Source organism: Papio anubis, chromosome 14, assembly GCF_008728515.1.
Source record: "Papio anubis isolate 15944 chromosome 14, Panubis1.0, whole genome shotgun sequence".
In the NCBI taxonomy this organism is placed as follows: Eukaryota; Metazoa; Chordata; class Mammalia; order Primates; family Cercopithecidae; genus Papio; species Papio anubis.
This window is the reverse complement of record NC_044989.1, coordinates 6,102,538-6,246,716: the sequence shown is the minus strand read 5'-3', so window position 1 is coordinate 6,246,716 and position 144,179 is coordinate 6,102,538. Positions and strand designations below refer to the sequence as shown.

Below are 144,179 nucleotides of genomic sequence, written 5' to 3'. Positions count from 1 at the left end.
CGCCTGTAGTGCCAGCTCCTTGGGAGGCTGAGGCATGAGAATTGCTTGAATCCGGGAGGCAGAGATTGAAGTGAGCCAAGGGTCATGCCACTGCACTCCAGCCTGGACAACAGAGCAAGACTGTGAAAGAAAGAATAAAGAAGGAAAGCAAGCAAGCAAGAAACCCTGCAATGCAGCTATAACCGAGACTTCAGTTAACCATATAGGCAGCTCTGGAACCAGCATGGTCAGGACAAATCACAGGATTTGCCCTGAATCAAGGCAAAGGACTGGGCATTTGTTCCCCCGAGGAGTCTATCAGACATAGCTTGCTCCTGAGGAGTAGTGATAAACTTTGGGGAGGCACCTCCTTCCAGAAGAAGTCACTTTGTGAACCTGTTAGTGGTGAGTCCCCAGTCCTTCCAGTAGTCAGGGAAAATGAGTGTCTTCTCCCCTGCAGAAGGGAGACCTGCATGGCATACCATACCACATCCCACATATTGTAGCATTTTATCAAAAACAATTAAAGGTGGTAGACACTGTTATTGCAATTTCCTAAAGAGAGAACGTAAGACCTACGGAAGCTCACATGTGGCCATCACTCCACACTTGGGTCACACAGCTGTGCAGTGACAGAGGCAGGTCTTGAATCCAGGTTCTAATTTTTCGAAAGTGGAATATAGGTAGTTTCACATAAAACTTATGAAGAAAAAAGACAGGAAGACACACAAAGAGCTCAGGAAAGCTAAAGAGATTGGAACTTGTTAAGACAGGTTCCAATAATACCATACTGTCGCGTCTAAAATGAATATCAGTCCAACAATGCAGAAAGTACGGGAAAGCAATTTCCTTGTGCATTTCCAGTAAGTCAAATAGGAAGAGCCACCCCTTCACCTCCTTAATCAAGTCCTGGAGATTCCACAGAAGGGAGGGCATTAATCAATTAAAGTACAACGAACTGAATAAAAACCATAAAAAATCTCTATATAAAGATGGTATGCATGCTGTGACCCTCATGTTTGTGCAAGAGAAAGAATAATCATCCTGGGTGCCACAGCATGTGAAAGGACAATTTTAACTAGATCCCTTTCTTCTCCTATTTTACCTGTGAAAACCAGAGAACAACTCTGCCCACTGAGTATGTTTAGGCTAGAGAAGAAAGAAGAAAGAGAGAAAGACAGGAAAGAAGGAAGGAAGGAAGGAAGGAAGGAAGGAAGGAAGGAAGGGAGGGAGGGAGGGAAAGAAAGAAAGAGGAAGGAAGGAGAGAAAGAAAGAACAACAGAAGAAAATAAGAGAGAAAGAGAGGAAGATAAAGAATGAAAGAAGAAAGAGTGACAGAAAAAATAGAAAAAGAAGAAGAGAAAACTAAAGAAGTAAGAGAGAAAGAGAGAGGAAGAAAGAGAAAGAACAAGAGAAGAAAGAAAGAAAGACAGAAAGAAAAACTTTTTTGACAACAGGTGTGGGCACATCTGGTATCCTCTGAGCATGTGTTCCTCATCTCCAATAGCTTCCAGCCCTCAAGCGACTCCTGATTGCAAATAATAAAATCATCTCTAAAGAGCAGCTCCAGGACCCTGGAGCAAATTTCAGTTCTAAAGTCCCCCGCATTGGGCAGTCACCTGCACTTCTCGTGGCGTGGGGCAGAAAGGACGCATGCTTGTGGGACAGAAAGAACTCATGCTCGGACCTGGCACGTCCCTCCCTCCAGTCCTACATCTCGGCCAGGGGATTTAAAACTCTCAGGTGAATATAAACTCCCGGGGATAAATAATGAGAAAGTTAAATAAGTAAATATTACTGAAAAATAGACAACTAATGGAACTCTTTATTCCAGATGTAGCATACTTATGAAAGTAGGGAGGTTGGGAATATATTGGATGGGTTTGTAAGAGAGAATTTTTTATATTTCAAGCAGGAATAAGTAGTTATAAAGTAAAGAAATGGAGGCAGTATGCATTGAAAATGCAGTAGATAAAATAAATATATTAATGGAAGAGTTTATTAAAAAGTGTTACGGCCAAAGAGTAAGACAGTAAGTTGTGAAATATTTCCTAAGACCATAAAGAAAAGAGTTAAAATAACAAAAACAAATTAAAATACAAAAAAATGTTAATATATATGCAGGAGAGAACAGACATGCAAAAAGAAACCTATTTGAGGATGCTCTAGAATGATAGCAAAAACATTAATGGAGAGGAGAAAATAAAATTAAAAGTAATGATCAATATAGTCCAAAAATTAGAGAAAACTGTAAGAACTTATGTTGAGAAAATTCATACAATAGCAAATAGAATAAATGAGAAAAAAATTTCAGATAGTATCAACGTGATGCAGAGAAGGAGAGGTGGAACACAGTAAGATATTTGATATTTTTTCAAATTTGCACAGATAGATGACAGGTACTCAAGGAACTCAGAGGGGAAATTTGTCATGACTTTAGTAAGTCAGAAATAACTTTTGAAAAAATAAAAACAGTTCACATGGCTTTTTATAAAAAAGTAGACAATTGGACCTCTCTAATGAAAGATTTAAAAATGTATATATAATGAATATTTCAATAAATATACAAATGTATGATATATATTATATATAACCAGTTGGGTCTTAACTCAGATATACAACATTGATTCAAAGTTCCAGCATCAATGTATTTTATCACATTAAAAAACAGAAAAAGTATATATATTATCATCTCTATGAATGCAGAAGCATTTGAAAAAAGTTAAAAAATTTTTTAAATTTATTTATTTATAATAAATGGATGCCCCAGTCAATGCAATAAGGAAGAAGAAAAAAAAAAAAAAAAAAAACAGAAAAATTAGAGATGAAAAGAAAAAGCTATTCTTATTTGATGATGCCATCATCATGTTTGCTGATATTTTAAGAGCCTACAAATGATAATATCTAGAACCAAAATTCAGTTTCACCAGTATGCGGGATACCAACCAATAGCAAACTAACCCATCACATTTCTACCTGATTGCAATAAACAGTGGCAAAATAAATAGAAAATATAATTTTTAGTAGTAAAAATACATGAAACATTCAGAAATAATTTAACAAAATGTGTATAAAAACTATAAAGTGAAAATTAAAAACAAAAACCAAAAAAAACTAAACAAGAAAAATCAAATAAAGACTAAATAATTAGAGAGATATACTAAGGTCCTGTTTTGGAAAATTTAATATTGTTAGGGTATGAATTATCATAAAACTGATACAGAGATTTAATACACTCTAAATCAAAATCTCAGCAATCTTTTTTGAAGCAATTGACAGATGCTAAAATATATATTATAATGCTAGTCATCTAGACTCACCAAAAGAGTTTTGAAATAGTAAAACAAATTTGGAGGACTTATTGCCTAATCTCAAGAATACTGTAATCAGGACAGCATGACAGACGCTTAGGGTCATTAATATAGATAGATTAAGCAGAATTAAGAATTCAGAAGTAGATACACACATACATGATGAAGACATTTTCAACAAACATTGAAGTGGGAAAAAATGAGTGCTTTTCAACAAATGGTGATGGATAAATTAGATGTATTTATCCAGCACCATTTCCTCATATAATTCATTTCCTCATGTAATTCAAAAATTAACTTTAAATGCATAACACAATTAAAGAACAAAATGATAAACTTCTGCAAGCATACAGACAAGATCATTGTGAATTTAAAGTAACCACACATTTCTTAGGATACAAGAAGCATGAACCATGGAAAGAGATTAATAAAGTTGACAAATTTTAAAAAATTACTTTTGAAAGGCCCTGTTACAAGACTAAAAGTACAGCCGAACATTAAGAGAAAATCTTCACAATACATTTACCTGACAAGGGGATCATATTTAGAATATGTAAGAAACTCTCACAATGAAACAAGAAGGGCTAAAACAGCAAAAATATTTCAATAGATACTTCATTAAAGGAGATACATGGATGAGAAAAACACATGAAAAGATGTTCAGTATCACTGATAATTATAAAAATGCAAATTAAAATTACAACAGCATACTATTGCATACCTAATAGAATGGCAAAAGTTAAAATGACTGAAAATACAAAGGGTAGAAGAAAATGTGAAGCAAATTAAATTCTCATGAACAATGTGAATCAAAAAAATCATATAATCACTCTATGCCAGGCGCTGTGGCTCATGCCTGTAATCCCAGAACTTTGGGAGGCTGAGGCAGGCGGCTCACAAGTTTAGGAGTTCGAGACCAGTCTGGCCAACGTGGTGAAACCCCGTCTCTACTAAAAAAAAAAAAAAAAAAAAATCATATAACCACTTTAAAAAGTCTTTCAGTTTCCTATAAATACTTGCCATATGAGCACTCCGAAGTCATTATCTGCAAGAAAGAAAAAATTATGTCCTCACAAAAATCTGTATTGGAATGTTTATAGCAGATTTAACCAAAAACCGAAACAATCTTAATGTCCATCAATGGGTAATCTGATAAATGTGGTATATACACATATAGATTCCATGACATCTATAACAGAATACTACTCATCAAATAAAAGGAACAAAGGGATAATACACACAAAACATGAATTTATCTCAAAATTATTACACTCAACAAAATGAGGACAAGCATGAAGAGTGCATACTATGTGATTCCATTTATATGAAAGTCTACAAAAATTAAGCAAATTCATAATGACAGAAAGTAGATTACTGGATACCTGAAATTGGAGGGGAGACAATTTGCCTGCAAAAAGTGTATGAAGGAAACTTCTGGAAGGACCATAATGTAACTTGATTATTGCTGTGGTTACAAGATGTGTAAATTTTTCAATAATCACTGAATTAATTGTTAAAAATGATTCAATTTATGACATATAATTACATATCAATAAAATTCATATATCTAAAAAGGGATCAGATAAATACATTCTTGTCAGTAATGTACTGACATACTTCGTTTCACTTCACTTGGCTTTACTGTGCTTCCCAGATATTGGTTTTTTTATAAATTGAAAGATTTTAGCAACAGTGCGTCGAACAAGTCTATTGGCATCATTTTTTTCCACCAGCATGTGCTCACTTCGCGTCTCTGTGTCACATTTGGGTAATCCTTGCAACTTTTTAAACTTTTTCATTATCATTATATCTGTTATGGTTATTAGTAATTTTCGATATTACTATCGTAATTGTTTGGGCTGTAATAAACCATGCCCATATAAGATGACAAATTTAGCTGATAAATGTTAAGTGTGTACTGACTGCTCCACCACGTGGCTGTTTCTCATCTCTCTTCCTCCCTATTTTTGGAGAAACAACAATATTGAAATTAAGCCAATTAGTAACCCTACAATGGCCTCTACGGGTTCCAGTGAAAGAAAGAGTCAAACGTGTATCGCTTTCCAAAACTGGAAATGATTAAGCTTAGTGCGTGAGGAAGGCATTTCAAAAGCTGAGGCAGGCTGAAAGCTAGTCCTCTTTTGCTAAACAGTTAGCCAATTTAGGAATGCACGAAAAAGCTCTTGATAGAAATTAAAATTGCCACTTCAGTGAATACACAAATGATAACAAAGCAAAAGAGCCTTATTGCTGACACGGAGAACATTTTAGTAGTCTATATAGACGATCCAGCCATGCACACAGTTAACTTAAGCCAAGCCTCATCCAGAGAAAGGCCCTAATTCTTCAATACCGCAAAGCCTTCAAGAGACAAGAAAGCTACAGAAGAAAGGCTTGAAGCTAGCAGATGTATGGTTCATGAGGTTTAAGGAGAAAAGCCATCTCCAGAACATAAAATGCAGGTGCAGCAGCAAGTGCTGATGGAGAAGCTGCAGGAAGTTATCTAGAAGATCCCAGTAAGATAGCTGATGAAGGTGGCTACATTCAACGACAGATTTATACCTATTTACAGTATGATTCACTAAATATTTTTAAGCCCACTGTTGAGACCTACTGTTCAGAAAACAAGTTCTTTAAAAATATTATGTTCATTGAAAATGCACCTAGTGACCCAAGAACTCTGATGGAGACATGCAAGGAGATAAGTGTTGTTTTCATGCCTGCTAACACAACATTCATTTTGCTGCTAATAGATCAAATAGTAATTTAGACTTCCAAGTCTTCTTATTATTTAAGAAATACATTTTGTAAGGCTATCGCTGCCATAATAGTGATTCCTCTACAGATCTAAGCAAAGTAAATTAAAAACCCCCTGGAAAGTATTCACCATACTAGACATTGTTTAAAACATTCATGACTCATAGAAAGAGGTGAAAATATCAACAATAACGAGAGTTTGGGGGACGTTGATTTCAACCTTCATAAATGACTTTGAGGGGTTCAAGACTTCCTTGGAGGAAGTAACCGATGTGGATGAAATAGCAAGAGAACTAGAATTAGAAGTGGAGCCTGAAGATGTCACTGAATTGCTTCAATCTCATGATGAAATTTTAACAGATAAGCGTTGATTTTTGTAGATGAGCAAAGGAAGAGGTTTACTGTGATAAAATTTACTCCTCCTGAAGATGTTGTGAACATTCTTGAAATGACAACAAAGGATTGAGATATTACAATGACTTAGTTGATAAAGCAGCAGCAAGGTTTGAAAAGATTGACTCCAATTTTGAGAGAACTTCTACTGTGTGTAAAATGCTATCAAACAACATTACATGCTACACAAAAATCTTCTGTGAAAGAAAGACTTAATGGGTGTAGTCACCTCAGCCTTCATCAGTCACCATGTTGATCAGTCAACAGCCTTCAACCTGAAGGCAAATCCCCCACCAGCAAAATGATTACAACTCACTGAAGGCTCAGCTGCTCTGATGACTGCCAGCATTTTAGATCAATAAAGTATCTTTAATTAAAGATATGTGTACATACTTCTTAGACATAATGCTGTTGTACACTTAATAGATTATAGTGTAGCTTTTATATGCGCAGGGAAACCAAAAAATTTCGTGTGACTTGTATTTTGTTGCAAAATCTGCTTTATTGAAGTGGTCTAGACCCAAACCTACAATATCTCTGAGGTATGCCTGGATTTTCTATCAAAACTCCCCAGAGACACAGAAAGGTTGAATATTAAGTCAATGAAAAAAATATACAACAATCTTTAATTTAGAAAAAAAAGTGTGAACATTTTAAAAAGTTTAAGTAGATTTTAATGCAAAACTACGTGAATAGAACTGAGTATAAAAATAGAAATGATCCAATACAGTTTATCTCTAAAATAAGACATTTTATCATTAGAAAATTCTATCAATATATTAATAGATTAATAGAATAAATGAGGAAAATTCTAAAAAGGTTTTGAGAAGTAGAAGAAAACATTTGATAAAATTGTTTAAAAATATTTAAAATCTTTATATGTGATTTTTTAAAACCTCAATAAACTAGAATGAGAATATGTATGAATATATGTTATAAATACAGAATAAAAATATATAAAATATATACATAAAGAAATACACATGATTTTAAATGTGATGTTAAAAGGATTAAATGTACCTTAAAGAAATCATTATACCAAAAAGACACCTGCACTTACATGTTTATCACAGCAGTTCTCACAATAGCAAAGTTATGAACCCAAACTAATTGTCCATCAATCGATGATTAGATTTAAAAATAAGATGTATACATAATGTGTATACACACATGCACACGCACAAACATACACCATGGAATACTAACTTGGTCATAATAAAGAATGAAATCACTTCCTCTGTAGCAGCATGGATGGAATTGGACCCAAAAGTGAAATGACTCAGAAACAAAAAGTAAAAATAAACACATGTTCTTATTTATAACTGGGAGCTAATAATGGGAACACATGGACATACAGAGTGGAATATAGACATTGAAGACTCCAAAGGGTTAGGGGGTGGTGAAAACTGAAAAATTACCTGTGGGTACAATGTACGTTATTTCAGTGATGGGTACACCAACAGCCCAGAGTTCACCAGTGCGTAACGCACTCATGTAACACAGTTGTGCTTTTATTAATGATTAAAACTTAAACCTTGATAGCCAGGCACTGTGGCTCATGCCTATAATCCCAACACTTTGGGAGGCCGAGGTTGGTGGATCACCTGAGGTCAGGAGTTTGAGACCAGCCTGGCCAACATGGTGAAACCCTGTCTCTACTAAAAATACAAAAATCAGCCAGGCGTGATGGCAGGTGCCCGTAATCCCAGCTACTAGAGAGGCTAAGGCAAGAGAATCGCTTGAACCCAGGAGGCAGAGGTTGCAGTGAGCTGAGATCACGCCATGACACTTCAGTCTGGGCAAGAGTGAAACTCCCTCTCAACAAAACAAACAAACAAACAAACAAACCTTAAACCTTTATGCGTCATTTTAAAAAACTTAGAAGACTAGAGAGGAATGTATTTATACAAATGTGTATATAAAATAAATATAGAATATTAAATATATAAAAATACGTAAAAATAAGTGCACATATACAAATATAGAATATAAATCTTACAACAAATGATATATACAATGGTGAAACTTTAGATCCATTTCTTTTAAAATATTTACTGCTCAATATAGCATTGTAGGATATAAATATAAGATATTTACTGCTCAATATAGCATTGTAGCCTGGATATTTTTAAAAATGAAGATAATTTTTTTAAAAAGGATTGTTTTAAGCATGCACAGAGTTGAATACTACATTTTTGTGACTCTATCATACACACATACTCTTTTTCTGAGCATTTTGTAAATTTCTTCTAGCAATTTAATGTTTTGGATAACTTTGAAGTCAGTCTAATTTTCTCTTTATAGATAACTTAATATTTTGTTTTCATGTCTAACACAGTTTCTAATTCTAAATTCCAAAATTTTCATGATGCATTGCTATAGAATATTAGGAATAAGTTTTCCCTGGGACACAGTGTAATCTTTCAATATCTAGGTGCAAGCCTCCGTGTATTTCAAAATAAAGATGATGTTTTTTTTTAAAACTTTTATTTCAAGTTCAGGAGTACATGTACAGGTTTGTTAATACAAGTGAACTCCTGTCACGAGGGTTTGATGAACAAACCCTTTCGTCACCCAGGTGCTAAGCATAGTACTCGATAGGTTTTTTTTTTTTTTTTTTTTTTTTTTTTTGCGACGGAGTCTGGCTCTGTCGCCCAGACTGGAGTGCAGTGGCACGATCTCAGCTAACTGCAAGCTCTGCCTCCCGGGTTCACGCCGTTCTCCTGCTTCAGCCTGAGTAGCTGGGACTACAGGCCCCTGCCAGCGTGCCTGGTTAATATTTTGTATTTTTAGTAGAGACGGGGTTTCACCGTGTTAGCCAGGATGGCCTCGATCTCCTGACCTCATGATCTGCCCGCCTTGGCTTCCCAAAGTGCTGGGATTAAAGACGTGAGCCACCGTGTCCGGCCTTTTAACAATGTTTTTAAAAGACCTAACTTAAAGCCCCCCGAATTTAAAATTGTCAGCCTAGATTTTATTCCTTCCAGAACCAGGTATTCCAATTGTGGGTAAGTGGGCTTCTACGAGTTTATAAAAAATGAATTTTTATGGTGCTGACAATGGAGTTCCTAATGAATTTGTCTGGAAAAGTCATTTGTTGTTACTTTTTAAATGGGTTTCTGTTCCTGACAGAAAGGTACTTGTTGCCGATCAACCTAGTTGGTGCTGAAATGCTACAAGGGCACTCCATGGACCTCTCCGTGTACCCTGTTCTATCTCCACGTCAGAGTTTTTCCTCACTTGTCCACCTTCCTCCAACATCACACTCTTGCAATTTGCTCATCCAGGAAAAGTTCACTTTATGCAAAAGCAAATAATAATCTAAGAGAATTTTGTCCTGATTCCTTTGAAATTATTGTATGAATACTTAAGGAACAATAGTAAAATGATAGAGGAACGAACACCACTAAAACAAAACAAAACAAAAAATTTTTTGGAGCAAATAAAGATCTTGTAGCCTTTAACTCAAATGTTTACCTCCATAAAATAGGAGCTAAAAATCAAAGATAAAATAACTCAAAAATTTTTATAGGAGGTGGAAAAATGTGCTTGCAAAAGTCAGAAAAAAAGTGAGACAGAAAAATAAAACTGTCTCTATGAAGGTCAGATTGGAAGCAGCAAGAAAAGAAATTCTACATGACTGAAAATGTGACAAGGAACATGTTAGGTGGTCTTGAGAAAAATGAGCAATGCATTGTTTAAAAAATTATTTTAAATGAGTTAAAATGATTTATTATAGGAGATGAAAATTCCATGTATAAATAAGTATTGTCTCTGAATAAGAAATAAATGAATTGAACCCAACAACAACAACAAAATAACTTAAAAAACTTTCAGGCCAGGTGCTGTGGCCCCGTGACCATCCTGGCTAACACGGTGAAACTCTGTCTCTACTGAAAATACAAAAAATTAGCCGGGCGTGGTGGCGGCGCCTGTAGTCCCAGCTACTCGGGAGGCTGAGGCAGGAGAATGGCGGGAACCCGGGAGGCGGAGCTTGCAGTGAGCCGAGGTCGCGCCACTCACTCCAGCCTGGGCGACAGAGCGAGACTCCGTCTTAAAAAAAGAATAAATAAATAAACGAATAAATAAAATAATGTTAAAAAAGAAATAAAAGCTTCACAAGAGATACGTCACATCTGGCTTCCATGAGAGGAAGACTTTAAGAAGGCGTTGTATGTTATCTTAACACAGATTCATATACAGTAGTCTTAAGGCTCAGTGAATTCCAATTCAATGCCCTTTCCACGGTATATTTCAATAAAAAATTATAGCCTCCCAACAGACACCAAATAAACACTTCCATCTAGAAGAAGGAGGCACACTTCAAATGAGAAGGAGGATGATGTTGTCATGACAACTATGGACAGTGTCTTATTAGATGGCTGAATTTAATGTTTTCCAGAGCTCCTGGGCTCTGTGGTCTTACTTGAGATTCTGCAAACTTGTATGGTGTCTCTTATCTTTAAAATAATAAAAAATGTGGCCACTACCTTTGCAAAGTGTGACCTAGTGAAACATATACCCTTTTACCTTAATCCTGGTGTGTGTTTCTAAAGAGATAAACATCAATATATAGAGAGAGGTCTCTAGAATGCCACATACGTGTATCACTGTGCTAGATGATTCTAGTCTTTGTAAATCTCTGATCCTATGTTATGTCTCCACAGAGTATGTTTAGTGCTGGAAGGCCTGAGCAGACTGGCCCAGGACTTTGCATTTCCACAAGGAGAAGGGGCGAGGTACAGATGTGGATATAGAATCAGATCAGAATTTTCTTGGCAGTTTCAGGTAACTTATCTCAAAGATTTCTTTATCATCTTTTGTCCAAATTCTTCTCTTGTATAGTCAGAGTCTGGCATTAAGTTGGTTTTTTAAGCTGTCTCAGAACCACTTGATCAGAAAGCTTTTTTCCCATGGTTTGGCCAGTCCCACATGCTATTTGAATTTGTCCCACTTGAATATTTTATTATTGCTTCGAAGGAATGTTAAATTAAAAAATACCCTACATCTTTCTATTTAATTCTCTCCTATATTTAATTAACTTAAAAAATCCTTTAAATCAGCAAATTTGGATTATCCACAAAGATCTTATTTAAAGATAATAGGAAGCATCAGACAGTTGGTATAAACTGTCTCATTTACTTTGCAAACACTTTTTTGAATAATCATGTAGAGCTGTATAATGTATCTCAAGAGCCTAGAACAATACACAGCACCTGGTAGACTCTCAATACATAGTTTTTTAATGAAGGGATAGGATCCTCACTTTAATTGCTTCTGCTATCTGCTACTGAATTGTAGATTTGAACTCAGGTACTCTAATTTCTTTTTCTTTTTTCTTTTTTTTTTTTTTTTTGAGACAGAGTCTTGCTCTGTCGCCCAGGCTGGAGTACAGTGGTGTGATCTCGGCTCACTGCAAGCTCTGCCTCCCGGGTTCACTCCATTCTCCTGCCTCAGCCTCCCGAGTAGCTGGTACTACAGGCACCGGCCACCACGCCTGGTTAATTTTTTTGTACTTTTAGTAGAGACAGGGTTTCACCGTGTTAGCCAGGATGGTCTTGATCTCCTGACCTCGTGATCTGCCTGCTTCAGCCTCCCAAAGTTCTGGGATTACAGGCGTGAGCCACTGCACCTAGCCAGGTACTCTAATTTCAGTGGTACTTTGATCCATTTTGCTATATGGTCTTCTGAGGGCTCTTATTTAATTATGATTACATTTTGTTTTGCAGTAGAGTAAGTTGTCAGCTTCTTTCTCTGCTCTCCTATGCTGAAAACTCTGAGGGGATAGAGGCAGTAACCTGGAAATATGCTTCTCTTAAAGCATAAAATAAAGTACTTGCCTTCGGTGGTTGGAACCAGGTATGACAGGGAAACCATGGTTTTAGACTTAGACCAGTTTTGAACTTCAGCTAGGTCACTGTCATGGCTTGAACTGTGTCCCCCTTGAATTTGTGTGTTGAAGCCCTAACGCTTAGTACCTCAGAATGTGGCTGTATTTGGACATAGAACCTCTAAGGAGCTGATTAAGTGAAAATGAGTCTGTTAGGGTGGGTCCTAATTCAATCTGACCAAGTCATTATAACAAGAGAAATTTGGACACAGAGATACCAGAGTTGCTCACATACAGAGAAGACACCATGTGAAGATGTAGCAAGACAGTGAGCAACACCTGCTGACATCTCAATCTTGGACTTGCAGCCTCCAGAACAGTAAGAAAACAAATGTCTGTGGTTTAAGCTGCCTAGTCTCAGGTATTTTGTTTTTGCAGCCCTAACAAACACATAGAAATCTCTTACATTGTGCTCGTACACAAATCTTTTGAAACTCTTCTGTGCCAGTTTTTACATCCACAGAATTAGAGATGACAATACACCATAGAACTAGTTGTGAGGGACGTCAGGATTTTTAGAGCTGCCATGTAAGAAGCAGGGGGCATGGTGCCTGACACAGAGTATCTGTTCCAGGATGGCACCTTCTATTATTGCTATTATATTACTGTTATCATGAATAGTGTTGAATTCCACTAGAGAAAGCAGTTAATGGTATCTGATATGGTTTGGCTATGTCCTCACCCAGATCTCACCTAGAATTGTAATAATCCCCCATGTCAAGGGCAGGGCAGGTGGAGATAATGGAATCAAGAGGGTGGTTCCCTCATACTGTTCTCATGGTAGTGAATACGTCTCACAAGATCTGATGGTTTTATAAATGGGAATTCCCCTGCACACACTCTCTTGCCTGCCTCCATGTAAGACGTGACTTTGCTCCTCATTCGCCTTCCATCATGATTGTGAGGTCTCCCCAGACATGTGTAACTGTGAGTCAATTAAACCTCTTTCCTTTATAAATTACCCTACCTTGGCCGGGCACGGTGGCTCACACCTGTAATCCCAGCACTTTACGAGGTCGAGGTGGGTGGATCACCTGAGGTCAGGAGTTCAGGACCAGTCTGGACAACATGGTGAAACCCCGTCTCTACTAAAAATACAAAAATGAGCCAGGCATGATGATGGACACCTGTAGTCCCAGGTACTAGGGAGGTTGAAGCAGGAGAACCACTTGAACCCGGGAGGCAGAGGTTGCAATGAGCCAAGATCGCACTATTGGACTCCAGCCTGGGTGACAGAGCAAGACTCCATCTCAAAAGAAAAAAAAATTAATAAATAAAAAATTTAAAAAATTACCCAGTCTTGAGTATGTCTTTATTAGCAGTGTGAGAACAGACTAACACAGTATCACAAGTATGCAAATCACCCCTCTATATGTTGAGGTAAAGGACACACTGCACACTTTCACATGTGGGTAGGACCCATGGCATATCAATATTATAGCTGTGGGTTTACCGTATTTGCGCTTTCTAGGAAGACATGGCAATTAGGGTCATCTCCAGGGGGAGTTTCTGCAACCAACTCACCTGACAAAATAACAAAACTACAACCACGTGCCAGGTGGAAGAACAGCTATTCCTGAACTGGAGATAGAGCATAGTTTTCACCTTTATGTTGGCCTTTTGAGAACTCGTTCTTCAATTTCAATTGACCACCAGTTTGTTTGCCACATCTTTAAACTGGTATTATTTGGTGCCTCAAAAATGGTTGTAATTCCTATTTTGGAGTGTGTTTTCTGTTGCTGCTATGAAATCCAAGGTATTTTGCTCCTTGAGTAAAAACTGGACAAGGGGTAGTTTCTTTCACTGTTTTCTGTTTTTCCACAAACCTCTTAAATAGGACATATTTAATACACACCATTGTTTCTGGGTCATTTCAGTGAACACACATTGTTTAGGCATAATTATTAAAAGCACACTCCCTTTCACTGTCCAAGTTGTGCCAGTTTGGATGATAAATTGTATGACCAGCCCACAGATAGGGACCTCTCTGTCCTCCCATTCACATCCTCTGTAACTGTATCATCAACTGAGTCAACACACCGCACTAGGAAGGATACCATATTTGAACATAATAGATACCGAAGCCAGTTTTCTTCCTTCACACTTCCCTAGCACAAAGAAGGTGGCAAGATGGGGGAGTGGCAATCTTATCATTGCTGGGTAATTCTACTGCAGGGCTTGAGTCTTCTGCCTTTCCAAACTTTCTTTGACCATAGATCCTTCCTAGTTTGTCTCTAAACTACACTAACATGATCTTCATTCCTTGCCTCTAAGTTCCAAGAACTAGGCTCAATAATATTTTGCTGTGATCTGCAAAATCAGAACTCCCTGTTGACATTTATGGGAAAGAATTTGGAAAAGAACATTGATTTGGGTGTAAACACAAAATACCATATTGTTGGTTCTCTCATGTATAGGGAGAGATAATGTTAGTAGTCTCGTTCTTTAAATTGGGTCCTGGAAAATAAAGGATATTGGGCAAGAGGGAGAAATAAATGTGACCATTATAAAGGCACATTAATTTTCACAATCTAAGAAGAAGACTGGCAAATTCAGTGTAGAAGACAGGGAGGGAGCTGAGGACATTCCCAGAAAGATACAAAAGCACACTAGACCTAAACAGGATGAAAGCAAGAATAAGGTGGCTTTGAGCAACATTTATAGCTTTCTTTTTCAGGGGCAGCTTGGGACATAATTGATGAGTGGGTATATCAGCCCCTGCAAGGGCAAGAGGTGGAAAAGAGCAGAAAGTAGTGGCTTGGGGTTAATGAGAGGAGAAGTGGCCAAATATCTGTCATGTTCACCAACAGGCAAGTAGTTTGGAGCCATGAACTTTGAAGATATACAAATCCACAGTAAATTGGTTTCAGAGACATTGTTCTTCCTAGCTTGCCTGGACTTTAAACAGGCGAGGTCCATTATACATTGAGAGAGGCCTGATGGTAACGATTTACTCCTGAGATCTGAGGTGACTCAGCCAATGCAATTCTTTTGTCTCACTAATGTGTCCCTCTCTCACACAATCATTTGCTGGTTTCTCCAGGTAGACTCTTCATTTATTATGGCAAGCCCTCTCATTTTACCGGTGTTACATCCCTGTTATCCCACTTTGAAACCCTCCTGCTCCCAAAATCAGAACATCTCTGCCTTTACAATAATGCATTGAGTTTTATTCATTTCAAGGTAATATAGCCCAGGAGAAACTCTTTCTATCACTTAAGTGCTATCTGGCTGTACCACCATAAGAAAGGGAAAAATGGAGGCTTGTTATCTGGTTCGCCTGAAAACGATCCCTTCTGTTTTGACTTGAAAGGCAGCTGGCTTACAGGGATACATTTTCCCAGGAAGAGCTTTTACCCTTTTCTGAAAGTAAAGGCCACATAGATCTTTTAGACGCTGACACTATGATCAAAGACACAATACACTAGTCACTGACTTCAAGGCATGACCAAATTGAGAAGACTCAAAAAATCTAATAAAGTAGCCCTTGTTCAAGCACATATGTGTCCTCCATTTTGTGTTCACTTAGGTTTATTTGAAAATCAGAAAGGTACTGAACTTTCAAACACTCTTATGTTTTTGTATTTTATGGAATTTCTGATTACTAGGACAAAGGTGAGTTGTGCTTTAGGATTAAGGGATTTGATTTTTGTGCCAATTATTAAGTAAAGAAAAAAATCCAAAAATAGCCATAACATTTCAGTTCAGGAATACTTCTTTTCATTACAGTTTTTCTCCATGATAGTTTTGCAGACATTTGGAAAACTCCTCATGCCATGATGTCAGCAAGTACTTCAATGTAAAATACTGATACTAAAGAACTTTGAAATTCTAAAAGAGACAAAAGCTTCATGAAGGAAAATTTTAAAATTTAAAATTTTAAAAGACAAAAGCTTCATTAAGAAAATATTTTTGATAAATATAGGTTCTAGATATAAACAATTGTACATTGATTTATCTTGTATTAGAAACTATGCTAAGAATTGTAGACTTTGTTGTTTTTTGATTGTTTGCTCTTTTTCAATTATGGATGTCTGACTCTCTACTGCTTAGTTCCACACGGCTTAAAAACATTTTTTATTCTCTATCCCAAGAGACATTTTCCCCTCTTCTTGCCTCCCGTTGTCACTTCCTTTTTAAAATCACCAAATGTCTCCAAACCACAGCCCACACATAGATTGCTAGCTACCTCAGGGTGAATTCCTTGCAGCTCGCTTCCCCGTCATCATCAGGGTTATCCCCTCACATGACTCTGGGGACAGCACTGCATTTTGCATAAATAGTTTTTTGGGAGATAGGCAGCATGCGGGTAGCGTCTGCTTTCTCCCAGACACTGATGAGGGATGAATCGGCTTTTCGTAGTTCTCATTGTCTCTGGGTCATGTTCCTCTCCTTCTTCCTTTAAGCAATTTTCCTTGGTTTTGGTTGATGATTACCTCATTTCAATCATGTCCCCATTCTCACCAGGGATCAAGTCTTTCCAGACACATCTAATGGTTCTTCGTTTATTTACTCAGCTTGTTTGTTTGTTTTTCTTTTACAGGAACTATAAGATTTACTATTGGCAAACTCCAACACCATCCTTAGTAATTTGGGATGACTGTCAATACCACATTTCTGATTTCTGAAAATTTTCACTGAATATGACATTCTTCCTCTCATACTAACCCCTCCACAGACACACACACACATGCGCGCACGCACACACACTGCACACACATGCATGTCCGCACACACAGACACACATGCACACACACCACACACACGCACATTCAAACACACACATGCACACGTGCGCACATACTCACAGACACACGCACACACACCACACACACGCACTCACACAAGCGTGGACACACATAGACACACACACGCACACACATGCACACACACCACACATGCATGTGCACACACGTACACACACCACACACACCATGCGCATGCACACACAGACACACGCACACACATGCATGCACCCCCACACACCACACATGCGCATACACCCACAGACACACATGCACACACACCCGCCACACACGTATGCATGTGCGCAAGCACACACACACACCCCCCACACATGCACGCATACACACGCACACACACATGCATGCACACACACACACACAGACACATGCACACACACACATGCACCACACGCGTATGAGTGCACTCTTTAGTCACAGCTCCCAGACAGTGGTGGCATCATCCTCCCAGTAGCTCTAACTTTAATTTTTGAAGTAACTTTCTCCGTTTATGTCTTCCACATATATAGCCATTTAAAGTCTTTGCAGTGTATCACAGGCCAACCTCTTCCAGTAAAGGACCTCGTTTTCAGTCCGATTTATCTATCTCTAATCTCTCATCCTTTCAATACATTTTTAGTAAATGTTTTATTTTACCAACCAAAACCAATCTCATATTTTGTTTTAACAAATACTAAGACTGCTTCATGAGAAGGTATACCAAAACAGAAAAAAAAAATTCCAGCTCTGAAAGTCAAATTCATAACAATGCCCAACTACCACAAACAATTAAAATTGTATACACAAAACATATTAATTATTCTGCTGTGGAAATGTTTTTGCATTTGGATGTAGACTGTGATTCTTAGCTATGAAGAAAGGACAGAGATTAGAATTAGGACAACTCCATTTTTTTGTCTCAACACGTGTATCAGTTTGCCAGAGCTGCCGTAGCAAAACACCAGAGAGTAAGTGGCTTCAACAAAAGAAGCTTATTTCTCACAGCTCCGGAGGCTTGGGGTCTAGGATCAAGATGCTGATGAGGGAGAGGTTTTCTTCTAGGGTTTCTTCTCTTGTTTGTAGACAGTCAGCATGCCTCTCTGTGCTCACATGATCTCTTCTTTTTTTCTTTTTTCATTTTTGAGACAGAGTCTCGCTCTGTTGCCCAGGCTGGAGTGCAGTGGCGAGACTGCAGCTGACTGTCACCTCCACCTATCAGGTTCAAGAAATTCTCCTGCCTCAGTCTCCCCAGTAACTGGGATTACAGATGTGCACCACGCACCCGGCTAATCTTTGTAATTTTTAGTAGAGACGGAGTTTCACCATGTTGGCCAGGCTGGTCTAGACCTCCTGACCTCTGGTGATCCACCTGCCTCGGCCTCCCAAAGTGCTGGGGTTACAGGCGTGGATGACTGCACCCAGCAGTCATGACCTCCTCTTTGTTTGTGTGCAACATGAGAGACTAAGAGCAAGTTCTTGGATGTCTCTTCTTATAAGGGAACCAATCCTATTGGTTTAGGGCCCACACTTACAACCTCATTTAACCTTAATCACTTCCTTAGTGGCCTTGTCTCCAAACACAGCCACACTGGGGATTAGAGCTTCAATATATACATTTTGCCAGGGAACACAAACATTGAGTTCCTAACAACCCTAGTAGCAGAATGTTTGGGTAGTTGATGTAGAAAGTACCTTAGAAGATGGAAGCAAAAAGACCAGTTTATTTCACGGTCACTGTGCTTCTCATGAAAAGGAGATGAAATATCCCTTGGAGGCAGGAAGGGGCATCTGTTGGTGGTGGTAACCCCCATGCACATAGGTGGATGTGTATGTGTGAACCAGGGAGCGACCACCAGACACCAGATCTCCCAGAACCTTGACCTCAGACTCCACCATCTATAGAATTGTGAGAGATAAATTTGTGTTATTTATAAAGCACCAAGTCTGTGGTGTTCTGTCATAGCAGCCAGAATGGATGAAGACAGGTAGACATCTACCTCTATAAGACAGAATTGAGAATTCAAAAATAAATCCATATATTGATTTTTGACAAAAATGCCAAGGTAATTCATTAGGGAAAGAACAGTGTGTTCAACAGATGGTGCCTGGTCAACTGGATATACACATAAAATCCAAAAACATAAACTTAGACCTTCACGTAAGTCACAAAAACTAATTCAAATTGATTATATGATTACTTCTAAGAGCTAAAACAATAGAACTTTTGGAAAAAAAATAGGAGAAAATCTTTGGGTTAAGAAAAAATCTCTTAGATTCTATACTGAAATCATAGTCTGTAAAAGAAAATAAACGATAAATTAGACTTCTTCAGTGTTCAAAAATTTTGTACTGCAAAAGATAATATTAAGAAAATTAATATACAAACAGCAGACTGAGAAAATATGCCACACACATATCTAATAAAGAGCTTGTATTCATATTTTCAAAAGAAATTTATAACTCAATAAAAAATACCCCAATAAGAAAGTGGGCAAAACGTGTGAGCTAACATTTCACCCAAGGTATATATAAAGAAGTACATGAAAATGACTATCGTTAGTCATTAGGAAAATGTAAACTAAAAAGACCGTAGGGTACTATTTTATATCTGCTACAATAACAAAAATAAATAAGATAGAAAATAACAAGCATTAGTAAGGATGTGGAGAAATGGGAACTCTCATACATTGGTGGTTGGAGTGTAAGATGGTGCAGACACTTTGGAAAATAGTTTGGTGGTTTCTCAAAAACTTAAATATAGGACTTCCATATTACCCAGCTATTCTGCTCCTAGGAATCTGTCCAAGAGAAATAACAACAGGTCTACACAGAGACCCGCTCATGAATGTTCTTAGCGGCATCATTTCCAAGAGCCTGAAACTGGACACAACCTAGCTGTGCATCAGCTAAAAAGTGGATTGAGAAAATGCAATATAGCCGTATGCTGGAATACTATTCAGCCATAAAAAAACAAACTATATACATATGCTATATCCTGCATGAAACTCCAACTCATTATGCTAAGAGAAACCACATACACAAAAACACATATTGTATAAATCCATTTATATGAAATGTTCACAAAGGGCGAAAGTATAGAGAAAGCAGGTTAGTGGTTAGCTGATGCTTGAAGTAGGACTAGAAGTAAACTCGAAATGGGTTTGAGGGATCTTCTTGGAAGAGTGAAAATGTTATAAAAGCAATTTATGGTGATGGTTGCTTTCCATAAATTTTGCTTATTTTGCTCAGTAAAATAAGTAAAAAATAATCACTTAAATACACTTGAAATTGGTGTATTTTTTTGTCACACCACACATGCCTCAATAAAGCTGTTAAAAAAAAGTGACAATTGGGAGGCTGAGGCAGGAGGATGGCTTGATTCCAGGAGGCTGAAGCTGTAGTGAGCTATGTGGTACCACTGCACTCCAGCCTAAGTGAGAGAATAAGACCCTATCTCTAAAAAATACATAAAAAACAATAACAACAAAAAAATAGTGAAAAGGCACTGCCTATCACTTTCAGACATTGGACCCTGTGTTGTCTTTAACTGCTACCAGAGAAAATCTTGTCCTTTCTTCCAAGTACCCCCATGTAATGATCGAACAAATGACAACACCACATTCTGTATCCCTCATTACCCGTGCACCCAAAATAAGCTAGGTGATCGCCTCATTCTCAAATTTTATGAAAAGGTGGAAGAGAAAGAATGAAACAAGCATGAGATTGGAAACAAGCATGTCCCATTACTAAGGGCTGTCCATTCTGACCTTGCTCCTGCTCCACCTACCACAAACCTTTCCTACAGGGTTGCAATCTATCAGGAAAGAGTAAGAATTTGCGGTTGCTTGAAGAACTATGTTTCCTAATAGATTGCAACCCCACAGGCAAGGACCACCTCACATTTAGAGTTGAATCTTCCATGGTGCTTTTCTTCTACAGGGTATTTAGTAAATGATATGACCATTAGCTGAAGAAAGAAAGGGAATTCCAGAAGCGCCAAAGTGAGGAAAAAAACTGAAACAAGGAGAAAAGTTCAAGTTTAGGTGTCAAATCCAAGGATTTTTATGTGAGAGAATGGCATCCACATGGGAAATGAGAATGGAATTGGACATGGACCAAAGGGGAATGAGTCCAGGGTTCCACACCTGGACCTTGGAGATAGTGTTATTCGCTGGAGTGGAGAGTTAGGGAAAGTAAAAAGCTTCTTAAAGACAAGGTTCAATCTTTTCATTTTAATTCAGAAAATCCAAGGTCTAAGTCCTTGAGTAAGAGAGAATAAGGCAATAAATAATACACTACATTGGAAATCAAGCCTGAAGATTTAAACTAGATAATTCTCATAGAAGTTACAAGATTAATTGTCCCAATTTCAGACAGGTTTGTGATATAGTAATAACTTTGATTTTTCCTTGGAGAACCCGTTCTTGAATTTCTAACATCTTACTAGATCCCCTTCATTTATTTCCTCCAAATCATGCCTGATACATGCATGCTCCTATTAGTCAATTGCTTTATACATATCTGATTACAATTATCGGAACCTATAGGATTTTCTAATGATAATCCGGCAGACATAAAGTCTAGTTGGCATTTATATTTCACCTCTTATAGAAATCCTATGGCGTTATTTAAAGCTCTGCTGTAGCTCTGAGCACAACCTGTTTGATATAATGGTCTGTCTTGCCTGACACACTGCAAGCTTCCAGACTGGAAGTGCTAGAGACTAAACTTTTGTCTACCACCCCAAAAAATGCATCTGTGGAAACCCTAATCTCCAATGTGGTGGCTTTGTGTGGCATTCATATTTAGATGAGGTGCTGGGATTGGGCCCCCATGATGGGATAAATGCATTTATAAAAAGAAGAGACAGGCCATCTCTCTGTTTCCTCACATGCACCACAGAAAACCCATTTGAGGCCATAACCAGGAAGAGGGCTCTCACCAGCGCTCAACCAAACTGGCGTCCTGATCTCAGACTTCCAGCCTCCAGAACCGGGAGAAATCAATGTTTGTTGCTTAAGCCACACAACCTATGGTAATTTGTTACAGCAGCTTGAACTGACTAAGAAAAGAAAGATAGTGTCGGATTTAACTTTCTGTCTCCACAGTGCCTACATCGTTCCTGGTCAACAGAACTTTCCCGTGTCAGAAAGAGAACTTGCTGGGTATGTAGGAACATAGTGGGTTCATTTGTGGCTTCAAATGTTTTCTGGACTTACTGTTATTTTTGTTTGGCTATTGGGTAGGTTGTAAGAGGTAAAATGCCATTGAAAAAATATGACCGTATAATTATGACCAGGATTGGGAAATAAATAATCTGTGAGTTTTATCTCAAAAAAAGATGTGACTTACGTAATAAAGTAAATGAACTGACGGAGCTGGATGTTGAGTTGGGGGTGAGGGGGTGTGAAATGCTCAAGTAGGTGTGTGCAGCTTACAGTCAGAGACACAAGCACAGCTTAGAGACTGGTCTGGGAGTCAGCAGAGAATTGGAATTCAAAGCCATGTAAAGGGCAGATTGTTGATTGGAACATGTGTTTTAGGACCCTACGAAGAGGACCAAAGCTGGAAGCCTCTGAGACTGCCCACACTGAAGAAACTGGCAGTGGAAGAGGAGGAGAGAAAAGATGAGATGACATGGGTGATAAGGTACGAGAAGACCCAGGAGGAAGTCCTCTGAGGGAGATCAAGAGAGAGAAAATAATTCCAAGCAAGAGGGACTGATGGTCAAGTGTCAAATACTGCACAGGTTGTCTAGAATTCAGACTGAACATTCACCTTTATGTTTGAGGAGAAAAAGAGTTCAGAAGGAATGACGTATTGTCTGTGTCTGGATAAAGAGAAAAGACACAGGAGGATGGATGAAGCGGCCTCACGGTGGGCTTGGGTTTTCCGAAGATGTACCACAGCAACAAAACCTCAGTGGAAGGATTTGGGGACTTTGCCAGCCAAGGACCACCATATGAAGAAATGAAATGAAGCATAGTTGAAGAATTGAGGCTGCTGGTAAGGAGGCCTTCATGTGAAGAATGTCTAGGAAGGAAGAGTCCCAGAGAGCTGAAGCCATTCCAGTCACACAGGTCTGTGGGCACCACAATAGTCACCTCCATGGGAGGTGGGACAGCAAGCGTCATGGGATGTGGGCCGGTGAGGCCTGAGGTTGTCCTGACATGTGACATCAGAAGTGCAGAAATCGGGCCGTGGACTTAAGAATCAGCTCCATTGTAAAGGGAAAAGATCAAGCCGTCTAAAGCGAGAAAGGAGATACAGCCTGGAAATGATAGCTGCGCTGCAGGAAAACCGTCTCAATGCATAAGCAAAAGAGGAGTGGAGGATGATGAGAGTTGGTTGTGAAAGGGAAGATTTCTTAATTATTTTTTTTGGTATTGTGGTTTTAATTTGAATTATCTCTACCAAAAAACAAAAAAAAAAAAAACAAAAAAAAAACGGCCAACAGGGATCTGTTACCTAGACAGAAAGCCACCTGCAATCACTGAAGATGGGAAGATAAACTAGAACATGTGAGAAAATGGTGAAGGAAGATGTAGAAGCATAAGAATGCAATGTGAACATGTGAGACTGACACTGCAATATTCGCCAGTGGGCAGGTCTGATAACATACTAAGGAGCTTTAAGCTTTCTAGGAAGTTTCTAGGCTTTGTACTTGCTATACAGACTTTTCAGTGTGGAAAAGGCACAACTAGAGGCTAGTACAGGATGCTGTGCCTGTCCTCACAGGGGCAGAGCAAGGGTGAGGGCATTTTGTGGGAAAGCTTGGTAGATGACTGGGTTTAAGAGACCACACAGGCAAAATGAGAATAATAGCCTATCATGTAGATGTTGATTTGCTAACAGTAGCTCCTTAATGGGGAGTTAAGAGTGGAGGTGGGAAGTAGCATCTTGCATCACATAAGGGTATTTTAGTTAAGGACAGACCATATATATGTCAGTGGTCCCATGACATTATAATGAAGCTGAAAAATATCTTCCTATTGTCTGGTGACGTTGGAGCCCTCCTGACACTGTAGTACAATGCCTTACTCACCTGTGTGTAGTGATGCTGGTGAAAGCAAATCTACTGTGCTGCCAGTCCTGTAAAACGTCTAGCCCATGCAATTATGTACAGTACGTAATACTTAATAATAAGAATGATTGATGATGCTACTGGTTTCTATATTTGCTGTACTCTACTTTTAATTATTATTTTAGATTGTACTTCTTCTGCTTGTACAAAAAATAGTTAATTGTAGAAGAGCCCCAGGCAGGTCCTTCAGGAGATACTAGAGGAACGCATTGTTATCAGGGGGTGACAACTCCGTGTGTCTTACTGCCAGTGAAGACCTTCCAGTGGGACACGATGTGGAGGTGGAAGACAGTGATGCCGATGATCCCGACCCTGAGTAGGTCTAGGGGAATATGTGTATTTGTGTCTTCACTTTTAACAACACAAGTTTAAAAATAAATAAATAATAATTGTAAAAATATTAAAAAGCATATAGCTAAAGATATAAAGGAAAAATATTTTTGTACAACTGTACAGTGTGTTCGTTTTAAGTTAGTTACTGGCGAGGTGGCGGGCGCCTGTAGTCCCAGCTACTCGGGAGGCTGAGGCAGGAGAATGGCATGAACCTGGAAGGCAGAGCTTGCAGTGAGCTGAGATCTGGCCACTGCACTCCAGCCTGGGTGACAGAGCGAGACTCCGTCTCAAAAAAAAAAAGTCAAAAAGTTAAAATAATTGTACAAGTTTATAAATTTAGAAAGTTACAGTAAGCTAAGAGTATTTTTAAAAGTTACAGTAAGCTAAGATTAATTTGTTATTACAGAAATAAAAATGTATTTGCATAGCTAATGCAGCCTAAGTGACACGTGTTTCTAAAGTCAACAGTAGTGTACAGTGATGGCCCAGGACTTCACATTCACACACCATTCACTTACCAAGAACAACTTCTAGTCCCGAAAGCTCCATTCATGCTAAGTGACACATACAGGTGTACCATTTTTTCACTTGTATGCCATATGTTGACTGTACCTTTTGTGTGTTCAGATATGTTTAGATACACAAATACTGACCATCGTGTGACAATTGCCTGCAGTAGGCAGTTCAGTAACCTGCTGTACAGGTGAGTGGCCTCGCAGCAAACAGGCTATCCATATAGCCAAGTGTGCCACCCAGGTGTGAGGAAGTACTTTATGATGTTTGCACCAGAAGGCAGTCACTTAATAATACATTTATCAGAATGTTTCTCATCTTTAAGTGAGGCGTGAAAATGATTCTCTTGGTCTAGGTAGTTTCAGTGTCTGCTGTAGAGAAAATGAAATAATAAATATGGAAATCAGGGAAAATCTAAGGAGAGAGGCTGTTCAAAGCACAAGGGCTGAGCTAAATTACAAAAGATTCAATGGTACACTCACTGGCTCCAGCATCCCTGTGGGAAGTAGCTGCAATGGAAGAAAACTGTTGACCAGTGTTGACAAGAACAGAGACTCCACAAGTCACTGAGGTTATTTCTGGTTTTCGCCCCCTTAACAGATTGGGCTGGAAAGTCAGGTGAGAGATGTCAGATTTGGCCATCCAGCTGTCATTCACTGTAACATTCAGAAAAACAACCCAGACTTCTGCGTTATTTTTAAAACCTGGGGAACAAATGAATACTCCTTTATATCTGATGCCGAAGACAACTTGATTAATTAGAAAGAAAGAGTGTAAACTCAAATTAACTTCTGAAATCCAGATTCTCTTTCTCGTTCAAAATAATGCCAAATGCAACGATGTCAAGGAGACCAGAAACAATGGAATAGGGAGCAAGTTGTGAGAAGGCTGTTTTGATGTTTGAGAATATTGCTTCTTATCATGAGTATTCACATGACTTGCTTTCTTCAAACAGTTATAATCCTGAGCTCCATCTGAAAGTACCACAACACATTCTAATTATTCTTCGATATTTTCAAAGAACTCAAAGAGGTCAGATTTGATTTGTGGCTCTGCGAAAACTGCCTTGCTTTCGTTTGAGAACGTTAATGTGGTAATTCCAACGTTAGCAGGAAAAGAAAGTCATCTTGATTTTACATTATCTCTCACCTCTTGGTTTTCTATTTCAATGTCTTCTTACCTCTAATGTATAAGAGTGCACGAAAATAATGGCTCAGTGAATTTAGTCTTGTGGATAAGCAGGATACATTTACCTTCATTCTAGAATGAAGCCCGGATAATCATCAAATCCTAGCCTGCCATTCAATCCTCAACCTACCAGTGGAAAGATGACTTCAGCCAGTCCCGAGTAGTTGTGTTGTGTCAATCCTGCATCTCAAATACTAACTGCTGGCTCTGGGCAGTTTGGGTTGGCTAATGTTGTCCCATTAGTATAAAATTTCACACTGGACATACACTTGAGAGGATGCTGTCTCTGTAGAATGAGTCATTCTAAAGATTTTCAATACTGTATCTACAGGAATTCTGAATGATAATTGTTACCATTGACTCCAGTCCCAGTTGGTTGAGGTCGCCCCAAGAGGCTGTCGCTTCCCCACACTTTCAGGCTGTGCTGGCTTGGAGGCATGCAGGAAAGGCGGTCAGAGAAGGGAAGAGAAGAAAAACGCCTGGAGTAGAGGCGTGAACACGCGGTGATGCTGAATTTCCACAGAACCATTTACTCTACCTGTAGCTGAAGTCAGTGAAACCAAAGGGATATGGTACAAGACATTGGGGTGTGTTTTAGTTTCACTTACTTTTTCTAAAATGTAATGATTCCTTCCTATCTGCTTAAGGGGTTCTCATTTTCTTTTGGAAGCGTTTAATTACATCTTGGATTTTCATCTCATTTCTTAGTGCTTTGGCTTTTACTTCAACAATTTTAATTTTTAGATTAAACCTCCAATTTCAATCTTCCATATCAATCATATGTCTTCCTTTCATTTTATCTTTTTTGCTTCATGTTTGAGAAAGTGTACCAAGTTTGTCCTCTATATCAATAATTCAATTTTCTCTAATTCTATTCTTAGAGTCTCCAGTGAAGATTTAAATTCTCATATTTTTCTTTTATGTTTTCCTTAATAACCCATCACCCTTTTTACCCATTACATCATATATATATATATATATATATATATATTCTTTTTTTTTTTTTTTGAAACAGTGTCTTGCTGTTTTGCACAGGCTGGAGTGCAATGGGGTTATCTTGGCTCACTGCAACCTCTGCCTCCTGTGCTCAAACGATTCTTCTACCTCAGCCTCCCAAGCAGCTGGGATTACAGGTGCCTGCCACCACACCCAACTAATTTTCGTATTTTTAGTAGAGATGTCATTTCACCATGTTGGTCAGCCTGGTCTTGAACTCCTGACCTCGTGATTCGCCCAGCTAGGCCTCACAAAGTGCTGGGACTACAGGCATGAGCCACTGCACCTGGCCCCTACTGACTTTTCTTTCCTTAAGGCTTGATTCTCAATTTCAAAGAGAAGCTCTGTTTTTGCTTTATATTGAGAATGACAAACACAAACACATTCTTCTACAAAAGAGGTTGATTCATTTATCAAGGCAAGTTTATGTGTATGAACCTCCTCGGGGCCTTAAGGATAATGTTCTTTTTCTATTTTTTTTTTTCTGATTTTTTTTCAACAGATAAGATCTTTGCAAATTAGATATTTTTTATAGAAACAAAATGTTTGCTGTAGCACTACACAAAATGGCCAGAGATCATCAGCCATAAAATCTAGTGCCACATTATAGAAATACTTCTGTACATTATGCAATTTTAATACAATGAAATAATACATGCATATCCAAAATATAATTATAAAGTCTCTATAAATATGAGACATATTTATGGCATACTGTTAAGTGAAAATAAAAGGACCAAAAGAGAAAGACCCATGTACTCGGAAATTCAGAAGACAAAAAAGACGTCTGCTTGCCTGGTGAAGAGTGGGTATATCAGTATTATTTCTTTACATTTTTCTATTACATAGTTCATATTATATTTTTAGTATTTTAAAAAATAAATTTCTGCATGTCAAATATAAAGTTGCTTCAATTGCACAATCACAATTTTAGATTATTGCTGTGGGAATGATGACTGTGGAGAGGGAGCTTCTAGCTTGGATTCTTCAGACTTGGATTTAGCAATTTTTAATCTATTCTGACTGCAGGGAATTCACACGTGATCATTTGCTGCTTCTCCTTCACAATTTCCCTCCTTACTTGCCAAAAAGAAAAGTAAACCGAACCTCTGGTCCAATGATGACTTTGTCTCAGAGGTGTTCAACTAATTATATAGCTAACACAATTATTGTGATTTAGAATTTCTCTCGTTTAGAGGAGTAGTAGCAAGATTAAGTACATCCATTCAAATAAAACATAACTTAAACTCTCCACTGGGTAGCTGTTTCTACACTTGTTAAAAATGCTGGAGTTGTTATCGATCTCCAAGATTCCTACAGTTTTGCTGTTCTGTGAATCTAATTACTGAATTTCGTATTACCTGTAACTAAAAATGAATAATAATATAAATATAAGAAGATAGAACTTGATCAAAGTTTCAGAGGTTTGATAAAGTTCAGATAGGTAAATGGTTAAGAAAATACAGTGTATGCTTGAGATATAAATTACCATGTAAATGAAAGATTGTTTCCATAAAGAAAATGCTACCCATATTGTTTATATTTTACATAATCAAAACACTTTTAAAAATTTTCTAAATGTATACACGACAAAACTTATAATTTCTTCTTTACATGTTTCTTCTTCCTAGTCTCATCAGTGGAGACAAAAAGGAAAACATATGTTTTATTAACTGAATTTATTATTTAATAATTCATTTTCCCGTTGTAAATCACAACATAATAATGTTCACTTCTTTCCATAAATATTACTTTCTTTCCTAAAAGACACATGCATTTAAAATTTTATATATGGGATGGTTGAGTAACCCAGAAATGTTAGCGTTTGCAAATTTGAATAGTTAAAAAAAAAAAAAAATTGACCCATAGTTGCCATCACTGTTGTTTCAAATGACTGTCTCTTTCTTTCATTTCATCATATTGGGTGAAAACAAAAGGACATGTAGAATGTATAAATAATTCTGTGAAGAATTCCTATCTCTGTCTTACATTTCCATTATATTGTTACTATCTTAGTTTAGTTATATTTGAAACAAAGTTGAAAGGAATAAGTTTTTCAATTAAAGATAAAATTGTATCTCTTATAAACAGGGCTCCCTTCTTCATATTTCCCTATTATCACTGATTTAGGTTTGGAGAGGCAATGCATGTGCTTCTGTAAATAATTTCCACCCTGTGATACATTTGGAAGCAACTACAGTGTTCGACTACTGAGAGCATAATAGGAAGTAGTGACCTATCTGTTAACTTCGTACAGAAACCTACTCTGCTGTCTTCCAAAGAACAAACCTCCAACTGTTAATGCAGGCGAGTTCTCCTGAAGAAATAAATATTATTTATTGGAAGGACCAACTGATAAATTATTTCCTAAACCCTTGTATATTTGCAGGTAACTCTATGAGCAGAAGCATGATGATTTGAGTAACTTCGACAATTAAAGATACATAAAAATAGAATTTTGAAGCATGAAGACTTATTCTTCCCATTTCATATTTTAATAGAAATCTATCTCATGTGGTCAGACATTCAAAACAAACTAATAAAAACCTCAAGCTACTTCTGAATTCTTTGTCTTGCTGTTTTTAAAACTCAGTAATTAGCATAAAATGCATTTGTGATTCATCCACATTGTTGAGTGTCTGAACAGCTCGTTTCTTTTTATTGTTGAATAATATACTATGGTATGGGTGTTCCACAGTCTGTTGATCAGTTCTTCAGTTGAGGTACATTTGGATCTTTCCAGTTTTGGCAATTATTAATATAATCACTATGCATGTACAGGTTTTTATGTAATAATAGGTTATCATTTCATGTAGGCAAATACTGATGAGTGGGATTACTAAGCCACATAATAAATATATTATACTGAACATTATAAGAAACAGCCAAGCTCTGCCCAAGAGCTAAAAGATGTTCCTCTTAGCAATATATGTGAATTCCAATTAATCTATATCCTTGTCAGTACTTGGAATTGTCCATCATTTTAAAATTTTAATCATTCTATTATGTGTATAGTAGCATCTCACTGTGATTTTAATTTGCATTTCCCTGATGACTAATTGTGTTGAATATCTTTACATGTGCTTTTTTTCATCCATGTATCTTACATTGTGAAGTCTGTTCAAAATTTTTATGCATTTATTAGTTTGTTTTCTCTTTTTTTAAAAGAAATTATTTTCATAGGTTTTTGGGGAACAGATGGTATTTGGTTACGTGAGTAAGTTATTCAGTGTTGATTTGTGAGATTTTGGTACACTTATCACCTGAGCAGAATACATTGAACCCAATTTGTAGTCTTTTAACCCTCACCTCCTTCCAACTCTTTCCCTTGGAGTCCCCAAAGTCCGTTGTATCATTCTTATGCCTTTGCATTCTCATAGCTTAGTTCCCATTTATGAGTGAGAACATATAATGTTTGGTTTTCCATCCCCGAGTTACTTCACTTAGAATAATAGTCTCCAATCCCATCCAGGTTGCTGCAAATGCCATTAATTCATTCCTATTAATGCCCGAGTAGTATTTCACTGTATATATACCACAGTTTCTTTATCTACCTGCTGATTGACAGACATTTGCGCTGCTTCCACATTTTTGCAATTGTGAATTGTGCTGCTATAAACATGCATGTGCAAATATCTTTTTCGTATAATGTCTTCTTTTCCTCTGGGTAGATGCCCAGTAGTGGGATTGCTGGATCAAATGGTAGTTCTTTAAAGAATCTCTACACTGTTTTCCATAGTGGTTGTACTAGTTTACATTCCCACCAGGAGTGTAGAAATGTTCCCTATTCACCAAATCCATGCCAACATCTATTCTTTTTTGATTTTTTGATAATGGCTATTCTTGATTTGTATATCTTCTTTTGAGAATTGTCTGTTCATGTCCTTAGCCCACTTTTTGATGGGATTGTTTGTTTTTTTCTTTCTAATTTGTTTGAGTTGCTTGTAGATTCTGGATATTATTCCTTTGTCAGATATATAGATTGTGAAGATTTTCTCCCACTCTGTGGGTTGTCTGTTGTACTGTTTCTTTTGCCATGCAAAATCTCTTTAGTTTAATTAAGTCTCACCTATAAGTCTCACCTATTTATCTTTGTTTTCATTGCATTTGCTTTTGGGTCCTTGGTCATGAAATCTTTGCCTAAGCCAATGTCTAGAAGGGTTTTTCCGATGTTATCTTCTGGAATTTTTATGGTTTCAGGTCTTGGATTTAAGTCCTTGATCCATCTTGAGTTGAGTTTTGTATAAAGTGAAAGATGAGGATCTGGTTTCATTCTCCTACTTGTGGCTTGCTTGTTATTCCAGCACCATTTGTTGAAGAGGGTATCCTTTCTCCACTTTACGTTTTTGTTTGCTCTGTCGAAGTTCAGTTGGCTGTAAGGGTTTGGGTTTATTTCTGGGTTCTCTATTCTGTTTCATTGCTCTATGTGCCTATTTTTATACCAGTACCATGCTGTTTTGAGGACTATGGCCTTATAGCATAGTTTAAAATCAGGTAATGTGATGCCTCCAGATTTGTTCTTTTTGTTTCATCTTGCTTTGGCTATGTGAGCTCTTTTTTGGTTCCATATGAATTTTAGGATTGTTTTTCTAATTCTATGAGGCATCATGGTGGTATTTTGATGGAAATTGTGTTGAATGTGTACATTGCTTTTGGCAGTATGTTCACTTTCACAATATTGATTCTACCCATCCATGAGCATGGGTGTGTTTTCATTTATTTGTATTGTCTGTAATTTCTTTCAGCAGTGTTTTGTAGTGTTCCTTACAAAGGTCTTTTGCCTCCTTGGTTAGGTGTATTTTTAAGAGTGTGTGTGTGTGTGTGTGTGTGTGTGTATATTGCAGCTATTGTAAAAGGGGTTGAGTTCTTGATTTGATTCTCAGCTTGGTCGCTGTTGGTGTGTAAGAGAGCTACTGATTTTTGTTCATTAATTTTGTATCCAGAAGCTTTGCTGAATTATTTTATCAGTTCTGGGAGCTTTCTGGAGGAGTCATTAGGGTTTTCTGGGTATACAGACTTATCATCAGCAAACAGCAACAGTTTGACTTCCTCTTTACCAATTTAGATGCCCTTTATTTCTTTCCTTTGTCTGATTGCTCTGGCTAGGACTTCCAGCACTATGTTGAATAGAAGTGGTGAGAGTGGTCATCCCTGTATTGTTCCAGTTCCCAGAGGGAGTGCTTTCAATTTTTCCCTGTTCAGTATTATGTTGGCTTTGTATTTATCATAGATGGCTTTTACTACATTGAGGTATGTTCCTTGTATGCCAATTTTGCTGAGAGTTTTAATCATACAGGGATGCTGGATTTTGTGAAACGCTTTTTCTGTGTCTATTGAGATGATCATGGGATTTTTGTTTTTAATTCTGTTTATGTGGTGTATCACATTTATTGATTTGTGGATGTTAAACCATCCCTTGAATATTCTTTATATATTCTGGATACAGGTCTTTCATAAAATGTGTGATTTAAAAATATTTTTTTCCAATGTATAGCTGCCCTATCTTTCTTTCAATAGTATATTTTAAAGAGTAGATGTTCTTTCTTTTGATGAGATTCAATTTATCATTTTTAATAGATGATTTTTTTAAAATTATATCTAATCTAAGTTCAAATCATAAGATTTCCTCCTATGTTCTTAACTAGAAATTTTATAATTTTCAGTTTTGTATTTAGGTCTATGATCCTTGTAGAGTTAATTTTTGTATAGAGTGCAAAATATTGATTGCAGTTCCTTTTATTACATATGGAAATCTGATTGTTCCAGCATCATTTGTAAAAAGACTATCCCATCTCCATTGAATTGCCTTTGCTCCTTAGATAAAAATCAACTGGTCATATATGCTTGATTACATATCTGGATTCTATTTATGTCCATTGATCTATATGTCCTCTCTTTCTGTAATATCAGTCTTGAGTGTTGTAGCTTTACGTCAAATCTGGGCATCATTGTGAGTCCTCCTAATTTTGTTTTCTCTTTTTCAATTTGTATTATGGGTTCTAGTTACTTTACCTTTCTATATAAATTGATTGGAATTGTGTTGAATCTATAGACAAATTGAGAGAGTTGACAGCATTTAATCTTCCATTCTATGGCAAAGTATATATTTCCATTTAATTAGATTGTATGTTATTTATTACATCAATATTTAAAACAAAATTTCAGCATACAGATTTTGTGTAAATTTTTAAAGTTTTGTAACTATTTCAAGCTTATCGCACTATTGTAAATGATACCGTTTTTCAAATCAATTTTCATTTTTTTTGTGTCTAACATATTTAGATACCATTAGTTTTTCCATATTGGCATTGTACTCTCTTGCCTTTCCAAACTTAGTATTACTTCTGTTTATAGATTCTTTTTGATTCTCTTTGTAGCCAATTCATGTCATCTACAAAAAAAAAAGAAAAAGAAAATGGCTGGGCGCAGTGTCTCACGCCTGTAATCTCAACACTTTGGGAGGCCAAGGCAGGCAGATTCCTCGAGGTCAGTAGTTCGAGACCTGCCTGAGCAACGTGGCGAAAATGTGTCCCTACAAAAAATACAAAAATTAACTGGGCATGATGGTGCAGGCAGCTGTAGTCCCAGCTACTTGGGAAGCTGAAGTGGGAGGATTACTTGAGCCCAGGAAATCAAGGCTGCAGTGAGTAGAGATTGTGCCGCTGCACTCCGGCCTGAAAGAGACCTTGTCTCAGAAAAAAATAGTAATAATAATAATAATAATAATAATAATGTTTTATTTCTTTATTTTCAATTTTCTTGTCTTTTTTTCTTTATTGATTTATTGAACTTGCTAAGATCTCTACTATAATGTTTAATAGTAGTAGGGCAATTTTTTTTTTGATGATATTTTATATTTGGTTGAGGAAGTTTATTTCTATTCCTAATCTACTGACTTTTAAAAGAATCATGAATGCATTTATCAAAGACTATTTCTGCATGTATCAATATAATTTCATGGTTTTTTACATTTTTTAGTTTTTTCATGATGAATTGTACAGATTGATATTATTTTTAAATATTGAACCAGCCTTGCATTCTGAGAATAATCTCTACTTGATCATGATGCATTCTATTTTGGTGGATTTGGTTTGTTAGTATTTTGTAAGGACATTTGTGTTTATATATCTGTCATATATATATGTGTGTGTATCAGTCATATATATCTCTCACACATATATGTAAGTGATTTTATGCTATGTATCTTTTTTGTTCTGATATATTTTTCTAGTTTTGATGTTAGTTTAATGCTAACCTCATAAAATAAGTTGGGAAGTGGTCTTTTATATTTTGAAAGAATTTGTATAGAATTACTATAAATTGTTAAGGAAAATTTTTGTAGAATTTGCTAGTGAATATGTTTATGTTTTGAATTTTCCTTTGTGGAAACTTTTTACTACAAATTCCACTTATTTAGCAGAATTAAGATTATTCAAGTTATCTAATTTTTTATTGAGTAATTTTGGTTTCATTATATCTTTCAAGGGAATTTTTTTATTTTTAATTTTGTTTTATAGATTTATATTAAAAGTTCTGAATATGAGCGGCTCTCTGCCTACTCCTTTCACCACCTTGATATCTTAAGTGAATAATGCATTCTCATCAAGAGGGTTAAAACTAATCACCAGCTGACAGCAGTTCACTTTTTGAGTTACAAAAAACTTTCCCTCTCAGGCCATTTATTTTACTGATAAGCAACCTAACTATATTATAGTTTCTAAAATATTATCTCCAAAGCCCCTAGAAGATGCATACATTTAGTCCAAAAGGTTTAATAATTCCCCAAGCTGATGTTTCCCTTTCTCCTTTGATATTGGCATAATTTGGAGTGTCCATTGTCTGTTTTATTTCATATTGGGACAAGCTGAACAGGGACTAAGGTGAAGGCAGAGAGGCATCCAAGGCAAATCATTTAAGGAGGCACTACAAATACAAGGTCAACACTTGCAGGAATCTAACAAAGAGTGTCTCCTTAAAATTTTTGTCCTAGGTGCCTTATCTAGTTCTGAACTTTTTAATGTGAATTCTTTTCTTTTCTTTCCTTTTTTTTTTTTTTTTTTTTATGAGATGGTCTGGCTCTCAAAGGCTGGAGTGCACTGGCGTGATCTCGCCTGACTGCAACCTCTGCCTCCTGGGTTCAAGGGATTCTCTTGCCTCAGCCTCCCAAGTAGCTGGGCTTACAGGCGTGTACCACCACGCCTGGCTAAGTTTTGTATTTTTAGTGGAGACAGGATTTCACCATGTTGGCCAGGATGGTCTTGAACTCCTGACCTCAGGTGATCCACCCACCTCGGCCTCCCAAAGTGCTGTGATTACAGGCATCAGCCACTGCGCTGGGCCTAAATTCTTTATGTTCTCTAAAAATTCAAAATTATTTTTTAGTATTTTATCAGAAATACTGGAGGCATCAATTTAAAAGGAATGCACAGAAGACCCTTCATCACTACTTCCAACCAAGCAGTTCTGGGCTGGAGATCTTAGATCAAGCTACTGGCAGATCTGGTGTCTAGTGAGGGCTCTGCTCCTGGTTTGCAGATGGGTGTCCTCTCATTATGCCCTCGCATGGTTGAGAGAAAGATCGTCGTTCTTCTGTTTCTTCTTAGAAGGGCACTAATTGTATTCATGAGCTCCACCCTCATGACCTAATCCCCTCCTAAAGGCCTCACCTCCTAATACTATTATATTGCAGGTTTGGATTGCAACATATGTATTTGGGGGAGTAGGCACGAACATTCAACTCATAACATCTTGTGAATCACTTTTAATTGCAATGTTGGAACATTGCTTTAAAAATGATGCAGGCCCTATTTCCATATATGCATTAGGCAATTCTTGCATTGCTATAAAGAAATATGGGAAATGGGTAATTTAAAATAAAAGAGATTTAATTGGCTCACAGTTCTCTGGGCTTTCCAGGAAGCATGGTGGTGTTCACATCTGCTTGGCATCTGGGGAGGCCTCAGGAAGCTTCCAATCATGGCAGAAGGTGAGGACAGAGTAGGTATGTCACATAGTAAAAGCAGGAAAAAACAAAAGAGGGAGTGGGGGGGGTGGTGCCAAACACTTGTAAATGACACATCTCATATGAATTCAGGGCAACAGCTCACTTATCACCAAGGGGTTGGCCCAAACCTTTCATGAGGGATCTGCTCCCAAGATCCAAATCCCTCTGCCAGTCTCTAACATTAGGGATTACATTTCAACATGAGATCTGAGTGGGGACAAATATCCAAACTATATTAAGAAGAAACGCAGCAGTTCCCAATTTCGTCCCTCATCACCCTCCCACATACCGAATCATATATGTGAGGAGTACTTTTATGTGCACAACTTGCCCTATTCAGAACTGTTCTGGAACAAGTGCATTTCCCATAGTACTATCTAAAACTCCATCCCCTGCACTTTCCTTCAAGAAACCACATGACAATATCAATAATACATTGCATTTTAGGAACAGTTAAATATTTTCTAATTTATTTTAAACTGTTTTAACTCTTTTTATAACAATTATTTTTAGATCAATTCACAAGTGATTACAACACACACTACAGCGAGATGGATAATTGCTGTTCTAATGCATACGTTACTCTAAACATTATTACATACAATGATATTGCCAAGGATTTAAAATTTTGATCAGCTGTTTCAGGAAGCTAGGAGCTTTTAGCTAAATGGATGAATCATGGAGAAGAGTCCCACCATTTCTCGTTCAAGATTGGTGACTCAGTGTCAGTGGGGCATGAGACTTCTATGATCTGACCTTAGAATGACCCCTTTTTATTGTGGAACAAGGTTTTAAGCTAGGCCATTCCCCTGGAGCCATAAAGGATTGACTAGGGAAGATTGTACTGAGCTTTGCTATGAACAGAGCTGCTGCATTTTTGTGATTTTTCCCCAGTCTGTGGTTTTTCCTGAGCCTGTATCCAGACAGTGGTCATTCCAAGTCCAGCTTGGCTATCTATTACAGCTTCTGTTTGACTATGTCTTTATACTCTTGCCTTATTAAGTTATAAAACTGTTTATTGCTTTACTGTCTCAGCTCAAAGGTGAATAACAAAACCCCAAGCACATGTCAGCCTTGGAAATCTAGTATTGACCTTCCTGGGCCCTCAGTGCTTGCTCATTTCCCATACCTAGCATTTATGTTTCCAACACTTCATCTATACCTTCATTCACTACTACCTATATGTCGTCTGCCTTATTATCTATGGTAAGTATACTGAGTTCTAGTAAAACAGTATTTCAAGTGCAAGTTTACACATTCCTTATATTAACTTTAATTCAATACTTTCCATTTCTTTTTTGCTTCAGAACCAGGAGTTGAAAATATTTACATTTGTCTTTTAAAGAGGTTATAAAGTTGTCACAAGGACATGGGACGTGCTGACTATTTTTCCCTTTTTACTATTTTATGGCATCCAATTAGGTGGATAATAAAATTCTTATTTTACTAATGAGTAATCCAAGACTTCAGGAATAAAAGTACCTTTCTTAATGTCACACAACTAACAAGAGGCAGAACCAGTATTTAAATGTAAATATGTCTTATTTCGAAATTTGTTTGTTTTCCAAATCCTGTAGCTCCTTCCAAGACTCCTAACCTTTACCTTTTCTTTCTACCCCTAAGAATACATACGATTTTCACATATGAAGTCTCTTTTTAACCTTTTGCTAGTTAATTAGTGAAGCAAAATGCAATGAATTTTGCAAAATGTCATGCAAAAAATGAAGCAGAACAGAGAATCAGGAAATGTTAAACCATGGTTAGTAGCATTGCATATCAGTATTGGTTTGATTGTAATTTCATTGTTCTGGACTCTCACTTATTTAGTTGGTGTCTCTGAGGCCTGCAGTCCTTCCCGGTGCTGAGAGTGGAGCTTCCCAGGCTTTCATTCTCTCCAGGACCTCATCCTTCCTTGTTCCATGTACAGACATAATAAGCCCTTTCCACTTACCTTTTGTAAGAAATTGTATTCTTTCCCACAGGTGAGACCTAGAGAAACATTTGAGTCCTCTTTGATCATGTCCTTAGTCATTTCCCACTCCTGATAATGTGTTTGTAAGATTAATATGAGAACTTCAGTAAGACTGCACTTGCAGGGATGCAGCTACATACGCCAAGCTTATATGTCACTGGTGAGGAATCTACAAAGCACCGACATGAGTGGAGTGATTTCCATTTCTCTTCAGCAGCCATCTCATGTCAAAGACCATCTGGCAATTCAAATCCTGAGTTATTAAGGCTACAGAATTATGGCCATATCTAGTTTCTATGCACAGCCTTTCCCTGAGTAGAAGGCACAATTAATTACCAGATCAAAATTGGGCTGGGATTTGCTTTGTAAACTGCTAAGCAGTTTAACTGGGTTGTAGAGAAAGACTCTATATGACATTAAATGACCTTCCTAAAAGCTTATTTCTCCCCCAACTGCTCATGTTGGAATCAATTTCAGGAGTCATTCACAATGAGTGGTTTATTAGCTTTCTAAATGCATTTACTACATGCCAGATGTCCAGCTCACACCAGCCTGCTGCTTGCCTTTCACTGACCCCTTCGATGGATGCTATGGACTTGGATCCACTGCCAAGGAAACACGTCACAGAGCAGTGTGTGGTTGGCATACAAAGCTCCACCGAGGAAGAAGACATTACCCAGGTGTGGGCAAAGAGAATGACTCACCAAGCAAGGTCATAATGATGACGAAAAATAGATTTTTCCAGGTTGAATTTAGAAATACATTGTTTTCTCAGAATTCTCAGTGTGTCATGCATTTAAAAATTCCTTTGATTAGAACCAAATTGATTAAAACTAAATGTAGAAAAGACCTTCTTGACAGTTCCAGGGCTATTCTATAGCTGGCTTGAATTTGATTTTTTAAAAACATCTCACTAATCCAAAATGTTCTGCATAAGAGATCTGTACATCTGTTTCTTCACTTATATGATTGGATAATTATCATTTATTTTCAGTAGGTCATTCTGAACAAAATGCAAGTTAACCATTAAACGATTTCTGCATTTGAACATGACATATTTTCATAAAAAGGCATGGCTTAAATAGTGCTTCTCATCAACCAAGTATCTTGATTCTTTAATACTTTTACTAATAGAACTAACCATTGCCCAGATTTTCATGAAAAGAAAAAAATCAAATTATTGGTTTTCTCCTTCATATTGCCTTTCTATGTGCAAATGACAATATAGCCATTGTTCAGATTCTCCTAAAAAGTTTAATTGACAATGGCATCAAAATTATTCAAATATTCTTTAAAAATATGTGTGTGACAGTATAAGCAACGGTGGAACTGGTCAAAATAATTAAGGATTATTAAATATTTACTATGAAATAAATGCAAATGCATTCAAAATACATAGAAAAAAATTGGTTAAATATAATTTTGCAATAAAGATGACAAATGCTTTATTTGTACCTTTTATTATGTTATTACTATAATAAGCACAAATGTAAAATATGTATTTATTTTGTAGCAATAGATTATAAAAGGGTAAAGGTAGGCATCAATAAATAGAGGTAAAATGAAACATCCACAGAATGCAAATAAATACAAATGCAACATTTCTAATATCAAACATCACATCTGACTGTTTTCCTGATGTCACAATGAGACATTTTCTTTATATCTGTTGGGTCTAATAAAATGCGATAGTTAATAATCATATTTTTTGGATGGCATGGGGCAAACTGAACTATGTAGTAAATCATAATGAGCATTGTTAGACTGTTTCTAAATTTCACAGGGAAACAAATTACTTTGTTGGTTGCTAACTTGCCATGCCCACACAGGTACTTTGTCAAAACTTCTTAATTGTGATGATAAAAATTTGGAAATTATTCAGATTAATGTGAATATGTTAAAGTTGTTTTTCAACAACAGTAAGTAAAAAACATATATGTAAAACAACACATCTAATATATATGTAATATAATTGTAATATATGTAATATGCATGTACTGACTTACACAATTGTGGAGACTGAGAAGTTCCATAGTCTATCTGCAAGCCGGAAAACCATCAAAGCTGGTGGTATAATTTGGTCCCAGTCCAAAGACTTGAGAATTGGGAGCTCTGATGCCTGAAGGAAGACACAAGATGGAAGTCCCAGCTCAAAACAGATAGAAAATTCACCCTTCCTTTACATTTTTCTTCTATTCATGTTCTCAGGGGTTTGGGTGAGGGCCATCCACATTGGTGAGGATAGATATTGTTTACACCGTCTACCAATTCATGTGCCAATTTCTTCCAGAAACACCCTCACAGATATACCCAGAAATAATGTTTTACCAGCTGTCTGGGCATCCCTTAGACTAGTCAAGTTGACACATAAAATTAACCATCACTCCAAGTAAAACTCGTTTTGCCTTCTCTGGAAATATTTAAGGAGAGAAAAGTAACACTGAGCAGAACAGTATAGAGGAAAGAGCCATGCGCATCACAAAAGCCTACGAATCACATTTGCGAGCCATCACTTACTTGTCTGCAAAATGGATGGGATGGCAGGGCTGTGGTGAAGCATAGATACAACATACAGACATAACCTAGCTTTGTGCCATGCATCTAGATCCTTAATAATGACAGTGAGATAAAGATTACTTATATCAAACAGTTCTTGGACTTTTCCCTGACTCTCATCAGTGAAGTGCATCCTAGCTTAACCTCCTAGTCCTGTCTCCCTTCCTTGCTCTCCATGCCAGACAAAGTTCTCATGACCACATGAAACACAACCATGAGAAAAGGAGAGGTGAAGAAAGGCAGGAGGTAGCAGGCCTAGGAGTGCAGAAGGTGAGGTTGGGCATGTGGGTTCAGGAAAGGCATGAATGTGACTACCATATATGAAGAAAGAAGGGAGAGAGAAGACCTAAGCATGATTGCTGTGGTCTGCTTACATTCTTTATGCTGTTTGTGAAAAGTAAGTGAAGGGTACATTACTGTAAAATTGCTTTTGGTTCCTGGAACATGGTCTTTGGGATTCATCACTGCTCTGAGACTGAGTTATGTAGATCGTGACTTCACTAGCATTACAATGCAGATAGTCATTATTTTCCAGAAGAACTTAAGTGTGCTTCTATCTTCTGCTTTGACATACATGGAGTAGACCTTTCCCATTCATTTTTCTTTTTTTCTTTTTCTTTTTTTGAGACAGAGTCTCACTCTGCCAACCAGGCTGAAGTGCAGTGGTACGATCTTGGCTCACTGCAACCTCTGCCTTCCAGTTTCAAGCTATTCTCCTGCCTCAGCCTCCCAAGTAGCTGGGATTACAGGTGCCCACCACCACGCCTGGCTAATTTTTGGTTTTTTAGTAGAGATGGGGTTTCACCATGTTGAACAGACTGGTCTCAATCTCCTGACCTTGTGATCCACCCGCCTCGGCCTCCCAAAGTGTTGGGATTGCAGGCGTAAGCCACCGCGCCTGGCCTCCCATTCATTTTTCATACCCAGATCCTTCTTATCTCAGAAAGTCCAGCTACCATGCCTTCCACGACGCTCTCCGTCCCGGATTTATCTATGTGATGGAAATATTTTGCACAAACTTCCTTTGTGTTTGGTCTCTACCTATGTACAATCAGATTCTTCAGAGAAGAGCCTGAGCTGGAAATTAGGGTGCATGAGATTCATCAAAGGAAGGACTATGTATCCATCAAGGGAAGAGACTTAGTATTGGGCAGGGGAGGAGCTAAGGACAGGTGTGTTTGCAGCAGGACTCTGCCTCTGGCCTCCTCACATAGGGTGTTCTGGAACATGAACTGTGTCCTGAGTTGGTCCACCCAGAACGCAAGGAAGTCAGGCTCCCTTGTTGGTCCATGGGCTGCGGGCTTCATACAACCTCCTGGGAAATAAGGCGATTCTTCCGTATGGCTGAAAGCGGTTCTCTGGGGAGACAGCACCTACCCAAGAGTAGCCAATACACACCAACCTAACCCAGAGGGTCCACACACTGTATTAATAGCATCCTTTACTGACTTTTCCTGATGACCCTTCTCACGTTTCACCTTGTGTTATATGAATTCATATTTTTGTCATATTTATACTAAATTGTGAGTTCCTTGAGGACAAATTAAGTGCAATATTTATATTTGAAGTTTTCACAATACCTAGCTTGGCTCCTGGATAACAGAGCACTGGAAATAACTTTGAAATTACTTGCCAGGACTTAATTTCTAACTGGATGGGGCTCTAGAATATAATTTCAATTCATTCTATCCTACTATAGAGCAGACCGTTACTATTCACGGGGAAACTTCCTGAAAGTCCAGAAATGGGTAAAATTCCTAACGCTGATATAACCAGAGTTACCAAGGTGTATGAGTATCAAAAAGCAAGGGTGGGTTAAGAAGGGCATGGGCTAACCAGGCTTAGTGACTTGTTCCTACATGTTAGACTTACAGTGTAAAGTTAATATCCAGGCCTCCACAAAATGACACGTTTCTACACATTGTGGACCTTCTGGATTCCTATACAGTCTGATTTGGAAATATTAAATCTGTGAATGTCATGTGTTTGGTAGGCATAATTGTTAAGTTAATAAATGATGCATAAAATGGAATAATGTATTATAAATACATATGTTAAAAACCCTTGAAAAAGCATTGAGTATAAAAATGAAAAGGAAACCTGAGAATAACTGTTTTATTCACACTTCCCATTCCTCACTGGTTTTATCCAATCTCATTGCTTCATACGCCCTCTGTATTCTGAGCCCCCCTGCCAGGTTTATGTCTCCTTCTATAGTTCATCTATGCTGTTACGTATGCAGACATAACCTCCCCCAAATGAAGCTCTTGATCTTCCCTGCAAACACTGACGTCTTGTGTTTATCATCATCTAAGTCTCTGGCAAATCTAATCCTAGTACCTCGAGTCACAAAAGCTGTGGATTATCCCTGACTCTTGTCTTTTTCTCACACCGAATACTCAATTCCAATACAAGCTGTAGGTGTTACCTACAAAACATGCACAGACTCCAACCACTGTTTCCACTACACTGTCACCTCCACAGTCCAAGCCATCGTCATCTCTCTTGGATGACGGCAATAATCTTCCTGCTTTTACCCAGTTTCTGTCTTCGACCTACTTCACAATGTTTTTAATACAGTCCACAGAATGTTCCTGTTAAAATATAAGTCATAGCATTTCACACCTCTGCAAAAAAAAATTACCTTTTGTGTGAAAATATACTTTCTCTACTTATTTGGTCATTTACTTATATATTCATCTTATATACCTGTATTGATTATCTTCAATGCCAAGTACTAAAATCTCAAGGGAGACTAAAACAAAAGTATTCTTTTGCAGAGTCATGCTGTATTATCCAGAATACTTATGCGTCTGCATTCCAAAGATTGGCCACCCAAACGTCTTCATTTATGAAACGTTTCTCAAAGTAGTTGATTGCCTGAAATTGGACGATAGTAGCCTCAAGAAACACTTATAAACATTAGCCAATTACAGAGTATTTTGGTATGTTTGAGGCTTTATAAATCCCTGACCATCCAGGGACTTAAAATCCTGTTGGCAGAGACCATCAATATTAAAACACTTATTTTCACAGACATTTATTAGTTACTAATTTTGTGCTAGGAATTGTGCTAGGTGAAAGGGGATATAATGATAACATAATGCCTTGATTTTGTTGTTAAAAATGTTTTAGTCTAGTTGGGAAGAAGGCAGGTTTACACAATACATTTAGAGCAGTGGTATTCAGCTCTGACTATACATTGAAGAATCCAGTTAAGAGTTTAGGAAATTTCAACATCTGGGTCTCACTATCAAGATCTCCCTCGGTCTGAGATGTGACCCATGCATTAATTTTCTTGAAAGCTTTCTAGAGGATTCTATAGTGATGCAGGATTGAGAGTGGGTAAAGTATCCAGTAATGAATGAATTATTGCTTTGCTTATTCTCATTGCTGTGCACAATATGTCTTCTTGACTTTGTCAGGGAACAAATGACTCATAAAATAACCTGATCCTGATGGACCAGAATGTGGTAAGGTAAATATTCTAATTAAAATAGCACTATCAAGTATCTTACATACAGAATACATAATAATTGTCACATTTTTGGCTTTTAATAAATACTTTCCAAATGTATGAAAAGACTCAGGAAACAACTATAATTCTTGAATTTGTAATTTATAATCTGATCTTTTTAAGAGATGAATAAAGTACTTTAGAGTCCTCTGGGTCATTACTACAAGTCTCATATCTCATTTAACAAGTGGAAAAGAAGTGAAAAATTGACCTGAATTATTACAAACTGACCACACACACATGCAAACAATCACACACATGCATGCACACACACACACTCTATATGCTCTTTTAAAGACAGAAAGAGAAAAGAAGTTCTATTTTTCAGAGATTTTTTTCATGCCTATCTCTCATTTTGGCTTGCTAACTGTTTTATGAAATAGGCATTCTTATTTGGATTTTGCAGATCAAGAAATTAAAGAAAGCTTAAATAACTCAAGTAGCTTCTCATAACTAGAAAGAGTCAGAACTAAAATTTTAAACTAAATTCTTCATAGATTTTTTTTTACTTTTTCACAGATTTTTCATATGAAAAATGGTTTGCAGGAAAATGTACAGTGATTTGCATTATTTTAATGACGAGTACACAGTAATTAAAGAAATTTAAGTAGTGTTATTTTGTTTCGTTTGTTATTAATTTTTTTTTTGAGTCAGAGTCTTGCTACATTGCCCAGGCTAGTCTTGAACTCCTGGCCTCAAGTGATCTCCCACCTCTGCCTCCCAAAGTGCTGGGATTACAGGTATGAGCCACCACACCTGGCCCATTTTGTTTTTTAATCAGGACATCACAAAATACATTGGCCCACTAGTTTGCCAAACGGAGCCTTGCTGGGACCAAAAAGCACTCCTGTCTTCCAAAACAATAAACTCATTCCCAAGGGGAATCTCAGCCATAGGGAACTGGGAATCAGAAATTCTTCTGATTGTATTCTAGGCAGAGTCGACCTGGAATTAAAAGTCTCAAGCTTCTTTGAATTAGGCACTTCATGTGGGCTTTTGCAAAGCACTCTTAAGATTTTTGAAGCGATGTACCGGTTTCTGCTGGAACACTCCTTTGTATTGTTGTTTGTTTTAACTGTTCATGAGAAAGACTTGTCGTTGATAATTGATTAGTTTTTACAAACAGATTATTGGGAGGTAGCATCCTAAATATTGTAAAAGATGAAAACAGCAGGGTGTTCGGATCACCTTTGAAATAGCAGCATCTAATCTTAATTTCTTTCTGTGAAGATTACAAAAAGAGAATATGAACACAATTCATTCAGTAAATTAGTGACAAGAAATATAAAGGTTTATACCCCCAGTGAGAAATTAGTTGTTTCAGGCATCTAAAGGAACTTAAATTGTCAAACACTCATGGCATCCAAAAGGGCCAACTTGTGCTGACAAGGAAATGAGAAGTAATGTTGTCATCAAAGTCTAGGTTTGAAAAGGAAGCACTGAGAATACATTAGAGAAATATCCAAATGAAGATAAAAGAGAGTAGTCCGATTCTCTAGTTGAGTGTAGGAGAATTATTTGATCCTCTGGCAACCCAAAGAGAAAGGATCGTTTTAAAGAACTTTAAAGATGCTGCACTTCTCTTTATTTGAAGTATTTCAGTCCAAACCATTTATTAAAAGTAAAACTCTATGTGATAGGCCAACATGCAAATATGTCTTATCAGTAGAGACACGCATAAAATTGTAATTTCATTCATTCAGGTAGCAGTTATTTATGGAATTCTCACTCCATTCCTGGTTCCTACTGGGCACTGGTAATAGAAACGGTAAGTAATAGAGACTTTGTTTCTTTCACCAAGAAACATACTATCTATTGAGCAAATCTTTTAAGTTTCAAAGGAAAAAAAATCGTATGAAGTTTGCAATCATCATGTGAATATAACAAGTAAATGTGGTCTGTGCCTTATCCCTATGTGGAGACAAATTCCACACAATATATTTTTCTGGAAAAACATTATTTTTTGTTTCTACCATTTTAGATGATCAACTCTTTCAGAATAATGGTTTTATATTCCAGTTGTAACTGTCATTTGCATACTGTAAATGTTCAGAAATGCTTGTTAAATGAAATAGAAAGAGTGAGAAAAAGTCATTTTTGTTTATTTGGTCTTTGTTTGGCTTTGTTTTTGAGACAGGATCTCATTCTGTGGCTCAGACGGGAGTGCAGTGGTGTGTTCATAGCTCACTGCAGCCTTGGCTTCCCAAAGGGTTGGGATTACAGGCATGAGCCCCTGCACTCAGCCGAAAGTTCTTGCCTTCAAGAAGAGTTGCTGTTCAACAGGCATAAAGTTTCAATTATATAAGCTGAATAGGTTTTAGGGATCTGCTGAACAATATTGTTCCTATAGCTAACAGTACTTTATTCTGCACTTAAAACTGTATTCAGAGAGTAGAACTCATGTGAAGTGTATGCGATGGTCTGAATGATAGTGTCCCCATGAAATTCATTATGGTGGAATTGAACTCCTCCCGTAAAGTGGAAGCTCTGGGAGGTGATGAGATCGTGAGGGTGGAGCCCTCGTGAATGGCGTTAGTGTCCTTATAAAAGAGGACCCAGAGACAGCTGTCTTGCCCCTTCCACCATGTGAGGACCCAGTAAGAAAGCACAGTCTATGAACCTGAAAATGGCCCCTCACCAGACACAGAATCTGCCAGCTGTTTGATCTTGGACTTCCAGCCTCCAGAACCATGAGAAATAAATTCCAGTTGTTCAAAAGCATCCAGTTTATGGTACGTTGTTATATAATCCTGTAGAGACATAAACAGTGTTCTTACAACAACAATAAAAAATGTAATAGATTGCAGAGAACAAACGCACAAATAATGCATTACGAACAGTGAGACTGGAGTTAAGGAAGAATACGTGATGTAGGAACAGGGGCAGGCAAACTGTGTGTGTGTGTGTGTGTGTGTGTGTGAGAGAGAGAGAGAGAGAGAGAGAAACAAAGAAAGACAGACAGACATACACATACACACACACACAGAGAGAATTTCATAGAGGAGATAACTTTTGAGCAGATTTATTAACACTGAGAATAAATTTCAGGCAAAGTGAAGAATATACATTGTCCTAAAGGTCAAAATGCTGACACATTTTCCTGAGTCCAGGCAGCTTCTTTTTTTTTCTTTCTTTTTTTTTTTTCTTTTTTTGAGATGAAGACTCACTCCATTGCTCAAGCTGGAGTCCAGCGGTGCAGTCTCGGCTCACTGCAGCCTCCACCTCCAGGGTTCAAGTGATTCTCCTTCCTCAGCCTCCCGAGCAGCTGGGACTACAGGCACACACCACCATGCCTGGATAATTTTTGTATTTTTAGTAGAGACGGGGTTTCACTATGTTGGCCAGGCTGGTCTTGAACTCCTGAACTCATGATCTGCCTGTTGTGGCCTCACAAAGTGCTGGGATTCCAGGCGTGAGTCACCACGCCCGGTCCCCCAGGCAGCTTCTTATGGATGGACATGAAAACATTATCCTCTAAATCATCATCACCCTGAGGGCTCTAAGATATATTGGTTTTTGATTTGTGTTTTATATATTTTTCTATAACTCAGTAGAAATAAAGCTCTACCTGGATTAGTTTGCTGATTTCTCCAGCAGTGTTATTTTCTCTTAAAATTAGGGCGTAGATATGGAAACGTTGCTAATGTAACAGTTGCTGATATATTACTCTAGTATTTTGTGGGATGGACTTGGGGAGACCATTGAACTCAGTCTTCAGTGGTCAGGACTCTCCATTCTTGAAAGCTAAGTGGAAGCGGATCATACATCTCTGGACACTTTCTGGCACTGCTGATTTGGTGGTGTGCTGATGACGTAACTAGTAGTACATAATGATTATCACTCCAGAAGCAGAAGGCTGTTCCTACAGTCTGGTAAAGACACAGGAAGGGGGTTGGATTAGGATGAGGTATAATCATTTTATACCTTCATACAGAAAATAACATTTAGAAAGTGCTTCTCAGAAAGCTGTGACTGAGACTTTTCTGTTTCCTGGAAGCAGTCTGGTGACAATATTTTTTGCTGAATTTCAAAAGGGCACCTATAAGTAAAGCCATTATATTGACCATGCTAAAAATATCCAAGCAAGGCAATCACTGTATAGGGCTGTGTTCTGTAAGCCAGGAAGTGCCGGCATCTCTAAAACCCTTCGGTAGATTTGAGGAGGATTACCTCCTTAATTGTGTCTTAGACAGGAGCTGGTTGAGGTTGGTTTGCGGTCTGGTGAGCTTTCTGCTTTTGTTCTGTCATTGCCTGGCTCCTTCTAACCCTTGACTGCTGCAGATGAGAGGAATGGGAGGAGGACTGTTCTCTGGAAGGTGACACCGAGCCCCTCTGACAGCTACCTGTGGCTTAGGCAGCTGTGCCTCCCAGGGGCTTGGTTGGCCACGGCCCACTGGATCCTGGAGTCCGCAGTTAGGAAGGTGTCAGAGAGGAACCATGCATTCTTGCTGCCATGGGAGGTGCAGGGAAGAACCACTGCAGGGACCTAGAAAGAGGGATCATCACCTTGCCTTTTCCAGCACCCTACACACACACACACACACTCATACAGACACACACACACTTACACACACACACTTACATAAACCCACACACAAGTAGGAATCTTTCTGAACCATAATCAGAGATGTGGTATTTTTAGGTTTCGTTTCAAAGGTGTTCCTCCAGGCACAGGCACCTGCTTCTGCTAGGGCTCTCCTGCTTTCGCTCTCCACAGCATTTCCCCTCCCTCAGGCCTCGATCTCCTCCTGCAGATACAGTCAGGCCTCATGCTATGTGCTGGGTGATGGGGAGAAAGGCAGGAGAGCATTAGGGTCATCTGGTGTTTCAATCCCACCTCCCTCCTTTACTTGCTTGGTGACCTTCAGCAAAGCACTCAGTATTTCTGCATCTCAGTTTCTCCAACTGTGTTTTGAGGATGACACCACCTCCCAACCTCAGGGGTGGTCATGAGGGCTGCATGAGTTAATATCTGTGAAGCATCTTGTAAGTGTCCCTGGCATATAGGGCAATCTCATTCTTTGCTTTGATGAGCATTTTCCAAGCCCATCTTAGTCATGGGAATAAAGATTAGTATCTCTCCCTCCCTCCTTGGGTCTTAGAACAAAGTCCTCACCGTGTCCCAGCTCTGGAGATGCATGCACTGCTTCAGCACAGCTGGCTGGGCTTGTTTGTCCCCATCCCTGTGATCCAGTGCCCCAAGCGAGAATTTCCGGACCTCTGTGCCATGGAACACTTGCCTGTGCCATTCTAACCATGCCCGGACTCCAGCCAGTTATCAATGGAGGCTTCACCTTGGCACTATCCCAAAATGTTGATGGCTTGTCCGGGCTCCTTCAAGGAGAAGGAGACATTCTGTCCTGAGTTTCAGCCCCATGGGGGTTTTTCTGTCTTTTCTTGTTTTGGTCAGATTTTCCTCCAAAAGCAGTACTCATATCTCTACTATACTCATTGATCAAGAATTTCCTGTTCGTAGAAAAATCAGAAACGTGCACACACACACACACACATACATGCACACACGATGATCAGTAAATTGTGGCTCAATAAAACAATATACAAATGACATTAAAATGAGGTTTTCAAACAATGCCTAGCTGAATAGGAAAGATGCTAATGATATAATTTAAATGAAACAGATAAGATGTGAAGTTGTATATTTAACACGGTTTTATGCACGCATGATTAGATGAATAGAAAAACGTGGATACTTATTTGGTAGTGAAATCATAGGTCATTTCTATAGTCTTCATAATTTTGTACTTTTCCCCAACATTTTAAAAGTGAACTTACAGTACTTTAATAATATGAGACAAAAAAAGCAATGAATAGTGCTATTTTTAGGAAATCTGAATAAAAGCCATTTATATAATCCCTCTGGGGACTTAGCATTATCTATATTCCCCATTCATCAGACTGAAAACCTTCTAACTCTGATATCATTGGAGGAATCCTTTGAAGAACTGCAATGCAAATTCGGAGAATTTGTTGTGGTGCCTCTCACAGAGCCTGTCTATAAGATGAGGGTGCCTGAAACTCTTATTCCCACCCCCACCCAGGGCTAACTCTTTCTCCATTGACAGGGCTCTCTCCAGCTGCTCATTTTTCTTGCTTCCAGTTTATCCCTGAATTCCAAACCTCTTCACCCTTAGAATGGAGGGCAATGCAGGGCGTCTGCCTTGAGCCCAGAGCAGAAGTGTGCGTCAGCCCTGTGCGGCCAGGGATGTTTGTCTGGTGGCATGAGGTAACACAGCACATCACCGGATACTAAGAAGAAATGCACTGACATCATCAGACTGTGTGACTGACAAAGCCGTATGGTCACACAAAAGGACAGTAGTCTTACCTATTTATCCTATACTCTAGAATGAGCTTTCCTTTCATTTCCACATCACATAGCCCAGAGATAAAATTATTTTCAAAGGGTCGGGTTGTGTTTTTCTGATATTGCTTACACACACTGCAATAAATGAAATCATCTTTTAGGTATTAAACTATCAGGAATGGATAGTTTGAAAAAAGGACACAGAGTGCAAAAAATGCCCAGGAGGAACACGGTTTGCCCTTTGCCTTCTGGGATTCTAGACTGATCGGGGTGAGAGGAAACAGGAACCCCCGGGTTTGTCTCCCTCCTCCTGATGAGTTCCTCAGCTCCTATGGAACACTCCAGTCTGACTCCTGTGCCAGGCAGTTAGCACTGAGGACGGATTGTCTTGGCATCTTTATTGGTTATACACTCCTTCATATTGTGAACGACATGACATAAAACTTACTGAAGACAGAACAAAGCATGAAGTGCTCATCACAGTTTCAGCGCTAACCTGGTTGACAGGGGGAATGTGCTGGTGGTATTGACAAGGAAGGAACTGGGTAGCAAAGAGAGAGCCAGGTTGAGCCGGAGTTTACTGTAGCATAGCCACTGTCCAGCAGTCACACGCTGCCCCAGCGCACGTTGGGGGATGTGCCCTTTGACCTGAGCAGCTCTTGCAGTGTGCTATCAGGGCTGCAGTTTCCATCACAAGGGAGGAATCGACAGAAGTCCCTGCTTTGGCTTCATCATGGAGCTTATGTGTGTGTTCCTGAGAGAACCCTGCCTCTTGGATGCATTAGCCTCTCACCTCCTGCCTGTGGCTTCCTTCTTGATGCTGAAATTTTAGCACGCCAAAAATATCCTTGCTTAGCGCAACCCAGAAATGAGGGGCAACAAATGCACAACCCGGAAACGGGGGGCTGCAGATATCTCACGGATAAACTCTTCCTTCTTTCTCTTTGCAGAGGGATAGTCCTGGGAAACAATTCCCAGAGCGTCAGTTTTCCCAGGCACCTGGCAACCTGCCTGCACTCAGTGGCTTCCAGCTTCATAGTGCACCCTCATCTTCTCTTCTGCTGCACTCTTTTCTTCCCTCAATCTTGCTCCCTAAGGTTGTGCTAAGTCTCCTCAGACTCTAGGAATCTAAGCTAAAAAACTGCTTCCTAGAGGGTGCCTTCTTGCTGTGTTCTCACGTGGTGGAAGATACAAGGCAACTCCCTGCAACCCCTTTTACAAGGGCACTAATTCTATTCATGAGAATAGAGAGTTCTATTCATGAGAATAGAATTCAGGACCTCATCACCTCCTTAAGCCCTCCCCTCTTAGCACCACCAAAGAGCGAATTAGTTTCAATGTGCATTTTGGAGGAGTTCAAGCATTAGAGCACAGCATCAGCGTTTTATAGTTCTCTGCATCCCCTGGACAACCCTATCCTGGCTCCCACATGCAAGCTACTACATTAACTTGTTTGGTTTCTCAGAAATCCCAGCTACTTGAAGGACCCATGGGAACGTGCAAGCATTTTGGCTCAGGAGGAGAAAAGCAGGCTGAAGGGGAATACGTGGTAGGGGGCTAAAGAGAAGAGGACGGACAACTATGACTATCTGAAATTCAGAAGAAGAGAGAAGATTGTAATTTTTATAAAATACTTTCATAAATATTATAAAATTTTAGACGTTCTCATAAATGACTTCAAGGCATACAGAAATTAGTGGCTGAAACCTGAAGTCATCGCTGAGTGCCAACACATTTGAGTAGATAACGCCAAGTGCCTGGCCAGGCTCAATGGAAATGGTTTGAGGGATGGGAAGATATTTCAGGGAAACAGCCTGAAAGTCGATGGGGAAGGCGGTGCTGGGGTGAGAAACGGGAGAGGCTGATGATGTGGGCCATACCTGGGCTTGTGTTGGAAAACGACCGCCTGGCTGTCCCCATAAAACATTTGAGTTTGCCAAAACAGATTCAGTATCTCTCCCAGCTTTCCCTCAGACCTGGTTTAGGGCATGATTTCCCTTAAGCAAATGATGAAGAATGAATGCAGAGGAGAGACTGCTGTGAGAACTATTTTTCTTGCACATGTGCAGCTTGCGTGTGCCTGAAGACACGCGACACCAATTATGCCCCATTATAAATAGGAGCCGCTCTAGATCCAGGAAGGAACACGGGGAACAATGGGATAGCACCAGTGTCTGAATAGGAGGAAAGTGATGGCAGGAAGCAACCGTATTATTTCAAGTTTAAATATACTATATTAAGTACTGGAAAAGTACAAGGAAAAAAAACTGAAAAAGTCATGAACCAAGTTATAACATTTTGAAGCACTTGAGGTTGCAGTACCAGGACAAGTGCCCCTTCTGACCATCAGACTCACTTTTTACTAGAACGGGGCAGCCTGGAGGTCATCCCTTTTTTCTGGGTCATCCAAAGCCCCGTCATTTTTTCCTCCCAAGCAGTGAGAGGCCATCCAACTGTGTGACATGTTTGGTTTGGTACGTTCCACATTCTGAAAAGAGAAATCTGCAACACTGAGTTTGATTTCCTGCCAGCAGATGTCCTTCTCCATCAAATCAAAGGCAAAAGAACCCAGGCCCACTCTTCGTGTTTTCAATTTTCTGAGCCTTGGCTCTGTGGGGGTCTCTGCAGCTCTCGGGGGGTTGGGCTTGCTGCCAGGCGGCTTCCAGGGCTGGCTTTCCCCTGGCTCAGGCACTGCTGAAGTTCTTGACCACCAGGGTTAATGGAGTCTGTCTGACATGGCAGGTCTGGCAGGGGCCCCCAGGGGGATGTACCCTGGGGAGAAGGAGAACCTGCTTTCGCTCTCAGAGGCTGGAGCCGGACTGGAGGAAGGCGGTCTCCTTATTACAACTGGGATTTGAGTGAATATGACTCTGATCGTCCTAAATCATTGAGACTCTATCCTGGTGAAGCACTTCCCTCCAGTCAGCATGCCGAGGACCAGATGGGGGCAGTTGGCCCAGGGCCACCAGACACCACTGGACAGAGGCCCACGCTGGGTAGATGCACCTTCCCACAGGCCCTCAATCCGTCCCTTAGAAGCTTGGAGAGGATCGTTTAGGTGATGAATGGCCAGCAGAGAGAAGCACAGGGGAAAATTCCCTCTGTCTTGGCATAGATCTCCACTGCTGCAGAAGGAAATACTGCAGGCAGACTTCATCGCAAACCTCAGGGAGGATTTATTTGCACCAAGGGAGGTGGGACTGCGTCCTGTGTCGTAATTAACATCAATGAATTTCTCTTTAAGTCAAGAATTTGTGTTTGTTATCAAGCCTTTTGTTAGATTAATCTGAAATCTCCAAAAAGAGGAGATAAGAGAAATTTCCCTATCTTATATTCAGAAAAATATGGCACGTGTAGTTTATGTGAGAAGCTAGAGTCAAGGAGAATGTGGAGTGGGGTAGGTATAGGATCCCGTTGAGTAAAAATGAGGAAGTAAAGAAAATATTTGAAATCAGCATTTATTATGTAGCTACCTACTATGTGCAGATATTAGAGTAGGGAAATTTACACATCTTTTTTTCTTTAAAGCCCTGTGTTGTTCTTTAAGATTGTAATTATTAACCTTGTTTTAGATATTTGGAAACTGATGCTAACAGGCTAAGTATATTTCTAATATGACAAAGCTAATAGAGGTCTAATATGACAAAGATAATAAGTAGTATTTGAACACATCTGTCTGAATCTACAACATAAAAATAAGGAATACTGTGCCCAACCCCAGGCATAGAACATGTTATCCCTAATTCTTTGATAACTCATCTCTAGCCATCCTTCACACTTCAGCGTATACATGGAACTTCTGCAATTTTTTTTAATGGAACTTCCACAATGTCCCTGAACACATTCTTCATTTTCCTCACCGCAGTTGGAGATTTTCTACTTAGTTGTGTAAGGGTTTTTTTGTTTAGTATTTGTTGGTGATAATATCTTTTTTTTTTTTTAGATGGAGTTTTGCTCTTATTGCCCAGGCTGTAGTGCAAAGGTACAATATTGGCTCACTGCAACTTCTGTCTCCTGGACACAAGTAATTCTCCTGCCTCAGCCTCCAGAGCAGCTGGGATTACAGGTGCCCACCACCACGCCCAGCTAATTTTTTGGTATTTTTAGTAGAGACAGGGTTTTACCATGTTTGCCAGGCTGGTCTTGAACTCCTGGCCTCAGGTGATCCGCCCTCCTTGGCCTCCCAAAGTGCTGGGATTACAGGCATGAGCCATCACACCCGGCTGATAATATATTTTTTTGATGATTGTTATATTCTTAATGCCTAGTCTATAACAAATAAGCATGTCCTAAGTGAATGAATGAATGAATGACTACTATGTAGCTTTGATGATCTAGAGTCCATACTTGGCCTTAATAGTGCTTTTGTGCATTTCCAGAACTGGTTATGACTCTCACACAAGTCAGGCTTTGTTTTCTCATCCTGTCCTGGGAAAACAAAATCTAGCACTGATATTGCCTGGACATCTCCCTCAAAATACCTAATGTATGTTTCATCCATAAAACATTCACTAAGCGAAACTTCTCATTCATCTTCATTCCTCATTGTGCATCAAGTCATATATGCTCAGTTATTAGTAATAAATACCCAAAGTATTAAATATATAGTTGGACAATCTGTTATGTTATTTACATAATAGAATTGTGGTGGGCATACATGTTAATAAATAACAATGCAGTGTTATTAGTGATCACTTATACTTGCAAAATGATAAATTACTCAGGAGTCTCTTAATTCTTGAATGTAATATTACAGTAAATGGAAACTATCAAAGGCACACTTTATTCAAAGCAGACTCCCAGCATTTGTACTTCTGACTGGTCCAATCATCTCACTGTGACTTTATGATTAAAGAAGCTTTGGTGTCACAGAGATTCAAGTTAACTCTGTAGATTGCTAAGGACATCACGAGTTTTCCCAGAATGTCCTAACGCCACTGTGTTCACAGAACATTATTTGAAATGTATGGGAAACCAACTTCCCGGGTTTCTCAGAGGTACTTAAAAGGGGCACTCAGTCACAAATGTTAGAAAGAGAATTTGCCAGATGACCACAGCATATGTTCCAGTGATTTCCACAATCTGGAAAATTATTTTCAGGTCACAGAACAATTTTGCATGGTTCTAGTCTCAAAATCAGAGTTGGTGGTTTAGCACCAGAGAATACTTTTCTCACGCTGAAATCTTGATGCGAAGAGATCTAAAGGTTTCTGAACACTCACTACCTGCCATGTATTTTACTTCTTGTTTTCTTTAATCTTTGCGACAACTCTGAGTTACAAGCTTTAATGCACACACTAGCCCTCATCCTAAAGCCGAGTAAACAGTCCTAGAGCCACTGTGTAGCTCTTGCTGAAAGGTCTAGAGAAGTGGCAAAGTAGACACTCAAACCCAGATTTACCTTGGGTCAAAGCTTATGCTCTTTCCACTACATTCCACGCCAAACCAAGGGAACAAATTGTGCCTTTTCCATTATTTTCCTTTGTCAGTATTTTGGGTGCTGTTTTCTTTCCATCACAAATATATACCCAGCTTCTGTTTTATGTCATTGACTGTGTAATATTTGGGGAAACCATGGGAACAATCAAGACTCGGTGTCTTCTTCCATAAACATTTAAATAATTTAAAAACTTAGATCTATTAACTTACTATTTTTCTAAGTGAAGTTAGACTTAACAGATTAGGCTTTGTTTCTTTAACTACAACACCGCACTGGGACTGAGCTTGCTTCTAGCCATGGAGTGATATCCCTATGATTCCACTGAAATTACTTTTCCCAAAGCATCCAAACCCCTAAGGTCCAAGGCTGAAACCTGGCTTTCTGAATTGAAGTCCAGCTTTGCAGAGTGACAGGATTTCTACTTTACTGTTAGGTTTGCACTCCCTTGAATTTTCGGTAAACTTCTGCTTCCTAAGCCAGAGGTGCTGCCCCAGGGACGCCGTGAGGACTGGATGCAAAGCTCCTCTGCCACCTGGTGACGGGCTTGGGAACTGCTCCATCCTGGAATTCTGGGGCCTGGAACAACGCCTGATAGTGGTGTATTTTATTATTTATTTATTTTAATTTAATTTTATTTTATTTTATTTTTTTGAGATGGAGCCTCGCTCTGTCGCCACACTGGAGTGCAGTGGTGTGATCTCGGCTCACTGCAACCTCCACCTCCCCGGTTCAAAGGATCCTCCTGCCTCAGCTTCCCGAGAAGCTGGGACTACAGGCGTGCGCCACCACGCCCGGCTAATTTTTGCATTTTTAATAGAGACGGGGCTTCGCCATGTTGACCAGGATGGTCTCAATCTCTTGACCTCGTGATCCGCCCGCCTCGGCCTCCCAAAGTGCTGGGATTAGAGGAGTGAGCCACTGCACCTGGCTTATTTTTTATTAAAAAATTTTTTTTATTGATTTCATTTAATTGCATTTGTCCTCAATGAAGCAGCACTGTCACCCTCGGTCTTATTTTTGGGAAAGTCTCGGTGTCCGGGTTACATTGGCTAAGTCCTTGAGTCCATGAGGAAAGTCAGTGCAAGGGCACTGGCCTCACTTTTTTCACCTCTGACTTTCTCTTTGCTCCTGACAGTTTGCTTTCAGAACGGTCCCTGACGACATAAGAAACTGCAAATTTACCTTTATGACCAAAGTGCATTCTTAAGCTTTGGTTTACAAATGGTACCCTTTGGGAAACGACAAAAGAGAAGTGAAAATTCTCTTAAAGAAATCTCTCAGTCTTCATGTTCAAGACTCCCCTGTCTCAATGAATGGCCGCTCCTGATAGAGCTGTTTCTAGACTACCTCCTCTCCTCCTTTCTCCAGAGCCAGGGAGCTCTCACTTGACTATCTATTGGATGCATAGACTTGGGTAATACTCCTTAGACTTCTCCAAGTCTAATGAGTGGCTAATGTTAAGAACCACTGTGAGTCTAGGCCCAGAATACTAAAAACAAAAGGAAACGGCTATATCAATCACTTGGATGCACTCCTGTTTCAGGGAAGACAACTAATTAGAAAACTTTAGAATAACCAGATTCAAACACGGTAACCCATGTTTGAATTAATTACTATCTGAATTAATCTAAGATTATTGGCCCTAGTTAATAATCAAATAGGTCTTTAACATATTATACTAACTTTAAACATTTCAAAATCACAGAATTTCGCACTACAGTTTTTGCATTTCTGAAAATTTATATGATAAAATGGAAAATACCTTTAGATCTACCTGAATTCTCACTGAAACAGGTCTGATGGATTACAAGTAGAAATAATGAAAAAAGAGGAGGGCAAGTAATCATGGGTGATTAAGGTCTTGAAAGTATCTAGAAGATGTTGCCACCTTTATAAGGTTTCTAGTCTTTGTATACTTAACATATTTTGAGTTCTACAGATATTTGGATTTTCATTTTATTGCATTATTTATATGTCACAGAAACACTTAAAATAGGTACTTATTTTTAATATTTTTATACTAATAAATAAAACATTGTATTAATAAAAACGTGTCATACTTTCTTTTTCAAGACGTCCAAGGAGTAGAGGGTGCATGTGAACAAAAAAAATTCCACCAAAAATATAAATGACATGTGCGTTTACAGATATTCAGCCATCTTAAAAGAAGCATTTATAGGGATTGTAATGTTAAATGCACACGAGATGAGAAACAAATATCAAAACTGAAGAATTCATATGGAAGTGGCAATTAAACAGATGGTACCGAGCAACCAGGCCCAAAGTTTAGTGGTCAGTATAGGATATATACAAGTTAATGCTAATTTGTTAACCAAAATTAAAATTAAAATTGCCTTCTAAACAATACCTGAACTAAAAAACAAAAAAGAGAGAGACAGAGAAAAGGTGTGGATTTCCTCAAGATGGCACATTATATCCATGAACTAGTTCTGCTGAGTTTTTGTTTGTTTGTTTGTTTTTGAGGCGGAGGGAGTCTCGCTCTGTCGCCCAGGCTGGAGTGCAGTGGCGCGATCTCGGCTCACTGCAACCTCCGTCTCCCGGGTTCACGCCATTCTCCCGTCTCAGCCTCCCGAGTAACTGGGACTACAGGCACCCACCACCGCGCCCGGCTAATTTTTTAGTACAGAGGGGGTTTCACCGTGTTAGCCAGGATGGTCTCGATCTCCTGACCTGGTGATCCACGCGCCTCGGCCTCCCAAAGTGCTGGGATTACAGGCCTGAGCCACCGCGCCGGGCCCTGCTGAGTTTTTAGTTGGCAACCTCAGCAATTTGGTCATTCCTCCACAGATGGAAGCATTTTGAAAATGAATGGCTAGAATCGCACTGGGCGGGGGATACAGGAAAAAGATCCCCTTGTCACCCGGCTCACTCTGGGTTATTGTGGGTGATATTTGTCCCCAGAGATAAGAAGTTACTGGATACTTCCTTCTTAGTTACCTGTGACTGGAAAAACATGTGTTCGTTCTGATTTTTACATTTGTTTTAAATGGGGAAGAAAACAGTAGAAGTAAATCCTGTGACTAGAAAGACGCGTTCATTCTGATTTTTACATTTTTTTTTAAATGGGTAAGAAAACAGTAGAAGTAAATTTTAGATCTCATCCATTTCTCTGAAAACAAACAAATAGACCAAAAAATAAAATCCATAAAAAAAAATCCGATAACTAAAAGATTCTGAAGGCTAACACACTGGACCTTCTCTGCCCCCAGTCCTAGTGGGAGAGGAAAAGGTAGAGAAAGTGGACAGAAACCAAAATGTATTGAGCGGCTGAAATGTTCCAGACTCTACGCTAAGTTTCTCATGCTCATGATTTTATTATGGTCTTAAATCAACCTTTTGAAAAAAGTGTTATCTCTGCCTCACAAATCAAGGGACTGAGCCTCAGAGAGGTTAAGCAACTTGCAAAATGCCTCATAGTCAAAGTGTACAAATCTTTTATTTGAAACCAGATCGGTTTCACTGAAGTTCTCCATGCTAAGATTGAAGGTGGAAGAAGAAGAGAACAGGACATTAACAAAAGTCCCCATGCTATGTTCCCGTTTGTCTCAGATATTGACGGGGTGCATGACTTTTGTTTCCCTGGATCCACATATCATTAAATACATAATAGCTCCTTGGAAGGTGAGATCATTACCATGCCACACATTCATAGATCTCAGAAGATGGCCTTGCTCCGTGCAGCTCAGCAAGCAATGAGCACAGCTAGTGGGTTGGCTGTGAACTTTTTTTTTCAGGATAGACATATCTTACTGTAAACCTGTCCATGCCATTGTTGTTTGAATTTGTGCAAAGCTGGTGCCCCTGGCAAGTGAGTTCAGGAGGAAACACTGACGATGTCTCCTCCTCCCGTTCTCCTGCTGCACCAGACGAGGAGCTGGTGGTGAAAAGTATAGACTGTGACCCTCCTGGGATTGAAACGATGCTGCTGATACCTCTTGTTCTCCCTTAGTTTCCACGTGATGTGATCCTCTCTCCTCCAGCATTACACTTAGAGATGAGTTGAACAGAGAGAACCACGTTTTTACCCTTTCTGTTGCCCATTGTTAACAAAAATTAAAATGCAATAAGTATCTGTATATTCCCACAAAAATGTGAAACTTGGAACAAGAAGGAGTTTCAAGGCAGAAAAGAAGACACAATTAAGTTGTGTTGACACAGATCTGAATAAACAATGACTTGCAAACATACACTCTGAAATAGCAATTGTGACAGCCTATGATGGAATCATGGAGTTGCTAGAGTTGCCCTTCTCCTGGCTTTTTCACAAATGTTAAAATTGTACTAACTCTTGGCCGGGCGCGGTGGCTCATGCCTGTAATCCCAGCACTTTGGGAGGCCGAGGCACGTGGATCACAAGGTCAGGAGATTGAGACCATCCTGGCTAACACGGTGAAACCCCGTCTCTACTAAAAATACAACAAAATTAGCCGGGTGTGGTGGCGGCGCCTGTGCTCCCAGCTATTCGGGAGGCTGAGGCAGGAGAATGGCATGAACCCGGGAGGCGGAGCTTGCAGTGAGCCGAGATCATTCCACTGCACTCCAGCCTGGGCGACAGAGCGAGACTCTGCCTCAAAAAAACAAAAAAACAAAAAAACATTGTACTAACTGTTTTTTAGTTCAAGTTAGTAGCCTCTATCAGAAAGCTTTGCCTTGCACATACCGCTGGATTTAGAAGCTCATCAGGGGTGTGACACATCACTCTGTGGTACCTGCAAAAGAACTCACCACACTGCAGAGGAACCATCAGCTTCATCCGTTTCTCCCACAGTCTGAACGTATTCGTGAGTTTTTCTAGTGCACGGTAAATCTTCTCACCTTGGAAATGTTCAATTAAATGTGTATTGAAGTGAATGTCAAACTAAGGATCAGCTTGGGTTTTACTGGATTTGTCACAATAGATATCAAACTTAAGAGGAGAAATTTTTAAAGATATTTTGGAAACATTTGCCACTTACCCAGGCTTATACTATTGCTTGCTTTCCTATAACACCTAAAATGATATGTATACTACATATTTTGACCTTACGTGATGAAATATTCAGTTTTTCATTGACCAAATCTATGAGATTAGAGTTAAGAAACACATTTTGAGAAAAGGTTCTAGGATCATCAGAGCCTGGGAATTAGCCCCCTGATCTGAATATTCTGCTCTTTGCTAAGGAGGGTGAGGCTGAACAGAGGGACTCAACTGCAGAGACGTACTCAGGCCAACTACCTTCTTAACAGAGGTTAGGAAGGAAAGCATCTCTGTGATAGACACTTTCTCCAGACTCCTGAATGTGATCAGTGTGGGTGAGAAGATGACTAATGAATGAGAGCCGAGCAAAAGGCATCTTACTATTCAAGACTGTGATGAGATCTGGCCACTTTTAAATGAAAAACAAAACAAAACAAAACAAAAACACACACACAAAAAAACCTCAAATAATTTTGATCAAAAGGAGATTTGTATACCAGATTCATTTAAATTTTGGATTTAAAAAAATTCTACTGGAATTTGATATAGAGAAAAGTCAGGGATATATAATATTGGCATAGAGTTAGTAGAGAGTTAACATTCATTTTTTAGCTGCACTATCTGCCTAAACTGCCCTTAACAAGATCATTTTTTATACATGAAATTTTGCACCTCATTACCCCTAATTACATCCTTTTAACGGCATTCTTTGAAAATGCAGACTGAACAATGTATGATAGAAAATACTTGTCTTTCTTCTATTCCTGTTAATTGTTGAGTCTTATTCTTAAATCTGACTTCATCTTTTATCTCTTTCTATCCAAACTAAAGTGTTTCATGCTTATATAAACTTCAGATACTTTTCTTTTTGGGAACAGGGAAAGAAATGTACCATTTTAATGAGGAGGGCAGAAATATTTTCTTTTCCACTCCTGTAGCACTTTCTCTCTACCTTGCTATATCATGATTACACAGTAACCATTTTGGCTTCAAGATTATAAACATATTAAGGACAGAAACAATATTGTATAGATCTTTTGGATGCTTATAATATCTAAATTGGTGTCTTGAGTAGAATGTGCAACTAATAAGTTTTATTGAATAGAATGACAATAAACAGGTTTCATATTTTACAAGACATCTCGTATTATCTTGAATATTTCCAAATATTAGAAATGTTCTCAAATTTTGTGATGACTTCTGCTTTCCTCAGCTGCTATCAGATTGTTTACTCCATAAAGCCCTTCACAGTTTTTCTAACCTTTTTCTCATGTTAGTCTAACAAATATTTGAAGATAATTATATTGTGCTTCTGAGTATTCTTTTCTATACCATTCTTGTTAACGCAAGTTTCTTCATTTTTTTACTTTTAAATTTAATTATTCAGATTGCTCTTCTCTGAGCATTCATCTATATCTATATGTGTCTGTGTAAATAGATGGATAGATAAATAGATAGATAGATAATAGATATGAAGATACATGTTAAATATATGTTAATAAATAGAATTCAAAATTGGATCTAGTAATCTGAAGCAATCTGTTTAGCTAAAATAAACGGAACTATCATTGCTATTGTTCTTAAATAATTCTTCTAGTGATGCTAGTAATACTACCAACGTATATGTGGCTACTTTTAAAGTCTCATAATTCAGTTAAATCAAAATGATTTTGATTTCAATAAAACCCTAGCTGTCTAAGGCTAGATTGTGACTATCTTATTCTTGTATTTGTTTAGAGGAGACCTAAATACTATAGATGATAGATACATACATACATACATACATAGAGAATATTTGGGGGGTATTTATTATGCAATATGCACTTGACATATGTGATCTAATTCTCACCACCACTTTGTAATGTGAAGATGATTCTTATTATACAAATGAGGGAATTGAGGCTTAGGAAGATAAGTGTACAAGAGTCAGTGATAGGGCCTGGATTTTGTTCTTAATAAAATTTCCCCTGAATTCTGGGCCCCTAAACACTTCTTCACAGCCATCTCTCTGCCTGATGAGATGTTCTTGGAGTCACATATGTTTGCCTTTCCCCTGCTGTTTCATAAATGTCATGCCAGCAGGAAAATGGCTAGTTGAATCAGATATACAGGAGAATACTTGCAGAGGTCTATACATGTGTTCTGTTGGAAAAACTGAGCCAGTGGGGTGAGAATGGGGGCTTCTCCTTCCATCTCCAGGTAATTCAGAGGGTTCTCTGATGACAATGTTTTCCTAACAGAATCTACTGTAACTCTTAGAATTTTTTTTTCTAAGAGGAAAGTTTTGAGCCAAGTCCTACATTTTGGTGGGAATCTTTGTGGACAAGTGATATCTTGAGTCTTCTCTTAAAACTAATTAGTTGGCTATTGTCCTTTCTGCACAAATGCAGGGAGAGTCCTGTGCTACTGTTACAATGATGTCTCCTTATTGGGCTGAAAGCACTGTACGAACCATCTTGTCAAAAGTGCTAATGAGTATATTTATATTTTCAGGGAGTATCAAGGGTTCTTCCTTCCCTTGATCTTTTGAACAGAATTAAATAAAACACACCTGGGAAACATACTTATAGAACAAGGTTGAATCATCTCTATTTAGAAATTGATTTGAGAAACAAAAGAGTTTGAGAAAGAAAGAAAAATAAAATCAAGAAGTTGATTTGGATTAGAATGAAGAACATTGTCATGAACGTCAGATCACGTGTGTTTGACAATCAGCTCACCTCTGCCCTTTTAATGTTTTGTTCCTAGGATATTAAGATGCATCAGACACCATGTCAACGGCCCCCAGAATTTGAGACTTACATCTCAAAGGTTGTCACATCCCCTGTCTTGCAGATTTCTTGTAGAAAACCATACCTGCCTTATAAGACTGGTTCTGATAAGTCCTTTAAGTTTTGGTGTCCAATCAGTTACTAGTAGATGCCAATGAGTTTATGTTTTAATTACAGACTTCAGCTCATAGTTTCTCAATTATAACACTAAGAATTGTCCTTTGAATAATAACCTTTATATTAAACCTAGAGACTAGACAAGCACAACTTTTCTCTTTTACCATTCTATTCTTATCTTTAAGTATTTTTCTGTGTGTGTGTGTGTGCGTGTGGGGGGGGGGCAAGGTAGAGAGAGAGAGAGAGAATGAGAACAAATCTGGACTTGGTAAGGAAAACAAATGTTCTATGACAAAGGAACCATGAGTTGACCAATGGGTACCGATCTCTACCGTACACAAAGGATCAAAGAGAGTACTGAGGGCTAGGCAGAAGAAAGCATCATAGTGACCCTAACCTGGTATTTAAATTTATCCTGTAGAAGTTAACTAGGCTGTAGCCAGAGCAATGCAGTGAGTAATCACCAAGTCATGTTTCTGAACTCACATGACTCCTCTGAAACATGTGGTGAAGATATTTGAGGCATTATCAAACACCTGGAGATTTTCAGTTCTTCATTTCTTGCTCATGTGATTTATTAACAGTTCTGCTAATGCAGATAGAATGCAGCCTCAAATGACAGCAGAGGAGCGGGCTGAATGCCGTGCAGCCTATGCTATTCAGAGTGCAGAATATCTGCAACCTAGTTGATCATTTTTGAATCATCAGCTCCATCTTTATGTTAAATTAACAATTTAACAGCTGCTTTCATCAAAGTTCTTTTGTGTCTACCAACATGATACTCTAATTTTTTTTTTCTGAAATACAATTTCCAAGATCATTTCTGTGTCTTTTCAGTCCCAGATTACTTATTTGCATGTTTGATCAATTTGTATACAAATGTTCAGGCGTTTATATACCATCTAGGGAGCATGAAACACCCTCTAGAGCTCTAGAGAATAATTTGATCCATCTCATCATTCACTTACTTAAATTTATTTTTCATTAAGGACAGGTGATGAATGAAGGCAGTAAAATATGACTGAGCTTAGGCGCACTGTTTCCTGAATAGGAAATATTGTAAACCAAAAGATTTTCAAAAATTCCAGTAAGTGGGAATACGGAAAATTGAGTCAGATTTGTCATAGAAAACACATTTCTTCTCTTTTTACCTTTTGTGTTAGTCAGTTCGGGTCACCATACCAAAATACTATAGACTGGGTGATTTTTTCAACATAAATTTATTTCTCACACTTCCAGAGGCTGGGAAGTTCAAGATCGAGTTGCTAGCCAATTGGTTCTCTGTCAGGGCCCCCTTCTTGTTTTGTAGATGGGCACCTTTTTGTGACATCCTTGGTGCATGCAGGGGCACGCGCGCGCGCGCGCGCACACACACACACACACACACACAGAGAAAGAAAATGTTCGGGTGTCTCTTCCATCAGACCAGAGCCGAGGACCTCATGTAAACCTACTTATTTCCCCAAGGCCCCATCTGCAGACATTGTTGCATCAGGGATTAGGACTTCAAAGGATGCAATTTGTCTGCAACACCTTTTATATCGATTCAGTCTGCAACACTTTTCATATCTCAAACAATATTTTGACTTTAATTTAATTTATTTTAAAATCATTACATTTCTAAGCTATATGCATAATACTACAGCCTGAATGTCTTGAGCTCAAAAGACGACCTTTGGAAAACAAGGCACCTAGATTTTCAAGGACAATCTATGCTATGTTTATGGCAGAAGCCACTTGAATTGGCTGCTACAAGTTTCTTTCTTGGCCACTGGATCTCATTAGAACCAGCTTCTCCAGATTGGAATGACCTCCTTGAGGGCCCTGAGTATCATCTTCTGTTTCTAGTTAAATTGAGGAGGAGGCACAACCTACTATGTAGCCTTCGCGATCAGGAACAATCAATTCCCCTTGAGCATTCCTCAGAACAGGAACTGTTCAAATCTGCCCTGTCTCTGAGCTTGTGGGTCCAGACAGTGCAGGAATAGCAGGACAGGTTGGAGGAAGAAAAGGCCAGGAAAATTTCCAGAAAAGTCCCTGAGGGATTCATTGGAACCAAGAGTCAAGCTCAAGCAGTAAGGTACCAAATACTAACATCAAGTCCAAAGGGTAAGAGACTGAATTAAGATGAGCTAATCGAATAAGAAGTTCTGGGTAAGTGGAAACAAAGTCAAAATAAGAATAGCCCCAAAGCAAATGAAGAGGTTCAGGTTTATTACCCCAAACAACATTGGGCCAACTGTAGCTTGCCTTATCAGCTACTCCATGTTGGATGATGACAGCTTTGATCTTCTGGCTGAAAGGATGAGAAGCAGTGTGAGTAGAAACTCAGCTGTTTCCCAAAGGATGGAAAAGTGAACGACATGGCTGGCAAAACACGACTCTCAATGCTGTGGCTTAGATGTGATACATGCCACATTCATTTACATGCCGTTGGCCAAAGCAAGTCACACAAACAAGCTTGATGTCATCTGGGTGAGGATACATGCTTCTCCAATGGGAGACACTACAAATCTCGCGCATGATGCAACTGCATATAATTTTTTTACAAGAAAGCAGAGTGAATAGGTAGAAGCAATAATTCAATCTACTACATCTTTTGAAAATAACTTTCCCTTTAGAAAGACTGTCATTTCTCTTGCATGCTTATTGTTTCCTTCTGTTTGTTTTTCAAAACACTAATCTTGGTTAGATTCACGTATAGTCTTCATGCCTTTATCTGTGAATGTGAACACCACTATAGAACGTTTAGAAAAAGATAAAAGAGTATAATATCATCTTCATACATTCATGATTAATAATTTAAATTCTCACTCAAAAATTCTAAGAAATCCTACAGGTTTTCCTCTAATAAGCTCATTCTCCCACTCTCTGCTCTAATTATTTTAGACCTTTGTTTTTCTATTCAAGCTCATCCCCCATCATTCCCCTCTGCGCCACTCCCGCCACATGCTGTCCACAGATGGCGTTGCCTCTCACTTCATTAGAAAAACAAAAGCCATTGGGTGCCCCTTCACCTCCCCAGCACTGACTCTGTGCACCTGTCTGAGCCTGGACTCATCTTCTTTTCTATTTATGGAGGAATTGTTCCGTCTTCTAACAAAGACTCTTTTTGCTACAGGAGCTCTGGATCATGTTTGTTGCTTTTTTTTTTCCTTTACAAGTGCTTCATTTCTTTAATTATCCTACTGTCTCGTATCATTAAATTCCCCTCTTTCCCCTTAGATTATACGCTTTCCTTTCCTTATCTTACAAATGTTAACAAGATACCATGACATCCTTCTGGAAATGCTCACATAACTTGACCTGTGACAGCACGGTCATCTGAGATTTCTCTTTCTTTTCTGGCCGTTCCTTCATAGCCTCCTTTTGTGACTCGCCTCCTTTACCCAGCCCTAAAATGCTGGACTTCCTTAGTTCTCTGCCCACTCTAATGAATAATACTCTTCCTAGGTGATTTTATTCATCCCCACGGCTGTTTGTGCCACTTGTTTGTAAATATCCTCAAATTTCTATTTATATATTGGACTTTTCTCCACCCTCTAGATTTATGTATTTGATACCATCACTTGGTATCTTGCAGGTGTCTCTGCTTTATATTTTCTCAACTGAACTCTTGACATTCTTCTTCACCCCAAACTTAAATAATGCCCCTCTTCTGACATTTCTCACACCATGAAATAGCGAAACCATCCAGTTGCTTAAACAAGAAGTCTAAAAATTACTTATTTTTTCACTCTCTCCCTCCTATATGCAACCCAGCAAACAACAAGCCATAATAGATTCCAGCATCAAATGGTGTTGAATCCACCTAGTTAGTGATTTCTGTCTCTGTAACCACCAGCCTTGCCAAAGCAGTTTCCTCTATTCTCTAGACAACTCTTTTTCTGGTGCCCTTCCTTCTGTGCCCACCCTGTGAATGTGTCTTTTAAAACAGAGGTCCCCGGCTGTGCGCGGTGGCTCACGCCTGTAATCCCAGCACTTTGGGAGGCCGAGGTGGGGGGATCACTAAGTAAGGAGATTGAGACCAGCCTGGTCAACATGGTGAAACCCCGTCTCTACTAAAAAACCAAAAATTAGCCAGGCGTCCTGGTTAACACGGTGCAACCCCGTCTCTACTAAAAATTCAAAAAATCAGCCGGGCGTGGTGGCGGTGCCTGTAGTCCCAGCTACTCGGGAGGCTGAGGCAGGAGAATGACGTGAACCCGGGAGGTGGAGATTGCAGTGAGCCGAGATCATGCTACTGCACTCCAGCCTGGGCGACAGAGTGAGACTCCGTCTCAAAACAAACAAATAAATAAATAAATAAATAAACAGAGGTCCCCAATGCCCCAGCCTTGGACTGGTACCCGTCCATGGCCTGTTAGGAACTGGGCTACACAACAGGAAGTGAGCAGTGGGGGACGAGCATTACCACCTGAGCTCCATCCCCTGTCAGATCAGCAGTGGCATTAGATTCTCATAAGAGTGCAAAACCCTAATGTGAACTGCACATGCAAGGGATCTATGTTGCACACTGTTTATGAGAATCTAATGCCTGATGATCTGAGGTGGAACAGTTTCATCCCAAAACCATCCCCCCATTTCCCCATCCCATCCTTGGAAAATTTGTCTTCGGTAAAACCAGTCCTGGTGCCAAAAAGTCTGAGGACCGCTGTTCTAAAACACAGCAGTCAGAAAAAGGCTGAATTTGATCATGCTGCTAAAATCTGTCAGTGTCTTGCTTAATATGACCTTATAATCTTAGCCTGGAAGTCAGGACAGCCCAGGTTCATCCTAGGGCTCACTTCATTCCCTTACCAGGCTCCAGATCAGGCTTTTGTAAGCCAAGCTCTCCCTTCCTTCCTTCCTTCCCTGCACCGTTTACTGCACTCCTCACCGTGTCTCCTTCTTTAGATCTTAGATTAAATACCACCTCTTCAAAGCTGTCTTCACTGAGTACTCTTAAAGAAGTTACACTGACTGAAGTTTCTCCCTTAATCCCTCTATTTTTTTTCACAGAACTTCTAGGAATATCTAGGTTTTTTTTTTTTTATTTGTATTGTTTATTATCTGATTCCCCTGCTAGACTATTTTAGTGTCCTGACAGAGAGGGCACACATGTCATGCTCATGACTGCCTTCAGCCCCAGGAATACTGCAGAGCACATAGTAGGCAATCTTTAGATATTTTCTAGTAAATGAAAGAATTAATAAATTAATGAAGATTAATATTAGCTTTTGTTGCCAAATAAGCTCTTTGGCATTATAAAGCATGATTTTATTTAAAATATGAATATGGTTCTTGGTTGCAAATAATAGAGTATGCTCTAGCTAGAAATGCACTCATTTAATAATGTCATATAGCTCAGTATTCTCCCCAAAAATCAGAGAATCAGGCTTGCAAGTTTCACGGCTATGAACAAACCAGTTGGGGAAAAGCTAGCCAGGAAAAAGTACTCAACAAGCCCAACAGACGAATGCATCACTTTGTCCTCTTCGACGTGAAACTTGAAATACTGGGCCATGCATTGCATTGTTTCATGTGTTTTACACTCCTGATACTTTGATAGGTTTTGCTAACGTGTAATTTTGTTTGATTATTTATTCTGAGTTCCTACCTGTGCAACGCACTATTAGAGATGCAGGTAGTCAGTAAAAGATGATTTCAATCTTGAAGGAACTTTAAAATCTGGCAGGGGAAAATGAAATGCCTAAAAAAGAGAGTCAACCACTCACACGTCTTTATTGGAAAAACTCGGAAAAATTATTGAACAATTCTTTACTTTCTCCCTGTTTCAAATGAAAACCTCATGTATTCTTCCTTGATATCTGAATTTTCAATTAACTTCATCCTGACTGTCCAAATCCTTGCTTTACTTTTACACCTATCTCAAGTCAATCAGCTCATATCCTAACCCGTCCCCCCATGACTTAATAGAAGCTCCCATCATTGCACAACTGGACTTTTGTAAGAACTACCCGATATTCTCGTACCTTCATTCTTGACCTGCTTAGACGCATCTCTCATACAACTGCTAGATAGATCTCTAAAACACAAATCTGGGATTGTCATCCTAGTGACTACAAATTGAACAAAGAAAAAGCACAGACTTCTTCTCATGGCATTCAAGGGTCTCCTCCAGGCCCCCTGCAAACTTCTTAATTCAAATTCCTCTGGGATCTTCCCTGTCTCCTATGGGCAGTCATCATGAATAACTTTCAAATGGTGAGTTTGCTGTGGATGTTTTCTGAAGCACAAATTCTTTGAGTGCACTTTGGTTTTTTTGTTTTTTTTTTAATTGTAAAATTCCAATAAATCCTCTATGAGTCAGATCATGTCTCAATGAAAGCCTTTACTAACTTACCCATGCCTGTGAATCCTCATTATGGCTATGTCTACATGGAATACAATCCTTGATGTATATTGGTTTAATATGTTTCTCTTGGAGAGTAGCAAGCTTTTTGAAACATGGCTTTGTCTTACTCGTTTCTCTCTAGTCCCCCTGTAGTACATGCTGGTACATAATAAACAGGAAATTTGTGTTAAACGTACTTGTGTATTTTTTGTAAGTCAGATAATGTCTTCACTAAAAGAGGCGGCATTGAAAGTTACTTCTAGTGTATTATATCAAGAGGAAAATGAGGTTTAGGCCCTTTCTTTGGAATAGGGTTGGATTCGATTAGGAAGTAATGGGAGCCTTAGCAACAAGCACTCAATAGAAAGGAGCTCATACAGGGGGTTCCACAAAAAAGGATGCAATGTAAGTGGAGTTGAAGGGAGACCGGTCTCATTTTTTAAAGTTTTGACAAGTTGCGACTGACATTTTATTTATTTATTTATTTATTTATTTATTTATTTATTTATTTTATTTTATTTTATTTTATTTTTTTAGACGAAGTCTCACTCTGTCACCGAGGCTAGAGTGCAGTGACATGATCTCAGCTCAGTGCAATCTCTGCCTCTTGGGTTCAAATGATTCTTCTGCCTCAGCCTCCCGAGTGGCTGGGACTATAGGCACCCAATGCCACACCTGAGTAATTTTTTTGTATTTTTAGTAGAGATGGGGTTTCATCATGTTGTCCACACTGGTCTCGAACTTCTGACCTCAGGTGATCTGCCTGCCTCAGCCTCCCAAAGTTTTGGGGTTACAGGCTTGAGCTACCAAGACTGGCCTCAACTGACATTTTATTACAAATACAGAATTGACCTTTGTCACTGAACACTCTGGGTATAATCAGTTTTGCGAAAGTTTTATGTCAACCTAAAATCACTGGTGATCCTGTCAAGATAACCAGATGAATAAACGACTAACCGAGGGCAAAAGAACATCAAGCATTTTGAAGAGAAATTAATTTCTGAACAATGATGTGGAAATTATTATTTTATATTTTTTAGAGACAAGGTCTTATTCTGTTGCCCAAGCTGGAGTGCAGTGGCATGATGGCAGCTCACTGTAGCCTTGAACTCTTGGGTTCAAGTGATCCCCCTGCTTCAGCCTCTCAAGTAGCTGGGACTACAAGTGTGAGCCATCGTGCCTGGCTAATGTGGATTTTTAAAAAATTATTTAAGTTCTGGGATACGTTTGCAGAACGTGCAGGTTTGTTACATATGTATACATGTGTCATGGTGGTTTGCTGCATCCATCAACCTGTCATTTACATTAGGCATTTCTCCTAATGCTATCCCTCCTCCCCTTACTCCCTACCCCCTGACAGGCCCCAGTGTGTGGTGTTCCCCTCCCTAAATTCATGTATTCTCATAGTTCGACTCCCACTTATGAGTGAGAACATATAGTGTTTGGTTTTCTGTTCTTGTATTAGTTTGCTCAGAATGATGGTTTCCAGCTTCATCCATGTCACTCCAAAGGACAAGAACTCATCCTTTTTTATGGCTGTGTAGTATCCCATGGTGTATATGTGCCACATTTTCTTTATCTAGACTATCATTAATTGGCATTTCAGTTGGTTCCAAGTCTTTGCTATCATGAACAGTGCTGCAATAAACGTGTGTGTGTATTTGTCTTTATAGTAGAATAATTTATAATCTTTTGGGTATATCTATGCCCAGTAATGGGATTGCTGGGTCAAATGGTATTTCTGGTTCTAGATTCCTGAGGAATCACCACACTGTCTCCAAAATGGTTGAACTAATTTACACTCCCACCAACAGTGTAAAAGCGTTCCTACTTCACCACATCCTCTCCAGCATCTGTTGTTTCCTGACTTTTTAATGATCTCAATTCTAACTGGCATCAGATGGTATCTCATTGTGGTTTTGATTTGCATTTCTCTAATGACCAGTGAGGATGAGCTTTTTTTCATATGTTTGTTGGCTGCATAAATGTCTTCTTTTGAGAAGTATCTATTCATATCCTTTGACCACTTTTCAATGAGGTTGTTTTTTTCTTGTACATGTGTTTAAGTTCTTTGCAGATCCTGGATATTAACCCTTTGTCAGATGGGTAGGTTGCAAAAATTTTCTCCCATTCTGTAGGTTGCCTGTTCACTCTGATGATAGTTTCTTTTGCTGTGCAGAAGCTCTTTCGTTTCATTAGATCCTGCTTGTCAATTTTGGCTTTTGTTGCCATTGCTTTTGCTATTTTAGTCATGAAGCCTTTGCCCATACCTATGTCCTGAATGGCACTCATGTGGATTTTTTTAAATGTAATTATTATCTTCTGTTTCAGATTTCCAGAGTTGAACGAACCCAGGCTTCACAGCCTGGCAGCTGCCGTAACAGGACATTTCTCATCACACAGTCAGGTGGGCATTCCGTGTGTTTTCTTTCTGTAAGAGCTGCTAAATCATGATGACTGAATGATGTATAATTGGTGCTACGTTTCAGAAATAAGCCTCCTTAGAGGGTCTGATAGTTAAAAGAGGATTCCGGTGATTCCCAAAGTTTGCAATAGCCCATTTGTCTAATCTGTCCATGTTCTAGGCGTCTAAACTCAGCAGTTTGCAAAATGCCAACTGTTGACTACATCAGAATCATGGGATTTCTACCCATGATTCCAACCCTTGTATTTCCAGGATAGGACCTGGAAATATGTATTTTACTGTCTGTCCAAGTGATTCTAATGCATTGCTCACTATAAAGGTACCTATTACACAACCGAAGGTTTCTTTAAAGTTTTAGATCTGTGGTTCTATAACTTTGCCTCATAACAAAATTACCTGGTGAGCTTTTAAGGAGCCTGAGGCCCAAGTTACACTCTGGACCAATTAAATTTCAATCTCAGAGGTTAAGACTAAGAAGTCGCCATTTTCAGACCTTCACAGGTGTTTATGATGTGCAGGAAACCTAAGAACAACTTCTCACTTTCAGGGAAATGTGCAAGGCTAAGGGTGCCTTCGGGCTGCACTCAGAGGAGCGTGGATGGGGAGTGCAATATCACAGCTCCACATTGAGGAAGCCTCCCCAGGGACGGTTTTGCAACAGAAAATATTGTTCATGCCATTCAAACTGGCAAAAGACCACCTTGTACCAAATGGAAATAATTAATCTATGAAGAAAAATACTGCTGAGGCAGCATAAAATGCTGTGAAGTGTGCCAGACTCGAGGTCAAAAGAGCTGCATCTGTTGTTTGTTACATGGGACAATCCTGGGCAAGGAATTTGATGATTCTGAACTGCAGTTTTTTTACCGGTAAGGCGGATGCTGCAGTACCAGCCTTGCTGTATGGTTGCTATTTTATTTCATTAAAAGAGCTGACAACTGACATATTCAAATGGTCAGAGTGCTTTTCATTGGAATTTGGGGAGCAATTTGGAATTCCTTATTTAAGTCTGGAGTTAAATCTTTATTAATACTTGTAGTTTTCTTATTTGTTTTTCCATTCTTAAACTCTTTTCTAACCTTTTAGAGAGCCGGTTGTGCTAAATATCTAACTCTTTTGTCTTACAATAATTTTACATGCCATTTTCATAGTTGGCCTGGAGATTCTGTAGTATTGGTGCTTGTTTTCTCTTTTGCTGCTGAATACCAGGAAAAAGCCAAGAGTACCTTTGTTGCCCAGTTATCTGATAAAGTCCAGATGCATCTGGAAAGCATTTGGAGTTCATGGGCAAATGAAGTAGGTCATAAAATATGAAGAACTCAAGAGAAAAAATAAACTACCAAGGTTGAATTATAAGGTAAGGTCTTAGCTCTTATCTTTCTTAATAATGCCTCCTCTGCTTGCCATGGCAACCACATGTGCTGGCAGTTGTTATGGCAAAGGGAGAGGACTGCAAACAGAAGAGAACTGTAGGATTCTACAATGCAAGAAGGTATTTCTGAGACTAGTAAAAACACAGACCAACATGTATTGTTATGATCTAAGCCTCTTGTGTACAAATAAGGAGGTATCACAATGAACTAAGATTTCATGAGGCACGTTCATCTTCATTTTTTTTATTTGTTCCAAAATGAGGTCTCATTGGTGAGTCCTCATACTGATGCCTGTAAAGCTCTTGTCATGGTACTTAGTTCATAGAAGGTACTGTCTATCTGTTAGCTGAATATAAATAACCTGGATGAACAGTATGTGTGTATCAGGCTGTTGGCATATGGGTTTTCTGTAGAAAAATTTTACTTAAAATGTAAACAAGAATCGAAAGTTTGATTAATAGAGAATTGGAACAACTGAAATGAAATCCTTTTTCAAGGACACCGACCAAGTGAACTGATGCATTTTGAAGGGCATCTGATGAGTGGCCATGCCATGACAGCACATTTTCTGTTTGCCTGTGCTGTATGGATTTGTACATGATTACAAAACCAAGGGTGACCCATTAGTATAAAGTAGGCGTAAATTTACGTATCTTTTTTTCAAATTAGAAAAGTGTTGAAATTTCAGGATCCAAAGAAACCAAGAGACCTGTTAAAGGGGTTATTTCTTTGACCGTTTATCTTTTGCTTGAAACAATGTAGAGATGCATTGACCTTTTCTCACCTCGATGTCGGCTTTTACATTTGTGTGTTTCCAGTCCTCTTTGTGCTAGTGAAGTGAATTCTCACAAAACCTAGATAATCTAGATGCTCTGCTTCCTTAATCAGTGGCTAGAATAGTGGGCCTGGGATTTTCCCCAGCGTGGCATGGTTTTAATGAAGGGGATGGAGGAAATTTCGAGCACATTTGCAATTTCTCTGAGGACAGAAATGATAGAGATCATAATAAGGGAAAATTAGACTGTAGTGAAGCTCAGTATGGTGACCTTATTTTGTGTGTGTTCAATGGGTGGATTCTACTTTTTCTTTATAAATGACATTAAATAGCAAGCTGATGTCACAATGGGCAGAGGTCTCTCACAGAAACTTACCAAGCATTGCACACTCTACTTGTTGCAATCTGTGAAAAATAACCTTGTAATAAATACACATCTAGAACTTGATGTAATTCTCTTTTGTACAGTAGGAAAAATGTAATTTGTTATTTCATTGAAAGATAAAATATACCATGAATGTGTATGGTGAAGTCAGGAAGCTTTACATCCAGCAGGAGAATGTGATAGTGGTCTTCTCTGCTGGTTTAGAGAAAACATCAGGTTCCACTTTGGGTTGGTGTTCTCCAGGTTCTATCATGTAGGCCAGGGGTGTCCAATCTTTTGGCTTCCCTGGGCCACGTTGGAAGACGAAGAATTGCCTTGAGCCACACATAAAATACACCACCACTAACAATAGCTGATAAGCTAAAAAAAAAAATTGCAAAAGATTCTCATAATGTGGCCGGGCATGGTGGCTCACGCCTGTAATCCCAACACTTTGAGAGGCCGAGGTGGGAGCATCACGAAGTCAGGACATCAAGACCATCTTGGCCAACAGGGTGAAACCCTGTCTCTACTAAAATACACACAATTAGCTGGGTGTGGTGGCACGTGCCTGTAATCCCAGGTACTTGGGAGGCTGAGGCAGGGGAATTGCTTAAACCCAGGAGATGGAGGTTGCAGTGAGCTGAGATGGTGCCACTGCACTCTAGCCTGGCCACAGAGCAAGACTCTTTCAAAAAAAAAAAAAAAAGAGAGAGAGAGTCTCATAATGTTTTAAGAAAGTTTACAGATTTGTGTTAGGCCACATTCCAAGCTATTCGGGGCTACAGGTTGGACAAGTTTGATCTAGGTCTTCCATTATGAGATTTAGCCCCTGTGTTCCTAGACAGTCCCAATTACAGCAGGAAGTGTATTGACAGTTTTGCCCCAGTGAAAGCTAGGCTTAGAAATTAGGCTTATTTTCACAAATATGTTTCTATCTTTGTACTGAGAATAAGCTGGGAGTGTCCATGTGGCACCTCTTTCTGGCTACCGTAGTCAAGAAGGCTTGGCTGCAGCTCTGATTTCCTGGCCTTCCGTCTGAGGCTACTAAATCTTCATGACTATTCTTGTTTGTTACTCTGGGGTTCTATATCTAGATTTTATCTTTCTGTGAATTAAGTTAGTTCGGTATTTATGGGCCATTCCTAGATGAATTTGGATATTTCCTTGCTGTGTACCTCTGTCATCCCTCACCAATGGGGTGGATCCAATGAGACCTATAGACACACTGTCTAGATCCCACCCCTAGGGAGGGCCTGCTACCATGCCCAGTAGTGGGGGTCAGCCCAAGGCCCCCAGCTCTCTGCTCCTGTAAGTTCTGCCCCCAGCTGAGGAGAGCCACCTGGCCTGGGGTTACAACTTTCCCAGGGCAACCCGAGGCCAGGAGAACAAGGTTGGGGTAAAGGCCCAGACATTCTGCACAATGGGACCTTTGCCATGGGCAATATTCCTTTCTGGAGCTCCTGTGGAACTGGCCATGGCTCCTTTCAGCCTGCACAATGGTGTTGCCTTTTTCCCAGGCCGGTTCTGTTCCTTCCTGCTTCTTCCCACAGATGTTGATCCCTAATAAATATCTTTATGCCAAACCCTGGCTCAAAGTCGGCTTCCAGAGAACCGGGATATTAGAAACGGAACTCTCATTTCTTCTACGGGGAGAAGCAGCTAAGAAGGATGACGTCTCCAGGTCCTTCTCTTTCAGGCCCTGAGGTTCTGTGATGCCAAGCAGAGGAGTCACAGATGCTCTTATCTGCTTTTGGAAAAGCAGAATTCACATTCCTTCTAAGCCCAGAGCTACAACCCTCCCAGTCAATCACTTCCTGAGACAATGTTCACCTAGTGCGAAGGACTTATATCAACTTTATTTTACTCTTAAGTTCTGTGATAATGGTATACCCTTGCCTTTGGTAAAACTGTACGAAAGAGAAAAGATCTTCTTTTATGTACAAAGAAAATTTCACCTTTTCCCCGTTACTAAATTTTGGTTTTCAGGCAGTATTTGTCAACATCAGGCTGGAGTCCTGGATCTGCCACTCATTGCTTGAGTAACATTTTTTGTCTCGATTTCTTCATCTCTAAAATTAAACAGCACATCACTTACTTCCTTAGGTGGCCGATGGGATCAACAATATTTGAAAGTGAATAAAGAAATATGTACAAACATATTTTACATGTCAGAACAGCTTATAATTGTGAGGAAGTGTGATGATGATGGTTATAATTTTCTAGTTGTTTTGCAGTCGTTGGTTGGAAACTTTGACACTGTCCACATTTTCTGTTCTAGTTCCATTTGCGACTGGTGCCTGACATTTACAAGATGGTGATGACAGGGTGCAGCTTTTTGCTAGGGGACAAAGTTCTGCCCCAGCCCAGACTTAAGTGGTTCATATGGTGATTGATCCCCTGACCTTGGGCTCATTAACTTTATCCTCTCATGAATGGAAGGAACCAGCTATAAGGATCTCTTTGTGAGTACAGTTTTCTTTGTATTTCTAGAAATCAGAGCCACTACTACCCAACTTGTGTGTGTGTGTCTTCTGAAGTGTCTATCCTTTGCTAGACAGTTTCCAGGTGTACAAAAAGTTCCCTGTTTTAAATAAAGTCACAGCATGAAAGAAAAATGTGAAAAGCATTGTAGTAGTTCTTGATTGATAAGAGCAGGTAATAAAAGTGAGAACTAAGATGCTTGGAAACTTTGAAGGAAGCAAATGATGTGATTTCACATCTAATCCTGTGACAAAGCATGGGGATTACTCCAATCCCGGGGCCTGGAAGAAGATTCTATTGTAAGAACTGAAGATTTCCCTCTTGTTCACCAAGATCAAATTTATCAGCTTCCTTAGTCTAGTTTGGAAACATTATCCTTCTATTTTAGCTGAACCCTTATGCAGTGCAAGGAAATTGAGGTGGGCACATTGAGAGTGGTGGTTTTTCTTGTTTTTACAAAAACACAAGATTCTCTTTAACAAATGTTTGGGGAACACCTACTCTGCCAGTGCCCTAAGGCCACAACTGTAAACTCGTTCATGCATTTTCCCCCAAATGACATCCGGTATCACTCTTCCGTGATGTGTATAGCGAGTGGGAGGGTACTCTGAGAAGGGTAACCTGATCTCCCGGCACATCTGGGTCTTCACTTCACTGTTTCACAGCAAGGGCAGAGAGCAGTTTTACAAAGACATGATTGGACAAGCCAGGATAAAGATCCCCTTGGTCACTGATGGGCTTTTATTCTGATGGATTTTTCTGAACACGCAGGAGTCACCATTCAGAATTCCTTTTCTCTTTCTCCCAGGTGATCCTGGGAGAAAGCTACCTTCTACTTGTTTCTCCATCCCTCCTTTGCTGGCATTCCCTCTGCAGCAACCCAGGATCTGATCACAAGAACTCACTGCCTCTGTGCCCACAAGGACGCAGCTCTCACACTGTGCTTCTCAGAGAATCTGTGGTGACGAACCAGATGCTTGTATGTTTTAGTTTTTTTTTTGTTTATTATTATTTTTATTTCCAATCTGTATGGAAGTTACTTTTGTAAAATACAATCACAGTAAAATATTAGCAAATTAAAACTTTGAACACCACTGACAAAATACAAGCCCTGTCATCATCATCATCGTTATCATCAACAACGTCGTCACCATCATGCTCATTATACTCAAGAAGCCGAACATTACTCTGCCAATTCTGCTTCTTTACTTACTGCCTTGAGAACTGTCTATAGCCAGCTTGCTGAGGGCCACTGGTCCCCACTCCACACTGCTGGCACTATTAGCGTGTGTCTTCCATACGTAACAGGATCCTTTTCCTTCCCAGCAACCTTGAGCCTTTAAGTGTTTGGCTCAGTGGAGGAGGAGGGAAGATAAGTCAGGTACTGAAGAGAAAATGGCCAGATCAGAGTGTGTGAGGATTAGGTATAGTACAATTAGCAGGGGAGTGGAAGTCAAATATTGTACGATTATCACGGGAGTGGAAGTTCTGGAAGAGGCAGCCACATGTCTGAGAAAAGCATATGGGAGACATTGTGAAAACGCCAGGTGTCAGGGTGACATGCCCTTTGCTCTGAATTTGGAGGTATTTGTGAGTTCAAACATTGTTTTTCCGGCTACAAATCTATTATGTATTACTACAGCCAATGTAGGAAAGCACAGACAAGTGTAAATAAAAACTTCTTTAAAGAACACCATCAAGAGACCTAAAATATTTGGAACATTTTCCTTCAGGTCTTTTATTCCATGATGTTTAAAAATGCTTCATATCTGGGAGGCCAAGGTGGGCAGTTCATCTGAGGTCAGGAGTTTGAGACCAGCCTGACCAACATGGAGAAATCCCGTCTCTACTAAAAATACAAAATTAGCCCGGTGTGGTGGCACATGCCTGTAATCCCAGCTACTCAGGAGGCTGAGGCAGGAGAATCGCTTGAACCCGGGAGGCAGAGGCTGCGGTGAGCTGAGATCGCGCCACTGCACTCCAGCCTGGGCAACATGAGCGAAACTCCAGTTCTAAAAAAAAAAAAAGAAAAGATGCTTCATATCATACTCAACCCATATCGTTTTTCAGCTTCTTCATTTAAAACTGTAAAATAAATGATTCTCCATGCTATTAGTTTAACTTTAAAATCCTAACTTTAATGGTTAAATATTGCTTCATTCATCCACGAATCAGAAATTATTTAACTATTGCTTTTGTGACATTTAGATGATTTCCGATTCATTTGCCAATATAATAAGCAATAAAATTAATATATCTTTGTGTTTATGGATTTTTGTATTTTCATAGATTTAGTGATTATTTGTATTTCTTCTTTATTAATTTTCTACTTGGGTATGTTTATTTTCTACTAATATTTACCTAGTGTTTTCTATATTGATGTGTATACATTTTCTGTATGTTAAAAAAACAGCAACCTCTAGCCAGTCATATGTTGTGATGGTTAATACTGAGTGTTAACTTGATTGGATTGAAGGATGCAAAGTATTGATCCTAAGTGTGTCTGTGAGGGTGCTGGCAAAAGAGATTCACATTTGAGTCAGTGGGCTGGGAAAGGTAGACCCACCCTTAATCTGGGTGGGTACCATCTAATCAGCTGCCAGCACAGCTAGAATACAAAGAAGGCAGAAAAATGTGAAAAGATGAGACTGGCCAACCTCCCAGTTTCCATCTTTCACCTGTGCTGGATGCCTCCTGCAATCAAGCATTGGATTCCGAGTTCTTCAGTTTTGGAACTTAGCCTGACTCTCCTTGCTCCTCAGCTTGCAGATGGCCTATTGTGGAACCTTGTGATTGTGTGAGTTAATACTTAATAAACTCCCCTTTATTTATATAATTAGTTCTGTCCCTCTAGAGAACCCTGACTCATACATATGTCTACCTATATTTTATCTCAAAGACCACTATACTTGAATGTTAGCATACACACTTAAATGTTCTTTTAGTAGTTGTTGACTTTTATATTGAGTGGCTGGTTTGTGTAGTGAAAAGAGAATCAATAAGAGAAGAAAAACTGAGACCAACCTTGGGGTATGACTCTGCTGGTTGCCCTTGGACAATTTGTTCAACCTCTCTGAGCCACTTGACATCTTCTCTCCCCTGAAATGTTGCTTTGGAAGAGAATGTTTTATTTTGTGTTGATTTGCCAGTCTCCACACTTGATTTCTATTTCATCCTACAAGCTGACTGAGTCAGCATTTTCCAGCCTATTCGTAGGGCAGTGAACAGTATGGGAAATACATAAAGGAGGGAAGGATCTGGAAGCTCCATATGTTTCTTCTGCTTATGTCCCATTGTCCAGAATTAAGTCACACAGCCATATTGAGCCCTTAAATGGAATCCTTTATTTATTTAGATGGATTTCAGGAAACTACGTGAAGTGCCTACCATGCTCTACTCCTTTGGTCACCCAAATGTCTGTATTCACACTTCCACTCAGTACATACCCATTATCTCAGTCACTCAGTTATTTCCTCGACAACCAATTCCAGGATCTCTGGTTGATGGGCAGCCCTTGGCTTCAAATGTGAATGTGACTTCTCACAGCTCAGCAGCTACAAACTAAGCTATAAGTAATAAACTGTTCACACCCTGATCTCCAAGCACATCTGACATGTGAGCAAAGGGACAGCCACTCTATAAAGTATCGTTTACAAAAGAGAAGTTTGAAAAAACACATAATAGGCACTTTTCATAGCAAGGAACCACACCTGCCTTATAAGACTGGTTCTGATAAGTCCTTTAATTTTTGGTGTCCAATCAGTCGTAGATGCCAAACCTTGAGTTTATGGCCACTGATGTGGTTTGGATATTTGTCCCACCCAAATATCATGTTGAGATGTAATTTCCAATGTTTGTGGTGAGGCCTGGTGGGGGGTGTTTGGGTCATGGGATTGGATCCCTCATGGCTTGGTGCTGTCCTTGCCATAGTGAGTGACTTCTTATGAGATCTGGTTGTTAAAAAGTGTGTGGCACCTCTCCCCCTTCTCCCTCTCTCCAGGTGACATTCCTACTCCTCCTTCACCTCCTGCTATGATTGTAGCTTCCCGACGCCTCCCCAGAAGCTGAGCAGATGCTGGTGCCAAGCTTCCTGTGCAACCTAAAGAACCGTGAGCCAATAAAACCTCCCCTTATTTTTTTTTATAAATTACCCAGTCTCAGGTATTTCTTTAGAGCAACCACAAGAACTGCCTAACACCCTAACCCTTGTAAGACATCCCTGACCACACAGTGCAGGAAGCTCTTCATGGAACTCATCTGCCAGCTGCCAGGACTTCTCTGGAAGGAGCTGACCCACTCTTATCCTCTGTGGCCCCAGCCTTTCCTTTGGGGAAGTTCCTCACTATCTGTTTTCTTCTGCTTGGAGAGGATGCTCTGTTGAGTGACTGCATGGACTTCCCTGTCCACTGCTGTTACACAAAGGCTTGGAGGTGACATTAGGGCCAAATACTCACAGGCTTTTCAAAATTGGGCTGTAATTTCTTTAACATACGATTTTCTCAAAAATTTAGCAGATGTGTGCGTTTTCTAAAGCTCCTATACCAAACTACCTCCAAATTTCTGGCTTAAAGCAACAGAAATTGATCATCTCACATTTCTGGAGGTCAGAAGTTGAAGACCGGGGTGTCTCCAGGGCTGTGCTCCCTGTGAAGGTGTTGGGGAAGGATGTCTTCTGGGCCTCTCTCCTGGTTTGTGGTAACCTGTCCTTGGTTGGTGGTAACCTCTTTCCAATCTTCTCAGGGCAGTCTCCCCCTGTGTGGGTCTGTGATCGGTGTCAAATATCCTCCTTTCATAGGCACCCCTGTCATATTGGATTAGGTGTCTGTTTTACACAGGTATAATCTCATCTTAACTAATTTTATCTGCATAAACCCATTTATGGTCACATTCTGAGATACTGGGGATTAGGACATACACACACACACACACACACACACACACACACACATATGCAATGCATGGTTGAATTGTGCCCTTCCCACCAATTTTTATATATATATATAAAAAAAAATTAAATAACTAAAAAATATATATAAATAAAATATTTATTTATATTATTTAATTATATATATAATTAAATAACTATATATATATATAAAAATAAAATTGGTGGGATGGGCACAATTCGACCATGCATTGTAAGCTTCTGGAAGTGTCCTTCTGGCAGTTCCAATGTGTAAGTAATTGTAATCAAAACCTATTGCTCTATATAACTGCAATTCTTGAGTCCACAGACTGCTTTGTCTTCTGTGATGGTCTCTGATTCTGCCTACCTCAACTCTTATAACTCAGTGATCATGGTTAGCTTGGGACCATGTGAAACAACAGGTTATCACAGAAAACTTTTCAATGTTTTCTCCATTTTTAAAAAATCTCTATGTGTGAAACGTCCCTGTCTGACAGCTCTGAAGAGAGCAGTGGTTCTCCCAGCATGGTGTCTAAGCTCTGAGAACAGACCGACTTCCACCTCAAGTCGGTCTCTGACCCTTGTGTAGCCTAAGTTGGAGACACCTCCCAGTAGGGATGGACTGACGCCTCATACAGGCAAGTGTCCCTCTGAGAGGAAGCTTCCAGTGGAAGGAAGGATCAGGCAGCAATATTTGCTGTTCTGCAATATTTGCTGTTCTGCAGCCTCTGCTGGTGATACCCAGGCAAACAGGGTCTGAATTGGACCTCCAGTAAACTCCAATGGACCTACAGCTGAGGGACCTGACTGTTAGAAAGAAAACTAACAAACAGAAAGGAATAGCATCAACATCAACAAAAAGGATGTCCACACCAAAACCCCATCTGTAGGTCACCATCATCGAAGACCAAAGGTAGATAAAATCACAAAGATGGGGAGAAACCAGAGCAGAAAAGCTGAAAATTCTAAAAACCAGAGTGCCCTTTCTCCTCCAAAGGAACACAGCTCCTCACCAGCAATGGAACAAAGCTGGACAGAGAATGACTTTGACGAGTTGACAGAAGTAGGCTTCAGAAAGTCAGTAATAACAAACTTCGAGCTAAAGGAGAATATTTGAACCCATCACAAGGAAGCTAAAAATCTTGAAAAAAGATTAGACAAATGGCTAACTAGAATAAACAGTGTAGAGAAGACTGTAAATGACCTGATGGAGCTGAAAACCATGGCACAAGAACTACATGATATGTGCACAAGCTTCAGTAGCCTATTTGATCAAGTAGAAGAAAGGGTATCAGTGACTGAAGATTAAATTAATGAAATGAAGTGAGAAGAGAAATTTAGAGAAAAAAGAGGAGAAAGAAACAAACAAAGCCTCCAATAAATATGGGACTATGTGAAACAACCAAATCTACGTTTGACTGGTATATCTGAAAGTGACAGAAAGAATGGAATCAAGCTGGAAAACACTGTTCAGAATATTATCCAGGAGAACTTCCCCAACCTAGCAAGGCAGGCTGACGTTCAATTTCAGGAAATACAGAGAACACCACAAAGATACTGCTTGAGGAGAGCAACCCCAAGACACATAATTGTCAGATTCACCAAGGTTGAAACAAAGGAAAAAATGTTAAGGGCAGCCAGAGAGAAAGGTCAGGTTACCCACAAAGGGAAGCCCATCAGACTAACAACAGGTCTCTTAGCAGAAACTCTACAAGCCAGAAGAGAGTGGGGACCAATATTCAACATTCTTAAAGAAAAGAATTTTCAACCCAGAATTTCATATCCAGCCAAACTAAACCTCATAAGTGAAGGAGAAATAAAATCTTTTACAGAAAAGCAAATGCTGAGAGATTTTGTCACCACCAGGCCTTCCTTGCAAGAGCTCCTGAAGGAAGCACTAAACATGGAAAGGAACAACTGGTACCAGCCACTGCAAAAACATACCAAATTGTAAAGACCATCAATGCTAGGAAGATACTGCATCAACTAATGGGCAAAATAACCAGCTAACATCATAATGATAGGATCAAATTCACATATAACAATATTAATCTTAAGTGTAAATGGGCTAAATTCCCCAATAAAAGACACAGACTGGCAAATTGGATAAAGAGTCAAGACCCATCAGTGTGCTGTATTCAGGAGACACAGCTCATGTGCAGAGACACACATAGCTTCAAAATAAAGGAATGGAGGAAGATCTACCAAGCAAATGGAAAGAAAAAAAAAAAAAAGCAGGGGTTGCAATCCTAGTCTCTGATAAAACAGACTTTAAACCAACAAAGATCAAAAGAGACAAAGGGCACTATATAATGGTAAAGGGATCAATTCAACAAGAAGAGCTAACTATCCTAAATATATATGCACTCAATACAGGAGCACCCAGATTCATACAGCAAGTCCTTAGAGACCTACAAAGAGACTTAGACTCCCACACAATAACAACAGGAGATGTTAATACCCCACTGTCAATATTAGACAGACAGATGAGACAGAAGGTTAGCAAGGATATCCAGGATTTGAACTCAGCTCTGCACCAAGCAGACCTAATAGACATCTACAGAACTCTTCTCCCCAAATCAACAGAATATATTCTTCTCAGCACCACATTACACTTATTCAAAAATGGAGCACATAGTTGGAAGTAAAGCACTCCTCAGCAAATGTAAAAGAACAGAAATCACAACAACTGTCTCTCAGACCACAGTGCAATCAAATTAGAACTCAGGATTAAGAAACTCACTCAAAACTGCACTTCATGGAAACTGAATGACCTGCTCCTGAATGACTACTGGGTAAATAACTAAATGAAGGCAGAAATAAAGATGTTCTTTGAAACCAATGAGATCAAAGATGCAACATACCAGAATCTCTGGGACACATTTAAAGCAATGTGTAGAGGGAAATTTATAGCACTAAATGCCCACGGGAGAAAGCAGGAAAGATCTAAAATTGACACCTTAACATCACAATTAAAAGAACTATAGAAGTGAGAGCAAACACATTCAAAAGCTAGCAGAAGGCAAGAAATAACTAAGATCAGAGCAAAACTGAAGGAGATAGATACACAAAAAGCCCTTCAAAAAATCAATGAATCCAGGAGTTGGTTTTTTGAAAAGATTAACAAAATTGATAGACCACTAGCAAGACTAATAAAGAAGAAAAGAGAGAAGAATCAGATAGTCTCAATATAAAATGATAAAGGGAATATCACCACTGATCCCACAGAAATACAAACAAGTATCAGAGAATACTATAAACACCTCTATGCAAATAAAGTAGAAAATCTAGAAGAAATGGATAAATTCCCGGACACATACACCCTTCCAAGATTAAACCAGGATGAAGTTGAACCCCCGAATAGACCAATAACAGGCTCTGAAATTGAGGCAATAATTAATAGCCTACCAACCAAAAAAAGTCCAGGACCAGATGGATTCACAGCTGAACCCTACCAGAGGTACAAGGAGGAGCTGGTACCATTCCTTCTGAAACTATTCCAATCAATAGGAAAAGAGGGAATCCTCCCTAACTCATTTTATGAGGCCAGCATCATCCTGATACCAAAGCCTGGCAGAGACACAACAAAAAAAGATAATTTTAGACCACTATCCCTGATGAACATCGATGCGAAAATTCTCAATAAAATACTGGCAAAATGAATCCAGCAGCACATCAAAAAGCTTTTCCACCAAGATCAAGTTGTCTTCATCCCTGGGAAGTAAGGCTGATTCAACACAAGCAAATCGATAAATGTAATCCATCATATAAACAGAACCAAAGACAAAAACCACATGATTATCTCAATAAATGCAGAAAAGGTCTTTGACAAAATTCAACAGCCCTTCATACCAAAAACTCTCAATAAACTGGGTATTGATGGAACGTATTTCTAAATAGTAAGAGCTATTTATGACAAATCCACAGCCAGTATCATACTGAACGGGCAAAAACTGGAAGCATTCCCTTTGAAAACTGGCACAAGACAGGGGTACCCTCTCTCACCACTCCTATTAAACATAGCGTTGGAAGTTCTGGCCAGGGCAATCAGGCAAGAGAAAGAAATAAAGGGTATTCAATTAGGAAAAGAGGAAGTCGAATTGTCCCTGTTTGCAGATGACATGGTTGTATATTTAGAAAACCCCATCGTCTCAGCCCAAAATCTCCTTAAGCTGATAAGCAACTTCAGCAAAGTCTCAGGATACAAAATCAATGTGCAAAAAGCACAAACATTCCTATACACCAATAACAGACAAACAGAGAGCCAAATCATGAGTGAACTCCCATTCACAATTGCTGCAAAGAGAATAAAATACCTAGGAATATAAGGGATGTGAAGGACCTCATCAAGGAGAATTACAAACCACTGCTCAATGAAATAAAAGAGGACACAAACAAATGGAAGAACATTCCATGCTTGTGGATAGGAAGGATGAATCTCGTGTAAATGGCCATACAGCCCAAAGTAATTTATAGATTCAATGCCACCCCCATCAAGCTACCAATGACTTTCTTCACAGAATTGGAAAAAACTACTTTAAAGTTCACATGAAACAAAAAAGGAGCCCGCATTGCCAAGACAATGCTAAGCAAAAGGAACAAAGCTGGAGGCATCATGATACCTGACTTCAAACTACACTACAAGGCTACAGTAACCAAAATAGCATGGTACTGTTACCAAAACAGAGATATAGACCAATGGAAAAGAACATTGGCCTCAGAAATACCACCACACATCTACAACCATCTGATCTTTGACAAACCTGACAAAAACAAGAAATGGGGAAAGGATTCCCTAGTTGATAAATGGTGCTGGGAAAACTGGCTAGCCATATGTAGAAAGCTGAAACTGTATCCCTTCCTTACACCTTATACAAAAATTAATTCAAGATGGATTAAAGACTTAAATGTTAGACCTAAAACCATAAAAACCCTAGAAGAAAACCTAGGCAACACCATTCAGGACATAGGCATGGGCAAGGACTTCATGACTAAAACAGCAAAAGCAATGTCAACAAAAGCCACAATAGACAAATGGTATCTAATTAAACTAAAGAGCTTCTGCAGAGCAAAAAAAAAAAACAAAAACAAACTACCATCAGAGTGAACAGGCAACCTACAGAATGGGAGAAAATTTTTGCCATTTACCCATCTGATGAAGGGCTAATATCCAGAATCTACAAAGAACTTAAACATATTTACAAGAAAAAAATCAAACAACCCCATCAAAAAGTGGGCAGAGGATACGAACAGACACTTCTCAAAAGAAGACATTTATGCAGCCAACAGACACATGAAAAAATGTTCATCATCACTGGGCGTCAGAGAAATGCAAATCAAAACCGCAATGAGATACCATCTCACACCAGTTAGAATGACGATCATCAAAAAGTCAGGAAACAACAGATGCTGAAGAGGATGTGGAGAAATAGGAACATTTTTATACTATTCGTGGGAGTGTAAACTAGTTCAACCATTGTGGAAGACAGTGTGGTGATTCCTCAAGAATCTAGAACTAGAAATACCATTTGACCTAGTGATCCCATTACTGGATATATACCCAAAGGACTGTAAATCATGCTACCATAAAGACACATGCACATATATGTTTATTGTGGCACTATTCACAACAGCAAAGACTTAGAACCAACCCAAATGTCCATCAATGACAGACTGGATTAAGAAAATGTGGCACATATACACCATGGAATACTATGCAGCCATGAAAAAGGGTTAGTTCATGTCCTTTGTAGGGACATGCATGAAACTGGAAACCATCATTTTGAGCAAACTATCGCAAGGAAAGAAAACCAAACACCGCATATTCTCACTCATAGGTGGGAATTGAACAACGAGAACACTTGGACACAGGGCGGGGAATATCACACATGGGGTCCTGTCGTGGAGTGGGGGGATGGGGGAGGGATAGCATTAGGAGAAATACCTAATGTAAATGGCGAGTTAATGGGTGCAGCAAATCAACACGGCACATGTATATGTATGTAACGAACCTGCACGTCATGCATATATACCCTAGAACTTAAAGTAAAATAAAATAAAATAAAATAAAAATAAAATAAAATAAAATAAAATAATCTCTGCATGTATATCCACTAGATTTAACCTGGATTCATCTTTCTCACATACAATTTCGTTAAAATCAGCCAGAACGAGCCAGTTCACACGAACCGTTCAGATGCCAGTTTTTTCTTTAGTTTTGTTTTTGTTTTTTCCTTTATTCTGTGTTCTCCACACATGTGCCCCAATTTGGATCCGGCCCTTAGCACTAGATCCTCATTCTGGGAAGCAGCCAGAAGGACAAGGGAAAGGGAGAATGCACTTTTTCCCCTTAAGAAAGTGGCCCCAGATTACAATGTTATTTCCTTTCTCATCTCATTGGTCATGATGTAATCACAGGACCACATCTAACAATGAGATGGCTCAGAAGTGATGACCATGTGCCCAGATGAAAATACTCTACCACGTCAGTAGGAGAGAATGGATTTGTGAGTGTAATTAGTAGTCTCTGGTACAAGTACTCACTTTAAATTATGGTTTTAAAACCTCTCTTTAAAAATAAAATCCATTCAAAGGAAAGATGGCTGGATAGAGGGACGGGAAGTCCAGCAAGGACACCTTGGTTCAGTCTAAACTCTCTCTGAAGTGAGTGTGTCACAATCTTGAACAGGTAGTTTCCTTTTCTGGAATGTTTCATCACCGGAAAAATAAAGGCGTGGAGATCAGCATTTCCAAAATAAAGTTCTATAGAATAAAAGATGTAGGCCAGGCGCCGTGGCTCACACCTGTAATCCCAGCACTTTGGGAGGCCAAGGCAGGTGGATAATGAGGTCAAGAGTTCGAGACCAGCCTGGCCAACATGGTGAAACCCCGTCTCTACTAAAAATATGAATTAGCTGGGTGTGGTGGCATGCACCTGTAATGTCAACTACTCGGGAGGCTGAGGCAAGAGAATCTCTTAAACCTAGAAGGCAGAGGTTGCAGTGAGCCGAGAGTGAGCCATTGCACTCCAGCCTGTGTGACAGCACGAGACTCCATCTCAAAAAAAAAAAAAAAAAAATTTAAAGATAATAATTATTATTTTGTGACAAAGACTCTCTACTCAAAATTAGGAAGTGATTAACACCACATTCACCTTTTAGAGATTCACAACATCATAATAGAGATTCTGAGATACTCTTTCCATAAGTGATTTTTAATTTACGATATGCTGTTTTTTCAGTCATAGAATGGTTTATTACTCAATTATCTCCGAACTTCATGTAAAACTCAACGTGGGGGACACCAAACTAAATGGCCTATAAAGTTCCTTCCTGCTTTCAGGTTCTGTGGTGCTGGAGTCCATCACCAAGCTCTTACCACACTTCATCATCTAGTAAATTATTTACAAAGTCTATTTATAGCCTCCTGTTCCTGAAATTGACTTAAGGAATCTCACAACAAAAGGTCTTTAAGTAAAACTAAATATCTACGATAGACATTGATAGAAAAGAAAGACCGACTCATTCCTCCACATTCATTAATCTGTTAGGTGCCTTGTCCAGTCAGCTAGTTACCTAGTTAAACTCTGAAGTAATGGAGACAATTAAGTTTGGAGGAAGAGGCTCACGTCCTATGAGACCTGTCACTGGGGTGGGTGGGAGGAGGGTGGGTGGAGGAGGTTGGCACCAAGATTCCCTGGGCAGGCAGAGCACATGAGCTCCCGCAGGGCACACTGAAAAGAAGCAGGGCGGTGCCAGACAGAGGGCCAGTCGACTTCCAGCCTCCTCAATGATTTTGCTTAAGGCTGGCTTTGTGTGCGTGCAAATCATTCAGATAATTGCTGTAATTCTGTGCTTAGCTTGGCTGCTAAGACCCTTGGTTCATGAATATTCATAAGCTCTATCCACACTCCACTATTACTTAAATTTTCCTAGACAGCTTTCATGCTGAGCGTGCCAGCCTGTTTGTGCTGGAGATGGTGATGGTGATGATTTCTTGTCTGGGTGGAAGCAGGCTCAGCGAGGCCCAGGGACACTTCCCTGTGCCCGCCCACCCATGTATTTGAGCAGAAAAGGCACTCTTGCTAAGACGGCCCTGCTTCTCTGCAGGTTTCCTCTTACACATGGATTCTATTCATTCATCGTTTATTGAGCTCTGTGCTAGGCACTGTGCTAGATGCCGGAGCTCCTGCGTAGAAGACAGGTGAGTACTTACCTTCAAATGAATGTGTGGTCCTGCCAGCAAGATAGACTATGGACAGACCACTGGAGAATAAAAATAGTTGTTAAGAGAGGATGAGTTCAGAGAATTGTGAGGAGTTTAGAGAAAATGCACAAAATCAAAATTGGGAGTGGGTGAAATCAAGAAGAGATGGCTTTTCACAGGAATCAAATACCTACATTGAGCCTTAAAATTACATAACACATATAACACACACTCGTTGCAGAAAACACATGTAATAAAATGGAAAGAAAAGTCCTTTTGACATTTCTCACTCAGTTTTATTATATCTATTTTCAGACTTTTCCCTGTGTGTCTAAAAGTCTTTTTAACAACAACTAAAAAATTCATGAACTATGTAGTTGTATAATCCACTTTTTTCAACTACGCAAATATTTAAACTTGAAGAAAGAGTAAGATGTTCCCGGGTGAAGGTGGTCAAGGAAGAGAGTGTAGGATGAGAAAGTTTGCTCCGAGGTGTCAGGTGTCTCCCAGGTCTTCGTTATGCATGGAGTCCAGGGCTATAGGTGAGGATGACCCTGGACAGGAGGTGAGTAGACAGGACAGTGCTTTTTGTGCCCCTCTAAGGTCTAGGGAGCTCGGGCTTTACCATGAGGGCAAGAGGAAGCTACTGAAAGTTTGTAAGCGGAGACCCAGTAATTTGGAAAATTGTTCTAAGGATAAACAGGAGCAGAAGGGAGTGGTGGAGTAGAATACCTTTAACTGAATCTCCTCAGCAGATTAAAATTCTGACCAAAGCCTGACTGAGTGAGAGGCTGTCACATACAGAGACTAAGCATGTGTCCATTTTGTGGTTGAGGTATGTGGACCCTCTAAAGATGGCTTCTCTGCCACATTCTTTAATAATGAAGACACTAAACAACTTAGCATCTCACAATCCAGCATGGAGAGTTTATTCTGGTTGTGGAACTTAAATCTCAGGGCTGAAGGTAAACCGGATAAAAATTGCTTATTTATCCAAGCCAAAATTGACATGATTCTCAAAAGACAATCTTGATTGTAGGACTTCATTTTTGTTGGGTCACTCTGGCGCTATTACTTTCATGTCTGTTGGGAGCGCTACATTCAATTTAAAATATTTTTAGAAAAATCTAGCTAACTCTACAGCTATAGTTGAATTTGTTTCTAGAGTCAATTTACAGAAAAATATATAGTAATAGATATTTGCATTCCACTGAACTTTCATGGAAAAATCATAGCAAACAGCATTCATTTTGAGGAGTCAGAGTGGCTGTAGAGGAAGTTGGAATAATTTATGCATTAGTTTATATATTGCTTACTGTTCAATGATGACCATAATTAAGTTTATAATAAAGTAATCATTAAAAATTTTTTTTGTTCATAAGAGAAGGATTTTGATTGGAAAGATATTTAGGACAAAGAAAATCTATAGGATGTTGCACACAATTGGGGATGGGGAGCATGGTAAAGGGAAGTGTGGCATGGGTGACTCCTTGGTTTCTGGTTCCCACGGTGGTGCCATTCGCAGTAAGGAACATAAGAGGACAAGTAAGGCCACCGGAACTGGAATTTGAAATGTCTTCAGATATATAGTTTTAAATTTTAGCTTCAAGGAGTACATGTTCAGGTTTGTTACATGGATATATTGGTGATGCTGAGGTTTGGACTTCAAATGATCCCGCCACCCAATTGGTGAACACTGTACCTGATAACTAGTTTTTCAACCCATGCTTCCATCCCTCTCTCCCGGTTTTGGAGTCCTCAGTATCTATTGTTCTCATCCTCGTGTCTGAGTGTACCCAACGTTTAGCTCACACTTGTATGTGAGAACACGTAGTATTTGGTTTTGGGTTTCTTTGTTGATTCACTTAGGTTAATGGCCTCCCGTTGCATCCACATTGCTGCAAAGGACACGGTTTCATTCTTTTCTATGGCTGTGTGGTGTTCCATGGTGTATATGTACCATTTTTTCTTTATCCAATCCACCATTGATGGGCACCGGGGTTGATTACATGTCTTTGCTATTGTAAATAGTGCTGCAGTAAAGATACAAATGCAGGTGTCTTTTTGCTAAAACAATTTATTTTCCTTTTTGTATATGCCCAATAATGGGATTGCTGGGTGGAATGATAATTCTATTTTTAATTCTTTGAGAAATCTCCAGTCTGCTTTCCACAAGGGCTGAACTAATTTGCATTCCCACCAATAGTGTATAAACCTTCACTTTTCTCTGCAGCCTTGCCAGCATCTATTGTTTTTTGACTTTTTAATAATAGTCATTCTGACTGGTGTGAGATGGTATCTCATTGTGGTTTTGATTTGTATCTTTCTGATTAGTGATGTTGAGCATCTTTTTATGTTTGTTGGCTGCCTGTATGTGTTCTTTTGTTCATGTTCTTGCTCACCTTTTAAAATTATTACTATTATTATTATTGTTAGAGTTGGGGTTTTGCTCTTGTCATACAGGCCAAGTGCAGTGGTGTGATCATAGCTCATTGCAGCCTTTTGCCTACTTTATAATTGGGTTATTTGTTTTTAACGGGGCTATTTGTTGTTATAGATTCTGGATATTAGTCCTTTGCCAGATACATAGTTTGTAAATATTTTTTTTCTCATTCTGTAAGTTGTCTGTTTACTCTGTTGATATTTTCTTTTCCTGTGAAGAAGCTCTTTAGTGTGATTAAGTCTCATTTGTCTATTTTTCATTTTGTTGCATTTGCTTTTTGAGAATTCATTATAAATTCTTTCCCTAGGCTAAGGTCTAGAAGGGCAATTCCTAGGTTTTCATCTAGCATTTGTATAGTTTTAGGTCTGACATTTAAGTTTTTCATCCATTTTGAGTTAATTTGTGTATGTGGTGAGAGGTACGTGTCCAGTCTTATTCTTCTGCATATGGTTAACGAGTTTTCCCAGCACCACTTATTGAATAGTATATTCTTTCCCAATTATTTATTTTTGTTTGCTTTTTGAAGATCAGTTGGATGTATGTGTTCAGCTTTATTTCAGGGGTCTCTATGCTCCCATTGATCTACATGTCTATTTTTGTGACAGTACCATGTTGTTTTGGTTACAGTAGTCTTGTAGCATAGTTTCATGTTGGGTAGTGTGATGTTTTCTCTTTATTCTTTTTAGGTTGCCTTGCCTATTTGGGATATTTTTGGTTCCATATAAATTTTAGAATAGATTTTGCTAATTTTGTGAAAAATAATATTGTTAATTTGTTGGGAATAGTGTTGAATCTGTAGATTGCTTTGGGCAGTATAAACATTTTAACAATATTGATTCTTACAGCCCATGGAATTGAGATGCTTTTCCATTTGTTTGTGTCATCTATGATTTATTTCAACAGTGTTTAGTATTTCTTATAGAAATGTTTCATTTCCTTGGTTAAACATATTTCTAGGCATTTTTTGTGGCTGTGGTAAATGGGGTTGAGTTTTTGATTTGGTTCTCAGCTTGAATGTTATCAGTGTATAAAAATGCTAGTTACTCTTATATGTTAATTTTGTATTCTGAGATTTTGCTGAAGTCATTTATCAGGTCTAGGAGACTTTTTATCAGAATCTTCAGGGTTTTCTATAAAGAGAATTATATTGTCAGTGAAGAGAAATAATTCGACTTCCCGATTTTCTATTATTTGGATGCCTTTGATTCTTTCTTTTGCCTGATTGCTCCAGCTAAAAATTCTAGTACTCTGTTGAATAGGAGTGATGAGAGTGGACATTCTTGTCTTGTACCAGTTCTTAGAGGGAATGCTTCCGGCCTTTTTCTGTTCAGTGTGATGTTGGCTGTTGGTTTGTCATAGATAAATCTTATCATTTTAAGGAGTATTCCTTAGATATCAAGTTTGTTGAGGGTTTCTATTATGAAGGAATGTTGAATTTTATAATAAGCTTTTTCTACATCTATTGAGATGATCATATTTTTTTTGTTCTTAATTCTGTTTGTGTAGTGAATCAAATTGACTGATTTGTGTATGTTGAACATTTCTGCATCTCAGAGATAAAGCCCACTTGATTGTAGCAAATTAACTTTTTGGTATGCTGTTGGATTTGGATTGCTAGTATTTTGTGGAGGACTTTTGCATCTGTGTTCATCAGGTAAATTGGCCTGTAGTTTTATTCTTGTTGTTGTGTTTTTATCAGATTTTGGTATTAGGATTAGACTAGTTCCATAGAATGAATTAGGGTGAAATCCTTCCTCCTTGATTTTTTGAAATAGTTTCAGTAGGATTGGTTTTAGTTCTTCTTTGTACATCTTGTAGAATTAGACAGCGAATGTATATGGTCCAGAGCATTGTTTGGTTGGTAGGGTTTTGTTTTGTTTTGTTTTTTATTTTTTGGCTACAAATTTAATTTCATTACTTGTTATTGATATGCTAAGAATTTCTGCTTCTTTAATCTTTAGGGGTTGTGTATTTCCAGGAATGTATTCATTTCCTCTAGATTTTCTAGTTTGAATGCACAAAGATATTCATAATAGTCTCTGAGGATCTTTTGTATTTCCGTGAGATTGGTTGTGATGTCACCTTTGTCATTTCTGATTCTGCTTATTTGGACCTTCTCTCTTTTTCTTTGTTAATCTAGCAAGAGGTATATCAATCATTTTTATCCTTTCAAATAACCAACTTTTGTTTTATTGATCCTTTGTATGATTTGGGGATCTCTTAATTTCATTTAGTTCTGTTCTGATTTCAGTTACTTCTTTTCCTCTAGTAGCTTTGGGTTTAGTTTGTGTTTTTGTTTTTCTAGTTCCTTTAGGTGCAAGCTTAGGTTGTTCATTTAAGATCTCTATCTTTCTGATGTAGGCATTTGGCACTATAAACTTTCCTCATTTTACTTCTTTTGCTGCTTTCCAGAGGTATTGGTATATCGTGTCCCTATTTTTCTTTGTTTCAAAGAATTTTTTGATTTATGCACTAATCTCATTGTTTACCCAAAAGTCATTCAGGAGGAAGTTGTTTAGTTTCCATATATTTGTGTGGTATTGAGAGTACCTCTTGGTATTAATCTATATTTTTATTCCACTGTGGTCCAAGAGGATGCTTGGTATGATTTCTACTTTTCTTTTTTTGAGACAGAGTCTTGCTCTTGTCACCCAGGCTGGAGTGCAGTGGCACAAAATTGGCTCACTGCAACCTCTGCCTCCCGGGTTCAAGGGATTCTCCTGACTCAGCCTCCTGAGAAGCTGGGATTACAGACACCCGTCACCAAGCCCAGCTAATTGTTTTTTGTACTTTTAGTAGAGACAGGGTTTTGCCATGTTGGCCAGGCTGGTCTCGAACTCCTGACCTCAGGTGATCCACCTGCCTTGGCCTCCAAAAGTGCTGGAATTATAGCTGTGAGCCATTGCACCCGGTCTCTATTGTTTTTTTCTCCCTTTATAAAACTTGCTTTATGACCGACCACGTGGTCAATCTTAGAGTATGTGCTATGTGCAGATGAACAGAAAGTATATCACGCGACTGTTAGGTGGAGTATTCTGTAGATGTCTATTAGGTCCAACTGGTCAAGTGTTGAATTTAAGTCTAGTTTTCTGTCTAATGTTGTCAGTATGGTAGTGAAGTCCCCCACTATTAATTGTGTGACTGTTAGTCTTTTCTTAGATCTGAAAGTAGTTGTTTTATAAATCTGGGTTCTTCGGTGTGGTATGCATATATATATATATACACATATATATATTTAAGATACTTAAGTCTTCTTGTTCAATAAACCCTTTATCATTATGTAATTCCCTTCTTTGTTTTTTTAAATACTGTTGTTGATTTAAAGTCTCTTTTATCTAATATGAGAATAGTGATTTCTGTGCTCTTTGTTTTCCATTTGCATGATGCATCTTTATCCTTTCTCTACTTTAAGCCTATGGGTATCATTACGTTTAAGTGGAATCTCTTGAAGATAGCAGAAGGATGGCTCTTTTTTCAGTCTAGTTTGCCACTCTATATCTTTTAACTGGAGCATTTACGTCGTTTACATTCAAGGTTAATATTGATATGTGAAGTTCTGTTTCTATCATAATGTTGTTAGCTAGTTGCTTCATAGTCTCCATCTGGGTAATTGCTTTATGGGGTTCAGGAGCTATGTGCTTGTTTTTGCTTTTGTGGTAGCAAGTATGTCATCCTTTCATTTCTGTGTTTAGAACTCCCTTAAACATCTCTTATAGGACTGGTTTGGTGGTGACAAATTCCCTTAGCAATTTTGTTATCTGGAAACATTTAATTTTCCTCCATTTGTGAAGCTTAATTTGGTGGGATTTGGAAATCTTGGTTGACTTTTTTTTTTTTTTTTTTAAGAATGCCAAGAATGGGCTCCCAATCTCTTCGAGATTTTCAGGTTTCTGCTGAGAAGTCTGTGGTTAGTCTGATGGGTTTCCCTTTATAGGTAACATGACCCTTTCTTTTAGCTGCCTTTAAGACTTTTTTCTTTCACATTGACCCTGAATAGTCTGGTGACTATATGCCTTGGGGATGACCATCTCGTATTCTATGTCAGAGGAGCCTAGATCTCTTGTATCTGCATGTTTACCTCTCTAGCAAGACTGGGAAAATGTTCCTGACTTTCAACCTCAAATGTATATTCCAAGTTGCTTATTTTGTCCTCTCTCTCATGAATGCCAATAAGTCGTATACTTGGTTGCTTTTATGTAATATTTTATTTCTTGAAGGCTCCATTTCTGTTTTTTTTTGTTTGTTTGTTTTCTTTTTTTGAGACAGAGTTTCACTCTTGTTGCCCAGGCTGGAGTGCAATGGCAGGATCTTGGCTCACTGCAACCTCTGCCTCCCAGGTTCAAGTGATTCTCCTGCCTCAGCCTCCCTAGTAGCTGGGATTATAGGCATGTGCCACCACGCTTGAGTAATTTCATATTTTTAGTAGAGATAGGGTTTCTCCATGTTAGTCAGGCTGGTTTTGAACTCCCAACCTCAGGTGATCCACCCGCCTCAGCCTCCCAAAGTGCTGGGATTATAGGTATGAGCCACCACGCCCAGCCCATTCCTTTTTATAAGTGCTTTTTATTATTATTATTATTTTTCTGACTGGGTTGATTTATGGGACCAGTGTTTGAGCTCTAAAACTTTCTTCTTCTTGGTCTAGTCTGTTGCTAAGGCTTACAACTATATTTTGAAATTCCTTAAATGAATTTTTTAATTCCAGAAGTTTCGTTTGGTTATTTCTTAACATAGTGATGTTGTCTTTCAAATCTTGGAGCATTTTCCTGGCTTCTTTGTGTGGATTTCAACTTTATCTTGGATCTTGTTGAGTTTCCTTGCCATCCATATTCTGAAAACTATATGTGCCATTTCAGACATTTCACTCTGGTTAGAATCTTTTGCTTGTGAGCTAGTGGAATCATTTGAGGATGACAAAACACTCTGGCATTTTGTACCAGCGTCCTCATGCTGGTTCCTTATCATCTGAGATAGCTGGAACTTTTCTTATTGTTTTCTTGAATTTGTTATCATTTGAATGCAGATTCTTGATTTTTTAATTATTGTTTTCCTTAGGGATATAACTGTAATATATATTGTATTACGATCAATTGACCTCATTTCTGGGTGCTTTCAGGGTTCTGAGGCTTTGTATGAGGTTTTGTTGCAGTTACATTTGTCCAATGGTTTCTCAGATGTTGCTTGTTGCATTGATGTAATGTCATTTGGTGCTGTAATTCAGGCTGCAGTATAGCAGATGGCATTGAAGAATAAGAACCAGCAGGTGGGGTGGGGTGGAGGCAAAGGAGAAGCACTAAAAGTGCCCTGCCCCAGCAGGCATTCACCTTTAGTGGGAGTAGAGCTGTTGGAGAAACCCAAGAAGTGAACTTTTTCATCCCATGCTCCCCGAAAGCCTGAAGGAAAGAGTTGCTGCCAAGTCCACGATAAGGCACTGTCTTCAGATATTGGAACTGGAGATACTTAAATAGATTTGGGGTCTCTTCATTTGGATTGCAGAGATAAAAATCATGTTGAAAATTTCAATTTAGCAGCCCTCTGACTGTATATTCTTATTGAAATCCTGGAGAAGAAAATTATCATGAAAGAGTAGAGACTGAAACACAGAGAGGACATATGCTTAGCCTTGAAAATACCAATATTTAAAGGTCAAATAAAGAACAATTAATTGATTGAATTAAAAAGGCTGAGACCAAAGAGTTACACTTTACACAAGGGGTGTGTTTCTTGAAGGATGAATGGTTGGTTAAGCTGAATGTTGGAATTTTTCCTCATCTGTGGTGAGCACCACATGCCCGCTCGTAGAGGAGCTGAGGAGACTCCCTTCTTACAGAAACAAGGATAGAGCATGACGGCTTGGTCTCCACTTGTGCAAGATTAGTCAGAAAAGGAAATGATATAGAAAGGTCTCTAAATAATTTTTGTCTTGGTTCCAAATGTGTTTGTCCAGGTTTGAGTTTTACAGACAAAGAGTGAGCCCCAAAAGTAAAAACTCAAATGGTGTTTTTATTAAGACTGTTGAAATTATCCAGACATAATTCAGAGCTCTGTTAACACCTTTGTGACAAATTATAGGACAGAAATAGAGGCATCCTTCCCACTTTACCTAAGACCATCTTTTAGTTCTTCTGCCTCTGGCACCCTTTAATGTCAATGCATGTGAAAGGAACACTCATATTCAGAGAGGTATAGTCATTCGGCAGGAGTGGCAATTCCCAGTAGAAGTGGACTTGACCAGAAGAATGAGTCATGTCTTTCTGAAGCAAAGAAATAATTTTAAAAAAAATTAGCAGTTGCCAACCACATGGAACCCAGTGGATTTGCATGAGAGCATAAGAGGAGAGGAATTTCTGGGAACCATTTAGTTATAGAATGAATGCATAACTGAAGAGGATCATATGAGAGATACCCCCTCATCCAGAAAAGCCTAGGTAAGGGTGGCTATGAAGGTGACTGTACTCCTGCAGAAAAGTTTGGAGAAATGCTGCTAAAATTGGTAAAGCTAAGCATGCATAACACTGTTTTTAGTATATTGAGGTGATTTAAGTTAAAATACTGATGCTACTTACATATAAAAAAGATTAATTTATAAAGATGTTTACATAGCCTAAGACACTAATGAAAGAAAGGAAAATACCCAGTAAGAAGGTGCTAGTTCTATTCAAGACATGTGTTAATACATCATGTCATTTATTTCTAAGAAAAGATAGAGGAAGGGGCATATGTAAAATCATAAAACTCAAAATTTGCTAAGCCAACAAACAACAATAGCAGCAACAGTCTATAAATTCTTAGGATAGTAATGCTGTATAAATTCAGGGTCTAAAACTCAGCCAGAGTCAATTTGGTCCTCTACTGTTTTTGTAAATAGTAAAACAAAGTATTTCTTGTACAAAGCCACCGTCATTACTCTATGTATTGTCTATGGCTGCTTTCAAAGTACAATTGAGCAGTTGAGATACAAATCATGTGGCCTGCAAAGTCTAAAATATTCACTATCTGGCTCTTTACAGACTTCTTTATGGCAAAGATTAAAAAAAAAAAGTTCTTTATTTTGTTTGTTAGATGTTTGTTTGCATATTAGCATCCACACTGAGATATAAAGATCAGGCTAACCTCCTAGAGTCCAGAAGCAGCTGCGTTGGGGATGCAATGCCTTACATGTGCTCAAACCCATAGTCATCCTATTTCTATGGCACAGCTTTTGCTCATGTAATGAAAAGTGAATTCTGGTTTGTGCTTTCCTCCACCTTCCCTGCTCACATCTGTGTGCTGACAAAGCATGAAAATTCAGTGAGTGGCTCCCATTAGAGCCAGTCACTGCCAAGGTGAATGTCAATGACTCTTTGGGAAACTCTCAGTATAATACATCTGCCCTTGTCCATGATCAATTTCATGTAGTGAGCTTTTCCAAGGCTCATTTCCCTCGCTGTGAATGGACTTCCCCATTGGGCATAAAATTTCAGAGGAAAATCAGTGGAAAAAAAAATCAGTACTAGTTAAAAATGCAGATTTCTGTGACCCACCCTGGATCTGTTGAATCCCTGGATTAAGCCAGGAAATCATGGGTGGTGGAGATGTAGGGGACAAAAGTGTAGTGATTCTGATATAGATCTCTAATCCATATTTTGAGAAACACTGATCCATAGAATCATTTTCAGCTACAAAGCTTCACAGCTCTACAACACTTGACTTGCTTTGCATTTTACTTCTCAAATCATTCTCTATGCTTCTATTTCTCTGTCTTTCAAAGCTGGAGAGTATTCAAGCAGTGCGAGATTCAGTGTTGAAATGATTTCTATCAGTTGAAATTTGTGTTATTATATTTGTTTCATGCATTTAATTCCTGTTGAGACTCTAAGTATGGGCAGCTGGAACCCTGTTCCAGGTGCTATTCCTCACAAATTGTTGACATCTTTCTTCTCTATTAGATACCAAAGCCCAGCTGCAGCAGAACTAACACATCTACTCCCAACATTTAGCCCTCCACTTGCCTCGGTGACCACCACCGAAGATGGGAAAGGATGACATTGGAAGGGAGTTTGCAGCCCTCCTGATCTCCATGCAAGCATTCTTTGTGGTTTGGCTAACTCAAGTATATGAGTAGTGATTTATTCTGAATTAGACAGACTTAAACTTTGCAAATTGTATCTTAGGTGAGAGAAGAGGCATCACAAAAGTTGAATAACATAAAATTTTCTGTCGGGAAACCATTGAGGTTTTATAGAAGACTCCACCCCTACATGGCTTTGCCTAAGTGGATCTTATACAGTATTTAAAGCCCCGCTCAGTAGCCATTGGCCCCAGGAAATTTTCTGTACTATCTGTCTCACCTAATTAATTGCTTCCAACTTTGAATTCCATTGTTTTAGTGTCTCTAGCATTAACTTAACTGACACTGATTAACTGATTTTCAGCATATAGGATATCAGAGTCAGCAAACAGGGACTTCATAAATTAAGACATGATCGTTGCTTCCCAGGAGTGTATGACTGTAAACAAGCACACAATGAGCAAAGAGCTTATCAGACTGTGCCCAGTGAGTCAGGGCACACGTTTCAGTCTCCCCATCGCACTGAAGAAAGGAGGTCAGGGAGCTCCTGTATCTTGGTATTTTTGTTTCTATCATGGCCCTTGTCATCTCCCCTTAGACAAGAACAAGTGCCCAGCACATCTTGTATTGAATTGAGCTGAACTCCAATTTAACCTTTTCCTTTTAGAGATCAGGGAACAGTCATAAGCATCTGAGTTTGCTCATCAGAAAATTCTTGTTCATGATTCTTGATGTCAAAAGTACGTTTTCTCACCTTGGAGCTTAAGTTCAGCTGGAGGAAAAAATGAAAAAGGACTTTGGCTAGTTTCTCTCAGCACAGAAAGGTTCACAAGCTTTCCCACTACTCTGCCACCTGGGATTCCTGCATTATGAAGATTCACATTCCACAGTTTCCTACCCTCAGGAATGTTTTCTTCCCTTTCTAACTTCCTGTTTAATAATCACTTGTCCTGTGTCCGATTTTCTCAGAACTCACTCAGCAAATGGTCAAGGAATATGATAAATTGATAGGAAGATCTAATGAGAAGAATATCACTTTCTTACATGGTAGGTTTACATTTTAGTAGAAGCTTTTTTGAAGACAGAGATGTTTAGCAAATGGTGAAAACCTAAAAAGACAAATTTCAGGAATGTAAGAAAGATATGTTCAGATGGTTTGATGTCCATTTTACATGCAGTCTGCCCACTCTTCTTACTTTGATTGCATTAACACTCGCTGTTAAAAGCAAAATTTAGTCAGTCTCTTTTTAAGAAATTAAGTTTATATTTAACAAAAAGCCCATGGATTTTTATCCTGGAGGCCTTCTTTATCCATCATAGTATAGTATTAAATCCTTTAATAAAAATAACATAGCATTAAAAGAGTTTATATCAAACTCCTATAAGTCAGATTATGTTTTTATATTGTTCTGTTATGTGCTTTTAAGCATGTTTACTCAGAAATAGATCTCACTTCAATATACAATTTTTTTTTTTTTTTTTTTTTTTTTTTAGATGGAGTCTCCCTCTGTCGCCCAGGCTGGAGTGCAGTGGCCGGATCTCGGCTCACTGCAAGCTCCGCCTCCTGGGTTCATGCCATTATCCTGCCTCAGCCTCCCGAGTAGCTGGCCCCACCCCCCGGCTAGTTTTTTGTATTTTTTAGTAGAGACGGGGTTTCACCGTGTTAGCCAGGATGGTCTCGATCTCCTGACCTCGTGATCCACCCGTCTCGGCCTCCCAAAGTGCTGGGATTACAGGCTTGAGCCACCACGCCCGGCAATATTTTTAAATATAGTAAATATTACATATGACATTAATTGAACAAAAATTATAAAAAATTACATGCAATGAATCTAATGAAAAACATCCCATTCACCTTTTCTTTGACAAGTCAACATTATATCTGATATCATGGATTGTGTCCAATTTTGGAACTGAAAGAGCCTCAGTGAATTTTAAATGGCATTGACTTTTATAGGTGAAGAGCTTACGGATGTGAAAAGACTTTCACAAAGAAGCCCTGGAGTAGAATCCAGGTCTCCCAACTCCTGATCATTTTTCAATCTCCCTGGCGGACCAGAGATATTTCAAGTTGGCAGAGTCAAGCATGAGCAAGGAGATGGTGTGGGGCAGAGTGTGAAACATAGATTCCTAGACTCCACGTATGGCTGTCATTTACTAGCTTTGTTACCTTAGAAATGACTTAACCCTATCCACCTTAATTCCTTTGTCTGTAAAATGGGGCTGTTTTACGTTCAAATGCAGATACGTAACATGTGTATAGTTGCTCTTGAAACCACACAGTGCTGTGCAGGGCAAAGCTACTCCTATTATTATTGTCACTAGTATTGTGTATTTGATATTAATTTATAGCTACTGGACCAGTAGACATTGTTGCTTATCCTCTTGGAATAGCAAAAAGCTCTCAGCAGATACCGGTCCCTTCATCCTCACACATCCTTGTAGGAGTAATGGTGGCAAGAGATTATCAATCTCACTTTACAGGTGGAGAAAAAGAGCGGCGCCCTTGCCCTTGGCCATGCTGACTCATCAGCCTTGTTAATGCTTGGTTCGCTGCCTCCTGCTTTAAATCCCATCACAGGGGAGAGCGAGAGAGAGCATCTCCCCAACAGATCAGACCTTTCATTTATCTCCTTTTTTACAACCACCATGGCCTGATGGGTTCGTGGAGATTTTGCAGACATGACACTTCATTCAGTAAGTAGGGAAAAATTTGTATTTCTATATTACATAGCAAATCAAAACTTATTTTTGGAGGAATCATACCACAGTAAAGACACAAGGTCCTCTTTAAATAAGAATTCAATGGACTAGGGAATGAATAATGGCAAATATATATTTTTCTCTAAATAGAGAGGTGATTGGTTCAGACGGTGAGTGAGTCTTTTTGACAGCAAGCTTGCCTTAGCCCAGGTGCAAGTTCAGACCAAATGTTGCGTTTATACAAATGGACATAACTCTCCATTTTAAATAAAACACAAGATGCCTGTTGTTACTGCTGCTTTCTCAGGTCCCAGTGCATTTGCCTCCATTCTCTCCAAGAGCATCACGTGAGACTGGCGGGGCGGTGAGCATCTTGCTCATTTGTTGAATGCGTGGGGAGGAGGGTGGCCAGGGACTTTCTCCAAGGACATGTGCCTGGTTAGTGCCACAGCCAGACCCTCTGAGCTCCCATTCCTTAATACTTCGCTTTCCCACAATCTCCGCTCCTTTAGCCTTGATCAGCTTCCAGTTGAGGCCCCCAGAAAGGCTCCTGAGTATGCGTGATGTCTCTGTCCCTTGACATGCACGCTGTGAGCTGTTGCTCTTGCCTGCCCAGTGTCACTGTGAGCCCATGTCCATGAGATTCCCCACTCCATGCGCTCATCAGAAAACCAGAGAGATGGGGGTGGCCTCTCACCTTTACAAACTGCATTTTGAAGCCTTGATAATCAAGATTTGAATGAGTTGGAGGGGCTTTGGCTGGTCCCTGAGGGGAGGACTTCCACATCATAAATCCTGAGCAGGTCGTTCATCAGAGCTGGGGCGCCTGTCCACAAGGAATGCCCATAGGAGCCATCCAAGGGGCTGCATAATCGCAGGCTCATTAGTGCAGGTGGTCTCCCCCATCAGAAGGGAGGTGCCTATTAGCCTGCGAGAGGGCCGCCAGTGTTGAACCATTTTATAGCACAGCTGCTCAGGAAAGAACTCGTGGCTTAATTTCAGAGTTTTCCTCATCTCCTCCATTTACACAGACCCCTGCTGCCCAGCTGGGAGTGTGTCACCCACGAGACAACACAAAACTCAACATTTTCTGGGTTCTGGCTCTAAGTCATATTTCTGTAAGATATATGCTGTGTGCCCTATCTTCATTTCTGCTTATTTCCTTATTTCCAAGGAATAATCAGTTTGAGATTCGTCAACACAATAAAACTCAAAGAGACGGCCAGAGGCAGATTCAATGCAGGGGAAATATAGAAAAGGCCGATTATCATGAAAACTCTCAATTTGCATTTTGCTCTCCTTGTAAGTCGTAATACCAGGAAGCTAATGCAATCCCCGGAAAGAAGCTTTTTATATCTAATGACAAGGATATATGCCTCCAGGGTGGTTAGATAATATATATTTCATCACTTGTCTGAAATGGTCCCTCTCCTTTCTGTGCTTGGCACTCATGAGGAGACGGGACCCATTTCCCAGGGAGGAGACCTAGTCTCACAATCTGCCCAGCAGAAAGCTACATAATATGCTTCCTGATTTCTTCTGGCAAGAGCCTCACCTAGCCACGTCTTCAGGCTGCTAGCTGGGAATGCGGAGCGCCCTGCTGGGTGTACACAGAGGCTCCTGCAGCCCGGACTGCTCCTCCCAGGGATGCAAGCCCTGTGCACTTAGGCACGTGTGTGCCAAGGCTTCCTGAGTGTGCTCCTTAATCATCTTGCTATTAAAAATGGATTCTGAAGAGCATTTCCAAAGGGAGTGTGCTGGATGCACAGCTCTCCCTGCTTTGAAGAGCGTGCTATCATTACTGCACCCAGTCTCCCCTAACAGCCGAGCAGACAGGAGGGGGGACGGCCACAGTTCTAGACTTGGGCAGACTACCAACAGCTGCACAGTTAATTATGGCTCTCTCCCTCGTTCTCCTTCTCTGCAAAATCTCAGCTTTAGAAATAAAAGATAAGAAATTCTTTAGAGTAATTAGAGACTGCTGAGCACTTGTGGTAATAATGAAGGAAAACATTCTGACTGATTTACAGCAGGAAGAGGCAGTGAGAGTAGCGATGCAGGTTGAAAAAAAAAATAATTAAAATCAGCTTTGCCACTATCTTGACGGAGCTGTCAGTCAGCCTCAGAGAGAAAAGAATTGCTAATGAAATATTAATATGCTGCTTTAGATTTTATATAACTGCCTTTTGTTCCCAGGTACTGTTCCAGTTTGTCAGTCAAAGGGGTCAGGTGTGAAAGGACACAGAACCAGTGTGGTCAAGGGGGAAATGAGAGCTCTGTGGCCCAAAAAATGCTGGGCTGCAGAAAGGACTCACTGGAGCATTGCAGCAGAGACAGCCCCACGGGCCTCCCCTGACAGCCACAGCCTCGGCTGCCCCAGCTGGAGAAATCCTAGTGGGGCAAAGCGTTTTTTTCTTTTCTTTCTTTTTTTTTTTCCTCCCCCAGGCTGACAGACACTAAATGTCAGCAATCATCATGGTACAATCAGAGCTGGTTTTATAATATCTATAAGTGGTTTTGAAGTCTGCAGATGCCAGACGGTTTGAAAATCTCAGAGAAATTGCATCTCATAGGTAGTCTACAGACGAGACATAGGCCCCACATATTTTTTGTTTTATCAGATCACTCACTCAGAGCTACAATGCGAAATGGATGACATGGTTTGGAAGCTGTGTGTGTGTGTGTGCTAGTGCATGCTTGTGTGTGCCCATGCGTGTGCATGCACACATGAGAATTTGCGTGTGTACAGGCACACCTGTATGCATGTGGCTGTGTGAGTTGCATGTCTTTGTGAGCATTTTGCATATAAGTGCCTGAAATCACTCAAGTGCTAAAAGTTTCTTAGGTAGCCCACAATACACCCTATATGGAGTGGTTTGGGGACACACCTTGTGTCTTAGAATTCCTGACACGCAAATTCTGGTAATCCAAGTAAACACAGAAGAGATAAAGCAAAGGCACAAGGAAACTGGTCAGGAGGCACCACGAGGAGCCACACACAGAGGACGCACCCAAGGCCAGGGTGACCACACATTACGAATCTCTTTTTGCCTAGACTCCATGCAAGTCTAGAGTCTGAGGAGTGGCCAGGGAACAAAGTGGCCAGGGAACAAAGTGGCCAGGGAACAAAGACCTAAGTGGCCAGGGAACAAAGACCCAGGTGATGAAATCCATGGTCAGGATCCAGGCAGGTGAGATGGGGCAAGGTGGCAGAGGAGAGATATCTGAAGAAGGAGCCCAGGCATCTGGGTTAAGTCCTGACACTGACAAGAGCTCGCTGAGTGACTCTGGGCAGGTAATACAAACCCTTTGGCCTTATTTCCTGTAACTGAGATGTGAGAAGGAGCAGGGGTCCTCAAGGTCCTCTTTGGGTCTGTGATCTGGTTAGAAGGCATTTAAAAAGGGACATTGAATAACAGCCATGGCCCTTCTTGCCTAGGACATGGTTTCTGGCTTTCATGAGATAACTCACGTGTTTCCATGATTCAAACTTTAAGAATTGTAGCTGGGGTGAGAAGATTTTTTAACTTAGGAAAATGAAAAAAGTGAAATAGTAATGTATAATAGCTACTTCATTTATCAGGAATTTACTATGTATGAGGAACTTGCACCGTTTTGAAGTATCTTTAATTTTAAATAAAATAAATATGAGCATCCCCTAGTGGCGTATGAAAAAAGGAAGACCTGTGTTTCCACGCTAGTGAAGGGCAGAGAGTTGGCCCTCACCCAGGTCTGTGACTCTGAAGTCTGTGCTCTCTCTGTTCCAAGTCAAGACTGATAGTGATAGGTCTGTTCACGTGGTAAATGGCCACAAACAATTATACATGCTTGTTTAAATTAATCATTATTATTTAACGCTAAGAACAATCTTACGAAGGTCAGGGAGGTTTGGAACTTTCCCAGGTAGCCCACACCTGTGCCCCTCTCACCTAATTCCTCAGTTCACCTAAGATAGGACCTTCCCTGCTCTGGCTCCGTTTAGATGAGGACAGAAACCAGGAGACCTCATGCTGAATTGACAGACAGATTTTAGCTTCAATTCTAGAGCCGAGAGGCCAAATGACTTTGGAGAAATCATATGCTCTCCCTGCCCCTTGGTTTCTGTCTTTAAAAAAGGATACTATTGCATAACTTTGCAGAAATACTGTGGGGTTTAACTAAAAAAAAAAAAAAAAAAAAAGGCACGTAGCATAATTCCTCACTAATCACAGTAAAATAACAGTAAGTAACATTTATTGATTGAACAGATGAAATTCACCAACCATTGTGTTATGCATTTGGGAAAGATAAGGAATAAAACACAACTGTTTTTCTCTCAAAAGCAATTCTCAGGATTTACGTTTGCAAGTGGCGTAGGCAGTCGGCTCCAACTGTGCCCTTTTGCTTTGTTGCCCAAGCTGGTCTTGAACTCCTGGTCTTAAGCAATCCTCCTAACTTGGCCTCCCAAAGCATGGGATCACAGACGTGCAGCATCATGAAGGGCCTCCAACCATTCTTGATTGTTCAACTCAAGTAGTTAGAGAAAAAGAAAAAAATGTACATTCCAAACTGCATTTTTTCATTCTTATTCTACCTACTCTTTCGTCAATCTGTACGTGAAATGCCAGTAAAGCTCAATTTGTTTTCTAATTTGCTAAATGAAAATAAACAAGCATAGATGTTCTTTGCTTCTCGCCTAGTATTACAGTTGAAGACCTTGCACATTCTATTTTGAAATTTACTCCTTTTGCTAGTAAAAGGAGTAAATCCACCTGACTGTATAGCACGTGTTTATCAACAAAGCTTTTGTTGTTTTCTACTCATTTTCTTCTTTTAATGTGATATAAGAAGTGGTTTCTTTGTGTTAAGTGGCCATCGAAAAAACAAAACCAAACAAAACAAAACTATGCGGCCCGGCATGGTGGCTCACGCCTGTAATCCAGCACTTTGGGAGGCCGAGGTGGGTGGATTATGAGGTCAGGAATTCGAGACCAGCCTGGCCAAGATGGTGAAACCCTGTCTCTACTAAAAATACAAAACTTAGCCAGTGTTGGTGGTATGTGCCTGTAATCCCAGCTACTCAGGAGGTTGAGGCAGGAGAATCGCTTGAACCTCGGAGGTGGAGGTTGAAGTGAGCCAAAATTGGCCACCGCACTCTAGCCTGGGCGACAGAGCAAGACTCCATCTCAAAGAAAAAAAACAAAAAACACCAAAAAACTATGCATCAACTATGCTGCTGGGGAGAAAAAGATAATGAGGGAAAAGGGAAAGAAGAGATTTTAAAAGGTAATAACTCGCAACTCCACCTCAAAAATGAACTATTTAAGTTGATCCCATGTCTTTGCTATTGTGAATAGTGCTGCAATAAACGTATGCATGCAGGTGTCTTTATGGTCAAACGATTGATATTCCTTTGGATATATACCCAGTAATGGGTTTGCCAGGTCGAATGGTAATTCTGTTATTAGCTCTTTGAGGAATCGCCACGTTGCTATCCACCATGGGTGAGTTCATTTACACTCCCACCAATAGTCTATAAGTGTTTCTTTTTTTCCACAACCTCTTCAGCATCTGGTTTTTTTTTTTTTTTTTTTTTTTGGACTTTTTAATAGTAGCCATTCTGACTGGTGTGAGATGATATCTCATTGTGGCTTTGATTTGCATTTCTCCAATAATCAGGCATATAGAGCTTTTTTCCATTGCTTGCTGGCCCCATGTACGTCTTCTTTTGAAAAGTGGATGTTTATGTCCTTTGCCCACTTTGTAATGGGGTTGAGTTTTTTGGTAATTTTGTTTAACTTCCTTACCTAAATGCTTATCAGTTTTAGACTGGATAAGAAAACGTGGTACATATGCATCATGGAATATTATGCAGCCATAAAAAAGAACAAGATCATTTTCTTTGCAGGAATATGGATTGAACGGAGGCCATTATCTTTAGTGAACTAACACAGGAACAAAAAAACAAATATTGTATGTTCTTACTTATAATTAGGGGCTAAATGATGAGAACACATGGATACATAGAGGGAAATAACAGACACTGAGGCCAACCTGAGGGTGGGAGGGGAGAGTGGATCAGAAAAATAATTAATGAGTATTAGGCTTAATACTTAGGTGACAAAATAATTTGTACAACAAACTCCTGTGACACAAGCTTACCTATGTAGCAAACCTGCACAGGTTCCGCTGAACTTAAAATAAAAGTTGAAAAAAATAATTATTGCTAATCTAACACTTATTGAGTGTTTTCAGCCAATCATAGAATGAATGCTTAGGGCAAATACTTATTACATGTTCATACCATTCTGGGAACTGTGCTAAGTTCCTTCCATATGGTTATTCATTTGATCCTCACACTATATGATATTGAAACAATTACCCTGTGCAGTAGGTATAATAAGCCTCATTTTACAGATGAGAACACTGAGACAGAGAAACATTAAGTATATGCCTGCTAAGCAAGTAGGTATAAGGAATAGTTCTGGATAAATAATATTGCACGTGCCAAAGAAATGGATCAATGGCAAATGAACTCCCCCTACATCCTTCAAAAAGCCAAAGATGAACACTTTGTAACTAAGTCCTCTAAGTACTCCAGGTTGTAACTGACCTCACAACTTGTGTGCCTGAATTTTGGTGATAAGCCAGAGAAGGAAGCAGTCTTGGTTGGCTGTAGGGTGAAGTTAGCAGGTTACCCGACTTCTCAGCGTTCAAGTCTTGTGTATGTGGAAACAGAGATAATAGCTCTTCTTATTTTATGCAGCACAAACACTTGACTTTTAAAATCTAATGCCTTAAGGATAGTTAAAGTCCTCTTCACATCCAAAAGAAAGCCCTTTAAAATCCTGAGTGTCCACATTATTAATAATTATTTTTTGAGTACTATACCATGGCTAGCAATGAGGGCAGGGGCAGAATTCAGGAAAAATATACAATCATGTGTGTACCTGCTTAAACCCATTATCTCGTTGAGGGGAAAATATTTAAAGGTCTGTAATAAGTAGAGAGTGAGTGCCTTTGCCAACCCCCAAAATCAGTGTCCTGGGCACAAATCCCTGCGGGAGCCCATCGTGTAGCTCTCTCCTTTCCCTAGCCAAGCACAGGTGGCTCTGAACCTCATCTCTGCCCCTTACTCTGTGTTATGTTCGGGGACTTAGGTCACCTCTTGGAGTCTCTGTTTTCTCATCTCTAAAATAAGATTATAGTTATGGTTTCATTGCAGGAATGTTATAAAGACTCAAGAAGAAATACCAAAGCATAGCCCCTGGCCCACAGGAAGGAGACCATGAGACTTGCTTTCCTTCTTTTTTCTAGGCTGAGCAAAATCTACCAGTAAAGTCAGAAACCAGGGCTCACAGAGGCTGAAGTCCTAACTGCAGTTGGCTCTGCAGAATTCACAGGACTCCTGAAAGGAAGGGAGGCAGGAATGAGGCATAGGAGTGGAGCCATGTTTCAGGCGGCTGAGAGAATATTGAGCCAGACAGGAAGTGAAGCAGGTGCTACTGTGCCCTCCCAGCACATTATGGCTTATTACAGTGGGGTGTCCCTAGCACCATCGCCGTAAAGTGCTCACCAGGTCTTGAAAAGGCTGTTCAGGAGCAGCCAACTTGGTGACAGCAAAACCCATGGGAAGCTCAGAGGAAGCCCTCAAGGAGACTAATCAATGTCACAATATTAGAATTAAATGCAAAGGAGCTCAAAGGTCATGGAGTCCAAGTCTCTGGGTGATGAATCTGTAGCTGGTATTTGGAATCCACAGCTGTGTGCCTTCCCTGAGAGCCCATCTATCATCCACCCTTGCCCCTCAAAGTACACAAGTACCCAGGAGCACTATATTGGGGCTGTAGTCTCCCTACCACTCCCTCATTATGGGCTAAAGTTGGTGCCCTCAAAATTCATATATTGAAACCCTAAGCCCCGGGGACTTCAGAATGTTGATAGCTTTTGGAGATGGGGCTTTTAAATAGGTGATAAAGTTAAAATCAGGCCATCAGGGTGGGTTCTAATCCAATGGTACTAGAAGAAATTTGGATACAGACATACACAGAGGGAAGACCCATGGGGGTATCATGAGAGGCTGGTGATCAGCAACCCGGGAAAGAGAGCTTGGGGGAAATCAGCCCTGCCGACACCTTGATCTTAACCTTCCAGCTTCCAGAACTGTGAGGGAACAAACATTTGCTGTGTAAGCCCCCATCCTTGGTGTTTTGTTGTGGCACCCTAGCCGACTTATATACTGTCTGCCTTTCTGTCTTTCTGTGCCTGCCTCTGTCTCTTCATGGCCTCCACCATGGCTCCTTGCCTGTGTCCCCGCAGTAGCTCCCTCTTGCCTTGGAGACACACATTCTCTCTCCACTCCACAACCACTGCAGTCTGTCCTCCAATCTCCACGGGGTGATGGGTGATTCTAGCTGGAGCCATGGCTTTGTTTGTCTAAACTCCAAGGTCACTTTTACTCCACAGCATACATGATGCCTGGTGTTAATGCAGCACAGAGTCCCTCTCCTGGTTAAGTTTGTGGTCAGAATCAAGCATTTAGGGCCTTGGATGGACTCGTGATAAAGATGGCCACCCTGTCCCATGGAGTCCCTAGCACTGCTGGGGATCCTGAGTCTTCTTTGACCCAAGGTTGTCAGAATCAATGTGGTGGAGAAACCTCTCAAATACAGAGGACAGGTAATAGAATTTTTTTTTCCAAAAGAATGAAAGTTGAATGGGAACTAATCTGAGGTCTAGTTCATTTCTCTCTCAGTGCAGTATATGGGGGAGTCATCTAGCTGGGGTTAGACTTGATTTCTTATCTGGTTTCTACAGTGTGAGAATAATAGTATCTTCTCTGCAGAGTGATGAAGGCTAAATGAGACAATATACGTCAAGCATCTTGCACTGCCTGCCACACAGAGGTATCACGGATACTGAAAGATCAGCTGATAGGTGCCTTCAAGGCTAAAATGAATGGAGATATCAACAGTGATGAGAAGAAATGGTCTAAAATGAAGAAGCAGCATGTGCAAAAGTGAAGATGATGATGCTATGTCAGTTACCTTCAAACTGAGTTGCCTTCCAAGGGACCCACAATGTCCTTATTTTAGTGGAGTACTCCAGAGGACTCCACAGTATGACTCTTATGGCATAAGGGTCATACAGTGGGTTACGAAAGGAAGGTTACCTTGCTGTATTTCCTTTATATCAAATTCAACCTGACTATGAGCCTGTACCCTACTTGGTAGCTGGAACAGTCACGTTGCATTATTTGGGGGCTGCCTGTCTCTCATAAGGCCTCATCAGAACATGGACAGCTTACACAGCCCCCAGAATGTCAGGAAGCCTCCTTTCTCACTCTTTAAGCTCACTGCTCACATCCTCATCATCTAAGCTTCACTGGTCCTTGAAGGCCAGTGGTTCGCCTGATCTGTCAGGTCCAGGCCAGACTTTTGCTCAGTCTGGGAGTCCCTCTCTTGGAATATGCTGGCATACAACCTCTCCAAGAGCACCACCTGGATACCTCATGGAGGTCCTTCATCTCCCCGCAGAGCTGTCACGGAGTGAGGTTGGGGTCTCTTCCTTGGGCTGCTGACCTCTCCCCTGTCTTAGGAGATGGCCTTTCACGGCCTGTTTCTGCTCTTTTCCTCTCTGACACTTCCTCTCCTTTTCTCCTCCAGGACCCAATTGTGGCCACTTCAGCTGGCCCAGGCTTTCCCGAAATGTGAGGACAGTGATCTCCCTACTCTTCCTCCTGCAGGCTGGTGGCAAAAACACAAAGTCCACTTGAGACCACAAAGTCCAAGGATCCTTGCTTATTCCTGGAATATACTAGGAAAAATACAGGTAGAAACATCACAAAGAAATGTCACAATAAATTAAATTGCCTCAGGTACTGTGTTTTGAGAAACATTATTTATTTCTTCAGTATAAGCCTAATGATACCAGACAAGCTTACGACAAAATGTTAGTAACAGATCTTCTCTTTTTTTCCCCCAAAGAGTAAAACCAATGTGTTTTCTTTTTCTGATTTATACAATTCCTCTTTAAAATTAAAAAAAAAAAAAAAACCAGGCTTCAAATCAGGATGTTGTGATAATAATCTTGCAGATTGTTAACTATAAATAAAGTTACTATACTGTATAGATTAGAGATCATAAAAAGAGCTGGAAAAATTTTGGAGCTAATAAATATATTGTTATTGCACAGAGAGAGAAATTGAGGCTTGAAAAAGGAATGTGAGATATCAAAGTTTCCAGAGCTAAGTTTAGAAAACTTCAGTAGTTCTCAACATGAAAGTGCTCAATGAAATGTGTTAGGTGAATTAGTAAGAATGCCTCTATCGATTTGGATTATTTGTTAATGCCTGCATGTGTCTGCTTCATTCCAGGCACCACGCAGCAGGTGCTATGTGCTAGCTGCTCTGTTAACTGCCAGTTATCTCATTTGATTCCGATGACAACCCTCGGGTAGGTATTGTGGTGACCCGCATTCTATCTCTGGAAGAACTAAGAATAGAAGTTACTTTCCTGAGGCTCCTCAGCTAAGGCTCTAGAACTGGAACGGGGCCAGGCAGTCTGACCCCAGAGCCCCACTGACTGTTCCTCCATAGAGGATACAGCTTCTGCACCTCTGCAGGGAGAGGCCCCAACCACAGGGTTGACATGGGGAAAAGTGGCCTTATTTGGCTTTTAATGAATCACTCTACCTCCCTTAATTTCAAAATAAAGGAGAAGGCTTAGATCTTGAGAAACCATTCGGATTCAGTGTCAGAATAACCATACTGTATATCGTGGCTGGGCTGCTTACCAGGTTCAAGACAAAAAGAAACAACGATGAATCCAACAAATAAACAAAGCACAAAGTCCAACAACAACAAAACGAACAAGAAAAAGAAAGAGAAGGGCAAACTGGTCTGAGTTTGAGTTCATGATCATCTCTGAGGGAGTTTGGGCTGCCTTTTAGCTGCACTGTGTCTTGGTTTCCTTACGAGTGAAATGGGTATGTTCATACCTTCTGCGGTCAATTGCACAGTCCAAGAAGGCTGCACTTCCCTTCCCACATGTGCTTCTTCTGCTGTGAAACTTACACTGCTCCATGGAGCAGATACCCAAAGATGTGAGAGTGAGTGAACCTCCCAGTGATTCTATACCCAGCCTTTAAGCTGGCCCAGCTGACACCAAATGGAACAGGGCTGACTTGCCATTTCTCATCCAAAAGCACATCATAAATGTGTGAGCAAAATATCAGGTGCAGTGACTCACAACTGTAATATCAGTGCTTTGGGAGGCTAAAGTGGGAAGATTGCTTGAGCCCAAGGGTTTAAGGCCAGTCTGGGCAACGTGGTGAGACCCCATCTATATTAGTCTGTTTCACACTGCTGATAAAGACATACCTGAGACTGGACAATTTACAAAAGAAAGAGGTTTAATTGGACTTACAGTTCCACGTGGCTGGGGAAGCCTCACAATCATGGTGAGGAGCAAGGAGGAGCAAGTCACATCTTACATGGATGGCAGCAGACAAAGAGAGTGAGAGCCAAGCCAAAGGGGTTTCTTCCCATAAAACCATCAGACCTTGTGAGACCTATTCACTATCATGAGAACAGCATGGAGGAAACCACCACCATGATTCAACTATCTCCCACCAGGTCCCTCCCACAACAATGGGAATTATGGGAGGTACAACTCAAGATAAGATCTGGGTGGGGACACAGCCAAACCACATCACCATCTCTATAAAAAATACAAAAAAATTTAGCTGGGCATGATGGCACTTGCCTGTGGTCCCAGGCACTCTGAAGGCTGAGATGGGAGGATTGCTTAAGCCCAGTAGGTCAAGACTGCCAGTGCACACCAGCCTGGGTGACAAGAGTGAGACCCTGTCTCAGAAATACATAAATAAAGCCATTATTTAAGCCACTAAGTTTTATGTGAATTTCTTGCACTTACCTACTTCTCAGAATTGGGAATATTGAATGAGACAAAGTGAAAGATATTTGTAAGTGATGGGGTGCTACATTGAATATATTGTCAGTCTCCAGCACCTTGAGGGTGAGGTAAAGTGAACCATACAAGCCCTGCATGTAGGACCTGTGACTGTGACCCATGTTAGTAATGCTCTGTCCGGAGGAGGGAGAGATCACTAGGAGTAGCGGTGACCTAGACAGTCCCAGGCAACATTAAAGCTCAAAACACAAACACATGTACAGCTGCACAAAAATATTTTTCTCTTCATATTCTTATTCCGTAAGCATTTTTTTCTATTTTTAAAATTGTTTATTTATTTATTTATTTTTAACCATTTTGTGTTTAAAAACGAAGGGACAAACACACACATTAATCTAGGTCTTCTCAGGGTCAGGGTCATCAGTATCACTCTCTTCCACCTCCACATCTTGTCCCACCAGAAGGTCTTCAGGGGCAATAACGTGCATGGATCTGTCATCTCTGCTGATAGCAATGCCTTCTTCTAGACTACCTCCTGAAGGACCTACCTGAGACTGTTTTACTGTTACATATATATGTATGTATGTGTGTATATATATATGTAGAAAGAGTATATATATTTATGTAGAAAGAGTGTGTATGTATGTATATGTGTGTGTGTGCGTGTATATATATATATATATAGAGAGAGAGAGTACACTCTAAAATAACAATAAAAATGTATAGGATAACAAGTACATAAGCCAGTAACATAGTCATTTATTGTGACTATCAGGTACTGAAGCATGTTTTCATCTGCTCTGGGAAACTACTCTCCTATCTTACAAAATACAATCTCTCCAAATCAGATATTTGCTGAACGCTCATTTCTTCTTGGTGCATTTCCAAGAAGATCTGAAGTTCCTTCTGGAGTGGTTGCTTTTCCTTTTTTAACTGATTTTCTTCCAACTGCAGAGATGCTTTCTCGGTTGAGAGGATTTTTATGTGATCTTTAAGTGCATCGGCTATTTCATCTTCCTGAGTTAACTTAGCATATGTTTGGTCTCCCCTTCAAAAGTTTTAAAATAAATATTTAATTCAGCCACATCAATCGGTTTCTTTGAAATTCCTTTGAGTCATCTTCTAGGAGGTCTTCATTTTCATGGCATTCAAAATATGTATTTCGAAGTTCCTGCTATCCACATTGTTTTTTCCAATAACACTAGCAAAAACTCTTCTTTGTTGCAATTGTCCATCCAGAGGCTTCACCTACCTCTCTTTATAGTTTTAGAACATTTTTATTGTAATAACTTTACTCACTCTCCATTTCTATCCTTCCGCTTCCACTTCAGCCTTCTTGGAACATTAGACTTCGAAGCATCTTTCAGTGTTGTCTGAAGTTGTTCTTCATTCATCAGATGGATTTTGAAGGACGTTTTTATTGCAGGTACTTCAAATTGGATATATCCTGATGCATCTTGTACAGAGTGAAACTTCCTTGCAACGTCAACCATCGGTCAACTTGCTCTCGATATTGTGTTTCATCTACCTTCTTTTACTTCTTTTCAAAGGTGTCTATGTCAACATCAAGTGAAGAGTTGGAGACTTCTAGTTCTTTATTGGTGTGTCATGTGTTTTTAATCATTTGTTTTCTGATCTGGTTTGCACTGAAGTGGACTCAAGACCTCTAAATATGAAGTTTTTAAATTAATGCACTTTATTTTGTGGAGCTGTTTTGAAGCAAAATTGAACAGAAAGTACAGAGAGTTCTCATATACTCTCTCTTCCCTCATTCACAGTTTCTCCTATTATTAACATTTTGCATTGGTACAATGCATTAGGTATAGCCAATATTCGTACATTATTACTAAAGTTCATAGTTTATTAGGATTTGCGTCTTGGTGTGAATTCCATAGGTTTTGTCAGATGCATTCACGTGTCTTCCATTATAGTATCACAGAGTCGTTTCATTGCCCTACACATCTTTTGTGATTACCCTTTTTATTCCTTCCTCCCCCAACACCCCTTGGAACCACTGATTATTTTACTGTCTCCATAGTTTTACCTTTTCCAGGATGTCATATAGTTGAAATCACCCAGTATGCAGCCTTTCTCAGTTTGTCTTTGCCCACTTAACAAAGTGCACTTAAAGTTCCTCCATGTCTTTCTGCAACTTGATAGCTCATTTCTTCTTAATGATGAATCATATTCCATTGTTTGGATGTAGCACAGTTCATTTATCCACTCACCTCCTGAAGGACATCTTGATTGCTTCCAAGTATTGGCAATTATGAATAAAGCTGCTATAAACATCCCTATGCAGGTTTTTTGCATGAACATACATTCTCAGATCACTTTGGGCACCAAATATGTTTTTAATCCACATTGTGCTTCTCAAAATTGTGTTGTCTTTCTTCCAGGAGGAGAGAAAATAGTGACTAGCTTGCCTCTACTTGAATAAAGTAGTTTCTTAATAATTAAAAATATGACCATAATGATAAACAGTACCATCCCCATAACAATTTGTATGACATGGGCTTTGATGAGAGTCCCCTGGTAGCACTGACCCGACCCAGCCCAGCAGCCCCTGGAAAGCTGCAACACACACCCTCAGGATACCAGCAGACCCTCCACAGCCTCCAGGCAATTGCTGAGGTTGCCAGGATCCTGCTGCCCACAGAAGACTCTAAGGAACACAGGATTGTTCCACCCAGAACCAAACCTGTGCCTGGCAGCCTGTGCAGCAGACCTCAGTGGGGGCAGCCGGAGGGCAGGTGCAGTCAGCCTTGCCTGACACACTTTCTTTTTATAAGTAAACTTACTTCTCATTTGGGGCCTGCCAGCCCTTATTTTGCTGACAAAGGCCACAGAACACTCTGATTCTCAGCCTCCTCTGTCATTTGGGTCTGGTGACCTGAATTGTGTTGGGGGAGCAATGCAAAAGGATTATGGAAGCCCCTACAAAGGGCTCCAACTTAATTCACTAGCTTCACCATTAAACAGTAAGGAAGGACAACTGGGAAGAGCTTCCAACGGCCCAAGCTGGAACAATTTTGGCAACAAAACCAAGGAATTGGATTATAAATATGTTTATAAAATATGTAATAGGTTCATACTGATATAAATAAATGATTGAATAAATGGAGGAAGAACACACAAATCTTCTTCACTGAAAAACTGAAGATATCACATGAAAGTCAAGGCCAGCTCCACGGGCAGTCACCCAGAGTCTGCAAGCTCAGAAGGTCCCTGAGCTTGATTGAAGGCTCTGCTATGGCCATCCTAAAATTGTTAATCAAGCTGAGCAAAGGGCAGCTCCCCATTTTCATCTGTGCTGGGTCTGACAAGTTTTGGAGCCTTCCTGGGAAGTCTATACAAACATCAATTTCTGGGCCCATCCCCAGGACCCTGTTTCTCTAGGCCTAGGGTGAGGATTGAATACCTGAGTCTCTTACAAGCTCCCAGACAGTGTTGGTGCTGTGAGCCCAGGAGGCACAACTCTACCCTTCCCAAGAAGGGAAAATGCTCCAGAAAGAATGTCTGAGGTCTAGAAAGAGATGGGAAGCAACGCAATGCGGGGCAGGGTGTTGTATAATACAAGATAAAACAAAATTTATATGACAAAAACAGTATGTGTTTTTTGTTTATAAAAGGATAAAAATTCATAACAATAATAAATGTTAGCCAAGAAGAAGTAAAAATCCGACTGCTCTAAGTTTGTTTTTAGTGTATTAAGTAAATTTGTGTAATGTTAAGTGACGTATAAAAATTAGATTTTGAAGAGTAACCACTAGAAATACAGAGGCAGGAATATCAAACTATTTTTAGAGAAAATGGAATAATGAAGATAACAGAAAGAAAACAAGGTAACAACAAAAATATCTTTTTAGAAAGCAAGGTAAAATAATGAAAAAACTGGGAGCAATAGAAAGAAGTGAAGAGTATAGAGACAAATTTAAATATGCCAATATTGATAGTCTTTCCAATAAGTGTAAATTGACTAAACTTGCTAGTTAAAATATATTTTTATATTTCAAATTTTAAAAGGAAGCCTGTTGTAGGCTCTTTATAAGAAAAATAATGTAGAATGTTTGCAAGAAAAAGAATGAAAAGGCTACATCAGAGAAAAAGGTTATATCAGACGAAGTTTGTATCAGACAAAAACAAAGCTTGAGTAACTACTAAAATCAGACTAAATTGGCCTTGGGACAAAAACTTATATTAAGTGTGTAACAAGGGACTATATAATAATAGAATTTGAGGCTAGGCACAGTGGCTCACACCTGTAATCCCAGAACTTTGGGAGGCCAAGGCAGGCAGATCACTTGAGGTCAGGAATTGAAGACCAGCCTCTCCAACACGGGGAAAACCTGTCTCTACTAAAAATATAAAAATTAGCCAGGTGTGGTGGTACACACTTGTAGTCCCAGCTAATCAGGATGCTGAGGTGGGAAGATCGCTTGAGCCCGAAAGGCGGAGGTTGCAGTGAGCTGTGATTGCACAACTGTACTCCAGACTGGGCGACAGCTGAGACCCTGTCTCCAAACAAACAAATTTAAAAAAAACCCAAATTATAGAATTTGGAAGGTGTAATAATTCTAAACTTCAGTATACTTCAAAACAGCCTCAAATATTTTTTTAAAAATTAATATTGATAGAGTTACAAAAATATTACAATCACATTTAGAGATTTGCATGCCTAGTTTAATTTATCTCTAAGTCAAATAGAAAAGTACTAGTAACATTGTATATGATATGAAACAATGAAGTTATCAAATATAATTGAATGGGCATCTCAGAATAGTACGTACGGGACAAATATTCCTTTGGAGTCCACATATGCATGCACAAAAATATTTTAAAACTCTAAGAATGAAGATGCAAAAGCAGGACATGGGTTCCCCTTGGAGTAAGGTAGGACAAGTGAAGTGGAGGTGTGTGCACAAAAGGATACATGGATGGGCATTTTCCTAGTTTCTAGGTTTTAGGCTCTATTTTAGAATGCTCATTTTGTTATAATATTTCCTAATTTATAGTGCTACACACCTCGTTTTGGATGTGTTACATATTCTAAAAAAGAAGAAAAATATGGTTACTTCATAAAGCTATTGCTAAGAAATAATGCTTGGCAAAGATGCAGCTACTATCTGGTACATAATAAGTATTTCAAAAATGTCAGCTCCATATATTTACCTACCGGAGTCCAAAGATTACCAGTAAAATGTTGTTTCACAAACTCTCAGACAGTTAAGGAAAGTGAATCAGAAAGCAATTCTGTAACAAGTCTCTCAATCTGATTTCTCAGGACCCTGGATTCTTTTCACAATCAAAGGGAGCCTTTGCAAGAATTTTAAAAAGAAAATGATAGGCTTAAGTTTGATTTTTGGAAACCTAACTGCCAACTAAATAGAGAATGGATTTGGAAGGGTCGAAGACAGAGGGTAAGGAATAAAGAACGGGACTAATTGCATGGATTCCAAGAGAGATGGGGCTGAAAGTGTGGGAGGAACATGTGAAGGCCAGCAGGAGAAAATGTGTAAGATGTTCAAGAATGGAGTCCCGACAGGCTTGGTGTCTCCAGTGAAAGGCCTACATGTCTCAGAAGATTGGCCTGTAGAGGCTGAGCCCAGCTGGGAATGGAGGTGGGGCTGTGTGGGAAGCCCTCCCTAGCACGGGGTAGAACCAAAGAGTCCTGGGCCTGCAGGGACAGGAGAAGCCACCTAAGGAAGGCATAGGAGACAACGTTGTTTCTTCCCAAATCTGGGAGATGCCAATGAAAACTAACAGAGAATGTGTGGTGGGGAGAAATAAACCAAGAACACAGTGTGGCCATTTCTAAGCCAGAGCTGTCCCTCTCAATTATCCAGCCCATCACCCCCAGGCCCTACTCTCATACAGGTAGATTTTTTAAAACAGCCTTATCTGGTATTTATACAGGCTGCATTTCTTATTAAATTAACACATTTTAAATATTTTTTGAGCCTCAGTTTAATATTTCCAAAACTGCATCCTACTTGTATTAGCCTGTTTTCAGACTGTTGATAAAGACATACCTCAGACAATTTAGAAAAGAAAGACATTTAGTGAACTCAGAGTTCCACATGGCCAGGGAGACCTCACAATCATGGAGGAAGGTGAAAGGCACATCTCACATGGTGGCAGACAAGAGAAAAGTACATGTGAAGGGAAACTCCCCTTTTTAAAACCATCAGATCTCATGAGACTCATTCACTGTCACGAGAGCAGCGCAGGAAATATCGCCCTCCTAATTCAATAACCTCCCACTGTGTTCCTCCTATGGCACCTGGGAATTGTGGGAGTTACAACTCAAGATGAGATTTGGGTGGGGACACAGCCAAACCATATCATTCTGCCCCTGGCCCCTCCCAAATCTCATGTCCTCACATGTCAAAACCGATCATGCCTTCCTAACAGTCCCCCAAGGTCTTAACTCATTTCAGAATGAACTTAGAAGTCCACAGTCCAATGTCTCACCTGTGACAAAGCAAGTGCCTTCTGCCTATGAGCCTGTAAAATCAAAAGCAAGTTAATTACTTCCTGGATACAGTGGGGGTACAGGCATTGGATAAATTCAGCCATTTCAAATGGGAGAAATTGGCCAAAACAAAGGGGCTACAGACCCCATGCAAGTCCAACATCCATCAAAGCTGTCAAATCTTAATGCTCCAAAATGATCTCCTTCAACTCCAGCTCTCAGGTCCAGGTTACGCTGATGCAAGAGGTGGGTTCCCATGGTCTTGGGCAGCTCCACCCCTGTGACTTTGCAGGGTACAGCCTCCCATCCAGCTCTTCCACGGCCTGGAGTTGAGTGTTTGTGGCTTTTCCAGGTGCACAGTGCAAGCTGTCCACGGATCTATCATTCTGGGTCTGGAGGATGGTGGCCATCTTCTCAAAGCTCCACTAGGCAGTGCCCCAGTAGAAACTCTGAGTAGGCTGCCACCACACATTTCTCTTCTGCATTGCCCTAGCAGAGGTTCTCCATGAGGACCCCACCCCGACAACAAACTTCTGCCTGGGCATCCAGCCATTTCCATACATCTTCTGAAATCTAGGCAGAAGTTCCCAAACCTCAATTCTTGACTTCTGTGCACTCGCAGGTTCAACATCATGTGGAAGCTGCAAGGCTTGGAGCTTGCCCTTCTGAAGCCATGGCCCAAGCTCTACTTTGGCCCCTTTTATTCATGGCTGAAGTGACTGGGATGCAGGCCACCAAGTCCCTAGACTGCACACAGCACAGGGACCCTGGGCTCGGACCAGGAAACCATTTCCTCCTAGGCCTCCAGGCCTGTGATCGGGCTGCTGTGAAGACTTCTGACATGCCCTGGAAACATTTTCCCCATTGTCTTGGGGATTAACATTTGGCTCCTTGTTACTTATGCAAATTTCTGCAGCCAGCTTGTATTTCTCCTCAGAAAATGGGATTTTCTTTTCTATCACATTGTTAGGCTGCACATTTTCCAAACTTTTATGCTGTGTTTTCCTTTTAAAACTGAATGCTTTTAACAGCCCTGAAGTCACCTCTTGAATGCTTTGCTGCTTAGAAATTTCTTTCTGCCAGATACTCTAAATCATCTCTTTCAAGTTCAAAGCTCCACAAATCTCTAGGGCAGGGGCAAAAAGTCACCAGTCTCTTTGCTAAAACGTAACAAGAGTCGCCTTTGCTCCAGTTCCCAACAAGTTCTTCATCTTCATCTGAGATCACCTCAGCCTGTATTTCATTGGCCACATCATTATCAGTATTTTGGTAAAAACCATTCAACAAGTCCCTAGGGAGTTACAAACTTACCCACATTTTCCTGTCTTCTTTTGAGCCCCCCAAACTGTTCCAACCTCTGCCTGGTTCCCAGTTGCAAAGTTGCTTCCACATTTTCAGGTACCTTTTCAGCAGCACCCCACTCTACTTGTACCAATTTACTGTATTAGTTCGTTTTCACACTGCTGATAAAGTCATACCCAAGACTGGTCAATTTACAACAGAAAGAGATTTAATGAATTTACAGTTCCACGTAGCTGGGGAGACTCACAATAATAGCAGAAGGTGAAAGGCACATCTCACATGGTGGCAGACAAGAGAAGAGAGCTTGTGCAGGAAAACTCTTCTTTATAAAACCATCAGGTCTCGTGAGACTCATTCACTATCACAAGAAGAGCACAGGAAAGATCTGCCCCCGCAATTCAAACACCTCCCACTGGGCTCCTCCCATTACATGTGGGAACTGTGGGAGTTTCTATTCAAGAGGAGATTTGGGTGGGGACACATCCAAGCCATATCACTAGTCATTAAAAAAATTTTTTTTTTAAAGAAAGAAAAAAAAAATAGGGGGAGATTCCCCATTTCAGAGCAGCTTCCTGTTTAGAAATGAAAATTGTCTTCATGCTTACTGTGTGATTTGTGTTCATAAAATTTGAAACAGGTAAACAAAGGATCCAGGCCACAGTAATATCAAAGTACATCATGTCAAACTGAACAAGGAAGAAAGCAAAGGAATCATTGAACCAAAGGAGGAGGACTGGCATAAAAATGGAGTGAATCAAGGAGGCAGTGGTGACTGCAATCAATGCCTGAAGATAAAAGTCACAGCACTCAAATAACAATCCTCATTAGGGTGACAAACAGACTGCAGCTCAGGGAAGTCTAAGGTTTTAATTCTCAGAAACAACCCCTTCCTGCTTTTACATCATGGAAAACCATGCCGTATTTGATTGCTCAATAAACATCCTGAAGACTGGAAAAAATTATGAAAAAGAAAAGAACATCCTCTCAGTGGAGAGAGAGAGGTGAGCTTAATCAGAGAGCAAGGCTGACTCCCACTCACCAATGAGGCAGGTAAAGGCTGAATGTGTAAGACTGTGCCACAAATGTTTGAAGTGCATTCCATTCAGTTGTCACAGTGTCTTGGATAGGTCGTTGCTACGTGTTTTATAAAAAGAAAATGGAGGTTTAGGGAAGGTAAGCGGGGAACAAAAGAGCAAAGGGAAAATGCAGCCTGAAATCTAGTGGATCTCTGAGTCAGATCCCTCTGTAGGATAAAGACTGTGAAATGAGATCATTATGGATGCTTTGGGACAGGGTGTCTGGGAAGTGCTCTGCTCATGCTAAATTGTCAGAGAACACAGGATCAGAGCTGTTTTTAGAAAACGAATTCCATTTTTTGCTCTAGTTTTCAATGCAGACTGAAGGCTTCCAGCCTCTATGTCTCCTGGCACATGGCCAAGAGTCAGGCTCTCTCTGGGCTCTGGGGTGTGGCCAGTGCTGTACTCAGACTCAAGGGCTGTAGGTCGCCATGCTCCAGGAGCTAGGCATGTCTTCCGCTTGTGATTCCCCACACCCAAAGCTCCTCTACCGAATCTACAATGAAAATTTCATGCCTCCAGGTGCTGCATGGATTATTCATGAAGGCTTCAGAGCTGTCGCCATGGGAGCCAATTGACTTCGGCGTTGTTAGCATATTAATGACCTACCCTGATTTAGAGCTGGGCAGGCGGGGACACCACCTGGATTGTCAGTCACTGGGCCTGGATCAGCTTTTCCATTTGCAGAATATGTTGTTTGTTATTTCTTTCCAGACAGGCCCAGGAGTAATATTTACCTAATTGACTAATCCAAGTAAGCAGGAGGCCCCCTTACAGCCTCAAAGGGGGTTGGTCTCAGGTCATAGCCTCCTCCCTTCCTCTCTCCACCCCACAGGCTGGGCTGCTGGGCTAGGCGCCCCAACAGGGGAGACATTACATCAGAACGACCGTGTAACCAAGACCAGATCCCGCGTCAGGCCTGGGCTGCCGAAGCAGCCTCTGACACGGCAGTCAGAGGCTGGTAGATACTGTGCAGATGTCAGGTCTATAGCTGACAGAGATCCCTAAAAAGCTTTTAGCTACACCCCCCACAAGGAGCATGGAAAACTAGTACTAATATGTATCAATGATCATTAAGAAATGCATGAGAACTTGCAGAGCCCAGCACAGCCCAGTGCCCAGCCCAGTGGGGGAAGGGTATCTGGGAAGGGCCCAGCTAATCCCTGTGCAAAAGCCACTGCATGGGGCAACCAGGAGCCAGAAGAGCACCCAGGAGGAAGCCGTGTCTACATGGAGGGGCCAAGGAGGCTGATACAGCATTTGTAGGAGAAGGATTTAGATAATTCCAGAAAGAAGAAAGTGGGCATTCTTAGCCAAACAAAAAGCAGTGAAGAGCCCTCTAGTCGGTGCAGGGGAGTGGTGAGGTGTGGCCAAGTCACAGTACAAAGTGAGAAGGGGCAGCGGAGGGTAGAGAAAAGCAGGATTAATCATTTCCTTTTCTTTTTTTGAAACAGAGTCTCTCTTTGTAGCCCATGCTGGAGCATAGTAGTGCAACCATAGCTCACTGCAGCCTCAAACTCCTGGTCTCAAGTGATCCTCCTTCCTCAGCCTCCTGAGTAACTGTGACTACAGGCATGAGCCGCCACACCTGGCTAACATTTCAAAACAATTTCGTAGAGACAGAGTTTTGTTATGTTGCTTAGACTGGTCTTGAACTCCTGACCTCAAGTGATCCTCCCACCTTGGCCTCCCAAAGTGTTGGGATTACAAGAGTGAGCCACTGTGCTTGGCCGGGATTGGGGCTTTTTGTAAGGCTTTGAGTAACATGTCACAGAGTTGGCCAGGCGCGGTGGCTCACGCCTGTAATCCTAGCACTTTGGGAGGCCGAGGTGGGCGAATTGCCTGAGCTCAGGAGCTGGAGACCAGCCTGGACAACATGGTGAAACCCTGTCTCTACTAAAATACAAAAATTAGCCAGGCGGAGTGGTGTGCGCTTGTAATCCCAGCCACTAAGGAGGCTGAGACAGGAGAATCATTTGAACTCGGGAGGCAGAGGCTGCAGTGAGCTAAGATGTCACCACTGCACTCTAGCCTGGGTGACAGAGCGAGACTCTGTCTCAAAAAGAAAAAAAAAAACAACTACATGTCACAGAGTCTAGTATTTTTTTCAGTGTGTCATAAGTAAGTGTCTCACTTCTGAGTTGGAAGTGTGGAAGTGACACTCACTCTTCTGAGCCCACTTCGGCAAAAGTTATCTCTCCAGTTAGCAGCAGTACCATGGCTGGCAGTCTATCCACCAAACCAAAACACTGGGGCCTTTCTAGAAGCATTGCGGAGAAAGGAGATGCAGGAAGGTAGCTTGTCTTCTCTGCTATTCTACAGTGCACAAAGATACCCAGGGTGCCAGATAACAGGCATGACCATTGTTCATTAGCTGGGTTCACAGTACCTCTACATGCCAAAAGGAGAACACAAACTGGGCAATTCAAGAAAAAACATGAAGCCTCCTCCACTTGCTGGGGACATACCAAGCCAGCTCACGTTAAGCTTGCATGTGCTTGGCACTGGCAATGGCCTTTGTGAGAGGCAGCAATGTTGTGATGGAGGCTTTTGTCAGGGAGGAAAGGGGAGCCCCTTGCTTCTCAAAGGGCTGCTGAAATTGCTGATCACCTTGCAAATCCAATGGGAACACGTAGTGGAGGAAGCGGAAAGTGGAATAACATTGGGGTGGCAATGGTTAAACAAGCCTGTCAGTTTTTAATATTTTATAGCAAATATGTGGATACACATAAGCGAGCTGAAGTTACTGTCATTCTTTTGATTCTATTTAAAATAGAAGTCTTTTGGACGCTTTGGGTTACACAGAAAACTAAGTGTGGGGCCAGAGGGCTCAACATACATGACCTTGGCCTTGAGAGATTTGCAAGTCTTTGCCTTTTGCATGATATCCCTCCATGCGCTTTTCATGTGTTAGGCTGATTGTCCCTTGGGCAGCTCAGAGAACTTTACAGGAAGGACTATAGGATTTGTCAGGGCTCTGCACTGACTCAGTACTCTTGCAGATGAATATGCTCTGGACAATTATTGCACAGGATACAAATTTAAATTTTGAGAGCAAAGAATGGTTTCCAAATCCAGTCTATCAAACTATATGTGTTACCTATAAACACATTGAAATACATACATGGTGTAATTGTGTTTATAAATAGATGACTTCAGGCTAGACTGGAGAGATCAATGAATGTTAGATCATTAATGCCCCTAATAGATAACTTTTTCAAAACCATCACGTATTCCAAAAAGTAGACAGACAGACAACATCCAGAGAGGCAATGTGACTTGCTAGAATCCTACTAGGAGACAGTGGCAAGAGGGCCAGTGGGCCTGCAATTCACTCCCACTGTAACCATGGGTATGACCACTGAGACCACACGTGCCTGTCATTCTTGTTTCCTCCTCAATGGGACTTTAATCAAAAGGAAGTAAGGTGGCTGAAGCCTGGAAAGGGTAGAAGCAAGAAAACCATTGCTCATTTTCTTGATTCTAAGTCCTTTTAGGCACTCGTCCACCATCCAGTCTCCGAAATCCAATTCAAGCCAATAGCCTTAGGTCTTCCTTAAACCTCACAATCTGTCAGGTCTATAACTTATCCAAAAATAGGAGGAAAAAAAAATACAGATAGACCATCTTTCACACAGCTGAAGATTGTTCCTGAAGTAAAGCTTTTAAGCCAATGGAAAAAAAAAAAATAATGAAATGTCCAAAATTGCAAGTGCCTTGGCTCCACCGTCTGCCACCACAGCCGTGTGTGTGCCACATGCCTCCAAAGCCAGCTCGTGGGGCTGTTCCCAGCCTCCCCGCTCCAAGCTTGCAGGACTCATCATGGCTAACTCAATATTATATCTCCACTTCAGGTAGAGTGAGCTTTTGCCACTACTTTAATGAGCAATTTGGAGTAGATATAGGCACAAAAGCAGTATCTATATGGTAAATATACACATATGTAATTAGATGGCTGTGAAATTATATAGGAGGGTGCTTAAAGAAGCAAAGAGTTCAAAATTGAAATGGAAGCCTGGTAAATAACCCATTATGCCCAAAGAAATCCTGATTGCCTATTCATAGCTGAAATTTACATGAACCCTTGTTCATTAAAGAATGAATAGCTGCTAATTTGCAGCCTTACCAAAGCAAAGTTCAGATGACAGAATTTTTAAAAAATATCCTCTCAAATCAGAAATCTACCAGCTGTCCCACATAAATTAAATGCCATTGCAACTTCCTTAATATACTGGAGACCCTATTTTTAAATTCTACTATCTAATTAAAATACCAAGTAGAAAAAAAGATGCAGATTGCAGAAATCAAAATTTAATAATAAAAAAAGAAAATGGCAGGGAGAAAACCAGTCTAGAATGGCAGGGAGAAAACCAGTCCATTTGTTAAAGCAACGTGTTCAGTTGCTTCCTTTTGAGCAATTTTTGTTTGTTTGTTTTTGTTTCTTGTTTGTATGTATGTGTGTGTGTTTTGTAAGGAGCTACCTGAGCATTATTCAGGGATTCGGCAAGGCCTCCTATTTAGATATCTGTGTTGAAAGTTTAAAGCAGGGAATGGGAGGGTGAGCTCGATGTTTAAGGCAGGACTTTTGCCAGTATGAAGCCAGTATCCAGCAAGGGAAGTGGATTCAGCAGGGAGGTGGCTGGTGAGGATTTAGTGTGCGAAATGTCCAGCTCTGAATATGTGCCACCCTCTGCACAAGGCCCAGAACCTCTGTAGGTGGGAAGCACCCAGGTGAAAGACCCTGTAAGAGTGAGAGAGATAATGACTTCTTTCTACTGATGAGAACACTGAAGACCAGTGAGATGTGGTTTGTCCAAGGTTATACAGCTATAGTTAAGACTGGAACCTGATCCGTAGCTTAGGATTCTTAGATGCTTTCATTGTATCTATAGACAGTGAACAGCAAGCAATTTATCATTCAAAGGTTAAAGGGCAAAGAATACACGTCTGCCTCTCTCCCACGACACAGACAACTTCACTTTAATGTAGCGAGCTTCCACAAATCAATACAACCCACGCAAACACCAGGAGAAAAAATGTGTAATCATTAAAAAGCACTAACTAACTACAACAACAAAACTAAATAAACGAACTAAAAAGGCTATCAAATAATGAAACAGGTTTAATTTATTAGTTCATAAGCAAATGTAAATTGGAATTCAAATTGAGAACCATTTGTCACAAAGTTCACAGAAGTCAATCATCATAACCAACGCTAGGGAAGCTGAGCAGAAAACCCACACTCCTCAGTCTTCTTGGTAGGAAGGTAAATCTCCCCTGCTTTTCCATGGGTGAGAATGGGAACATATATGAAAAACCTTAAAAAATACTCATTTACGCAGCCAACTCCATTCCTTATAAATTTTCTGAAGAAAACAGATATGTGCACAAAAATATTTGTAATTCTAAAAATTGGAAATGACTTACTTGTCCAAAAATAAAGATCAGTTAATTGAATTTTAGAAATATACAATCTATGGATTCTAGATTATTTGACTGCAGTACTGTATCTTGTGGTTAACAGAGTGAGCTCTGGAGCTTTTGAGAATTCGAGACCTGGCTCTGTAATTTGCTAGGTAGGCTGTCCTCAATCAGTCACTTAGCATTTCTTTTTCTTGGTGCTCCCATTTGTACAATGGGGAAATCATATTACTCACTTCAGAAAATTCTCATGAGGATTGAATTTGTCAATGCTTCTTTAAGTTAAATCACTTAGGTTATATTTTGCTACATCATATGTCCAAATTATTATTATTTTAACTATTCTCACTATTATCAGAAAGCCTCAAAGAATGATATTATCAGAGTGTATTTTATTTTTAACAGAGATCCAAGTAAAGAAAAAATCTAAGGATATAGTCCAAGATATAAAAAATGATTATTTTTTATGCTTATCTGTGTCTTCTATTTATATATAGTTTGTATTATCAGTATAATAAAGTACTTTTAACAACCTTGCGTATGTTTTCATTAGAACGCTATCCAAGAAAAGAAGACGACAACATTCATGGTACAGCAGGCTGTGTATTCTGGTCGTTAAACGCTTGCATTGTAGCCTTGGGCACGGTGGGTATCTATGCTCTGCTGCGCACCTACTTGGGCAGGTTACTTAACTGTACTCACTGTACAGCTTTGGTTTTTGTTCTTAATTCAATGCTGGAAAAAAGTTAAAAAAGAAAAAAGACATAAAATACATACATTGCACTCACTGTCAAATCTGGACATCTGAGTCAATCTTTCTATGATGGGAGGCACAGCTGTGGGCTCCAAGCTTGGGCATACACATTAGTATGCTGCCGATGCACTGCTTCCCTCAATGGTGGACGGTGGGAGAAGCTCTGGCTTTATGAACATCGCTTATTCCCAAAACAGATCCTCCTAGTCAATCTGAAAGACAAATAAAATGGAACAGGCTTGGATTTTAATTCAAAACATAAAACCATTGTTTTAGGGACTTTATTTTTTTCCCTGCCACGCAGTAGACTTGCATTTACCTTTCAATGGACCTTTGAAAATAACATTCTTTCCTGCCTTTGCAGTTCTAATATTTCAAGGTGGAATCAGGCCTGGTCCTTGCTGCCAGGCCTGCTACTGCTCATCGGAGCCCGACTGTCTCCTAGTGGCCTGGCTTGTGGGAGGGCATCGTCCTTTGGAGAGTCTGGAGGGATACATGGTGAGCAGAGTGGAAGCCTTCTTAGGCCAGCGTTGGCCAGCAGTCCTTTAGGAACCTTAGCTTTCTCAGTATCCTTCTTCAAACACACACACATATACACACACGCACACACGCACGCACTCGCTCCATGATTGTTTTAATTATGCCAGCTCTGATCTTGGCTGAACACCATTGTGGGTTTGTTAAGAAGTGATGGCCAAACCACAATTTAGTAATTTAGTATCACTGTGCTAATGTAGAAAAGACCCGAGTATGAGTTTTCAAAAATAAAATGTTCACTTGTCTGGAAAAGCAAATGAGACCAGAGGGCCCACATTGCCCATGCTCAGCTGCCCTCCTCTCCTGTGGTGTTAGAACCAACTTCAAGAGATGGCGTGTGGTTGTTCCGTGCGCAGAACATGGACAGGGTTGCTGAGTGACTCATTGCTTGAATGGGATGGGTGTCATGTGTACGTAAAGAAAAATCAAATGTCCATTTGCATCAAACAGAAACAGGAGAGGAAACATTAAGGTAAAATGCCCTCTTCTCCACCCTCAAAATAGATGCCTTATCTTGAAAACATAGCTGTTCAATATAAATAACATTTTATTAAGTGACACAGAATATCATTGAAAATGTCACTATTTCAAGAATACGGCTTTTGATTTTTTTTCCATAATAAATGGGATATGCGTAGGGAAGATTAGGACAAGAAAACTGTACTTCATGCTGGGAAATGGGTTAATGATTATGAAAAATAAGCAGTTACTAAGTAAATGGATAAACCGGCAAACTGTAAAGATGATACAAATTTGCAAAGGATACAAGCTAATGGCATTAGGTTCTGCTGAAACCTGAAACCCCGGGGGGAAACAAAGGAAAGTGGAGCCTCCTTCTTCAGGACGCAGCCATTGCTGTGTGGCCTTGCCTGTCTCCTCTCCACCATCTTCGTGCACAGCGACCCAGCCTCCAACACCATCCCCTTGCAATGCTGTCATGCTCACCCAAGACCCTGAAGGATGGATGCGCCCTTATTCAAAAGGTAGTTGAGTGATCAGAGAGAGGAGCCTAGGACAAGGTGTCCTGGCTCTGCTTCAGACAAGGGTTGGTTGAGAAAAACACATCAGTTATTTGGAGAGATCATTTAATATAAAAAATAGAGAACTATAAAGGGAAAAGGATCAAGGAGAGAATACCAATGAGACAGAAAGGGCAGGAAGCCACTTGGCGTTTAGGACTAGGGCACAAAAGGAGATGCTGGAGGTTATCAGAAACTAGGAACTTCCAGAGTGTCCCGTAGAGCAGAGAGTCAGGCTCTTGAGGGACGGGCACTCTCTGGTAATTTCTGCTAGTGTGTAGGAATTCTGGAACCTGGAGCCCACTGCAATTGGAACAAATTGCCGCATTAGCAGTGAGGGACTTTAGCATGAGCACTGTTGACAGGAAGAAATCCACAAGAAGAGGCCAATCTCCCCTCTCACTACCTGCTCTCCAGGAGCCCTGTTTGAGGCTCCGCAGTGACATAGCCCAGCAGGAAGCAAACTGCAAAGTCTGAAATAGTATTTTCAGAATTCCTGTCTCAGCCTCACAGAACAGAATATTAGAAATGGGGGATCAAAGCTGAGAGGCCTTAGCTCTGAAGACTTCTACTGACTTGAGAACGTCATTTATCCACATTTAAGATGCCAGTATGAGTCACTTGGCTGTAGCTGGGTTCAAAGGGTGGAGGAAGCAGATGTTGGAGAAGCGTAACAGAGCCTGCTGCACCAATGGAGAGCACGTCCTGTACCTCAACTTAGAGCATCAGCATCAATCAGCTGATTTCCCCTGATAAACCATTGTCATTCAGTCAACCCACCTATCTAAGCCACATGCTGGTGGTTTATATTTTCCATTTAGACAACATTTGGGAATGAAATATTCTAGTCATTTATCAATGTTTTTGAAAATACAGCAGTTTATCAGGCTGTGTACTGTGAATGTAGAGATGGGGAAGGGGTGGAGTCCCTGCCCCTTTGGAGCTTATACAATAAGGAGCAGAGTTTTAAGCAATGATAATGCAACTTCCTGACAAGCTAGCATCGTGTGAATGGTCTGAATGAAGGGCTAAGTGAAGACAGGCAAATTAAAAGAATAACTTATGTGCATTTTTTTTCTTTCTGGGTGAGCCCTTAACACTGGGGAATGTATTGTTTTTGGCTTTTTTTTGCATAAGTGTTTTGAATAGAATTACATTGATGAGAAAAATATTAATAAATGATAAATCTACCCTTCAATCTTTTTCTTCATCTATTTTTTTCTCAATTATTCACTTGTGTTTATAATTATTTTTTCCAAGGGCCTATGGGTTATAGTTCCAAACCAAGTTATAAATTCTTTAAAGGTATGAAAAAAATTATATACTGAGTCATTAGATTTTACCAGCAGAGAAGATTCACACACAAAAATTAAATGCCTAAATTGACCAGGTAGGTGATGTAAATAAATAAAGTTAATCAGGTATAAATAATAAAGAGTGAACTTTGACAAATAGGAACTTTTTTCTTATTATTTACCTGCTACACAAATCAAACACCTTCCAGATGAGGAAAAATTTTTAGCCTACCTGCTTGCTGTCTGTAGATTATCACAGATTCTAATACAAATTCTCATTTTATAGCTGAATAAATGGGCCTAGGGAGATTAATTGATTTCTTTTTCATAAAACAAATTAATAACATAGGTCAGGACAAAAGTTACCAACTCCCAGGGCAAGATCTCTGTACCATGTATTTCAAATGAATGGGTGTGACGGTGGCCTCCTCACCGCCAACACTATTGGTGTTTCACATTGCTGCTCTGCAATCCCTGATAAACATAAATGTATTTGCAAATGCAGCTTATTCTTTGTGTCTCCACCCCTAACCTAATAAATGCTTACTGCTGTGTACTGGATCCAATGAGACCCTTTGTATTTTCAGTTTTTTATTTTTTTGATAAGGAAAGTAACTTAAGCTTCTGTGTCCCATTTTAACTACTGAAATCTCTAACAATGACACAACTGTCATGTATACATGACAGCAAATGTATATAATAATTCATTCATTCATTCAGACCTCTTGGAATCCACACATTTAGCAATCTGAGATGATGGAAAATATAGCGTGATTCAACACTGGTTCTTTTTGTCATTTTACACAGACATCATGTTAATATTAGACCAAGGCACCAAACTTTTAGTGCATAAATCCAGTTTCTTTTAAGATTTAGCTTTTTATTTTAGTCTCTTATCTTAGTTTGGACCACTTGTACCCAGTACTCTACCTACTATAGACTATTTAACTTACGTAACAAAATCAAAAGAGGTTTCTGACCAGATTTATAGAGGACGTAACTGTTTATATTATCAAAGTGTTTGCATAACCAAAAGTACAATAATAAAGATGAAAATGCCTCCTTTTTTTCAGAAAATAGTACTTCATAAGCTTGCTGCATCTTTGATGTTTTTACTACTACTGTATGACAATGAATGTGTGATAGAAAAAAAGAAATCTATGCTTGAATTATGATAGCTCATCATCACAGTTTAATCTAAAAATGAAATTTCTACAGAAATAGGAACTATTTTAACAAAGAAAAAAAATCCCTCATCCAAACTTCTTTGTAGCGGTAACGGCTGCAAATTTGCAGCATTTAGAAAACTACACTATCAACAAGTGTTGCTTTATGAACTGAGATGTACAAAATCTGGAAAGCAGATGAAATTATTTCTTCAAAAATTTAGTAAAACTTCTGATAATTAGAATTCAAAAAAAAAATATGGCACATAACAACGGAAGCATAAATCAAGATGGAGAGCACGGAGAGTTTGATTTTTTAAATTTTCCAAAATGCTATCATTGCAACATACAGGATTTCTCCCCTATTTTAACTTTCCTAGTTTCAAAGGAAAGAAAAGGGAGTGGCTTATATATAGACAGCACATGCACGAGTGCACACACACATACAGGATGCCAGGGAGACTGCCTAATTCCTTCTTCCCACCACCCAAGTCTCACTTTACTTATTAAAACAAAACTGCAGGCCCGGTGCGGTGGCTCATGCCTGTAATCCCAGCATTTTGGGAGGCCGAGGCAGGCAGATCACAAGGTCAAGACATCAAGACCATCCTGGCCAACATGGTGAAACCCCGCCTCTACTAAAAATACAAAAATTAGCTGGGCTTGGTGGGACGTGCCTGTAGTTCCAGCTACTCGGGAGGCTGAGGCAAGAGAATCGCTTGAACCCAGGAGGTGGAGGCTGCAGTGAGCCGAGATCTCGCCATTGCACTCCAGCCTGGGCGACAGAGCGAGACACCGTCTCAAAAAAAAAAAAAAAAAAAAAAAAAAAAGGAAGAAAGAAAGAAAACTGCAGAACTTCTCATTGGTTTTCCTTTATGTCATGATTTCTGTTACTTTAATTGCTGCTGCCGTCATTGTTATTTCTTGCATTTCAACATAACCAAATTCAAAAGCAGCTTATTCTGGAACAGGTATCTAAACACCTGTGTAACAGCAGGGATACGTAGGTAATAATAACTGCCAATTCAGTGATCAAACTTTTGAGTTCCACAGTAAGATATTATGTGAGGCTCAGAATCATGTTTCAGACCATTGAAATAACTCGTTAAAATACAAATAGCCGAAGACATGATGTAAAAGATTAAATACCTGGTTTTGTAACATATTTATCAGTTAAAGTCACAAAATATTCCTCATTATTATTCATGCAGGCAATAGAGAAAAAGATAGTGCAGCAATCAACTTTAAATAAAAAAAATTCCTCCCCTTCCTCCCACTCCCCTATACTCTACAAAATATTTTCCCTGGGACGAGGCCTCGAAAAGGCCACTACAAATTAGTGTGGCATGCACTACCGTCTGCAATTTAAAAAGCTAACTTTGTGGTGATTGTAGTTGCGTTATTAAAATATTCACGTGCAGAAATCTAAAAAAGGTTGAAAATCCACAGTAAATTTACAATATATTGTTTACATTTGAGCACTGATTTCACAGATTTAGTAAAGCATTGTAACAGTTTAGGGAGGCATGTAAGTCTTTAAATTCTGGACGAATGTTATGTTTTAATCTACAAAATTGCATGAAGGCTAACTTGAGAGACTTCCTATCATTTTATAATTCCTCAAGCTGAAGAAATCATTTTTAGGACACTTTCTTATAAATATTCCCCTCTGAAAGCACTTACAATGCCATTTGTTCCACATATTATGATCTTACCTTACACAGGGCTGATCTCAATTACTCATGGAATATCAAACATGATAGGAAACACAAACCTGAGAGAAATGTTACAATACAACAGCAAACTTGCTCAATTCTTTTTTTTTTTTTTTGAGACGGAGTCTCGCTCTGTGGCTCAGGCTGAAGCGAGTGGCGCCATCTCAGCTCACTGCAAGCTCCGCCCCCCGGGTTCCCGCCATTCTCCTGCCTCAGCCTCCCGAGTAGCTGGGACTACAGGCGCCGCCATCACGCCCGGCTACTTTTTTGTATTTTTCGTGGAGACGGCGTTTCACCGTGTTCGCCAGGATGGTCTCCGTCTCCTGACCTCGTGAGCCACCCACCTCGGCCTCCCAAAGTGCTGGGATTACAACTGTGAGTCACCGCGCCCGGCTAAATTTGCTCAATTGTTGTTTATCAGCACTCTATGCAAAAAAGCTTCCTAAGCCTTTCTCCTCTTAATTTTAGCATTGAATTGTGGAAAATTTGCAACTTTATCTTGACATGAAAATATTTCAATGTGTGGTGACCTTACCTGATGAGTTTTAGTGTTTTCTGCATAATTGTTACCGGAACTCTTACATGATTCTCTTCCATTCTGTTGTAAAGGCCAGGAAAAAGCAGCTAAATAAGAGGGAAAAAGCAGCTAAAAAGAGGGAATAAGAGGGAATAACCAGCTAAAAATAAGAGGGAAAAACCAGCTAAAAAGCAGCTAAATAAGAGGGAAAGAACTTCCCACGAGAGTCATGTCTGAAGGCTTTCAGAGTAGGTTGGCATTTCCCTCCTTCTGGTTGTCTCCATTTTCCTCTTCTAGCTCACAAAATGTAGGGATTTGCTGTTGTGAACAGTTGGTGTTTGTAGGATTTTTTTTTCCTCCAGATTAAAGTCCTGTCTCTCCTTAGTGTATTTCTCTCTGCGGTATTTGACTTGCTCAGTTCCTACCTGATTGCATCAGTGAGCTCTTGCTGCTGGAAGTTGTTTCACAAAAAATTTTTAAAGTAAAAATGAAGAAAACATAAAAATCAACTTTATTAAAAATTTTAATAAGAATTTAAAGAGAGCAAACTCAAAAGTTTTATTTTTTATTTTATTTAATTTTTTAAAATTTTACTTTAAGTTCTGGGATATATGTGCAGAACGTACAGGTTTGTTACATAGGAATATGTGTGCCATGGTGGTTTGCTGCACCTATTGACCCATCCTCTAAATTCCCTCCCCTTCCCCTCCCTCACCCCTCAACAGGCCCTGGTGTGTGGTGTTCCCCTCCCTGTATCCATGTGTTCTCATTGTTCAGCTCCCAATTATGAGTGAGATCACGCAGTGTTTGGTTTTCTGTTCCTGTGTTAGTTTGCTGAGGATAATGGCTTCCAGCGTCATCCATGTCACGGCAAAGGATGTGAGCGCATTCCTTTTTTATGGCTGCATAGTATTCCATTGTGTATTTGTACCACATTTTCTTTATCCAGTCTATCGTTGATGGGCATTTGGATTGCTTACATGACTTTGCTATCTGATCTTTGACACACCTGACAAAAACAAGTAATGGGGAAAGGATCTCCTATTCAATAAATGGTGCTGGGAAAACTGGTTAGCCATAGCAGAAAATTGAAACTGGACCCCTTCGTTACTTACACCTTATACAAAAATTAACTCAAGATGGATTAAAGACTTACATGTATAACACAAAACCATAACAACCCTAGAAGAAAACCTAGGCAATACCATTCAGACATAGGTATGGGCAAAGACTTCATGACAAAATTGCCAAAAGCAATTGCTTAAAAGCCAAAATTGACAAATGGGATTTAATTAAACTAAAGAGCTTCTGCCCAGCAAAATAATCTATCATCAGAGTGAACAGGCAACCTACAGAATGGGAGAAAATTTTTGCAATCTACCCATCTGACGAAGGTCTAATATCCAGAATTTACAAGGAACTTAAACAAATTTACAAGAAAAAAACAAATAGCCCCACCAAATAGTGAGCAAATGATATGAACAGACACTTCCCAAAAGAAGACATTTATGTGACCAACAAACATATGAAAACAAGCTCAACATCATTGATTATTAGAGAAATGCAAATCAAAACCACAATGAGATACCATCTCACTCCAGATAGAATGGCGATTATTAAAAAGTCAAGAAACAATAGATGCTGGCAAGGCTATGGAGAAGTAAGAACACTTTTACATTGTTCATGGGAATGTACATTAGTTTAACCAGTGTGGAAGACAGGATGGCACTTCTTCAAGGATGTAGAACTAGAAATACCATTTGACCCATCAATCCCATTACTGGGTATATACCCAAAGGGATATAAATCATTCTACTATAAAGACATATGCACACGTATGTTTACTGTGGTTTTAAATACACATAAACACACACACACACACAGAAAAAACATAGTCAACCCTTCATATCCATGGGTTCCACATAACAGAGTCAACCAGATACAGATATTTGAGAGAAAAAAATAATAGCAATAGAAAATCATACAAATAAAAAATACAATATACAGCTATTTACATAGCACTTACTCTGTATTAGGCATTATAAGTAATCTAGAATGTTTTAAAGTATACGGAAGGATGTGCATAGGTTACATGCAAATACTGCACCATTTTACCTGAGGAACTTGAGCATCTATAAATGCTGGTATCTGAAGGGATCCTGCAGCCAATCCCCCATGGATACGGAAGAGCAATTCTACACGTGTATATGTGTCCCCATTGATGAATAATGCGTTGTAATTTCTAAGAAGAAAAAAGAGCAAAAGAGCAAAATATTTGACATAGAAAAAATAAGAACACTAAGATTTTACAGCTTATCTTAGATTTATAAAGTGACCTAAAGGACCCAAACAATAATTTTAAGACAGAAAAGATTTCACTCCAATGGGAAAAAAAAAAGTGAATTTTCTTTGTATCCTGAGAAAAAATAAAAATTATGAAATATTCTTACAAAGTGGAGGTGATATTCATAAAAGAAACAACCCTAAAATGAGGCCGAATGGGTTCTAATAGTATACCAAGGGTTAAAAATTATACTTTGTGCTTAAGATTAATGTATATAATTAGTTAACATACTTTCATTACAAAAATGAAAACAAGCTTCTGCCAAAAGCAAACTGATGTTAAGAGGTATATACAGTTTCAATCAATAACAAAGCTTCCAGGTATTAGGTAGAAAAGTCCTGCTAGTAATTTATTCTTGCAGTATTTCATTTTCTGCCTTCAGGTGGGACCTGAAAGAAGACAAATATGGATGCCATTTAAAAGATACTGGTTCTGAAGGAGGAAAAAAAAAAATAGTGCAAATTAATCTCACCCCACAGGAAATCCAAGATCATGCAGAATACTTTAGGGCAATGGTTTTGCATAATTCATCACTAGTGTGAGTATGAACTTGAATACAAACAAAAATTCAGAACACTTTATAATAATACTATATGGGATTCTATCATAATTTGATTTCCATGCATACAGGGTAGATTATTCGGTCAAATAGTCTGTTTTTAAAAATCAGCAGTTTCTTAAAAAGGAAAACCTTAGAACTCATTTTCAGATGTGTATTAAAATATTTGTGCCCTGTATGTTTAGAGATCTGTTACTGAGGTAGATAACTAGCAGCCTCTTCTATCAGTAATATACAAAGTCTAATGGTTAATTTCATGCCCAAAGTTTCCATCAGTGCAGATCTGTAATACATAATGAAAAGGACAAACATTTGCTTAATTAGGTATCAGATCTTTTAGATGTTTTGTTCTGTTTTATTTGTAAGAGACATTTTCAAGTCCTTTTGAGGCAATACTGTTCAAATGACAATCCATTTAGATAATTTTAAAATTGATATTGAAACTTTTTTTCAGCAAAAGTTCTGATATTTGTTAAATATGCTAGTTCTTATTGTTAAAGACAATGCTATCATATTATATTTCTATATATACATTCATATTGTAGATACACATTAAAGTGTGGTACATTCAAAAAATATTTGAGGTAACTTATGTTAAAAGACAGATGTTCTGTAATAGAACGTTTTAAAAAGTTAAATTTTACTTGAGAGAATTTTAAGTAAATAAAAATGACCAAAAATTACATAATTAGCCCCACTGCTTTCAAAACCCCATTAAAATGCCAGTAAGCATATTTTAAAGGCACAGATTCACAAAGGCAAAAAGTCCAAGAAAGGAGACAACAATGACAGAATTCTGGAAGCTGTGAGAGATGAATGTGCGATAATCGATTTAGCCCATCTGTACATAAACATGCTCTTGGAAATTAAAATCATAGTAAAATAAATATAACAACTCAATAGAATAATTAAAAGATAAAGTTAACAAACCCGCCCAGAATGAGAAAGACAAATAAATAAAAGCCAGAGAAAGAACACAAGAATTACAGAACAAAGCCAGTGGGTTAGTATCTAAATGAAAAGTTTTAGAATGAAGAAAGTAGAAAAAATAATCAATAAAAGAATCAAAGAAATAATAAAGACAATTTTCTAGAATGGAAAGAGTTTCTACATTTAAGACCCCAACATCATCCTATATAGAGTAAAATAAATGAGAATAGGCTTAGCCAAGTTATATCTTTGAAAAATGTGTAAACACTGAACATTAAAAGAATATATAAATTACTAAAGGGAAAAGTTTGCTTTTAAAGAATTAGTTTAATTTTAGTCATCTCTCCAGAAATAGGAAAGCTAAAACACTAGAAGGGTTTTAGAACAAAGTTTTAAAAATTCCTTGAAAACAGAAAGTATTTTGAAGATTTCTTTTATAAAGAAAAAGTTAATATAGTATCTGATATGATACAGATTTGGATGTTGGGAGAAGGTGTGACTTTGAATTTGTCATAAATACACAGAAAATTAAGCACACAAAGAAGAAGATAACAACTATTACCAGGGACAATTTTTAAACAGGTGTGCAGCCAATAAAAAGCAGACAGAGAATACCACACGGCTCAGCTGTGAAGAGCATTTATACTGTCCCAGTAATGTAAAGACCAAAGATTGATGTAAAACCACAAGGTTGTTATTATATTGGTAGGATGGGGAGACGGGAAGGGTGTCTGTGCATGATGACAGGGGGGAAAGAGGTAAATGATGTTTAACCTCATCTTTTAATTTGGAGTACTAACTGATTATGTTAAAAACTGAAAAGTTAAGAAATAGCAACAGAATCATCTTATTTAGGGATGTAGAATTAAAATACAGCAGAATCACCTCAAATATTTGAAATAGTTCTGCACAAGAATAAGTTGGTTCAGCCACTCAGCGTGGTGCTATGTACTTTTAGAGAATTCTGTGTATTGCATAGTAACTTTACTAATCATTCCTGAGGTTTTCCAATTTTCAACATAATGAGCCTATATTCTTTATAGTTGGTTGGTTGCATTTTGGGATATATGCTGATTTTCCTCCTCAGGAAAGAGTTTTTTTCCTATTTGTCAACCTTTTAGTTGATTTCTTTACTGCAAGGAGAATGGAGTAGAAACCATTATTCTGGCTTCCTAAATTGGAAGCGTTTTTATAATGGCTATTTTCTCTCTGGGTCCATGATGATGATGAAGGCCGTCATCATCAACAGTGGGCCTAGGTAATGATAGTCCACAGCGCTTCCCTTCTACTTCCATATTTTTTTCTGCTTCTTGTTTGCTATGGATTGGAAAACAACTAAAATCATCTGATAAAAACAATAGACTATGAGTAAGATGTGAAGGAATATTCTATGAATACATGTTTCTGCTGTGGAAAATGGACTTTGTGATCATTATTTTGACTGCTCTGAAGCCACTGCTGCTTGGTTCTGCCCCTTGCCTATGTTTTCTTTGTTTTCGTTTTTTGTTTGTTTGTTTGTTTGTTTGTTTTGAGATAGAGTTTCACTCTTGCTGCCCAGACTGGAGTGCAACAGCATGATCTCGGCTCACTGCAACCTCTGCCTCCCGGGTTCAAGTGATCCTCCTGACTCAGCCTCCCGGGTAGCTGGGATTATAGGCACACACCACCATGCCTGGCTAACCTTGTATTTTTAATAGAGATGGGGTTTCTCCATGTTGGTCAGGCTGGTCTCCAACTCCTGACCTCAGGTGATCCGCCTGCCTCGGCCTCCCAAAGTGCTGGGATTACAGTCATGAGCCACTGTGCCCGGCCCCCTTGCCTATGTTTTATGTTGCATGAAACTTTTGGATAAGAATTCTGCAGACATATACATTGAGAGTTCATGCGTTTTCACATTTTTTGGCATCTGTGAATGGAGAATGAATATCCGTTGCTTGGTGTTCGTATTAATTATGTAAACGTACAGGGCTCCTGAAAGTTAAAACTGTATTTTAGTCATTGAATTGTTCTTAAAACAATAATCTTTTAAGTGAAAAATATTTGATGAGAAAGATATACAATACATGTCTTAATCCTGTAACTGAAATTGATGAAAAATGGCATGCTAGCTAAGATAAAATATAGCTGTGGTTCATACCTTGAGAGTTTTGTTTGAACATTTGCTAACAAATTGTAAATAATTAGGAAGATATCCAAGCATTATTTTAATTAAGAATGGTAAATATATTTCAAACTGTATCTTGATAGTGAATGATTCCTAGTGAACACCAGGAGTAGTGGTTAAAAGCATATTTAAGCTGTATGTGAGCTCATAATCAGTTAGTGATGTCTGCCATGGCCACAGGATGAAAAATAGTCATGTTGTCACCAATCCTGGCCAAATTTCTGTAACATCTTTGATAATAAGTCCTGGCTAAAAACAAATATTGACAGAGCAAATATGCTTTAGTATTTATAGTGCTATAATATAGGAAAAAATAATGTATACTTTGTTACAACGTTATTTTGGTCTTATTTGCTTTTTTATATTTATTGTATGATGCAACTTTAAAAGCACAGTGGTATTTCATGTGGAAAATAGTACACACCCAATTGAGATATTTTAAACAAATTGTTCTTGCAGACTTGTATGTAGATTATATATTGTAGGGATTTTGAAATTATATTTTGAAATAATCAAGCACAGATAGATTTTCTTTTATATAAAATGTATTATATTTTCAACCCAATAAATTAATACACACTCAATATTTTTAAAAATAAAAAAAAAGGAAAAGTAGGAACCTGGAAGTAACCACAGTTAATTAAATATTTAGCAGATTGCTTTTAATTTTAATAGTATTATTCTATCATTAAATTTATTTTAAAAATATTTATAATTAATGCAAGCTATTTTTGTGCGCTTATATTAGTATTCAGTGCATATTTTATTCAGTTCCTTTTCATTGGGTTTTAGACTATTTCCCAATTATAATAGATAATTATTTAGTAACAATGTATAATATATTTAATTATCAAATTGGATATTCCTTCTAAATATAATTGCAGGTCAAAATGCTGCTAAAGGGATAAGTATAATTTAATATATTATTGAATTCAATTTGACAGTATCTTGTGGGAGAATTTTGGCATTAATGTTTATGAGAAATAATCGTCTCTGTTGTTTTTTTCTTGTAATGTCTCTGTAGTATCTGGCTTCAGCATCAGGGAATGCTGGTCTCATAAA

At 39.4% G+C, this 144,179-nt stretch overlaps 1 long non-coding RNA gene across 1 annotated transcript; it reads left to right on the top strand.

Moving 5' to 3' along the window:
* Positions 1-72,460: 72,460 nt before the first annotated feature.
* Positions 72,461-115,237, top strand: LOC110741006. The gene is made up of 4 exons (XR_002516488.2): positions 72,461-74,120; positions 77,422-77,605; positions 81,625-81,733; positions 113,576-115,237. It is a non-coding gene; the product is annotated as an uncharacterized LOC110741006 (long non-coding RNA).
* Positions 115,238-144,179: the final 28,942 nt, after the last annotated feature.